At 38.5% G+C, this 106,020-nt stretch overlaps 3 protein-coding genes, 1 long non-coding RNA gene and 1 pseudogene across 5 annotated transcripts in view; 3 read left to right on the top strand and 2 right to left on the bottom strand.

Annotated features, from left to right (window-relative positions):
- The first annotated feature begins 8,375 nt into the window (after window positions 1-8,375).
- Window positions 8,376-8,924, top strand: LOC139950105 (lactadherin-like). Its single transcript, XM_071948733.1, has 2 exons — window positions 8,376-8,684; window positions 8,781-8,924. Exons 1-2 carry the CDS (start codon window positions 8,376-8,378, stop codon window positions 8,922-8,924), a joined length of 453 nt encoding a protein of 150 aa, XP_071804834.1.
- Window positions 8,925-10,956: 2,032 nt separating this feature from the next.
- Window positions 10,957-23,507, top strand: LOC139950170 (uncharacterized). 2 transcript variants are annotated; one of them, XR_011787621.1, is made up of 3 exons: window positions 10,957-11,091; window positions 12,357-12,462; window positions 23,292-23,507. It is a non-coding gene; the product is annotated as an uncharacterized lncRNA (long non-coding RNA). The 2 variants fall into 2 exon arrangements; XR_011787622.1 differs by lacking the exon at window positions 23,292-23,507 and adding an exon at window positions 21,706-21,908.
- Window positions 23,508-38,272: 14,765 nt separating this feature from the next.
- Window positions 38,273-54,949, bottom strand: LOC139950104 (glutamyl-tRNA(Gln) amidotransferase subunit A, mitochondrial-like; annotated as a pseudogene).
- A 223-nt stretch (window positions 54,950-55,172) lies between these two features.
- Window positions 55,173-63,126, bottom strand: LOC139950103 (uncharacterized). Its single transcript, XM_071948732.1, has 4 exons — window positions 62,945-63,126; window positions 59,167-59,251; window positions 57,794-57,894; window positions 55,173-55,405 (listed from the first exon to the last, which is right to left on the bottom strand). The coding sequence occupies exons 1-4, from the start codon at window positions 63,042-63,044 to the stop codon at window positions 55,173-55,175; spliced, it is 519 nt and encodes a 172-aa protein (XP_071804833.1). The 5' UTR covers window positions 63,045-63,126.
- A 35,871-nt stretch (window positions 63,127-98,997) lies between these two features.
- Window positions 98,998-106,020, top strand: part of LOC139950101 (gamma-aminobutyric acid type B receptor subunit 1-like) — a 30,666-nt gene continuing 23,643 nt past the window's right edge. The window contains exon 1 of the mRNA XM_071948729.1: window positions 98,998-99,234. Coding sequence (XP_071804830.1) covers window positions 98,998-99,234 — 237 coding nt within the window. The remainder of the gene's footprint in view (window positions 99,235-106,020) is intronic.

Here is a 106,020-nt window from a genome sequence, read left to right as displayed (position 1 = left end):
AAAAAAGGAACAAGTTTTAAGTTTCCCCACGTGCTTTTTAATTCGTGTTTTGTTTATGATTGTTGAGAAAATATAATTAGCTGTTGCAAACCATTTTCAACAACCAAAAGGACCGAGGTTATCAATGCTAACAAAATAGTTCGACCCTAGGAGAGTCTTTCTCGAAGACTGTTGTCGATTGTTGTTACACCCTGTATACACGAATTCTACTAAATAGCTAACGGCATCACCAGTTGGGCCCAATTTCATAGAGCTGCTTAAGCACAAAATTTTGCTCAAGCAAAAAATTCATTGCTTAGTAAAATCAGATTACCGGCCAAGACTTCACTCAATTGTAATGCTAAGTAAACAACAGCTAAATACTAGTCATAAGCAATGTATATGGCATGAAATTTGGGCCAGTAACATGTGTAAAATAAGCGAGCTATTTTTGTGCTTAAGCAATTTTTTTTTTGCTTAAGCAGCTCTATGAAATTGGGCCCAGATGTAGAAGGCATTACTAATGTAAGAGATATGACGATGGGCTTATCAATCTTATGTGGATCACTTGTATTAATGCCTGATTAATAAGGTCTTCAACGGAGAGTTATTAATTTATGTACTACCTCTGGTCATGACAATTGCATGCGTATAAACTTACACGGAGCACAATCATGTTGTAAGTATCACAAACCAGGGGCCAATTTCATAGGGCTGCGTAAGCAGAAAAATTGCTTAAAGCCATTGGACCCTTTCGGTACAGAAAAAAAAAGGTCACAGATTTACAAATAACTTACAGGGTTTACAGAAGGCAGTGGTGAAACACTTCTCTTGAAATATTATTCCATGAAATGCTTTACTTTTTCAGAAAACAGTAAAACAATATCAATTCTCGATAACGAGAATTACGGATTTATTTTAAGCATTATGTCATGACACGGCGAAACACGCGAATACAAGGGTGGGTTTTCCCGTTATTTTCTCCCCACTCCGATGACCGATTGAGCCTTAATTTTCACAGGTTTGTTATTTTATATATAAGTTGTGATACTCGAAGTGTGGGCCTTGGACAATACTGTTTACCGAAAGGGTCCAAAGGCTTTAAGCACGAAAATAGCACACTTATTTCAAACATGTTACTGGCCAAAATTGCATGCCATACACATTGCTTGTGACTGGTAGAATAACAATTGAGTGGAGTCTTGGCCGGTAATCTGATTTTACTTAGCAAAAATCTTTTCGCTTAAGCAAAATTTTGTGCTTAAGCAGCTCTATGAAATTGGGCCCAGTGTCTAACTTCATACAGATGCTTAATTAAGCAGAAACAAAACAATCAAGCACAAAATATTATGCTTTTCAAATAAAAAATACAAAAACAGCCAAACTATCTTGTTACGTGTGAAATTTGTGACTTGTATTCTGCTCACTTCTGCTAAGCAGAAATGTTTAAAGCAATACAGAACACTTGTGCTCAGCAAGAATAGGTTACCAGCAAAGGTACTGTACGTTTTCCATTGCTGTTATTAATAGCCATCTACCTTCTTTCTTAGCTAAGGAATTAAATTTGCAAAGCAGCATTTTCAGCTAAAAGGCTTTATGAAATTGGACCCAGTGTCCACATCCAGATACGACCCTACATGAAGTAACACACCTGTGAAAATCTATTTTTAATCTGTTTTCAAGAGAAAAGTAAAAACCACCACCAGTTTAAAGCAAAATCGAACCATTGTACAGATGTTTCTACAGCAATTCAGGCAAAACAAGTTTTTAACAAAGATTGTCCACTAGGACTTCCTTGTACCGTGAGTTTATGTGCAATTCTGCGATAGTTTTTTTTTTTTTTTTTTTTTTTTGTATGCAAGTCTCCCAAAACAAAGCTAAAAGCCACTCTAGGTTAAGAGCTATAAGGAAGAAAACATAGACATGCAGAAACTCAATGGAGCTGAAGGTAGGAATTGACATTGTGCTCAATATGGTCCTTTACATATTCCGTCCTAAGTCTGTCAGTCTACTTATAATGATGACTTTTAAAAAGCATTTGTATACTGCACTCTTCAGAGGCTGCACTAGTCTTCAAATATTCTTATGTATATTGCATTGATCTACTGTGGTGTATGATGTGTGCACTTTAAAATTACTGTTTTATAACTTAAGGAAGATTAGGTACAATTAACACTTCAACATAAGGGTACCATGTATTTTAGTTAACCATTGTAAATACTATAAAGATGTACATATAAGTATATTAATTATAATGCATTTCACATTATAACGGTAAATTTACAAGTAATATAGCACCCTACATTTTGAAACTTGTATCAAATTATCAATAATTTGCACTAACAACATAGAAAGCCAAACTGTTTATCGCACACTGTTTTGAGAGGGTCCCGCGCAGGTGGAAGGATTGACCAATTTCTAGGTGGGGGCCTAATTTCAATATTGCTTAACAAGTTTGTGCTACACTAATATTTGCAGCATACTAGTCAACGGTTGTATTACATGCTGAATACTTTTTGGGCTGTTAACCATGTCCTGTAAGCATAATATTTATCGTGCTTAGCTAATTTAATTAAAGCCATTGGACCCTTTCGGTACAGAAAAAAAAAAGTTCACAGATTTACAAATAACTTACAGGGTTTACAGATGGTAGTGGTGAAATACTTCTCTTGAAATATTATTCCATGAAATGCTTTACTTTTTGAGAAAACAGTAAAACAATATCAGTTCGCGTTAACGAGAATTACGGATTTATTTTAAACACATGTCATGACACGGCGAAACTCGCGGATACAAGGGTGGGTTTTCCCGTTATTTTCTCCCGACTCCGATAACCGATTGAGCCTACATTTTTACAGGTTTGTGATTTTATATGTGATACACGAAGTGGATGGGCCTCGGACAATACTGTTTACCGAAAGGGTCCAATGGCTTTAAAATATAGTGCCTAGTGTGGTTTGTGTACGAGCTTGCTGCCAATCTTATTGGACATTTGTTTTTACATCACAAAGTTGAGGTTTGCTATTGTTGACGTGCCACTGTACTGGTTCAACATTTGTATTATTGTCACACATTTCAAAATATTGTATTTATGAAGTTCGAAATGTTTAAACACTGAAAAGATACAAATATTATGAGATGATGGAATACTAATTCTCAGAAGACAAACAAAAGTCAAACTATCCACAATAGCGTTTATTCAAGAAAAGGAAAAAAGAAAGAAAGAAAAAAAAAAAAACATGCATTAAGTTATGCTCAATTCATACTGGAGATTTCTCGACTGCAAAATTTCCCACAAAGTACTCTCTCAGTGCTCTTGCAAAGAGCCATCTGGCACACAACTCTTTTAAGAATGAAATACGGGTACATTCAACTCGATTTAAGGTGAAATTCTTTCCACTCGGATTGACTTTTACTCCCAAAAGAGCGAAACTGATACCACTCGGATAAGAGTGTAAAATGCTTATTCTTCAATATTACAGAGAGTACGAAGAAGATTCGAGTTTGCTCACCGCATTTCATATTAATGTGTCCGTTGGTTATGTACTGCAAATTTGAAACATACATTAAATCAAATTAACCATGGCTTGACACACTCCTACATGATGCATGTCTGTGACATGGTCTTCAGGATTTACATGACTATTGAGCTGTTAAATTGTCCAACTATGAGGTTGGGTTTTGCCTATGTGCCTTTTGGGCTATCCCCAGGGGGTGATAGCTGAGGCCGTCCACATCCATCTATACAAAATGAGTCATGTATGTGCAATGTATACACTCCTGTTAATGGTGAAGTACATCATCGGTTAACCTTTGCACAAGAGGGCGGAGTTAAAAGAACAAAAAGAAAGCAGGACCCAAAACAAAGATTTTTGTAATAATGTATTTTGTCACAAGAGTGCAGTCCAACCGTTGTAACATTTTTCATATTATTCATTCACAAGTTAATAAAAAGATGTATTGTTATTGAATTACATTTAGACATATGAATATTTTGAAGCCGTTTATATCACCGTGATATAGTATTGTTTGTGCGTTGGCTGACGAACAAACGGGTATCTATTCTTAAAGGCAGTGGACACTATTGGTTACTCAAAATAGTTGTCAGCATAAAGCCACAATTGGTAACGAGTAATGAGGAGAGGTTGATAGTATAAGACATTGTAGTGACGTAGTTTTCGAGAAAGAAGTAATTTTCCACGAATTTGATTTCGAGACTTCAAGAACTTGAGGTCTCGAAAGCAATCATCTAAAAGCACACAACTTCGTGTGACAAGGGTGTTTTTTTTATTTCATTCATATCTCGCAACTTCGACGCCCAAATGTTATTTTATGCATATGTTTGGATACACCAGGTGAGAAGTCTGGTCTTTAACAATTACCAATAGCGTCTACTGTCTTTAAAAAGTTGTTCTTATTATTTAATTAATAATATTTTGAACACATTATTATGGGTTCAAATGTGGGTGTTTGTTAGTTGATTGATTGTTGTATACTACTTTCAAACAAATCTTTTCTGGCAATTACATATCAGTCATCATTATTGTGCAAATGTACGTAGTTTCTGTTTCATGTCAAAACAAATATTTCATATAAACTATTGCTTTTAGTGTCTAATTGTTTATGTAAATATACTGAAACGGCAACACTATTTTCCCTATTAACCCTGAAAAGAAAAAAACAATTGTCTTGCAAGTCTATTACCGTTTTTTTTTTTTTTCGTTTTTTTTCTAGGTCTGTCCTTGTGCTCAACAAAATGTATCTGCTTATTCACCTTTTATAAAAAAATAATATATATACATTTAAATAACCACTTTTATGGTCCAGTAACCCATCCTTTCATACTAAACATCCTTTGTCCTCGCCACTTTACTTCTATTGGTTCCTGGCCACCAATTGTATCTGAAATAGAAACTTTGATTGGCTGTTATTTTCCCGCTTCTTTCTGGATCCTTCCCGTAAAGCCATTATACACTTTCGGTACAGAAAAAAAAAACACAGATTAACAAATAATTTACAGGGTTTACAGAAGGTAATGGTGAACGACTTCTCTTGAAATATTATTCCATGAAATGCTTTACTTTTTGAGAAAACATTCTCGATAGCGAGAATTACGGATTTATTTTAAACACATGTCAAGACACGGCGAAACGTGCGGAAACAAGAGTGGGTTTTCCCGTTATTTTCTTCCGACCCCGATGACCGATTGAGCAAAAATGTTCACAGGTTTGTTATTTTATATATAAGTTGTGATACACGAAGTGTGGGACTTGGACAATACTGCTTACCGGAAGTGTATAATGGCTATAATCCCTTTCCCCCTGTCTTTTTTCTTTAAATGGATATGTATTTGTTTCTACTTGATTTATGCTCTTGAAGAAGGACCGGTATGGATCGAAAGAAGGCCATCTACCCTATTCATTATGTATATAAATAAAACAAATACTGCCCACTTGTCTTTAATCTAGCGTATTTCCAAAAAATGTTCCACTAGTGGTGTGACCTAGTTAGCATAGTGTTTATAAAGAAGTAACTTGTAGACTTGTAAAATTGTAAATTGTAAATTGTAGACTTATGGATACAACCAAGTGTAAAAACTCATTTGGAGTGTGTTTGCTCTTGCAAAGTCATTCCATAGACCTACTTAAAAAAAAATTGTTTTAGTAGAATTGTTTGCGTCGGGGAATCATCTTTTATTTTCCTGAATAGCCCAAGGAAACATTTCAAATATTAATCTATTGGGTAACAATTTTTATTCCACAAATAAGCTCATACCTGCAGCGGATTACAGGTCCACGGAGGCCTGACCCATTTCGTGGTCAGATCGACCCACAAAAATGAGGAGAAAAAAGGTTTCTGCTTATAGATTGTATGCACAATTGACCAAATTCTGGATCATGATGACACACATTACGGGTCAAACTGACACAAAAAAGGGTCAGACCCAGTGACCAAGAACCAGGTCAATACTGACCTGGGTCCGTTGTTATAAAGCTGTTTAGTAGAAAATGCTTCTTACAGATTTCTTTGCTGAACCCCCCAAAATGTCGGGCACAATTGCAAAAATGTAAACTTGTAAGAAATGTTGGTTGGCAACTTTTTTTCTTTTTTTTTGCAAGCAACTTTTATAACTGCTAAAAATGGGCCCTGTTGATAACGGTAACCTTATATGAACGGCACAAAACAATGATGTTGAATTGTGTGCAAAGCTCTATCAATGACAAAGATTCATTTAGCTAAGATCACCTTCTGGATTAGGTCATGCACATTGGGCGATCTGTCAATCCCCACCTCAGACTCATCCGATTAGTAAATACGCCAAAGTATAACTACCCTTTAAAGGGTCTGCGTACTTTTTGTAGGACACAAAGAACAATGTCCACGGATATAAATTAAACTTGCTCGGTGTGAACATACTGATGGTAGAAAGCTTCCCTTAAAATATTACTTACTGACAGAGGTTTTTCAGTAATGAGTAAAACAAGTCGCGAAAATTATTTTAGCATAACTATGTTATTCTAATGTAAATCTGTGGACATTGTATTTTGTGTTACAAAAGGTACCCATACCCTTTAACTACAACCTGAACCTGACACAATATCAACAAGCCCTCACACTACGAATGGGCAGCATGCAACGATCCTTTTGTAACTGAATTTGTTGTGGTTGTTAACAAAAACCCATTTGGTTCTTGGAAACTGTTATCGTACATCCCAAAGAGCATTTAGAGTACGGTAAGCGGCAATTTAGCTCCACATTTATATCCGATGAAGATGTCTGAGCCGATTCTCATATAGGCTATAAACTTTATGTTATGGCCTTTATGGCATTGACAGTTTGCAGCCGCGATGCAAGTGAAACTCCTAATTAGAAAACAAGTAGGTTGTAGTTTCTTTTGTTTAACTAATTGTTCTATAATTTGTAGCACCAATCTGTCGTTTGTGTCGATGATTATTGTTGCAATGATGATTAGGGTAATTTGGAGATGTAGATGCGATCTTGTTTTTAATGAAGACAAAACGTACACCAAAGCTAACATTGTTCAAAGTTTTAAACAAGCGCTGAAAAACTTCTTGGTAATGGAAAGTGACCGACTAAAAACATCTAGTTTTAGTCAACTTTACAAATTTCTGTGTTTTTTTCAAGATGACAGACTTATCTTTAAGTTTTAATTTTCGATTTACCTAATGGCTATCATTGTGGGGATTTCCTTTTGAGATTGTTTTTTTTTTTTTTTTTTTTTAATTTAACTTAATTAAGTCCCTTTTTTCCTTATTTCGTGAAAATGTCACGCTAAAGTGTTTTTTATATATTTGTTTCGGTGTATATACTAGAATATTTATTTAATGTTCGTTTTTGCTATGTAATAGCAGTATTTAGTATGCTTAATTATTAATGTGGATTAAGTGATGTATATTGTCGTTTGTAGAATAAACGGAGTAGAATAACTCCAATCGAAAGAAAAAAAAGTTCACTAAAAAGCATTAGCAGAATAAAATTATAATACTAACAAAAACGAGAAGAATGGTTAAGCTTAAAGGCACGGGACACATTTGACTTTTTGAAAGCTCTGCCACTAGAGGGCAGCATACCTACCAGGCAAGAATGCACAACTCTTATAGCAAACAATGGTAAATGCCAAACATTCAAAAATACTCAAAAAATATTTAGAAGTCTCTCAGCCACTTGAAAATTAAATCAGATACATTTTCATACAACTAAACTTCAGATTTCTTCTCATTTTTTGGTAGGTGAGCATTTTGGAATTTTTGCTAATTACCCTAGAAGAAACACTCCCAAAAACCTCATGCACACCGCTTCTTATCATAGGGGAACTCGTGTCCAGTACGTCGTGTTCCAGAACAGTTTGGTTTATGCTGGCATTGTGTTATGAGAAACAAAATACAGTTTGGCTAAATCTATTCCTAAGTTATTGACATTACCTGGTGGAGAGCGCCCTCTCTTGGTGATTGGCAGATAGTCTAAAGTTTCCCATTGTCACAGCCCATTGTTCTCACATGGTGTTTCCTTATACATGCATAGCATACAAAATACACATAGGTAATGCTTAAAGGTAGTGTATACTTTTGTTCTAACACCCTTGTTGCATATATGTAATGTGCTTTCAGATGATTACGAAGGCTTCATGACCTAAAACCTCTCTCATTTTCCCAGGTTCAAATGTGTGTTGACAAAATCACCTCTTTCTCTAAAACAGCACTATTTATACTTCATAATATGGTCATAATATTATCAACAGCTCCCCGGTGCTCTATGCCAAGTAGGTTTGTATAGCAATAACTTTGCGGAGTAATTATACTAGTAAAAAAAACACACTATCATTATCCTTAAAGGTGGCTGCAGTGTTTTTTAATTTTATTTAAACGATTAATCCGATGATCCCCGATGAGAGCCTCTCCGCATCAAGTAACTACAAAGGACGTCGAAAGTCAACACCGGCTGGTGGCCGTCTCAACAAGCTACCGCCTGATGATAATACCATAGGAGCACGGCAGCAACCCAGAGTTTTTAATACCAACCAGTGGATACAGGTGGATTTAGGCAACCCGACCTACGTCACTTGGGTACTCACACAGGAGCGTACTGGTGGAAACGCCCAGTGGGTGACAAAGTACAAAGTGCAGTTCGAACCACACTCACCGGCATGTCTTTTTGACGTGAAAGACCAACTTGGCCAAACTCAGGTATGCTGATATAGCTTCTCTTGGTTTAACATTTTTTGAAATATAAAAATCTCCCATTACGAAAATAACAATTTACGTTATTTATCCACTTTTTAGATATTCAATGGCAACACCGATAGAAACAACATTGTGGAGAGGCACTTCTTCACGCCCGTCTTGGCGGTCAAGATTCGCATCGTGCCCGTTGAGTGGAATGATGTCATCGCACTGCGTTTTGAGCTGCTTACATGTGGCTGTTAATAAAGTTGTTTCGATTACATGCAGTAAAAGCCCAACGTTACCTTTGTAAAGCGAAATAATATAAAACAAATCTTACAATACAATAATTACCATTTTTGTGATCTTGTGACGTCACCGTCTTTGCTTAGCAATTTAAATATCACCTTTTGTTACCCACTTTCGCAAAGTTACCTCGGCTATAATTTTATTAAAAAGAAAATTTATGTGGCTTTAATGACAGATTGATTTTATGTACGATAAGATAAGAATGATATCAATTGTTTTTTTTAACTGAGGACTATACCTAAGTTATAGTCCTAAGTCAGGAATATCTCTGTGAAATCGACCACTTGTCTTTTCCATACGACACACAATAGTATGATCCTTTGCATACCTTGCCCATGTGGGATGGCCCACCCTTCTTTCCAACATAAAATGATACATCGTTGATTAATATTAATGTATTTTCCTAAAAACTGGGCAGCTAAAGTCTATGTAGGTTGGCTCATTTTACACCCCTAAGTTTAAAGACAGTGTACACTATTGGTAATTGTCAAGGTTAGTCTTAAAATAAAAACCTGTAAAAATTTGAGCTCGATCGGTCGTCGGAGTTGCGCGATTACTCTAAAAGAAAAGAAAAACACCCTTGTCACACTAAATTGTGTGCTTTCAGATGCTTGATTTCGAGACCTCAAGTTCTAAACTTGAGTTCTCGAAATCAAATTCGTGGAAAATTACTTCTTTCTTCAAAACTACGTCATTTCAGAGGAGGCCGATTCTCACAATGTTTTGTATTATCAACCTCTCCCCATTACTTGTTACCAAGTAAGGTTTTATGACAATAATTATTTTGAGTAATTACCAATAGTGTCCACTGCCTTTAAAAACATAAGTTGCTGACGATTCAACATGGCAGGTCTGAAGAAAATATTCAACACAGAAACGTAGGAACTTAGTGTTATCATTATTAATATTACTGACTTTTTGTAAACATCGTAAACTAATAAAGTGACTTCTTTTCTGATTGGTCAAAATAAATTTGAGAATAAGAATAACTCAATACTGGTCTAGCTACGGCCTACGCAGCCTGGCTGATCAACTGCCTTCAAGTCTCCAGCCTTTACTTCGTAGAGCCTGCACTGACCAGAAGTCACGGCGTAGTCGAGAGACAAGCAGCTTTTATCCCTCTTCCACCTCTTAAAGCATTGCATGATTGACTTTACTTCGGCCAACAGAGGGCGTGAATCGTCGACACATTCAACTTGGCCGTTGGAACATCATTGTGGACATCGGGGCTTGGAGAACGATGGGTCTTCTACGACCGTAGCAGTTGTAGGCTCAGTAATGGCTGTCAGCAAGAAAATTTATACATAATCACTGGCTGGCACAGTTTTGTTTTGAAGGTTTAAAAGTCTCAAGATTGGGGTTTTTGTTTTGTGTTTGCTGGTCTTTTAAAACAAATCCAGAGCAATAGTTTACTGATTTTGTTTTACTTGCAAGAAATTTAAACTCAGTATATGCATATTGTTTGTTTAAAATTCATTTTTTTTTAATCCTGTTGCGCTTGGTATTTTCATAGAGTGGTATTTTTAACCAAAATTATTCAAAATCATCCAGCAAGTGCATCAATTAACCACCTAATGCAGGCTCATTAATTCGCTCGGCCCCAGCGGCCAGTCAATCCAGGACCGCTGGGATGGGCTAATCGCTTGCACAGATTCTTGTTCAGGAAGTACGTCATGCGTACAGTGCATAGAAATATGGTGCAGTGTGAGTGTGATGCATGATGGGACTGCGCATTATTGCACCAATGACAGTGCATGATACCTTTGCCCATCCCAGCGCCTTTGGTTAAAGCAAGGCGCTGGGGACGAGCGAAGCTCATTAACTTTACGCGGGAGACGCTACAATCTGCCGACAGAGGGCGCGATTCCTACTTAAATACTTAGTCAGATACCCTAAACCAAATTCAAGGCTGAACGTATAGATGGAGTCGAGCTTGATAAATCACGTGTGTCCCATTCAGAAACGCATGCGGTATCAGAATTTCTCAAAAACATGGACGGAGAGGAGTGACTTGCTTCTTCGAGAGAATTTTGCCCGAAATTTGGCTCCATTTTACCGTTTCTTGAAAAAGAAACGGTAGTTATGAAGTGCAAGACATGTGCTTACGAAGTAAATGCAAAAAGTAAGTTTGGAATAAATATATTTATTGTGGAAACCGGAGCTTGTAAAGTTGTGTGTGATAAAACTGATAGCCCCCTTGACTTGTGCGTTATTTGTAAAGGGGGTAGGCGGAGTCGGGACGTGGCCAAGGAGGCGGTGGGGGAGGAGGCTGATGCATGATCGCATACTCTATGATCGCAACAACACCCAGACTTTGAACATTAAACACATTAATGCAAACTCAGCTCAATGACTTTGACTCTGATGATGTAAATGACCTGTGACTGATAATTTGTAGTTGACAACAAATATTGATTTTTATTTTTTATTTTTTTAGGATATAAAAATTACATTCCTTTCACAGATTTTCAACAAAATGTCACAATTGTGTAAAGTTGTTTTTATTAATATTATCAGTGTTTTTTTTTCTTTGTATCACTCAGCGATGACCGCATATTTTACATCACTACCAATAATTAATAGCACAGACAGCATTTTTTGAATTAATGAAAACAGACCTACCAAGTCTCACGCATTAGGCGTGAGACTCACGCATTTGGGCTCTGTCTCGCGCTCACACGCATAGCAACCATTTTATCACGCATTTGGGCCAGATCGGGAAAAAAATAAAAATTAACAACAATGCATTGCCAAATCGCGCTCGTGTGTACAAAAACGCAATCTACAATGTTTGCACAATCTTCAAACTGCATGCAGTTCTTTAGAATCATCAACTCTGAGCTGCCGTACAAATTTGCAGATTGCACACGCTTTTGCTCTTCCAGCAGGTTCAGCTAAGATTCGGCAGAGCGCAAAACGCTTTGGCGCAGAGGTTTTTCCCCGATTCATTTAGCAAATTCGTTAAATGCGCTCCATCCACTAGCGAAGACACAACAGGCTGAAGAAGCGAGCAAGGGATTTTGGACATCAATTTTAGTCAATTTTATTTTTTTATTTTTCGGGGGAAATAATCTGACACAATCATATCTCCACATTAGCCATCAACATCTATTGTGTACCTCATGTGACTTTTAATTATTCTGAAGAGGTTTTTGATGCATTTTGGAACACTTTTTGTGCACAATTAAATTTCGGAATTTTGTTTTAGTTCATTAAAAAAAGAAAGTTGGGCCGCGGTTATACGAAAGGCCTTCTAAAACTGGCAATTCTTTTCGGGGGGGGGGGGGGGGGGGGTTGGTGGTGAGCTTTGAAAATTCTCAGGCATAGCTGGCCTCTGGACTTGGCATTTCTGTGAAAAGTCACTTATTGTCTTCATTCTCATTACAGCTGCATTACATGGTGTGGTCTATCATTCATACCTGCGTCTCAACTTTCACAAGAATGTTGAAGGTTGTCAGGAGGTCGTCGTTGCCAGAAAGACCTAGGACCACTGGTGAGTGAAACACTGGAGTTTTATCTAAAATTTCTTAGGAATTGTCCAAATTGTTTAGGTTTATATCTTGATGTTTACATACAGAAATGTTTGTACATTATTGTTGTTTAGTTGCCCCTGCTAGATCCATCAAAACACTCTTTTTCTGTTCTTTCAGAGGTTTCAACATTTATATTACTCTGAATTTTTAAAATTGGCTTATGAAAAAAAAAGATGCACAATAGATGAAACTCATTAGGTGATTTGTTGCATAATGGTTTCTTTTGAAGAATATAACGCCCAAAATTTTGTTTTTCTTCAAGGAAGACACAAAAACGAATCAGTGTAAAGGGTTTGCCACCTGTAGGGGGACCTCTGGTCAATTATGAAATGGTTTGAAAGAAAAAGGCACAATTTCGTTTTGAATAAAAAGTGGTTTATCATTCTGTAAATTTTGAAGAAAAAAACAACCCCAAAGTTCTTTGTTGGTACTTTTTAATTTTGTTTCAGAGGTTTTATATACCTTTGAAAACGGCAAAATTCAGTGATAAAGGTTCTATGCCAAATGTAGGGAAACCTCTGGCCATTGTTTTAACAGTGTTTAGTTGAAAAATGTATCACTTCATTTTAAAAGGCGATTTTTTTTAAAATTTGGTAGTTTTTGAAAATGACCCTCCCCCCCCCCCCCTCCCCCAAATATTTGGATAGAAATAGTTTTGTTTTATTTCAGAGGTTATATATTAAACTCTTAAGAAGAGCAACATTCAGTGATAAATATGGGTTCGCCACCCGTGGGGAAACTTCTGGCCTATTTTTTAACTGTGTTTTAGTACTACTTCATTTTTAAAGGCAATTTCTTTTATAATTTGGTAATTTTTGAAAATTACCCTCTCCCCTCCCCAAATATTTGGTTAGAAATAGTTTTGTTTTATTTTGGAGGTTTTATATTAAACTCTTAAAAAGAGCAACATTCAGTGATAAATATGGGTTCGCCACCCATAGGGAAACCTCTGGCCAATTTTTAAACTGTTTTAGTACTACATTTTTAGAGGCAATTTTTTTTATAATTTGGTAATTTTTGAAAATAACCCTCTCCCCTCCCCAAATATTTGGTTAGAATTATTTGTCTTATTTCAGAGGGTTTATATTTAACTCTTGAGAAGAGCAAAATTCATTGATATGGGTTCGCCACCCGTAGGGAAACTTCTGGCCAATATTTTAACTGTGTTTAGAACCACTTCATTTCTGAAAGGCGATTTTTAAATAATTTATTTTTAAAAATAACCCTCTCCCCTCCCAAAATATTTGGTTAGAAATATTTGTTTTATTTCAGAGGTTCTATATTTAACTCTTAAGAAGAGCAACATTCAGTGATACGGGTTCGCCACCCGTAGGGAAACCGCTGGCCATTTTTTTTAACTGTTTAATTGAAAAATGTACCACTTCATTTTAAACGGGTCATTTATTTTATAATATGGTAATTTTGGAAAATTACCCCCCCCCCCCTCAAATATTTGGTTAGAAGAACAATCTTCAGTGATGTGGGTTCGCAGCCCATCGGGAAACCTCTGGCCAATTTTTTAACTGCTGTTTATTAATTGAAAAATTTGCCACTTCATATTAAATATTATAGTTCATGAAAAAAAGCCCCCAAACATTTGGTTCTACATTTTAACTCTAAAAACAGAAGAGCAAAAATTCAGTGACAAAGGGTTCGCCACCCGTAAGGAAACCCCTGGCCGATTTTTTTAAACTATGTTTGATTGAAAATTGAGCCACTTCAAACTGAAAGTTGACATTTAAATTTTGAAAAATGAAGTAAACTCCTCTAAATATTTTGATATACAAATAGGTTCGTTTTATTTCAGAGGTTTTATATTTTACCTGTGAAAACAGAGGAGCAAAAATCAGTGACAAAGGAATTGTGTCCGTATGGAAACCCTTGGCCAATATTTTTTTAAATGTTTGGGGATAAAAAACCACCATCATTTGTTGATGTGTCAAAATCTTTACCTCGGCTGAATTCATCGCTACTGTGACAGGGTTTGCTTCTTTCTGTTTTCTCAGCAAGTAGAACCAATTAACCCACTTTGCTGAAACTTTCTCTGTTTTATTTCATCTTTCTAACCATTTGTGAAATAGACCCCAAGATGGTTAGGGTCAAAGGTTCATTTTTTATGTAAAAGTAATTTTTAGCTGTTCCGACCGTCCGTCGGAACAGGTATTGTTTTCGTCTAGATTTTTATTGTTTTTATTATTAGCTGTTCCGACCGTCCGTCGGAACAGGTATTGTTTTCGTCTAGATTTTTATTGTTTTTATTATTATTCTTTGTTTCTCCCCTAAATCCCATAGAGTTTGTACACGTTTTTGTGGCAGCCTAATCTCCTAAACCATAATACGAAAGAGTGAGTTTATTATACCAAATTGAAGCTTAGAACATAAGCTTAATTCTTATCGTAAAAAAATATTAATTTTTTTAATTAATAAGCCGTAATTAAGCTTATGAATATTTAATTAGCAAACCTAGTTAACACCATATCTCAAAAAGTAGACCGCCAATCCTGAAACTTTTTTCAGCTATACACTAGTCAGGTCCTGTTAATGTGATTTCCGACATAAAATTCTGGACGACGTCACCATGACGTCATGTATTGCACGTTTTGTGTCTGTGTACAAACACAATGGCTCTTGAAGTGTAAACAAACCCAGCTTTCCGAAACATAATTTATTCGATTAAAATTAAATTACATGTGTACACTTCCCAAAACTGCTCTAGATTAAGATATATTTTATTGATGATCATTTTAAAAGCATCAGAACTTATAGAAACAGTGTAATTATTTTTAAAAACCTGTATTTCCGGGGAAGTTTTTTCAAAGATCATGGGTACGGCGTAAAACTTGATTTGAATAGTCAAAATTGTAAATTGTTAACTTGACCAAGTCCTTATCCCATTTTCGACCGGTGTTATTGCGTTTTTTTGTTCAATATACAAAGATTTCTTATGGTTACCGACTAGCACAAGTCTAAACTTGTTCCCAAAATTTGACAAGCCTGAGCATGGTGCGTCGTGGACCGGGTTCATTTCAGGCGACGAGCATGGACGACGAAAATAGACCGCCCGGGATTTGGAGTTATTTACGGGTAAAGTCACCTTGTTCAAGCCGGGGACCATTTGCCTAAACTAATTCTAGTATTTCGCGTTACGTTCGGAAATTAGACCGTGACAAACAAAAATTCATCGACAGGAATACAAAAGCAGAGATTTTATTATGGTGCCGTTTCTCTGGTGGTTGAGTGGCTCAGTTTTATAGAGCTGCTTATAATAAACAGGGAAAACATTTTGCTTTACAAAAAGTGCAGAAATTGAGCAGAACCTGGATTCACAACTTGAACATGAGGCATGGTTAAGCTGCTTTTGTGTTTAAAAAGCTATTATGTAGTTTGGTCCTGGGCCAATGGCTTTTAAAGGAAAGAATCGCAGCGCTTACGTAATCAGGTAACTGTGCTTACGCTAAGCGTATTTTACAGCTTAGCTGGGAATGAGTTCTTCACGTCACAATTCGCATCAAAAAATTTGCTACAGTTGACTAATTGTGCTCAACTCCTGCGAAACTTTCACTGCGAAAACAGTGACTTAAAAATTTGATTTGCATTCGCAGGAAAAACCGTGGTTTACTTTAGACAAAAGTAGGCAGGGGCGACTAGTGTGCTTGGTGTTAAAGTCGCGACTACAAATTATTATTTGAGTCGCGACTACTGTTTTTCTCTACTCCCGTTATAATTGTGTCCACACATCGACTACAAAATTTGTCCCGACTACCTGTTTGGTGAACCAGTTGTGTTGCTTAAATTAATATTGCCCTTGCGGCATAGCTGCACAAATCTTGAGAATCCATACTGTATCCCGACAAGTGTCATAGTTAGGTTTGAAGTGCGGCTAGTCGAGTAGTAAATTTCACTAGTCACACCTATTCACAACATAATTAAAAATTTGTCCCGACGACCTGTTTGGTGAACCTGTTGTGTTGCTTACTACTATTCGCAACATAATTTACATCGCCCTTGCAGCATAGCGGCACAAATCTTGAGAATCCGTACTTAATCACGACAAGTGTCAGAGTTAGGTTTGAAGTGCGACTAGTCGAGTAGTAAATTTCACTAGACACACCCATTCGCAACATAATTAATATTGCCCTCGCGATACAAATCTTGAGAAACCGTATTTTATCTCGACAAGTGTCGTAGTCAGGTTTGAGGTGCGACTAGTCGAGTAGTAAAATTCACTAGTCACACCCATTCGCAACATAATTAATATTGCCCTCGCGGCACATAGCGGCACAAATCTTGAGAATCTGTGTTTATCTCGACAAGTGTCGTAGTTAGGTTTGAGGTGCGACTAGTCGAGTCATGATGCGAACTTGCTTAATGAAAAAGATTCAGTGCTCTGCAGAAGAATTGAATTTTGCGCTTACGTCAAGCGAAATAGACTGCTTATAGCAGGGATTTCTTTTGTTTGTGTGCTTTCCAAGCCTGCATATTTCACAGCTTAGCAGGGATATTTTTGTTTGTGCGCGGGGAAGCTTTGCATATGTAATCTTTGCTTTGAACTAATTGCACAGATATTTCAGCGCCTGAACAGTAAGCGAAGAATGGTGGTTGTATAAAAATGGGCAGAGTTTGGTTGAAGCAGACAGAGCCATAAAACTGGGTCGTGTTCTATTGGGGAAATTGTAGCTTGACATTTTATGACAGTTTTGGGCTTTGTGACGTACACATACAAATACAGAGTCAGATACAGACATTACCGTGCACAAATTGTGCAATTGAAACGTCTCATAAGAGCGCCCCCTATCAGCAGGAGTAGGAAAATAAAGGAGTATCCTACAAATTAATTATGTGTTTTTAAACACGTAAAATAATATCAAATGGAAGCTTTAGGATGTTTAGCTTAATTCCTATCATAAAACATATTAAAATTCTTTATTAATTAACCACCAGTGACCCTCATTTGCATATTAATTAGGAAATCTTTGCAGCATCATATCTCAAGAACTTTTGGCTGACATTTCAACTGTTTATTTTTAAAGACTGCGTGGGGGGTTGGAGATAATTTGAAAAAACTGTGACCTCAAGTTGACCTCTACTTCCGCGTCAACCGGAAGTGTCACCATATCTCAAGAACTATACAGCAGATTTTCAAAATATTTTCAGTTATAAACTCCTTAGGCATAAAATATTAACTTTAAAAAACCGTGACCTCAAGTTGACCCCTACTTCCAGGTCAACTGGAAGTGGGACCATATCTCAAGAACTATACAACAGATTATCAATTTTTGTTCAGTTATAGACTCCTTGGGCATTCACGATTAGTTTTAAACAACTTTGACCCCTTGTTGACCTTTACTTCCGGGTCAACCGGAAGTGAGCCCATATCTAAAAAAGTAAAAAGCTAATGTTCAAACTTCAGTTATAGACTCTAAGGCAATAGATATTAGCTTTGGAAAACTGTGACCCCAAGTTGACCTCTACTTCTGGGTCAACCGGAATTGGGACTATATATCAAAATCTACACAACCGATTTTATAGTCTCCTTGGCATTGCAGATTAATCTTTGGTAACTGTGGGCCCATGTTGAGCTTTACTTACGTGTCAACCGGGAAGTAAGACTTTATAACAAGAGCTACACAACTTTTTTGAAACCTTTTTTCAGTTATATATTCCTTGGGCAATGAAGCACATAATCCAAGCAAAACAACACGGAACAGCTTTGTGTTTGTTCACAAACACTTAATGTCTAGTTATTCTTTGTTTCTCCCCTAAATCCCATAGCGTTTGTACACGTTTTTGTGGCAGCCTAATCTCCTAAACCATAATACGAAAGAGTGAGTTTATTATACCAAATTGAAGCTTAGAACATAAGCTTAATTCTTATCAGAAAGAAATATTAATTGTTTTAATTAATAAGCCGTAATTAAGCTTATGAGTATTTAATTAGCAAACCTAGTTAACACCATATCTCCAAAAGTATACCGCCGATCCTTAAATTTTTTTCAGCTATACACTAGTCAGGTCCTGTTAATGTGATTTCCGACATAAAATTCTGGACGACGTCACCATGACGTCATGTATTGCACGTTTTGTGTCTGTGCACAAACACAATGGCTCTTGAAGTGTAAACAAACCCAGCTTTCGGAAACATAGTTTATTCGATTAAAATTAAATTACATGTTGTACACTTCCCAAAACTGCTTTAGATTAAGATATATTTTATTGATGGTCATTTTAAAAGCATCAGAACTTATAGAAACAGTGTAACTATTTTTAAAAACCTGTTTTTCCGGGGAAGTTATTCAAAGATCATGGGTATGGCGTAAAACTTGATTTGAATAGTCAAAATTGTAAATTGTTGACCTGACCAAGTCCTTATTCTATTTTCGACCGGTGTTATTGCGTTTTTTTTGTTCAATATACAAAGATTTCTTATGGTCACCGACTAGCACAAGTCTAAACTTGTTCCCAAAATTTGACAAGCCTGAGCATGGTGCGTCGTGGACCGGGTTCATTTCAGGCGACGAGCATGGACGACGAAAATAGACCGCCCGGGATTTGGAGTTATTTACGGGTAAAGTCACCTTGTTCAAGCCGGGGACCATTTGCCTAAACTAATTCTAGTATTTCGCGTTACGTTCGGAAATTAGACCGTGACAAACAAAAACTCTTTGACAGGAATACAAAAGCAAAGGTTTGTTATGCTGCCGTTTCTCTGGTGGTTGAGTGGCTCAGTTTTATAGAGCTGCTTATAATAAACAGGGAAAACATTTTGCTTTACAAAAAGTGCAGAAATTGAGCAGAACATCTGGATTCACAACTTGAACATGAGGCATGGTTAAGCTGCTTTTGTGTTTAAAAAGCTATTATGTAGTTTGGTCCTGGGCCAATGGCTTTTAAAGGAAAGAATCGCAGCGCTTACAAAATCAGGGAACTGTGCTTACGCTAAGCGTATTTTACAGCTTAGCAGGGAATGAGTTCTTCACGTCACAATTCGCATCAACAAATTTGCTACAGTTGACTAATTGTGCTCAACTCCTGCGAAACTTTCACTGCGAAAACAGTGACTTAAAAATTTGATTTGCATTCGCAGGAAAAACCGTGCTTTACTTTAGACAAAAGTAGGCAGGGGTCGCTAGTGTGCTTGGTGTTAAAGTCGCGACTACAAATTATTATTTGAGTCGCGACTACTGTTTTTCTCTACTCCCGTTATAATCGTGTGCACACATCGATTACAAAATTTGTCCCGACTACCTGTTTGGTGAACCAGTTGTGTTGCTTAAATTAATATTGCCCTTGCGGCATAGCTGCACAAATCTTGAGAATCCGTACTTTATCTCGACAAGTGTCATAGTTAGGTTTGAAGTGCGGCTAGTCGAGTATTAAATTTCACTAGTCACACCCATTCACAACATAATTAAAAATTTGTCTCGACTACCTGTTTGGTGAACCAGTTGTGTTGCTTACTACTATTCGCAACATAATTTATATCGCCCTTGCGGCATAGTGGCACAAATCTTGAGAATCCGTACTTAATCACGACAAGTGTCGTAGTTAGGTTTGAAGTGCGACTAGTCGAGTTCACTAGTCACACCCATTCGCAACATAATTAATATTGCCCTCGCGGCACATAGCGGTACAAATCTTGAGAATCCGTATTTTATCTCGACAAGTGTCGTAGTCAGATTTTAGGTGCGACTAGTCGAGTAGTATAATTCACTAGTCACACCCATTCACAACATAATTAATATTGCCTTTGCGGCACATAGCGGCACAAATCTTGAGAATCTGTATTTTATCTCGGCAAGTGTCGTAGTTAGGTTTGAGGTGCGACTAGTCGAGTCATGATGCGAACTTGCTTAATGAAAAATATTCAGTGCTCTGCAGAAGAATTGAATTTTGCACTTACGTCAAGCGAAATAGACTGCTTATAGCAGGGATTTCTTTTGTTTGTGTGCTTTCCAAGCTTGCATATTTCACAGCTTAGCAGGGATATTTTTGCTTGTGCGCGGGGAAGCTTTTCATATGTAATCTTTGCTTTGAACTAATTGCACAGATATTTCAGCGCCTGAACAGTAAGCGAAGAATGATGGTTGTATAATAAATGGGCAGAGTTTGGTTGAAGCAGACAGAGCCATAAAACTGGGCCGTGCTATAGGGGAAATTGTAGCTTGACATTTTATGACAGTTTTGGGCTTTGCGACGTACACATACAAATGCAGAGTCAGATACAGACATTACCGTGCACAAATCGTGCAATTAAAACGTCTCATAAGAGCGCCCCCTATCGGCAGGAGTAGGAAAATAAAGGAATCTCCTACAAATGAATTATGTGTTTTTAAACACGTAAAATAATATCAAATAGAAGCTTTAGGATGTTTAGCTTAATTCCTATCATAAAACATATTAAAATTCTTTATTAATTAACCACCAGTGACCCTCATTTGCATATTAATTAGGAAATCTTTGCAGCATCATATCTCAAGAACTTCACGGCCGACATTTCAACTGTTTGTTCTGAAAGACTGCTTGGGGGTTGGAGATTAATTTGAAAAAACTGTGACCTCAAGTTGACAGTAGATTTTCAAAATATTTTCAGTTATAAACTCCTTAGGCATAAATTATTAACTTTTACAAACCGTGACCTCAAGTTGACCCCTACTTCCAGGTCAACCGGAAGTGGGACCATATCTCAAGAACTATACAACAGATTATCAATTTTTGTTCAGTTATAGACTCCTTGGGCATTCATGATAAGTTTGAAACAACTTTGACCCCCATGTTGACCTTTACTTCCGGGTCAACTGGAAGTGAGCCCATATCTAAAAAAGTAAAAAGCTAATGTTCAAACTTCAGTTATAGACTCTAAGGCAATAGATATTAGCTTTGGAAAACTGTGACCCCAAGTTGACCTCTACTTCTGGGTCAACCGGAAGTGGGACTATATATCAAGATCTACACAACCGATTTTATAGTCTCCTTGGCATTGCAGATTAATCTTTGGTAGCTGTGGGCCCATGTTGACCTTTACTTACGTGTCAACCGGGAAGTAAGACTTTATAACAAGAGCTACACAACTTTTTTGAAACCTTTTTCAGTGATATATTTCTTGGGCAATGAAGCACATAATCCAAGCAAAACAACACGGAACAGCTTCGTGTTTGTTAACAAACACTTAATGTCTAGTTTTATTTACTTTTTTATATTTACAGGCATCAAGAGATTGAGTACTCCTGACGAGAATCAACATCTTCGGATCAGTCTACACTTATAGACCTCAAGACAAGAGCTCACTGGAACAAGGACATGAAATCACCACCGGCGACGACGACAACGATGACGACCTGATGCCACAGAGATGTCTTACTGATGAGGCAGATTTTTTGACTGGTTTATTCATTGAAAAATGCGCCACTTCATACAAGGTGATTTATAAGTTTTGAAAAACAAGCCCCCAACTATTTGGTTTTATATTTTATCTCTGAAAACAGAAGAGCACAAAATTCAGTGACAAAGGGTTCGCCACCCGTAAGGAAACCCCTGGCCGATTTTTTACTTGTGTTTGATTGAAAATTGTGCCACTTCAAATTGAAAATTGACATTTAAACTTTGAAGCCAAATATTTTGATGTACAAATAGCTTTTGTTTTAGAGGTTTTATATTTTACCTGGAAAAACAGAGGAGCAAAAATCAGTGACAAAGGGTTCGTGTCCGTATGGAAACCCTTGGCCAGTACTTTTTTAAATGTTTGGGGAAAAAAGCAAACTTTATTTGTTGATGTATCGAAATCTTTACCTCGGCTACTGTGACAAGATTTGCTTCTTTCTGTTTTTTCAGCAAGTAGAACCAGTTAACCTATTTTGCTGAAATTTTCACTGTTTTTTTTTTCATCTTTCTAACCATGTGTGAAATCGACCCCACTCCCCCAGGATGGTTAGGGTCAAAGGTTAATTTTTTATGTTAAATTAATGTTTATATATATTTTTATATATTTACAGGCATCAAGAGATTGAGAACTCCTGAAGAGAATCAACATCTTCGGATCGGTCTCAATTAGAGATCTGAAGACAAGAGCTCACTGGAACAAGGAGATGAATTCACAACCGGCGCAGTGCAATGACAACGATGAGGACCTGATGACACAGATGTCTTACTGATGAGGAGGCCGATTTTTTGACTGTGTTTATTCATTGAAAAATGCGCCACTTCATATAAGGTGATTTATAAGTTTTGAAAAACAAGCCCCCAACTATTTTGTTTTTTATTTAAACTCTGAAACAGAAGAGCAAAAATTCAGTGACAAAGGGTTCGCCACCCGTAAGGAAACCCCTGGCCGATTTTTTACTTGTGTTTGATTAAAAATTGTGCAACTTCAAATTGAAAGTTGACATTAAAACTTTGAAAAATAACGTAAATCCTGCCTAATATTTTGATATACAAAAAGGTTCCTTTTGTTTTAGAGGTTTTATATTTTACCTGTAAAAACACAGGAGCAAAAATCAGTGACAATGGGTTCGTGTCCGTATGGAAACCCTTGGCCAAAATTTTTTTAATAAATGTTTGGGAAAAAAAGCAAACATAACTTTTTGATGTATTCAAATCTTTACCTCAGCTACTGTGACAGGGTTTGCTTCTTTTTGTTTTCTCAGCAAGTACAACCAATTAACCTATTTTGCTGAAACTTTCACTGTTTTTTCATCTTTCTAACCATTTGTGAAATCAACCCCAGGATGGTTAGGGTCAAAGGTTCATTTTTTATGTAAAAGTAACCTTTTTAAATATTTTTTTATATTTACAGGCATCAAGAGATTGAGTACTCCTGAAGAGAATCAACATCTTCGGATCTCTCTCAATTAGAGATCTCAAGACAAGAGCTCTCTGGAACAAGGAGATGAATTCACCACCAGCGACGGCGACGTCGACAACGATGATGACCTGATGACACAGATATGTCTTACTGATGAGGAGGCCGATTGTTTGACTGTGTATGTCCATTGAAAAAAGCGCCACTTCATATAAGGTGATTTATTAGTTTTGAAAAACAAGCCCCCAACTATTTGGTTTTCTATTTAAACTTTGAAAACAGGAGAGCAAAAAATCAGTGACAAAGGGTTCGCCACCCGTAAGGAAACCCCTGGCCGATTTTTTACTTGTGTTTGATTAGAAATTGTGCCACTTCAAATTGAAAATTGACATAAAAACTTTGAAAAATAACGTAAACCCCGCCAATATTTTGATATACAAATAGGTTCCTTTTGTTTTAGAGGTTTTATATTTTACCTGTGAAAGCAGGAACAATAATCAGTGACAAAGGGTTCGTGTCCGTATGGAAACCCTTGGCCAATACTTTTTTTAATGTTTGGGAAAAAAAGCAAACATAATTTGTTGATGTATAAAAATCTTTACCTCGGCTGGATTCATCGCTACGGTGACAGGGTTTGCTTCTTTCTGTTTTCTCAGCAAGTAGAACCAATTAACCTATTTTGCTGAAACTTTCACTGTTTTTTCATCTTTCTAACCATTGGCGAAACAGACCCCAAGATGGTTAGGGTCAAAGGTTAATTTTTTATGTTAAATTAATGTTTATATATATTTTTTCATATTTACAGGCATCAAGAGATTGAGTACTCCTGAAGAGAATCAACATCTTCGGATCTCTCTCAATTAGAGATCTCAAGACAAGAACTCACTGGAACAAGGAGATGAATTCACAACCGGCGCAGCGCAATGACAACGATGATGACCTGATGACACAGATGTCTTACTGATGAGAAGGCCGATTTTTTGACTGTTTATTCATTGAAAAATGCGCCACTTCATTTAAGGTGATTTATAAGTTTTGAAAAACAAGCCCCCAACTATTTGGTTTTATATTTAAACTCTGATAACAAAAGAGCAAAAATTCAGTGACAAAGGGTTCGTGTCCGTATGGAAACCCTTGGCCAGTACTTTTTTAAATGTTTGGGGAAAAAAGCAAACTTTATTTGTTGATGTATCAAAATCTTTACCTCGGCTACTGTGACAGGGTTTGCTTCATTCTGTTTTCTCAGCAAGTAGAACCAGTTAACCTATTTTGCTGAAATTTTCACTGTTTTTTTTTTCATCTTTCTAACCATGTGTGAAATCGACCCCACTCCCCCAGGATGGTTAGGGTCAAAGGTTCATTTTTTATGTTAAATTAATGTTTATATATATTTTTATATATTTACAGGCATCAAGAGATTGAGAACTCCTGAAGAGAATCAACATCTTCGGATCGGTCTCAATTAGAGATCTCAAGACAAGAGCTCACTGGAACAAGGAGATGAATTCACAACCGGCGCAGTGCAATGACAACGATGAGGACCTGATGACACAGATGTCTTACTGATGAGGAGGCCGATTTTTTGACTGATTATTCATTGAAAAATGCGCCACTTCATATAAGGTGATTTATAAGTTTTGAAAAACAAGCCCCCAACTATTTGGTTTTTTATTTAAACTCTGAAACAGAAGAGCAAAAATTCAGTGACAAAGGGTTCGCCACCCGTAAGGAAACCCCTGGCCGATTTTTTACTTGTGTTTGATTGAAAATTGTGCAACTTCAAATTGAAAATTGACATTTAAACTTCGAAAAATGACGTAAACCCCGCCAAATATTTTGCTATACAAATAGGTTCCTTTTGTTTTAGAGGTTTTTATACTTTACCTGTGAAAAAACAGGAGCAAAAAACAGTGACAAAGGGTTTGTGTCCGTATGGAAACCCTTGGCCAACACTTTTTTAAATGTTTGGGAAAAAAAGCAAACATAATTTGTTGATGTATCGAAATCTTCACCTAGGCTACTTTGACAGGGTTTGCTTCTTTCTGTTTTCTCAGCAAGTAGAATCAATTAACCTATTTTGCTGAAACTTTCACTGTTTTTTCATCTTTCTAACCATTGGCGAAATCGACCCCAGGATGGTTAAGGTTAAAGGTTTATTTTTAATGTAAAAGTAATTTTTGATTTTTTTTTTGCTTTTTCTGATTTACAGGCATCAAGAGATTGAGTACTCCTGAAGAGAATCAACATCTTCGGTTCGGTCTACACTGAGAGGAACTCAAGGCAAGAGCTCACTGGAACAAGGAGATGAAATCACCACCGACCACGACGACAACGACGACCACCTGATGCCAGAGAGATGTCTTACTGATGAGGAGGCCGAGCATCCATCCCAGTATGGGTACTTAAATAAAATAAGGATCCTTTATCACTGACAGTGCCATCAAGATTGTCTCAAGAAACAAAATGAGGCTTGACAACAAAATTAAGTCTGGTTCCTTTTTTTTAAACTTTGAGCATTTCGAGCGGGTTCTGATTGGTACACAGGAACCAGACAAAATGGCCGAACTGTGGTAAAGGTGTTTTTAAACTGTCAGTGTTGCTTACATTAGTTTGCGATAACTCGTGCTTTATAGCTTGTTTTGAAAAAAGTAGTATCTGAAATTGAATTGTTAACCGTCGTGAATTGTTGATATTGATCGATCCTCCCCTAACCCCTGGGGTGGGTTAATCGATTGAAAGAACGGTGCATGACTTTCATCCCTTTCTGCAAGGGGTTGTGTCACAGCAAACTTAGTAAAGTTTTAGTTAAGTGGCTTACTGTTGTACCACTACCATCACACATGACTTTCATTCCTTTCTGCTAGGGATTGGGTCACAGCAAACTTAGTAATGTTTTACATTAGTGACTTACTGTTGCACCACTACCATCACACATGACTTTCATACCTTTCTGCTAGGGATTGGGTCACATTAAACTTAGTAAAGTTTTAGTTTAGTGGATTACTGTTGTACCACTACCATCACACATGACTTTCATCTCTTTCTGCTAGGGATTGGGTCACAGCAAACTAAATGTTGAGGTTCATATGTTCATACATGACCTTTGAAGGGAATGACTGGTACTTTCCACCTGCCCTGTTACCTCTGACCCCCTTCGTCTGTGGGGTAAGGTTACTGTCAATTTTTGCGGATGTATGTCAGAAATGGCCATTTTACCTCTGCCCCCCTTTCCACCTGGGGTATTGGTTGCAATAACACAGTGATAAATCTTGAATCCTGTGTTGTGAATTGTTTCTATAGACTAACGGGCCTGTATGCTTTTTTTTTGAAAAGGCAAGGGCACCAGAGCATTTTCTCCTTGGTTAAACGCACCCTATGAGGAAATTGTATATCTGTACTGGATCATTTCAAGGGCACCTAGGCAATGACCAGGGGCATCGAGGGTATCGCCTTTGTTGCCCCCGTGAAGTATCGGGTCTGGATTTGTTCATTATCGTGCATTTGACTGCATCTGTGATCCAACTTCACAAATAGAAGACAAATCATTACATGAAACATTTCGCTTATCATTCTTTTTGTTGGCCACACACACAAATTAAATTACTGTCAAAGCTATTCTTAATTTTTGCTTTAAACTTTATTTTGGGACAAGAAATACGACAGCGCGAAAAGATTTGTCCTTTTTGGTAATTTGGGTCACAAGTGCAAAATATTTGTGTATTTTACATAAATTATCTTTATTGAGACATTCCCACGAAATGAGTTCATACAAAATGCGTACAGTTTTCATATAGAACGCTCGACTTTACTTCCCAAAATACAAAATTCTAAATTCTTATTTTTTGTTTTACTCTCTTTGCAATTTTTTTTCCCGCTACTACTTTTGAAACTTTGCTCACTTTAAAAACTCTTCTTTTCTAGATTTTTCCCAGAGTTGGAATATCCTAGCAAATTTTACAGAAATTTTTGTTTACAAAACTTTCTGTAAAATTTGCTTGTGACTCAAATTGTGGGAGTGTCTCTGGTTCTATTTTGATACTTTGATGATTGTGAAGCCAAGTACAATTTGCACTCAATACAATTAATGCAAGCGGAACACATCCTAAAGTTGTATTCTTGGGACCAATCTTCATGACATACAAGTACATCATCATTTTAACTAAATTTATTCCTTTTTGGCACGACATGTTTGGATAAGTGTGATGCACACCTGTCCAAACTCAAAATGAAATCTGAGTACAGCATCAATTTAACCAAATTTATTCATTTTAGTCATGACATGTTTGGATGAGTGTGATGCACACCTGTCCAAATTCAAAATTAAAAAGTTCAATATTTTTTACGAAACAATCACAAACTTCTTTTGAAAATGTTTTTTTTTTCTTCTTTGCATTGCTGCGACAGTAATAGTTAACAGTTCTAAATTTTATTTAGTTTTTTTTTGCATCAGCTGATACAAAAAAAATTATAATTTCAGAGATAACTTTATTTCAACTCAAGGATTGTAAGTGTTGTACTTGGCTGTTTTTATAACTTGAAAAATTATGTAGTAAATTAATTGGTTACCATTCATTAAATGCTGTAGAAAGCACCACTGAACTGTAGAAGCAGCAGAGTTGTGCAAACGTGTGTGCTGGTCGGTGTGGCTAACTACTATCTGGAAAGTGTGACGACCTAATGATCCAAGAGTTAATGGTTGGGTAAGCATTTTATTAAGTGAAATCTTGTTAATGTGGCGCTGGTAGTCTGTCTTACCTGTGTCCTACCTTACATGATTGACAAACTATTTCAACTTTCTCGATCTCCGACAAAAAACAAAACCTAAGAAAGAAAGGATTTGGTTGCCTGTTGAAGTCTTTGGGGGCCTTTATCAAAAGTGTCAAGGACTGAGGACCATTGCACTTTTTTGCACATTTTTTACCTGATCATTTTGTTATCCTAAGTTGGTACCCGTCTCTCTATACTGTTCCTGTGTAAACGGGTCTACTTTTTGAGCAACTTCTCTACACTGGACATCCTCCTCTGATCTGAGGGAGCCTCTGAACTTGACGGATGAGGGAGACTTCTACCCAGATGTTGGTGCGAGGGTCGGAGAAACGAGATTCTGAACATGGCTATTCACATTTCAATCAGGTACTCAGGCTTTTACATTGGTTTCACTTGTGTTAAGAAGTTTTGACTATCAAAAGGAGATATCAAAGATGACATTTGGATTGTGTAGGAAGTTAACAGGGTCCTTTATAGAAGAAACATCATTGCTTAGATAGATGCGGTTAATTGTGACTGGTTCAATTCTCTGCCACAGTAGGTTGTATATGTACACTCCTTCGTCAGTTAGAATAGTGTTTAGATTTTAGATTTAGTTAAAACCCCGCTTGAACTGGTTGACAACATTCAGTCTATGGGTATGTTCAGACAGCGTACTAACTTAGACCCGAACCGGTCTAACTTTTACGAGCAGCGGGGGGTGGTCGTAAAAATAAAAACCCATTGCGTTCAGACAGCACAGAGTTAAACCCGATCCGGTTTATCTTCGGTTTTAAGAGGTCAAAGTAGACGCGACCCCGTTGCTCTACATCCGGTTTTATTCATCAGATTCACGCACCGAGTATGCCGAGATACTGAGTGCCCCATGCCCTGGATGATCAGACAGGGCATAATTATTGGATACAAATGGCTCACTCGAACGCGGTAACAGTTTTACCGTTGGGAGGATATGGGCACTTAAAACAAACATGAACACGACTCGAAATTATTTTTTTAAACAAACAAAATATTGATACAAACCGCCGAGAAAACTCACCAAAATATTGTCCATATCCATGAAACAGAACACGTTTCATTTTTGTGTTTTGTTTTATACCACCGTTTCCGATTTAAAAAATACTTTTAGTTTGTACTTCAATCGATTGGAAGTTGCGGTCTCTCAAAAGCTGGTGCCGCGATTTTTATTCCGATTCGTTCATAAACACAACTACACACGTGCAAGTTACGTAAATACATGTACTTTGCAGTATTTTCCCAACTTCCCAACAACGTGGTGATATTGCTGGCGTAGGGAATTTCCCCTACACACAGCCTCGCGCCCACTGCAGTTCATTCTCCTAGATTGAAAGTACAGCACGCTAGTAATGGTGACGGCAATAGAAAGGCATATCCACGGGATCGGTGATGGATAACTATGGGATATCAGAGATTGATCACTATGGGATGGCAGCGCTGTACACATGTGAGAAGCATTACAAAATATGCTTCTTCGCTGCGCTCGTAGTATGCGCATGAAAAACAGTTTCAATTTATTGTAGGACACTCAACAAAAAAAGCTTGGAAAATATAATTTTGTTTCAGAATTTAATGAATCATGGGCGTGGGCCTGTGTTAAACTGCATACACCGATCGAGAGGGTTTCGCCAACTCGGTAAGCGGCAAGAAATTAATATAAATACTCGGTGCTTTTCAGCATCAGAGGCAACAGAAACCGTATACAAGCACTCCGGGTCCCGGGCGTGTGCATTGAACCACACAATGGGTCGTCCGTTGTGAGTTAAAACCGGATGTCATTCTGTCCACACGCAGTGTTAAAAGATAAACCCGAACCGGTTTAGACTTAGACCGCCTCGCTGGACGGTTTAAGTTTTGGGGTTTAAACCCGATCCGGTCTAACTTTATTTGCGTTCACACGCACAAAAGTTGAACCCGAACCGGTCTAAGTGGACTTAGACCAACTTTAGCACGGCGTGTGAACGACCTCTATGACGTTAACTATTGGTCTATTTCAGTGACCAATTAACTAGGTTGTTCATTGTAGGTTTTGAGTGGTCAGCTTTATGACAGATTCTACAGTAGGTATGTTAACGACAATCAGTTGAGGAAATGATTTACAAATGATGTTAACCAATAGACATTGCTTTTTCAACAAATACTGCCACTGTGGTGTGCATGATTTGTATACATTTTTCATAAACATAGTAATTTTGCTGCAGTAGGTGTTTTAAATCCTTCAGGGTATTAATTATTGATAATTGTGAACAGTTTTTACAACTGGTTAACCCTTTTCCAGCTGAACATGGTGACGACACTCAGGCGGTTTACAAACACTCACAAAATTTGTTCAGCCGCAATGTTTGAATCTTGTTTCTCTAGTTATTTAGGCTGTTAAAGTGACAAAGACACTTGGTCATTAAAATGTTGACAGGTTCTAAAAAGAGTTGGCAAGTTTAAGATATGTAACCTGTAGAGAACGTCTCAACATGTACAACAGCGTAGTGTACAATGGATCAAACTAGGTGCTTATTAGCAGATTAGCAGATTAGCAGTATTAGTGTAGACTTATTCAGTTAACCTCGGAACAAACATAGTAATTTGTCACATGGCTAGGTATTTATAGGAAGCATAAACACTAGTCCAGTATTAGTGTAGAATTATTTAACAAATAACTAAATTAGTTATTTCTCAATTTGCTTGTTAGATTGATTTTGTTATGAATATTATGCCAAAAAGACACAGCAGGAATAGGTTATCTAAATAAGCCATCACTTTGTTACTTTAGTCATGCACTGTTTGCAGAATCACAGGTGTCTTTCTACATGGAAAGTACACCAAGTTATCAGCGATCTTATCGTCACTGATAAAACTTTAATTTCCCGACATCGACGTCACACTCATTTTTATGCAAAAACATTGTAGTGTATAATTGTTACAAAATCATTAGTACGCAGTGGTTGGTTTGCAGATTTACATGAAGTTAAGCAGTAGGAGTAGTTGTTGATCCTAGATGTTCAATACTTTATTGGGACTTCATCAGCAATTTGTAGTTCCATAGGATTTGAAACTTTGTTGTACTTAGTATCTTATCGTCACTGAAAAAAAACCTTAATTTTCCGACATCGACGTCGGACTCATTTTTATGCAAAAACATTGTAGTTTATGATTAGTACTAAATCATTAGTATGCAGTGGTTGGTTTGCAGATTTACATAAAGTTTATTAGTTGGAGTAGTTGTTGATCCTAGATGTTCAATACTTTATTGGGACCTCATCAGCAATTTGTAGTTCCGTAGGATTTGAAACTTTGTTGTACTTAGGATCTTATCGTCACTGATAAATCCTCAATTTGTTTAGGTTATTTTTTTATGTAGAGTTTTTTTTTCTTAGTCTAGTTATCCTCCATAAACCCAATGTCATCTACAATATCTCCTGTAACGATACTCTGCAATGAAGATGCAAATCTGATGTTTGTGTATAACCTAATTTTTGACTTTGAAATTTGACTTCATTTGAACGTGTAATCACACACACTGTTAAAATGTTGCGATGTTTTAACAAATCCAAAACAAATTTTAGAACGTCTAATGCAAGTGAAACCAATACATTCCTGAGTATGCTGTTCTGTTTTTTTTTGTGCTTTAAGTTCAGCCGCCATGTTGGAATCTTGTTTCTCTGATCAGCGCATCATCATCCGGGTTGAAGTCTTCGTTATTCTGATGGTACAGGACTCAATCGGTGACGGAGTGGAAGCGTCCTTTTACACTTTAACCAAAATTCAAACTTGAAACTTTACTCCAAGAACTTAGCGACGTGTTTGCCCGAACAGGGGGAGACGTCCGATGGTACACTTGATACAGATTCATCAAACATTTTAACGGGCAACAGAATCCTTTCCGACTTTTGTTTTGGACTTTGAAAAAAAAATCTTAAGTTTGTTTTGGGCTTCGGACTTTTAAAAAACAATCTTTTTAGTTTGTCAATCATGTAAGGCAGGACATTGGTAAAACAGACTATCAATGAAACATTAACTTGATTTAACTTAATAAAATGCTTTCCTTCCATTGATACTTAGATCATTTAGTCGCTTCACTTTCTAGATAGTAGTTGGCCACACCGACTGGCACACACGTTTGCGCAACTCTGCTGCTTCTACAGTTCAGTGGTGCTTAAAAAAAATCAAAAAAATCCTTAAAAAACGCCTTTTTTATATAGACTAAGTCAGCCAAAAAAATTTCTCGTGCCGTTGTACGGTTCGAAATTAACTCCGTAAAAAGTTTGGCCCTACCCCCCCTATTATTAAAATATTGATCAACCAAGTGCACCCCCTATAGGGGTGCAGAAGAGACTGTATCCCAAAGCAATGTACACCAACAATATAATCAACTAGAAATTTGCACATGACTCTTATACAAGGCGTCAAATTCAAATTACAATTAGATTATATAGCTAGGTACATCAAAATGGAATACAGCCCCTTATTAAAGGTATCGTCTTATAGCTTGTTGTGACTTTATATAACAATAAAATGGAGTCCCATTGTGGACTTAGTCATTTTTTGACCAAAAAACTAGCCATTGTTTGTACTTAGTAATTTTTTGAGCAGAAACTCATAGTTTGTACTTAGTCTTTTTTTGGACTTAGTCATTTTTTGACAAAAACACTTGGTAATTATTGACTTTCTGGGTTCTATTGTGGACTTAGTCATTTTTTCGACCAAAAAACTAGCCATTGTTTGTACTTAGTAATTTTTTGAGCAGAAACTCATAGTCAATGTTTGTACTTAGTCTTTTTTTGGACTTAGTCATTTTTTGACAAAAACACTTGGTAATTATTGACTTGCGGTGTTCTATTGTGGACTTAGTCATTTTTTCGACCAAAAACTAGCCTTTTTTTGGACTTAGTCATTTTTTGACAAAAACACTCAAAAACTTTCCAAGATTGATATTATAAAGTCACAGAACAAGCTATAAGATGCGGCCTTTACAGAAGATACAACATTGGTAGTTACGCTAAATAGCAATATTGTGAATTGAATTGAATGTTTATTGCGGGAATTTATGCATTACCTTCAATTTTGGTAAGCATGCAAGTAAACATTCATCTAAATGTCCACTTGATGTAAAAACTGTATTGAGTTAAACAATAAATAAAGAAATGTGTTATGAAAACGCTGCAAGTTTGAGATAACGTTTTTTGTGTCAAAATTTGTGCACTCTATATGCAGTATATGAATACCAATGTTGTACCTTCTTTATAAGTAAGAAATGCAACCTGTAAACCATAAAGGAGTCAAATTTAATTAGATTTGTTTGAAAAAAACAAAAAACGCTTTGATTCTGTAAATATTCTGAGTTCTTGTAAGATGAAGAAAAAGCACAAAATTTGTTTTGGCAAGTTTGCAAAACACAAATAGTTAATTTATGAGACTAGTTTTTTTGTTAGTCATGTGGACTCCTTTTGGATAAAACAGGTTACATTTCTTCCTTGGTTGATCATTTATATTTCTTAGCTATGGTTGTTATTTGCCAGCTGATATTTCTTCGCGAATATTTTGGGGGTTTAAGTTCAATTTTGAAACTATACACATTTTCAATACTTTTTAATTAACACAAGTATGAATTGAAAGCTGTATTTGATTTTACAAATACAATTTTTGAATTGTGGCACTTGACAAGTGCATTAAAAAAAAAACACATTTTGAAATAATTTCAATGAAGTTTTCAAAAAGTAATTGTACATCAACTGGCATATTTCCAACCATCAATTTAAGCAACTATCAAAATGAATAGTAAGGAAGCAATAGGAGTGCCAAAGCACCCACAAAAACAAAATTTGTTTTAATTGAAACATTAAGGAAACATAACATACAGTATATAGTCATAATCAAGTTCTTGAGGTTGGGGTGGGTGGGGGTAATGTCTAACAGTATGGATGCACTAAGTGAGTGTTATTGTTTTCTTTCTCTGGAAGACATTTAAAGTTTGTTCAAATAAATTTGTTCAAATTCAAATAAACAATCTAGTCTGGTTTGCTTATTATTTTCTGATGATTCCTAATATTTTGACAACTTGTAACTTTGATGCCTTCTTGGTGTTGATGAACTAATTAAAAATAAATTTTAGAAAATAATTAAGGTTGGGATACTTTTGGTAATTATCAAACAACAGTCTCCTCACTTGGTGTGCCTTAATAAATGCATAAATAACAAACCAATGGAAGGTTTGGCTCAAATGGTCATTAAAGTTTAAAACAAATTATGAAAGAAAACCCCATATTCCGTTTATGAAATTGTGTGCTTTCAGATGCTTGAGAAAGGCTTCATGCCTGAAGCCTTTCTGAGAGTAAATGTTTTGGGGTGAATTTTTTTTAACACTTTTCCAAAACATTTTTGTAACATCAACATGACCAGTGCTCTAACGTTTTCATGGTAATTAATTTTGGGAGTAACTACCAAGTATCAGATAAACTATACTGCTATTTAATAGGATGCATTATTATAAAGCTAATTTTTTTTTCTCAAAAATCCTTGGGGGCCGACCGTAATTAAAGTTTTTTAGTAGAAATTTAACTGATTCTTCGGCGGCCCCACAAAAAAAGAAGTCATAAATAATGTGGGTCTTAAGAGAAAAAATGAGAGAAATTTTGGCAAATTTATTGGTATAAATTATTCTGGCCCTACAGCTAGTAATAGAATATGATTTACAGATTGCCTCACAGAATGGTTGAGGCTGTGTACCTCAGTGACTGCTGTTGTGGCTGGAAAGACTGCTAAGATGCAGGGAGAGGCAGCATACACTTGATGAAAGGGAAACATCAGATTCCACGACCTCTGAAAAAGAACAAAATTATATTTTGAGTATATTAGTGTTCATACAAATGAGGGGATATAAGAAGTATAAGGCATTGGGAAAATTACTTCAGGGGCCTTTAAATTGTTCGGGGGCCTTTAAATTTTCTCCACATATAAACTGCTCACAAAAAGTAAGGAAACTTTTTTCAATCCAGTATATTTGTTATTATTTAATACTCTCTTTGTATATGGTATATATCAATGCAAAGCTGAACTGTTCCTCTTTAAAATGATACCACATTTGCAATGATTACATGTTGCTGGACTTGTCTACATGAATTACAATGAGGCAAAGTCACAAATCAAATGTGCCAAAATTAAAAATTACCGTTGTCTCTGTGAATGGTCAATAGGTAGTGCTCATTAATCAAACCGATCAAGCTTTTCAGAACCATTACACAGTGATTTTTACCAGTGAGCTCATCGGACACAATTTACCCTCATCTCATGGAAAAACACCTTGTTTGATGGGTATTTGCAAGAAGATATTCTACAGCCGGATGCAGTCCCATACTTGCAGACTTTGGACCAAACCCCATCTTTCAAGATGACAACGCTCGCCCCCCTCGAGCCCGACTGGTGACTGACTACCTGAAAAATGTTGAGATGCACCGGATGGATTGGCCCGCTAACAGTCCAGACCTGGATCCCATGGAACATCTGTGGGACCAGCTTGTTCTTGCTGTCCGCGCCAGAACCACCAACATATCAACTGTGGCTGACCAAACCAGGGTCCTTAATGAAGAATGGAACGCCAATTCCTCGTCATCAGCGCATCACAAGACTTGTGTGCAGCATGAGAAGAAGGTGCCAAGCTGTCATCAACGCCTTCTGATCATCCACTCGTTACTGAACTTTTTGTATCAATAAAGTGTATTAAGATCAGTAACTTGTCTTGCTCTATACCAAATTTATTGTCTCAATCAAGTGGATTAAGATCAGTAAGTTGTCTTGCTTGTTTGAATTACAGCGTCAACTCATACAGTAACACAAAAATATTGCAATATTTGGCACATTTGATTTGTGACTCTGTCTCATTCTCATTAACGTGGTCAAGTCCAGCAACATGTAATCATTGCAATTGTGGTATCATTTTAAAGAGGAAGAGTTCAGCTTTGCAATGATACATACCATATACAAAAAGAGTATTAAATAATAACAAATATACCGGATTGAAATAAGTTTCCTTACTTTTTGTGAGCAGTTTACATGACATGTACATAGCCCAGGTTGGACTCCCCTGATGCAGGCAACGCAACGAAGTCCAGGGTATAAAGGTCCCGTACCATTGCAAAAATATTAAACCTAACTCAGGAAGCTGAACTTTTACTAATGATGTTCCTTGTAGTCGGAACTCCAAGACAGCATTATTTAAAATTGTTGAATTTTCTCATTTAGTGTAAATATTTTTGGGTCACACTATCAATTTGGTACATGACGATCACATCGCCAGTGCAGGACTCCGACATATTTTCAGAAATTTTTTCATCCATGAATATTCCTCTTTTGCATCAACATATCAATCACTTACCTGATTTAGAAGATTCTATGAAAATCCGTGCAGTTATCATGTGAAAGTTGTTGAATTTTGATGTCGGTTTGCGATGTAAAATGTTGCAGAAAATCTGCTTTCACCACACACCATGCCCGCGCTCAGAAAAGAAAATGGCCGCGGGGGAGCAAAGGGTAGTCTGGTCTCCTGACCAAAGATTCCTATACGTCTCTTGTCGATAGAGCCTAGTCGAAGATTTTTGGGTCTTGGGACCAGACTAAGTAAAGGGGTGCACAAACCTCATTCACAGGGGTGATCGATCGGCATCCTTTTATTGGCCGAAATTTGAAAGAATCATAGGGGGTGAGGCCAGCACTTTTCTCAACTTTTGCCTATTTTGGGGGGTAGGCTTTTCTGCAGACTTTTTTATTGAACAGATGCCAAGAATAACAATATTTGAAGCAATAACTAGGAAGTTGTGATTTTTTTATTTTTACTTAAAAGTTGGGGCAAAACTTAAAAAAACTATAAAGGGTAAGGTCCAGCATTTTTATCAAGTATAGCCTTATGATTTTTTTTTTCAGAAGCGAAAAATTCATAAAGCTACTATAGCCTTGTGTTTTTTTTTCGAGCGCAAACTTCACAAGGCAAATGATTTTTTAAGAGCAAACAGTTTACAAGGCTATAGCCTTGTGTTTTTTTTAAGAGCGCAAAGTTCACAAGGCCTTATGATTTTTTTCGAGTGCAAAGTTCACAAGGCCTTGTGATTTTTTTAGAGTGCAAAGTTCACAAGGCCTTATGATTTTTTAAGAGCGAAAAGTTTACAAGGCTATATATACCCTTGTGATTTTTTTCGAGCGCAAAGTTCACAAGGCCTTATGATTTTTTAAGAGCGTAAAGTTCACAAGGCCTTATGATTTTTTAAGAACAAAAAGTTTACAAGGCTACAGCCTTGTGATTTTTTTCGAGCGCAAAGTGTAAAAGGCCTTATGATTTTTTAAGAGCGAAAAGTTTACAAGGCTATAGCCTTGTGGTTTTTTTCGAGTGCAAAGTTCATAAGGCCTTATGATTTTTTAAGAGAAACAAGTTTACAAGGCTGAAGCCTTGTGATTTTTTTCGAGTGCAAAGTTCACAAGGCCTTATGATTTTTTAAGAGCGAAAAGTTTACAAGGCTATATATAGCCTTGTGATTTTTTTCGAGCGCAAAGTTCACAAGGCCTTATGATTTTTTAAGAGCGTAAAGTTAACAAGGCCTTATGATTTTTTAAGAGCAAAAAGTTTACAAGGCTATATATAGCCTTATGATTTTTTTCGAGCGCAAAGTTCACAAGGCAAATGATTTTTTAAGAGAAACAAGTTTACAAGGCCTTGTGATTTTTTTCGAGCGCAAAGTTTAAAAGGCCTTATGATTTTTTAAGAGCGAAAAGTTTACAAGGCTATTGCCTTGTGGTTTTTTGAGCGCAAAGTTCACAAGGCAAATGATTTTTTAAGGACAGTTACTTGAAATTAATTACAACACACTTGATGAAAAAGTTTGCCTTGTGATTTTTTTCGAGCGCAAAGTTCACAAGGCCTTATGATTTTTTTCGAGCGCAAAGTTCACAAGGCCTTATGATTTTTACAGAGCTAATAGTTTACAAGGCCTTATGATTTTTTTTCAAGCGCAAAGTTCACAAGGCTTTATATTATAGCCTTGTGATTTTTTTTCGAGCAAAAAGTATAGCCCTGTGAACTTTTCGCTCGGAAAAGTTTAGGCCATGTGAACTTTTTATCCTAAAGGAATGGTACATGTGCATCATTAGCGTCGAGTAGACTGTATCCATTCTAGTGTCATATTTTGGACAAACAAAGCATGACAACCTCAAACTTTTGTAGTTTTTAAAATATTTTATTTGCCAAATGCCATTTTTTATAATGGAACAAAAAAGTTATAATAACAAATTAAATCCAATTAAACCATCTTATAGGGTGGGTTCGTTTAGCTTCTCTGGGTCGACCCGGTCTGCCCCGGTACATTCGAATAGCTTTGACGGGGCTCACCCGAGTGAGCACTGAGGGGTAGACCCAGGGAAGTTAAACCTATTAACCTATTGAGCTCGGTTGACCTGGGTCATCTGTCCATTGATCTCAGTGACCTCTGAAGCTCCTGCCACGGAAATGACACCTGTTGTTCCAACCACTTAGAGACTGTCAACAGCTGTTTCTCCTTGAACCCTTGGCCAATCAGCTGCAGTCCTATGGGCATGCTCTGTGGTGACAAGAAGGCGGGGACTGATATCGCTGGAATGCCTGCAAAAGGAATAATTTTGATTAAAAGTTTATCTTGTTTTGCTATCGCTTAAAGGCAGTGGACACTATTGGTAATTACTCAAAATAATTATCAGCATAAAACCTCACATGGTAACAAGTAATAGGGAGAGGTTGACAATATGAAACATTGTGAGAACCGGCTCCCTCTGAAGTGACGTAGTTTTCGAGACAGAAGTAATTTTCCAAGAATTTTATTTTGAGACCTCCAGTTTAGGATTTGAGGACTTGAAATCAAGCATCTTGAACACAACTTCGTGTGACAAGGGTGTTTTTTATTCTATTAATATCTTGCAACTTCGACCACCAACTGCGCTCCAATTTCACAGGTTTGTTATTTTATGCATATGTTTAGATACACCAAGTGAGAAGACTAGTCTTTGACAATTACCAATAGTGTCCACTGCCTTTAAAGGCACTGGACACTATCAGTAATTACTCAAAATAATTGTTAGCATAAAGACCTACTTGGTAGCGAGTAACGGAGAGCTGCAACTTATATAAAACATTGTGAGAAACAGGTCCCTCTGATGTGACGTAGTTTTCGAGTAATTTTCCACTATTTTCCACAAATTTTTACATCGCAAACACGCACAGATGATTCGCATCAGTTGACTCCTGCGAAAGACTCCATGTGAAAACAGCCTTGTGGCATCAAAATTTGTATCGCATTCCCAGGAAGTATGAACTGTGCTTAAAGAGGACTCACCTGCTAAATTGGCCGACATGAACATTACGTCTTCTACTTCCTGTTGCTGCCGATTGTCCCGGGCTACAAAGTCTTTATACGTTCTAGCATCGCTGACTGAGGAAGGTGTTAGTAAGACGTCTACTCCACTACGAAACACCCTCTGGAAATCATTCGAAATCAGACTTCAGACGAAGGAAGTACTTCTCATAATTGCTGTCCAGACAGAATAATAATAATATTAATATTTATAATAACACAAACTTAAGGCAGTGGACACTATTGGTAATTGTCAAAGAATAGCCTTCACAGTTGGTGTATCTCAACATATGCATAAAATAACAAACCTGTGAAAATTTGATCTCAATCGGTCATCGAACTTGTGAGATAATAATGAAAGACAAAAACACCCTTGTTACACAAAGTTGTGTGTGTTTAGATGGTTGATTTCGAGACTTCAAGTTCTAAACTTGAGGTCTCGAAATCAAATTCATGGAAAATTACTTCTTTCTCAAAAACTATAGCACTTCAGAGGACGCTGTTTCTCACAGTGTTTTAAACCATCAACCTCTCCCCATTGCTCGTAATCAAGAAAGGTTTTACGATAATAATTATTTTTAGTAATTACCAATAGTGTCCACTGCATTTAAAAAGCACACTTTCTAATAACCAATTACTCAAGCGCAACCGAAAAAATAATACAAATGCTCTTGGAAAATAACACTAATACAGGAATGCACAAATTATATTTAATAATAAGCCACAAAGGAAATTGATTGGGTAAACATTAAATAATTTTTGGTTGAACAAAGGCAAAGTATTGACCACCTTGTGAATTCAAATTTTTTACTCCACAAATTGGCTGACTGTATTAGTTCGTAAAAAAACAAGAAAAAAAAACCAACATTTTCTATTTGTGCGGTATATTATAACACTTTTCTAACCATATGCATTTTATAACAAACAGTTCCAAACGCTTTTTACCGACCAACTCAACCGAACCAAGGCAACGTGTCCTTTTAAATTTGATCATTGTAGAATGATTTTAAGTCGCATCCCCTGAAGGTGATCCCCTAGCTGCCACCTCCCAGGTTGTATGGTAATTTGGGTGTGACCCCTCTATCCCTGGCTACATGGCAGTTAACGGTTGTATGGCTTCTGACTGGCACCCCCGAACAAAGATATTGACAAAATAGGGACAACGCCAATATAGTGCTAGATAGCTCAGTTGGTAGAGCACCGGCACGTTAATCCGGAGGTCGTTTGTTCGAATCCCACTCTAGTTAATTCTTTGTTCAACCCCAAAAATCATTTTAGAATTTCAATAAAATGTTCTCACTCTTTAAGCAGGAAGTAGTTCTCGGCGAGAATCCGTCCTCTGACGACATCATTGAAACCTTGGTGTCTAGTCGCTGCATACAGTGATTCAGTTGAATCACTATGATCATGTCTATGACCTACGGGGACAATATAAAGGGAAGGTACATTTGTAGATGTTTATAGGGTCTAATAATAACAATAATAATGAACGGCACTTATACAGCCCTTCACACAACAGTTCCGAAGCGCTTTACAAAAATTAATGAGTAAACAGGTAAGTTTTCAGCAGATGTTTGAAAATGTTCTCGTTCGGAGCAGTTCTGATGTTTTGCGGTAAGTTGTTCCTTGAGGGTGAAGAATATGCAAACGAGCGGTGGCCATAAGACTTTGTCATGTTTGTGTGAGTGATGTATGGGACTAGTTGAGAGGTAGAGCTGGAGCGGAGGGTACGATGAGGCACATATGGATAAAGGAGATCTTAAAGATAGTGAGGTGCGGATTGGTGGAGAGATTTGTATGTCAGCAGGAGAAGTTTGAATTCTAAGCGTTTGGAGACGGTATACCAATGAAGTGAGCGAAGTACTGGGGTGATATGTTGTCGAGGTGATTAGAGGCATTGCATGGTTAGGTATCAATATATATCTGGTTTGCAGTAACATCTGTGTGTATCTACTTGCCAGGTACAGTTTGTTCTTAGAGAACTCGTCACGCGTACACCATCCCGGCATTACATCACACCAATACTCAGTTCACTTCACTGGTTACCAGTCAGCAAACGAATCCAATTCAAGCTTCTCCTTATAACATACAAGTGCATATAGAGTGTCGCGGCCGAGTGGTTAAGAGCATCGAATTCAAGTTCTGGTGCTAATTCACCGGAGTGTGGGTTCGAATCCCGGTCGTGACACTTGTGTCCTTGAGCAAGATACTTTACTATAATTGCTTCTCTTCACCCAGGGGTATAAATGGGTACCTGCGAGGGTAGACGTTGATATTGTGAATGAAAAGCTTTCGGAGCGCCACGGCAGCTCGGGGCTGTATACTCCCTAAATGGGAGCTGAGAAAGATTAAAGGGATGTTTTTTGGCCCAATGACCAGGGTCTAATGTAAAGCGCAATGATACGGTTTATTGTGAAATGCACTATATAAGAACTTGTTATTATTATTATTATTATTATTATTGCATCAATGGATCTTCACCTGAGTATCTTCAAGAACTCATTCACTCTCACAAACCATCTCGAGCTCTTCGATCTGCCTCTTCATCCCAACTTCAAACACCAGTCACACGTACAAAGACATACGGTCATCGCTCTTTCGCTTACTCGTCACCTGTACTTTGGAACTCTCTGCCAAACCACATAAAAACTGCCCAAACTGCTAATCAATTCAAATCACTGCTCAAAACCTAGTTATTCAATTAGTTCTCTGTTGTTTTCTGCCGCTTTCTGTGTATATATGCTTATCTTTAATTATGTTAATTTGTAATATTGTTGTTGTTTTTTCTTGTAAACATGGTAAAGCGCTTCGAGGTTTTTTGTGTGAAGCGCTATATAAAAACTGTGTATTATTATTATTATTATTTCTTTATTCAACGACCACGGAGTAGATTGTTTGGGTGTTCGGGAGACTTTTCAGTTCTGAAAAGACGATTCCTGCTCATTAACTATTACCTGGGTGGATGGTATAGACAACTGGCAGGACTACAATTTTAGCTTACAGGATCGTACAACTGCACTACCGTGGAGTCAGTTCTTGAATTTCGACTAGCTTGCTGTAGTCATCGTCAGGAGACCAGAGATGTGTGGAAACAACTCCCGACACTAATTGGCAAGAAAACCTTGCTTAGCTAGAAGTACAGCAGCTTTTGACCGTATAAAGCATGATGTGAATCAATTCACCTTGAACAAACCCCAGACAGTTACGCTTTTCTTATTGGTGGAGAACACGCCATGGTCATGTGGGGGTGTTTAAACGAGTGTTATAACGAGTCAAATCATAAGATCGGCGACAAGAACTGAAAAATTACAAAAAAGGTTCAATAGATTTTCAAACATGTTTGCGCTTAAAAAAAAAAGTGTATATGAATGGGAATAAAAGAGTGGTGACTTAGCCTGGAAAGTTCATTTAAAACCTTGCGGGGCCCAACTTCATGGCTCTGCTTACCAAATTTGGCACATTCACCAATCTCCACTGACCTGCAAACACCAAATTTCTGTGCTAGTTGTGAAAGCGTAGAATGCCTAGTAACCAGGAAAAACGCAAGCGCACAAGCCAAAATTCCCCGCTAACCTGTGAGATACGCACGCCATACCACAGAAGTCCCTTGCTTCCGCAAGAGCCGATTTTGTGCTTATGGTAAGCAGAGCCATGAAATTGGGCCCAGCCGTCGATTTCACAAAACTCTTTCTAACTTAAGACTAATCTTAGGACTTAGGACGAGTCCCAACCCTGCACTGTAGCATGCGGACCGTAAGAATAATCCTAAGTTATGAGTTACTATTCCTAACTCAAGATAAGACGAGTCCCAACTCTTTGTGAAATCGACGGCAGGTCCTTTATCTTTATCGCACCACCATGATCCTGCCAGTTTCAAACGTTCAAGACCTCGAACCACTCTTGTATTCCTTAATTAAAACTTAACAAAGGTTTACTCACCATACTCAATTCCATCATATCTGGCCATGTTGGATGCCACTTCGACAGGACCCATCACTAAATAGCAAGCTGTTGAATACTGAACATTAGGCACAGAGACTTCAGACACCTTCACTCCAGCCTTCTCAAATAGATCCACATCCCTGGACCAAGCTTGGAGAACGCAGTCATCAAGACCGGGGAAATGAAACTCCTGGAAAAAATAATAATGACAATAATAGCAGTAAAGCCAGAGTAGATGTCAAATTTGCATCAGGGATAACATAAATTATCACACAAGCTCGAGTGGAATACAGAAACATACAGTGCTTTTGCGTCCCATATCCAACGAGGCCGCAGGCTTCATTGGTGATGGGGCAAAGACGGAGTATTCAAATGGTGCGTTCGTTACACTTCCCTGGGTCTAGCCCACGATGCTCACTCGGGTGGGCCCCTGACAAGAGCTAAACAAACAATCACACTCGCCCTCTCATGGTGACGGCTTGCACCTCAGGTCACCCCCAAGTGACCCACTTCACAAGCAGGGCACTGGGGGCTGACCCGGGTGAGCCCCGTCAAAGCTATGCGAACGTACCGAGCAGACCGAGGTCGACTCAGGGAAGCTAAACGAACGCACCCAAAGAGTACATGTGTGCAAACCCAAGTTTTAGAGTACATGTATGCAAAATGTCAGCCTCTCAAAACACATGACCCAACTTTTAATCCTCTTATGTAATCAATGTTTAAACAGCCAATAAAGGATGATCTCAAATATACAGATACTACAGTTTTCTAACAGCTGTAGTCCATCCAGGAAACATAACAAATATAACGAGTCTCTTCCCTCACGTTAACCATGGTAAAAATGGGTTTTTCTCCAGAACGCTACAAAATTTCTGAAAGTGGGGTCAAACAAGCCCGCGCGACAAAGGAATCGCGACATTAGTGGCGGCTATTTTGTGTGGAAATGCCAAAGCTCGAGGGTCATTATAATTGATAAGCCGTTTTTGACTCTCAGCTGAAAAAGCCGCGTGGCCTGGTGCATTTTTGACTCCAAGTTATTTATTATTAAATGCAAATTTTGAGAGTAAAATGGTTATTTACCGGTATTTGCGAACGGAACATAATGCCCTAAAGAATTTCTGGGGGGGGGGGTACTTACCACTGCAGACCCAAATAAAGCAAAGCATTTACACATAACAAAGACACAGAATAACCACCTACTGGCCCTGCCTACTGATGAATTATTCATGAGGTCAGCAAACTATTACTAAGCTCACAGCTGCTGAGGAGGGAAATACTATATACACATGTCTCCATGAGGTTAAATTCTGACAATGTCTATTTGGCCATAAAAAGGTAATAGTTACAAATGTAACATATTGAGACCATCCTTTATTGGCTCTTTAATTTGCACCAGGGATAAAAAATACCAATGTTTGCTCTAGCTGCCTCTAGCTACTGGGCAATCTCGGTGGTCTAGTTAGTAAGACACTGCTCTAGGATTGCAAAGAATGTGGGTTTGAATCCCACCTGAGTAATAATGCCTGTGTGGGTTTTTCACAGACTTGGGCAAGTACTGTGTGCTAAAACACATCAGTGTATATGAGTACAAATCAAAATTCATAAATACATCAGATAGTTCCTATTCCTATTGGTGGAGAGTGCGTCACGTGGGTGTGTATAAACCTTTGTTTGTGATCAGTAAAGAGTGTTGAAACATGGGCGTGACACTCGAGCTTGCACCTATGCTAATAAGACAGTTTCTTTATTCCTATCGGTGGAGAGCATTGGCCGAGACAGTTGTGCCACATCACGTGATACGCGCTACGCGCACAGCATTCCCTTATGAGGAGTTGTTTACCCGAGGGCCTTACCATTTCAACGCTGGAAGGGTGTTGTGTTGAAAGAAATCATTAAACAATTCAAATTTTTGCATTTCTTTTACTTTTTGACCAAAAAGTTTTGATGTTTTTTGACAATTGTATATGAATGGGAATCAATGTGTGGTGAAGTGGTTTTCAACACGCGGTTTAAACCTGCCGGCCTGGTTCTTGATAATTTACCTCGACTTTGCCTCAGTAAAATTATCAAGAACCAGGCCTCCTTGGGTTTAAACCACTAGTTGAAAACCTCTTCACCAATTGAATACTAACCCTCTTGCTAAGAATTTGTTAAATAGAGAGACAGCTCAGTTGGTGAACACAGTTTTCTAGGGCTGAAAGATTTCTCAAAAAATTAAATTTCTTCATCAAGTTCAAACGGCTCAAATGTGTCGGTGACTGTTGTCGAGTCTAGGGGATCATGGCAAGCAATAGCACCTGTTCAAACAGATTTTAAAACAATTGAGTTGAATGATCATCATTTTCCATTAAAGGTGGGGTCATGTTTTTGTCATGGTTATTATAAAGAAAGACACATTGTGATTTGTGTTACAAAAATTACTCAACTCCTTAAATGGTAAAAGTACAAAAATATGTATTTCTTCATGTGATTGATTCCATACCTAATACTGTAGCCACATCATCAACAGACTTGGCGAATATTCCAGGTACATGTACGTCCAGGGAATTGACTAGAGAGATGACTAGGCCATGCCTCGAGCAGAGTCCATACGTAGGTTTAAAACCAACGACTCCACTGTACGATGCTGGGTGGCAGACTGATCCCCCCCGTATCAGAACCAAGAGCTCTGTGTGAAAGGAAAGAGAAAGTTTTTATGATTTTGGAAAAGCTTTTTCTGCTTCCATCAGTCAAGGATTAGTAGAAAAATAGATGCCTTTTAGGAGCAAAAACTGTTAGAGGAGAGAAGGCTTTGTAATCATAATTAGTATAAAAATCACTATGGCAATACTGACAACCATAGAGTTATATATAAGAACTAGAGGGCGCACTGGCCTATATACGCGCAGGCAAGAACCTCACGTTCTAAATCTGAGGTCTCAAAATCAAATTCGTGGAAAATTACTTCTTTCTCAAAAACTATGGCTCTTCAGAGGGAGTCGTTTCTCACAATGATTTATACCATCAACCGCTCCCTATTACTCGTCACCAAAAAAGGTTTTATGCCAATTATTATTTTGAGTAATTGCCAATAGTGTCCACTGCCTTTAAAGCCATTGGACCCTTTTGGTAAACAGTATTGCCCAAGGCCAACACTCCGTGTATCACAACTTCTATATCAAATAACAAACCCTGTGACAATTTAGGCTCAATCGGTCATCGAAATCTGGAGAAAATAACGGGAAAACCCACCCTCATATCAGCGCGTTTTCCCCATGCCATGAAAAATGTTTAAAAATAAATCCGTTGTTCTCGTTATCGAGAATAGATATTGTTTTACTGGAATAATATTTCAAGAGAAGTCTTTCACCACTACCTTCTGTAAACCCTGGAAGATATTTGAACATCTGTGAACTTTAATTTTTTTATCTGTACCGAAAGGGTCCAATGGCTTTAAACTACTGCCTCATCCAGGAGTGAGTCCTAAAAATATAAATGAGAGAGGGAGTGCATGCAGTGAGTACACAGGTGTGAGTGGAGTCAGAGAAACCACCTGGTGTTGCGTAACAAAAGGAAGGCAGCAGGGCCACCTGGGGCATTTAAAGGCAGTGAACACTATTGATAATTACTCAAAAAAATTATTAGCATAAAACCTCACTTGGTAAAGAGAAATGGGTAAAGGTTGATAGTATAAACCATTTTGAGAAACGGCTCCCATTGAAGTAACGTAGTTTTGAGAATTTGAGGTTTTGAAATCAAACATCTGAAAGCACACAACTTATGCGACAAAGGCGTTTTTTCTTTCATTCTTATCTGGCAACTTCGACCACCTGTTGAGCTCAAATTTTCACAGGTTTGTTGTTTTATGCATATGTTGAGATACACCAAGTGAGAAGACTGGTCAATAACAATTACCAACAGTGTCCAGTGTCTTTAAATTAAATAAAGAAAAAATACTGTCTGGTCTACTACATCAGACACCTTACCATCAAACTTGAGGTTCTGGTAGTGAAGAGGACCAGGACCTCGGCTCCTCATCTCCTCCTCAGCCTCCCATTTCTTTTTCATCATCTCCCGATGCATGTCACTAGAGAAAAGATCTGGCAGTGACTCTTGCTTCATAGATTTCTCTTTGTCATCCTTCTCTCTACGATATGCAAAACAAAAACAGGTATTAAAGTGAAGCTTATTATCTCATCCCCATCCGCCACCTGAGGGCAGTATTCTTCCCATCATGGCTGATTTAACAGTCTCCTCTTTCTCAATCTTTTAAGGCCACATGCCAACAGAAATTATTATCACTAGAGAGAAAATCTGGAGGTGATTCTTGCTTCATAGCTTTATATTTGCCTTACTTCTCCCTAAGTTATGCAAACATAAAAACAGGTCAAGTTAAAGGCAGTGGACACTATTGGTAGTTACTCAAAATCATTATTGGCAAAAAACCTTACTTGGTGACGAGTAATGGGGAGAGGTTGATATGGTATAAAACATTGTGAGAAACAGCTCCCTCTGAAGTGCCATAGTTTTAGAGAAAGACGTAATTTTCCACGAATTTGATTTCGAGACCTCAGATTAGAATTTGAGGTCTCGAAATCAACCATCTTAACGCACACAACTTTGTGTGTAAACATGGTAAAGGGTGTTTTTTTCTTTCATTATTATCTCGCAAGTTCGATGACCGATTGAGCTCAAATTTTCACAGGTTTGTTATTTTATGCATATGTTGAGAAACACCAACTGTGAATGTGAAGGCTAGTCTTTGACAATTACCAATAGTGTCCACTGCCTTTAAAGGGTGGTGTGAGTGTTGATGATGACTAGAGCATGCTAGATGAATTATTGAGCCCAGGATAACTCATCCCACTGCAGTGCAATCCACAAGAAGATTGAGACAAAGAACTCATCTCCAAGATTGATACAAAGACAGATGCCTTCTCTGTGAGACCAAGAACAAAACCTAACCTCCAAGATCGAAACCAAGGTCAAGATCTTCCCTCTTCTTCTTCTCGTGTCCATGCTACTCAAATGCTATCCCTCCAGTAGTTGGCACACTAAAGGGCAGTGTCGGTGGCCTCAGCCAGGGGCCAATTTCATAGAGCTGCTTAGGCAAAAGATTTGCTTAAAGCCATTATATGTACACTTTCGGTAAACAGTATTGCCCAAGGCCAACACTCCGTGTATCACAACTTCTATATCAAATAACAAACCCTGTGACAATTTAGGCTCAATCAGTCATCGAAATCTGGAGAAAATAATGGGAAAACCCACCCTCATATCCGCGCGTTTTCCCCATGACATGACATATGTTTAAAAATAAATCTGTTATTCTCTTTATCAAGAATTGATATTGTTTTACTGTTTTCTCAAGTCAAAAAGTAAAGCATTTCATGGAATAATATTTCAAGAGAAGTCTTTCACCACTACCTTCTGTAAACCCTGGAAGTGATTTGAAAATCTGTGAACTTTTATTTTGTTTTCTGTACCGAAAGGGTCCAATGGCTTTAACATGTTTAAGCACGAAAATAGCTCGCTTATTTTACACATGTTACTAGGCAAAATGTCATACCGTATGCATTGCTTGTGACTGGTATTTAGCTGTTGTTTACTTAGCATAACAATTGAGTGGAGTATTGGCCGGTAATCTGATTTTTTTAAGCAGTGATTGTTTTGCTTAAGCAAAATATTGTGCTTTAGCAGCTCTATGAAATTGGCCCCTGGTCATCAGTAGTAGTTGCTGATGGCAGTAGGGGGCAGGAAAGGAGATGATCCATGGTCTGCCGCTCCCCGCATTTACAGGTGTCGGAACCTGCATCGTAACCCAACTTCACCAAGTTCGCTTTGCACCTTCCGACTCTTGTGCGCAACCGGTTAAGAGTCTTCCTTCTGACATCAAGACTTCGAGACCAGGTCAAAGAGACTTCCCCTCCAAGATCGAGACAAAAAAACAAGACCTTCCCTCCTAGCTTGAGATCAAGACCAAGACCTCCCCACTGAGACCAAGTAAAAGAACTTGTGAAAGCATCCTTTGTTCATCCATCATTGTTTGGTTTGGTCGTGTTTCTGCAGTGATCTTCGAAAGCTGAATTCTGTTGTACGATCAGCAGAGAGGATTATCGGTGCTAGCCTGCCATCACTGGAATCCATATTATGACAGGATGTGGAAACGCACTAGGTCTATAATGCAGGACGAATTTCACCCAGCAGCTGATTATTTCCAATTCCTCCCTTCTAACCGTCGTCTTAAGCATTTTAAAGGTAGTAAGCGGTTCACAGATAGTTTTTCTCATGCTTTTCACGCTTTTAATGTTAACTAGTTTGTATGCTGCTTTTTTATAGCCTATATATTTGTATATATTTATATTTTTGTATTATATTCTTAATGTTTTAAAATGTTATTTTGTGATTGTTTAATCTAAAGAGTTTGATGTTCACTACAATTTCCAATGTTTTTTTTTGTTTTTTTTTACTTTTTAACATTGGCTAAATAAATGATTCTAATTCTAATTCTAATTCAAGTTGGAGACCAAGAGACCTCCCTCCTAAAATTTAAACCAAGACCATCTCTTTGAAACCAAGATCGACACCTTCCCTCCAAGACTGAGACAAGACCTTACCTCCTAGATTGCGACCAAGACCAAGACCTTGAGGCCAAGCGAAGAACTCGTTTTCAAGTTCGAGACCAAGGTAGAGACCTCCCTCATAAAATCTAAACCAAGCCCATGTCTCTAAAACCAAGAATGAGACCTTCCCTCCAGGACTGAGACAAGACCAAAACCTAACCTCCATGATCGAAACAAAGGTCAAGATCTTCCCTCTGAGATCAAGACCAAGACCTCGAGACCAAGTCAAGACTTCCCCTTCAAGATAGAGACAAAGAACAAGACCTTCCCTTGTAGACCTCCCTCCTAACATTTAAACCAAGACCATCTCTTTAAAACCGAGACCTTCCCTCCAAGACTGAGACAAGACTCAGACCTTCCCTCCAAGACTGAGACAATACCTTCCCTCCAAGACTGAGACAAGACCTTCCCTCCAAGACTGAGACAAGACCTTACCTCCTAGATTGAGACCAAGACCTCCTCTGTGAGACCAAGACAAAGACTGCCCTCCAGAACCGAGACCCTGACCTCAATGTCTGACCTCAAGACCCAGACCTTCCCTCCAAGACTGAGACAAGACCTTACCTCCTAGATTGAGACCAAGACCTCCTCTGTAAGACCAAGACGAAGACTGCCCTCCAGAACCAAGACCCTGACCTCAATGTCTGACCCCAAGACCCAGACCTTCCCTCCGAGACTGAGACAAGACCTTACCTCCTAGATTGAGACCAAGACCAAAACCTCCTCTGTGAGGCCAAGACGAAGACTGCCCTCCAGAACCGAGACCCTGACTTCAATGTCTGACCCCGAGACTCAGGCCATGAGCTTGGATAAATCTGAACTGTACACATAAACTGTTGGGGTTTTCCTCCAACAGCTAAAGCAACTTAGGGAACCAATGTGTGGTGAAGAGGTTTTCAACTAACGGTTTAATCCATATGAGGCCTGGTTCTTGATAATTTTACAGAGATAAAGTCGAGGTAAATTATAAAACCACGTGACGCACTCTCCACCAATAGGAATAGCGAAACTGTATTTAGGTATTTATGAATGAGGGTTCTTCATCATCTACTCTCCACAGGTGTCTTCAGGTTTTAAGGGTCACTTTTTTAGCAACATGAGGATGGATTTGTGCGCTTTTTAAGTTTTTTGTTATTTATATTGATATCCGAAACAAAAAGTCGCATCCCCTCAAAGAGATCCCCTGGCTGCCCAGGTTGTATCGTAATTTGGGTGCGATCCCTGGCTACACGGCAGTTTACGGTTGATGGTTCTGACTGGCACCCCCGAACAAAGATATTGACAAAATAGTGACACGCTAATATAGGGCTAGATAGCTCAGTTGGTAGAGCGCCGACACGTTAATCCGGAGGTCGTTGGTTCAAATCCCACTTTAGTCAATTCTTTGTTCAACCCCAAAAATCGTTTTTATTATTATTATTTTATTATTATTATTATTATTACTTATTTCATTACCAGAATATAAAATAGTTGACCCAGTTCAATGAGGACATTCTGTGGAGTTATATTTTTTTCGACCTTCTAAACCAAAAAGTTGCACAAATTTTGTGCTTTCACAAAATTGTTAGCTGAACTATGAATCAAATACCAAGCGCGGAGACACATCATTTACAATCGATGTTAATATGGACTTACTTGAACGCCTGAGGATTAAGACGTTTATCCATGTTGATGAGCTCAGGAAAATCTTTCTTCATATAGCGTCTTGAGCATCCTAAGGTGTTCACATAGTCCACCCTGAGGAGAAGAAAAGACAAGGAAAGTTCAGACTCAAAATAATTGCTAGATAAAAACTTAACAAGCAATGTGAGGCACTTGTGGCTGGCCCAAGGTCCACTGACGTCACCTCGAGAAGGGTGAGTGATAGTTTGATGACATGTAGCTCATGGAAGGGGCTCACCCAGATGCGCACAATTTTTTTCCGGAAAGTATGTGGGTAATTATCTGCCAACGTTCGTCCTGGGAAAAAAAAATCCACCACTCGGATGAGCAGACCAGAAGACGAGAAAACAAGGAAAGTATGATTTTAAGATGCACTGAACACTATTGGTAATTACTCAAAGCAATTGTTAGCATAAAAACATACTTAATAACAAGCAATGGAGATCTGTTGATAGTATACAAATATTGAGTGGCTCAGAGTGGATATTGAGGAATATAATCGCAAGGTAAAATTTGAACTGTTCCATTTCAGGAGGCAAAGCTGAGTAAAACGGAACAGTCCAAATTTTACCAAACGATAATATTCCTTCCATTCCACGAATTAAAGCCACTCAATATTTGTTTTATATAACTGACATATAGATCTTTGTCATTTGATGTGTTTTAAAAGTACAACATTATGAAAAATCACACAAATAACTGACAACCAAAAATCGTATAGCGCCACCTAGCGGCAACAATGCACAAATCGGATCACAACCTTTTGCACAGGTGCTCCTTTGTTTTAGCAGCGGCGCGGCGGCGCTGTACTGCTCAAAAACATTGAGAACAAGGATGATCCTAACTGTTGAATGGGAAATTCTATTCCCCATGGGAGAATAGGTTGATTGCTTGTGCTGATGGGAGTTATAGTGAATCATGTGAGTTAAGTTCCACCAATCAAATGACAAGGATCTGTATGTCAGTTATGTAGTATAAAACATTGCGAGAAACAGCTCCCTTTGAAGTAACATAGTTTTTGAGAAAGGGGCAACTTTTCACCCAAGTAATTAAAGGCATTCAGGCCTGAAGTTTGGGCAACAAGGGTGTTTTTTCTTTAAAGACACTTGACACTATTGGTAATTGTCAAAGACAAGTCTTCTCACTTGGTGTATCTCAACATATGCATAAAATAACAAACCTGTGAAAATTTGAGCTCAATCGGTTGCCGAAGTTGCGAAATAGTAATGAAAGAGAAAACATTTTGTCGCATAAGTTGTGTGCTTTCAGATGCTTGCTTTCGAGACCTCAAATTCTAAATCTGAGGTCTCGAAATCAAATTTGCGGAAAATTACTTCTTTCGGGAAAACTACTTCACTTCAGAGGGAGTTGTATTTCACAATGTTTTATACTATCAACCTCTCCTCATTACTCGTAATCAAAAAAGGTTTTACGATAATAATTATTTTGAGTAATTACCAATAGGATTACTGCTTTTAATGGGAGACTTTTGGGACACTTGGTGGCAGCAGACTTACCCATTGTTCTCGGCAAAATGCGCACGCTCAGAACTATGTAAACAATGGAAATTAACCAGGTAAGTCTGCTGCCACCTAACGTCCCAAAAGTCTCTCATTACTCTCTGGCTACTTCGATTGTTTTAAAAGTTTCCACAGATTTGTGTTTGATTCATATATTGGGATACACCAAGTGAGAATACTTGTCTTTGACAATTTAATTACCCTATGTAGACAAATGTGCTGTCACCATCCACACTAAACACTAAATGTGGATGGATTTGACATTGGTCTAAAAAACATGGTCATAAATACTTATAAATGTAGAGATACACCAAGTGAGGATTGCCAAAGTACTAATACTGCTTTTAAAGGCAGTGGACACTATTGGCAATTGTCAAAGACTAGCCTACACTCACAGTTGGTGTCTCTCAACATATGGATTTAAAATAACAAACCTGTGAAAACTTGAGCTCAATCGGTCATTGAACTTGCGAGATAATAATGAAGGCAAAAACAAAACAAAGTTGTGTGGTTTTAGATATGGTTGATTTTGAGACCTCAAGTTCTAAATCTGAGGTCTCAAAATCAAATTCTTGGAAAATTACTTCTTTCTCAAAATTTACGCCACTTCAGAGGGAGCGGTTTCGCACAATGTTTTATACCATCAACCGTTCCCCATTACTCATCACCTAGAAAGGTTTTATGCTAATAATTATTTTGAGTAATAACCAATTAGTGTCCACTGCCTTTAACTGGCCAAAAGCCCCTAAACAATTTCTACAAAGCAAAAATAAGCAGCAAATGAGATGGTATTTTAAGCTCACAGCCTTTCCTGAAAATACAATTTTCCACTCGAATGGTTTGCTCACCATTGGTCTAGAGGGCTGACAGGGCCAGGTACATCCGAGGCCCCTATCTCATACTCCAGCCCCGCCCTTGCTGCCTCCTGTTTGCCCCCTCCCCCTCCCTGGATGACTTCCTTACCATTGGTCTAGAGGGTTGACAGGGCCAGGTACATCCGAGGCCCCCGCCTCATACTCCAGCCCCGCCCTTGCTGCCTCCTGTTTTCCCCCTCCCCCTCCCTGGATGACTTCCTTACCATTGTCTAGAGAGCTGACAGGGCCAGGTACATCCATGGCCCCCATCTCATACTCCAGCCCCGCCCTTGCTGCCTCCTGTTTTCCCCGTCCCCCTGCTTGGATGACTTCCTTACCATTGGTCTCGAGGGTTGACAGGGCCAGGTACATCCATGGCCCCCATCTCATACTCCAGCCCCGCCCTTGCTGCCTCCTGTTTTCCCCCTCCCCTCCCTGGATGACTTCCTTACCATTGGTCTAGAGGGTTGACAGGGCAAGGTACGTCCATGGCCCCCATCTCATACTCTGGCCCCGCCCTTGCTGCCTCCTGTTTTCCCCCTCCCCCTCCCCCTCCCTGGATGACTTCCTTACCATTGGTCTAGAGGGTCGACAGGGCAAGGTACATCCATGGCCCCCATCTCATACTCCAGCCCCGCCCTTGCTGCCTCCTGTTTTCCCCCTCCCCCTCCCTGGATGACTTCCTTACCGTCATGACCGTTGGTCTAGAGGGTTGACAGGGCCAGGTACATCCGTGGCCCCCATCTCATACTCCAGCCCCGCCCTTGCTGCCTCCTGTTTTCCCCCTTCCCCTCCCTGGATGACTTCCTTACCATTGGTCTCGAGGGTTGACAGGGCCAGGTACATCCGAGGCCCCCATCTCATACTCCAGCCCCGCCCTTGCTGCCTCCTGTTTTCCCCCTCCCCCTCCCTGGATGACTTCCTTACCATTGGTCTAGAGGGTTGACAGGGCCAGGTACATCCGTGGCCCCCATCTCATACTCCAGCCCCGCCCTTGCTGCCTCCTGTTTTCCCCCTCCCCCTCCCTGGATGACTTCTTTACCATTTGTCTAGAGGGTTGACAGGGCCAGGTACATCCGTGGCCCCTATCTCATACTCCAGCCCCGCCCTTGCTGCCTCCTGTTTTCCCCCTCCCCCTCCCTAGATGATTTCCTTACCATTGGTCTAGAGGGTTGACAGGGCCAGGTACATCCGTGGCCCCTATCTCATACTCCAGCCCCGCCCTTGCTGCCTCCTGTTTGCCCCCTCCCCCTCCCTGGATGACTTCCTTACCATTGGTCTCGAGGGTTGACAGGGCCAGGTACATCCGAGGCCCCCATCTCATACTCCAGCCCCGCCCTTGCTGCCTCCTGTTCCCCCTCCCCCTCCCCCTCCCTGGATGACTTCCTTACCATTGGTAAAAAATTTGATTCCCATAAATGGCCAATCGTGTTTGTCTACTTTTAAAATATCTTTCTAATCATATGCATTTCATAACAAACGGTTTCAAACGCTTTTCAAAGACAAACTCGCCCGATCCAAGGTTTCGTGTTCCTTTAAAGATGGGCTGCTCATACATGTGTAGGTCTGCTTGGAATCAGTAGAGAAAGGTGATGGTTAAAAAAAACAGTCACAGAGGTTCTGTTTAAAGGCAGTGGACACTATTGGTAATTACTCAAAGCAATTATTAGCATAAAAGGAGGGGGGAGGGGGAAAACAGGAGGCAGCAAGGGCGGGGCTAGAGTATGAGATGGGGGCCTCGGATGTACCTGGCCCTGTCAACCCTCTAGACCATTGCTAGAGCAGACACATGTATAACTTGGGAAAGTACAGAGTATACAGTGCTTTCATACACATGGGTGTAAAGGTAAACAAATTATATTATTTATCTCTGATGCAAACTAACACCTGGAATATATTATAGTTAAAACAAACTTTTCTTAAAGTCACCTGGAAGTGGTATTTTTTTAAAATAAAGCTTTTGTCAACAATATATGTGTTTTGATGAGTAGAATATGAATAAATAGTTAACTAAGGTTCCCAAAAAATTGTTTTCTTTTTATTTACAAATTTAAGAGTTAGGCCCGACCCGAAAGGGCGCTGTCCATGACATCAATCGTGGCGCGATAGTTGAAGAGAAAATGTGTAGTCTGGCCCGAACACTATGTACCTGATCAGTATGATGCATGTGCAGAACTATGGTCACAAACCATGTCTGCACGCACTATGGCTGCTGTGCAGACGGCCCACTCGGATTACCCTGCACGGTGAATGGCATGCAGTGCCAACACAAGATCGCTTGGCGCTTGACGATTGGTGTAAGCTGAAAACATGCCCTCAAAGTTGAAACATTACCCGAATTGTTTTCTCGTCAGGCAAATGCTCCTTTAAGTTCATCACGTCTTTCAGGTACCTTCTTCGACGTCCCACTAGCTAGAAAAATTGTTGGGATGGTGTCATGTTTTAGAATACCTTTTCCCTTCATGTCAAATGTGTGGTGTATTGTATCCCGGATTCGAAGCACGATAGTTCGAAGTGTTCGCTGCACAGCGCTGAAAAAAGACAATTGACCGACCACTTTGCAAACTGACCCAATCTATAGTTGTTTTACTGCATCTAGCGGCAATACACCTGGTCGGCATTGCCGGAAAAATGCAAAAAAAAACTTTTTTTTTAAATGTACAAACTCACGACTAGGACTTGTATGTACAATGTATGTTCAATCGAGGCAAAGTCTGCCTCGATTGACGTCACAAAAGGGGTAGGCGGAGTAGAATGCACTACCTTCCTAACAAATATAGAACAGGTAAATTGATTTTCAATGCTTGATTCTCAGCCCATAAAGATGTAGGTACGGATATCATCCACTAGGAGCATGGCTGGTGGAGCAACTTTCTCACATGTATGTAACTGTAAATAACACAAGGCTATGGACAGCCACTTTAATGATTGGGCTACACTCAACTGATTTGGGCTATGGACCAAATCAACTGTCACCAGGGGCACACTGCCACCTACTCCTGGGGCTGAAACAGGGCTACCCACCTCACTGTCCAGAAGGATGTAGGCATGGGTATCATCCACTAGGAGCCACCTACTCCTAGGGCTGAAACAGGGTTACCCCCTTCACAGTCAGCAAGGATGTAGGCATGGGTATCATCCACTAGGAGCCACCTACTCCTAGGGCTGAAACAGGGCTACCCACTTCACTGTCCAGAAGGATGTAGGCATGGGTATCATCCACTAGAAGCCACCTACTCCTAGGGCTGAAACAGGGTTACCCCCTTCACAGTCCAAGGATGTAGGCATCATCCACTAGGAACCACCTACTCCTGGGGCTGAAACAGGGCTACCCACTTCACAGTCCCTAAGGATGTAAGCATGGGTATCATCCACTAGGAACCACTTACTCCTAGGGCTGAAACAGGGTTACCCCCTTCACAGTCCCTAAGGATGTAGGCATGGGTATCATCCACTAGGAGCCACCTACTCCTAGGGCTGAAACAGGGTTACCCCCTTCACAGTCCCTAAGGATGTAAGCATGGGTATCATCCACTAGGAACCACCTACTCCTAGGGCTGAAACAGGGTTACCCCCTTCACAGTCCCAAAGGATGTAGGCATGGGTATCATCCACTAGGAGCCACCTACTCCTAGGGCTGAAACAGGGTTACCCCCTTCTCAGTCCGTAAAGATGTAGGTATGGATATCATCCACTAGGAGAGTGGATGGCGGAGCAAAATGCACTACCTTCAAAACTTTTTAGGGAATGAACAATGCATCTTATATTATTTACCTTGATTTATCCAATGCATTTTCTTCTTCTGCTGTAAGAACTTTAACCTTCTCAGCTCGGGACTGAACTCCGGCATTCTTCTTGGTCCAGAAACTTGCTTTCTGTAAAAAAATAAAAAGGAAAAAAGACCAATAACCACAAGAGTCTGATGGCTTAAAGGGTCTGGGTACTTTTTTGTAACACAAAACACAAAGTCCACAGATTTAGATTAAACTTACAATTTTACATATACCGTTTGACTTTGAAGGTATTGATAGTGCTAAAGATTTCCTTAAAATAATGATTTGCTGAGGTTCTGCAGTTTTAGAGAAATGAGTAAAACAAAGCCACAAAAATATAATTTTTGTCTCAGTTTTTGCCATAAAAAGTATTTTAATATTTTAATACTCTTTACAGCAAAATTGCATTTTTGTCATAACTGGTTAAAGGCAGTACACTATTGGTAATTACCAATAGTGTCCACTGCTTTTAATACGTTCTTACATGCTAAAATAATGTTCGTCTCACTGAGACGAAAATTATTTTTGTGACTCAGGTTTTACTCATATTATTTGCGATAAAAAAGTGTGATAAGTGCAATTGGTTCTTTTACATGCGTTACACAACACATGGGACCAACGGCTTTACGTCCCATCCGAAGGACGAAGCAATGGTGAAGTGTCTTGTTTAAGGACACAAGTGTCACGGCTGGGGATTCGAACCCACACTCTGCTGATCAGAAACAACAAAGTCTGAATTCGGTGCTCTTTACCGCTTGGCCACGACACTTCCATGGGGGTGTCAAACATAGGTGAACATGGTGATTAAAGGCAGTGGACACTATTGGTACTTACTCAAAATAATTATTAGCATAAAACCTCACTTGGTAAAGAGTAATGGGGAGAGGTTGGCAGTATAAAACATTGTGAGAAACGGCTCCCACTGAAGTGGAGTAGTTTTCGAGATAGAAGTAATTTCCAGGAATTTGATTTCGAGACCTCAAGTTTAGAACTTGAGAGTGTCGAAATCAACCATCTAAATGCATACAACTTCGTGTGACAAGGGTGTTGTCTTCTTTTATCTCACAACTTTGATGACCGATTGAGCTCAAATTTTCACAGGTTAGTTATTTTATGCATTATGTTGAGATACACCAACTGTGAAGGCTAGTCTTTGACAATTACCAATAGTGTCCACGGCCTTTTAAGGACACAAGTGCCACGGCTAGGGATTCGAACCCACACCCTGCTGATCAGAAAAAACAAAGTTTGAATTTGGTGCTCTTTACCGCTTGGCCACAACACTTCCATGGGGGTGTCAACCATAGGTGAACCAGGTGAATAACCACCTTTTCAGACAGAGTCTCATTTCAGTTCATCCCAGGTCCAGCCTACCTTAGGAACAGGTTTAGCCTTGACTGTAGTAGAGTTCCTGAGTGCCTCTTGTTTCCAGGAATTACTCCGCCTTCAAACCCACAAGCTGCAAAAGAAGAAAGTGATCACATTGATTAAAGGAAAACGTTGCCTTGGATCGGTCGCGTTGGTCTTTGAAAAGCGTTTGCAACCGTTTGTTATGAAATGCAAACCGGATGGAAAGATGTTGTAAAAGTAGAATACAATGATCCACACAACCATGCCTTGAAATTGCGCGGCTTTCCTTTTACATCGTCGACTAACACGGTCGGCCATTTTTGGGAGTCAAATTTTTGACTCCCATTACATGTTAATGGCCGACCGTGTTTATTCGCAAAGTAAAAGGAAAACCACGCAATTTCGAGGCAATGTTGTGTGGATCATTGTGTTCTACTTTTGAAACATCTTTCTAACCATATATATATGCATTTTATAACAAACGGATTTTGGAGACCAACTCGCCCGATCCAAGGCAACATGTTCCTTTTATGTCAAATTATTAACTCCAGTCTCCTGAGGATGACTAGAGCAAGGTAGTCGAAATAATGAGACCAATTTAGAAACTCACTCCGCGGTAGCACAGTTAATAATGTTCCCGTAAGCTAAAGTAGTAGTCCCTGCCAATTTCCTATCTTCCGCCGGGGTATAGTTAAAAAGCAGAGGACAGAGAAACAAGAAGTCTCCTGAACAATCCAGTTTGGATAGACAGGCCTTCGGGTCACAGTGTTTTGGTACACTTTTGTCTATGCTGGCCGGTTCAAGTTTGTTAAAATGTTGTTTATTGGTTCCTTTTTTGTCTGATCATGTTGTTTTGTCATATTTGTTGCTTTTTAATAATATGTCTGGAGATGTTCTTTGTTTTTTGTGCTGTTGTGTTGTTCTTCTTTGTTTTTGTGTGTGTTGTGATCTGTTGTTGTTTCTTTAGGTTGTTGTTGTTTGGTTTGTTTTTGTTTTGTTGTTTCTTGGATTGTTGTTATTGTTGTTGTTGTTGTCCCTGTTGCTGTTGTTGTCCCTCTTGTTGTTGTTGCCCCTATTGTTGTTGTCTTTGTTTTGTTTTTTCTCCCCATTGTCTTTCTTGGTTGCCCAACCACCCCTCTCTTCCCCACTCTTTTCTTCCAACTGCGATTTGTATATAATAATTTCTTGTCAATACTATTTATTTTATTTTAAAAATTTTGATCTATTCATTATTGTATTTGCTAGTTTTCCTGATTCTGTTTACTTGTTTTGTAGTACTATACTGTCCTTTTGTGAAAGTTATGTCTTGTATATTGGTTGAATAAATACTAAATAATGATTTAATAATAATTCTACTTCGCGGTAGTAGTATGTATACAGAAAGACAGTTCTCTAAGAACAAACTCTACCTGGCAGGCAAGTAGATACACAAACATGGTGTTACAGCAAACCAAATATAAATTGATACCTCCTCGGCTTACCATGCAGTACCTAGAATGTTCATTTCTGTTTTAGTGTAAACTTTTTGGGGGGGTGTTTCAAAATAACTGGGGCAGCATCTCAGCATAAAAAGTTTGTTTTCCATTCAAAAATTATTTCACCTGAAACTGAAAAGCTGAAGGTTCTTACTTTTGGGCATATCCATGTCTACATATTTACCGTTACACAAAATGTTGAGCGATTGAGTCAGTCTATCGTATTGGTAACTGTTTCAATGTTCCTTTTTTTTATATTCTTTATTAAAAGCCAGAATAAACTTAAAAGGGTTTTTGTATCAATTTGATCAGTGAAAAACTTCATGATGGGCCGTGTTCTGAGTCTGTGTTCAGTAGAAAGGGTAGAAGAGTTGACTTGTAGGCCTAGATGATTGTTTTGGGAAAAGTTTATATCACCACCACTTTTTGCTTTTCATTCAATATGAAATCATCAAGTCTAATTACCTCAATCAATGAGATATCCCTTTTTGTAAAAATGAGTGAAAAGTGGCGGAAGGGATACGGAAAGTTTACTCCTACCTACCTACATACATGAAGAACTATTTCGGTTTCGTCCGGCTATCGACGGGAGACGATAGCCAGACGAAACCGAAATAGTTCTAGTAATTAGTAGGGCCTATGGTCCTGGAGTACGGAAAGTTATCCTTGTTAAGTTGTTGTAGTTGTATTGATTGATGACTTTAGTTTAGAAGAGAAATTAATTTAATTAGATCTGGTGGATGGAACTTGGAAAAAATAAAGTAAACTCCTCCATTCATACAAATTTCATTCATTAAAATTTAAGGACAATCGATCGTGACAACATGGCAATGGCCAAGTCCTCTTAAAGGAACACATTGCCTTGGATCGGTCGAGTTGGTTTTTGAAAAGCGTTTGTAACCGTTTTTTATAAAATGCATATGGGTAGAAAGATGTTGTAAAAGTAGAATACAATGATCCACACAAACATGCCTCAAAATTGCGTGGTTTTCCTCTTACCTCGTCGACTAACACGTCGGCCATTTATGGGGGTCAAAATTTTGACTCCCGGGTCATTCCGTGTCAAATCAACCAATTTTCAGAAAAGTTCCCAGGTGACCCCCTCAGATTTTGATGAAACTTTAAAAAATTAAAGGAGATACTCTTAAATCGAGTGCAGATTCATGAAATTTGGCTAGAAGTAAGATGAAATACCAAATTTGAGCTCTCAACCTGGTACAATAACTAAATTATGAGCTTTCAAAGTCGGAAATTATCACAAAAATCACTTTTCGCGTCTCGCGCGAGTACAAAATGGCCGCCTTGACCAAATTTCAATGGGTCATATTTCGAAAACGACATGGAGTATGACTTAGCTTTTTTGTATGTGTTCATTTGAGCCACATCCAATCATTCTGATTTTTTCTGTATGATATTACATTAAAATGTGCCAAAAACATATAATATTCAAATTGCCACCACACCATGAAGGAGTTGAGTGCCAAAGCTGAAAATTGGTGTATAAGTAGATATAATATATATCTACAACTGGTATCAATTTCAAAAAACGTTTCAATTGATCGCGGGGTCAACCAGGGTCAAGACGGGCGGGGTCTTTTTGACCTTTTTCTGGCTGGAACCAACTTTGGGTCCATGCTATTTCTGAATGAATGCATTTGTGAGCTTATAATTGCTTATGGGTAAAGAAATGCACCCATAGATAATAACTAGGGAATATAGGTTTCATTTGACCCCTCATGTGGGTACAGGGTGACCCCAATTATCACAAAAAACACTTTTGGCTGATTAAAGTGCCTACTTTAGGTGACCATAACTACCTGGTACAATAACTAAATTATGAGTTTTCAAAGTCGGCAATTATCACAAAAACCACATTTTGCGTCTCGCGCGCGCACAAAATGGCCGCCTTGACCAAATTTCAATGGATCATATCTCGAAAACGACATGGAGTATGACTTAGCTTTTTTGCATGTGTTCGTTTGAGCCACATCCAGTCATTCTGATGAAGTTTCAGCAAAATCTGAGGGGGTCACCTGGGGACCACTGGTTGATTTGACACGGAATGACCCTCCCATAAATGGCCGACCGTGTTAGTTCGCACAGTAGAAGGAAAACCACGCAATTTCGAGGCAAACTTGTGTGGATCATTGTATTCTACTTTTAAAACATCTTTCCAACCATATGCATTATATAAAAAACGGTTACAAACGCTTTTGTTTTAACCAACTCGTCCGATCCAAGGCAACGTGTTCCTTTAACTTAGTCTTACTTAGCCTAGTGACAATCAATCAATTCAACTTATCAAACCGAAACAAAAGAGTTCTTACCGAGGAAGCATTCACTTCTATTTTCTTGCCTGAATTCGTGTTTTCCACTGAGGTGTGATCTAGACAGGGGGCCATATCTGCAGATAAACCACAATTTCATATAGTGTGGCTATTGCTGTAGTCAAAGTTGTTGTTCAGACTTCATTCAGGGCAGTCAAATTAGGTTTAAGGGCGCCGCCATCTTTAAACCACTGTACATCTGTTACCGACAATAGAGGGCGCTATACTCCAAGAGCCGTCACGACGCGTCTTGTAAAATTATTAATTAAAAATAAAACTAGCGGGATGCCGCGCGTTCCTCCACATTAACCATCAACATATTCTGTGTACCTGATGTTAGTTTAAATTATTATGAACAGATTTTGATGCATTTTTGAACACTCTTTTGTCCATAATTAAATTTCTGATTTTTTTTTATAAAAAAAAAGAAAAGTTGGGCGGCGATTTCGAAAACTGGAATAAAAAATCGGGGGGGGGGGGGGGGTGGGGGTTGAGCTTTGAAAAATCTCACGCATAATTGTGTATGGCTGTGTATATTCCCATTGACTTGTGTATGGTTGTGTAGTTTCCCACTGACTTGTGTATGGTTGTATAGTTTCCCATTAACTGGTGCATGGTTGTGTCAATTCCCATTGACTTGTGTATGGTTGTGTAGTTTCCCATTGACGTGTGTATGGTTGTTTAGTTTCCCATTGACTTGTGTATGGTTGTGTAGTTTCCCATTGACTTGTGTATGGTTGTGTAGTTTCCCATTGACTTGTGTATGGTTGTGTAATTTCCCATTGACTTGTGTATGGTTGTGTAGTTTCCCATTGACTTGTGTATGGTTTTGTAATTTCCCATTGACTTGTGTATGGTTGTGTAGTTTCCTAATGACTTGTGTATGGTTGTGTAGTTTCCAATTGACTTGTGTATGGTTGTGTAGTTTCCAATTGACTTATTTAGTTTAGAAGGAAATAATCTGACACAATCGTACCTTAACATTAACCATTAACATATTTTGTGTACCCCATGTTAGTTTTAATTATTATGAAGAGGTTTTTAAAGCATTTTGGAACCCTCTTTTGTCCATAATTAAATTTCTGATTTTTGTTTATAAAATAAAGAAAAGTTTGGCGGCGATTTCGAAAGGCCTTCTAAAACTGGGGAAAAAATTTCGGGGGGGGGGGTTGAGCTTTGAAAAAATACTACGCATAATTGTGTATGGCTGTGTATATTCCCATTGATTTGTGTATGGTTGTTTAGCTTCCTATTGCCTTGTGTATGGTTGTGTAGTTTCCCATTGGCTTGTGTATGGTTGTGTAGTTTCCCATTGACTTGTGTATGGTTGTGTAGTTTCCCATTAACTTGTGTATGGTTGTGTAGTTTCCCATTGGCTTGTGTATGGTTGTGTAGTTTCCCATTGACATGTGTATGGTTGTGTAGTTTCCCATTGGCTTGTGTATGGTTGTGTAGTTTCCCATTGACTTGTGTATGGTTGTGTAGTTTCCCATTGACATTGACTAGTGTATGATTGTGTAAGTTCCCATTGACATGTGTATGGTTGTATTAAGTGTCCTATGGACTTGTGTACGGTTGTGTAGTTTCCTATTGACTTGTGTATGGTTGTGTAGTTTCCCATTGACTTGTGTATGGTTGTGTAGTTTCCCATTGACTTGTGTATGGTTGTGTCAATTCCCATTGAGTTGTGTATGGTTGTGAAGTGCCCATTGACTTGTGTATGGTTGTGTAGTTTCGCATTGACTTGTGTATGGTTGCATAAAGTGTCCTATTGACTTGTGTATGGTTGTGTAGTTTCCCATTGACTTGTGTATGGTTGTGTAGTTTTCCATTGGCTTGCGTATGGCTGTTTAGTTTCCCATTGACTTGTGTATGGTTGTGTAGTTTCCCATTGACTTGTGTATGGTTGTGTAGTTTCCCATTGACATTGACTTGTGTATGGTTGTGTAAGTTCCCCTTGACTTGTGTGTGGTTGTATTAAGTGTCCTAGTGATTTGTGTATGGTTATGTAGTTTCCCATTGACTTGTGTATGGTTGTGTAGTTTCCCATTGACGTGTGTATGGTTGTGTAGTTTCCCATTGACTTGTGTATTGTTGTGTAGTTTCCATTGACTTGTGTATGGTTGTGTAGTTTCCCATTGACTTGTGTATGGTTGTGTTTAGTGTCCTATTGACTTGTGTGTGGTTGTGTAGTTTCTCGTTGACTTGTGTATGGTTGTGTAGTTTCCCATTGGCTTGTGTATGGTTGTTTAGTTTCCCATTGACTTGTGTATGGTTGTGTAGTTTCCCATTGACTTGTGTATGGTTGTGTATTTCCCAATGACTTGTGTATGGTGGTGTAGTTTCCAATTGACTTGTGTATGGTTGTGTAGTTTCCAATTGACTTTTTTAGTTTGGAAGGAAATAATCTGACACAATCGTACCTTCACACTAACCATCAACATATTCTGTGTACCTCATGTTAGTTTTAATTATTATGAAGAGGTTTTTAAAGCATTTTGGAACCCTCTTTTGTCCATAATTAAAATTCTGATTTTTGTTTATAAAATAAAGAAAAGTTGGGCGGCGATTTCGAAAAGCCTTCTAAAACTGGGGAATAAAATTTCGGGGGGGGGGGGGTGAGCTTTGAAAAATCTTACGCATACTTGTGTTTGGCTGTGTAAATTCCCATTGACTTGTGTACGGTTGTTTAGTTTCCCATTGACTTGTGTTTGGTTGTGTAGTTTTCCATTGGCTTGTGTATGGTTGTGTAGTTTCCCATTGACGTGTGTATGGTTGTGTAGTTTCCCATTGACATTGACTTGTGTATGGTTGTGTAAGTTCCCCTTGACTTGTGTGTGGTTGTATTAAGTGTCCTAGTGACTTGTGTATGGTTGTGTAGTTTCCCATTGACTTGTGTATGGTTGTGCAGTTTCCCATTGACGTGTGTATGGTTGTGTAGTTTCCCATTGACTTGTGTATGGTTGTGTCAATTCTCATTGAGTTGTGTGTGGTTGTGAAGTGCCCATTGACTTGTGTATGGTTGTGTAGTTTCCCATTGACTTGTGCATGGTTGTGTTAAGTGTCCTATTGACTTGTGTGTGGTTGTGTAGTTTCTCATTGACTTGTGTATGGTTGTGTAGTTTCCCATTGGCTTGTGTATGGTTGTTTAGTTTCCCATTGACTTGTGTATGGTTGTGTAGTTTCCCATTAGATTGTGTATGGTTGTGTAGTTTCCCAATGACTTGTGTATGGTGGTGTAGTTTCCAATGAGTTGTGTATGGTTGTGTAGTTTCCAATTGACTTTTTTAATTTGGAAGGAAATAATCTGACACAATCGTACCTTCACACTAACCATCAACATATTCTGTGTACCTCATGTTAGTTTTAATTATTATGAATAGGTTTTTAAAGCATTTTGGAACCCTCTTTTGTCCATAATTAAAATTCTGATTTTTATTTATAAAATAATGAAAAGTTGGGCGGCGATTTCGAAAAGCCTTCTAAAACTGGGGAATAAAATTTCGGGGGGGGGGTGAGCTTTGAAAAATCTTACGCATACTTGTGTTTGGCTGTGTAAATTCCCATTGACTTGTGTACGGTTGTTTAGTTTCCCATTGACTTGTGTTTGGTTGTGTAGTTTTCCATTGGCTTGTGTATGGTTGTGTAGTTTCCCATTGACGTGTGTATGGTTGTGTAGTTTCCCATTGACATTGACTTGTGTATGGTTGTGTAAGTTCCCCTTGACTTGTGTGTGGTTGTATAAAGTGTCCTAGTGACTTGTGTATGGTTGTGTAGTTTCCCATTGACTTGTGTATGGTTGTGTAGTTTCCCATTGACGTGTGTATGGTTGTGTAGTTTCCCATTGACTTGTGTATGGTTGTGTCAATTCTCATTGAGTTGTGTATGGTTGTGAAGTGCCCATTGACTTGTGTATGGTTGTGTAGTTTCCCATTGACTTGTGCATGGTTGTGTTAAGTGTCCTATTGACTTGTGTGTGGTTGTGTAGTTTCTCATTGACTTGTGTATGGTTGTGTAGTTTCCCATTGGCTTGTGTATGGTTGTTTAGTTTCCCATTGACTTGTGTATGGTTGTGTAGTTTCCCATTAGATTGTGTATGGTTGTGTAGTTTCCCAATGACTTGTGTATGGTGGTGTAGTTTCCAATGAGTTGTGTATGGTTGTGTAGTTTCCAATTGACTTTTTTAGTTTGGAAGGAAATAATCTGACACAATCGTACCTTCACACTAACCATCAACATATTCTGTGTACCTCATGTTAGTTTTAATTATTATGAAGAGGTTTTTAAAGCATTTTGGAACCCTCTTTTGTCCATAATTAAAATTCTGATTTTTGTTTATAAAATAAAGAAAAGTTGGGCGGTGATTTCGAAAAGCCTTCTAAAACTGGGGAATAAAATTTCGGGGGGGGGGGGGGTGAGTTTTAAAAATCTTACGCATACTTGTGTTTGGCTGTGTAAATTCCCATTGACTTGTGTACGGTTGTTTAGTTTCCCATTGACTTGTGTTTGGTTGTGTAGTTTTCCATTGGCTTGTGTATGGTTGTGTAGTTTCCCATTGACGTGTGTATGGTTGTGTAGTTTCCCATTGACATTGACTTGTGTATGGTTGTGTAAGTTCCCCTTGACTTGTGTGTGGTTGTATTAAGTGTCCTAGTGACTTGTGTATGGTTGTGTAGTTTCCCATTGACTTGTGTATGGTTGTGCAGTTTCCCATTGACGTGTGTATGGTTGTGTAGTTTCCCATTGACTTGTGTATGGTTGTGTCAATTCTCATTGAGTTGTGTGTGGTTGTGAAGTGCCCATTGACTTGTGTATGGTTGTGTAGTTTCCCATTGACTTGTGCATGGTTGTGTTAAGTGTCCTATTGACTTGTGTGTGGTTGTGTAGTTTCTCATTGACTTGTGTATGGTTGTGTAGTTTCCCATATTGGCTTGTGTATGGTTGTTTAGTTTCCCATTGACTTGTGTATGGTTGTGTAGTTTCCCATTAGATTGTGTATGGTTGTGTAGTTTCCCAATGACTTGTGTATGGTGGTGTAGTTTCCAATGAGTTGTGTATGGTTGTGTAGTTTCCAATTGACTTTTTAATTTGGAAGGAAATAATCTGACACAATCGTACCTTCACACTAACCATCAACATATTCTGTGTACCTCATGTTAGTTTTAATTATTATGAAGAGGTTTTTAAAGCATTTTGGAACCCTCTTTTGTCCATAATTAAAATTCTGATTTTTATTTATAAAATAATGAAAAGTTGGGCGGCGATTTCGAAAAGCCTTCTAAAACTGGGGAATAAAATTTCGGGGGGGGTGAGCTTTGAAAAATCTTACGCATACTTGTGTTTGGCTGTGTAAATTCCCATTGACTTGTGTACGGTTGTTTAGTTTCCCATTGACTTGTGTTTGGTTGTGTAGTTTTCCATTGGCTTGTGTATGGTTGTGTAGTTTCCCATTGACGTGTGTATGGTTGTGTAGTTTCCCATTGACATTGACTTGTGTATGGTTGTGTAAGTTCCCCTTGACTTGTGTGTGGTTGTATAAAGTGTCCTAGTGACTTGTGTATGGTTGTGTAGTTTCCCATTGACTTGTGTATGGTTGTGTAGTTTCCCATTGACGTGTGTATGGTTGTGTAGTTTCCCATTGACTTGTGTATGGTTGTGTCAATTCTCATTGAGTTGTGTATGGTTGTGAAGTGCCCATTGACTTGTGTATGGTTGTGTAGTTTCCCATTGACTTGTGCATGGTTGTGTTAAGTGTCCTATTGACTTGTGTGTGGTTGTGTAGTTTCTCATTGACTTGTGTATGGTTGTGTAGTTTCCCATTGGCTTGTGTATGGTTGTTTAGTTTCCCATTGACTTGTGTATGGTTGTGTAGTTTCCCATTAGATTGTGTATGGTTGTGTAGTTTCCCAATGACTTGTGTATGGTGGTGTAGTTTCCAATGAGTTGTGTATGGTTGTGTAGTTTCCAATTGACTTTTTTAGTTTGGAAGGAAATAATCTGACACAATCGTACCTTCACACTAACCATCAACATATTCTGTGTACCTCATGTTAGTTTTAATTATTATGAAGAGGTTTTTAAAGCATTTTGGAACCCTCTTTTGTCCATAATTAAAATTCTGATTTTTGTTTATAAAATAAAGAAAAGTTGGGCGGTGATTTCGAAAAGCCTTCTAAAACTGGGGAATAAAATTTTGGGGAGGGGGTGAGCTTTGAAAAATCTTACGCATACTTGTGTTTGGCTGTGTAAATTCCCATTGACTTGTGTACGGTTGTTTAGTTTCCCATTGACTTGTGTTTGGTTGTGTAGTTTTCCATTGGCTTGTGTATGGTTGTGTAGTTTCCCATTGACGTGTGTATGGTTGTGTAGTTTCCCATTGACATTGACTTGTGTATGGTTGTGTAAGTTCCCCTTGACTTGTGTGTGGTTGTATTAAGTGTCCTAGTGACTTGTGTATGGTTGTGTAGTTTCCCATTGACTTGTGTATGGTTGTGTAGTTTCCCATTGACGTGTGTATGGTTGTGTAGTTTCCCATTGACTTGTGTATGGTTGTGTCAATTCTCATTGAGTTGTGTATGGTTGTGAAGTGCCCATTGACTTGTGTATGGTTGTGTAGTTTCCCATTGACTTGTGCATGGTTGTGTTAAGTGTCCTATTGACTTGTGTGTGGTTGTGTAGTTTCTCATTGACTTGTGTATGGTTGTGTAGTTTCCCATTGGCTTGTGTATGGTTGTTTAGTTTCCCATTGACTTGTGTATGGTTGTGTAGTTTCCCATTAGATTGTGTATGGTTGTGTAGTTTCCCAATGACTTGTGTATGGTGGTGTAGTTTCCAATGAGTTGTGTATGGTTGTGTAGTTTCCAATTGACTTTTTTAATTTGGAAGGAAATAATCTGACACAATCGTACCTTCACACTAACCATCAACATATTCTGTGTACCTCATGTTAGTTTTAATTATTATGAAGAGGTTTTTAAAGCATTTTGGAACCCTCTTTTGTCCATAATTAAAATTCTGATTTTTATTTATAAAATAATGAAAAGTTGGGCGGCGATTTCGAAAAGCCTTCTAAAACTGGGGAATAAAATTTCGGGGGGGGGGGGGTGAGCTTTGAAAAATCTTACGCATACTTGTGTTTGGCTGTGTAAATTCCCATCGACTTGTGTACGGTTGTTTAGTTTCCCATTGACTTGTGTTTGGTTGTGTAGTTTTCCATTGGCTTGTGTATGGTTGTGTAGTTTCCCATTGACGTGTGTATGGTTGTGTAGTTTCCCATTGACATTGACTTGTGTATGGTTGTGTAAGTTCCCCTTGACTTGTGTGTGGTTGCATTAAGTGTCTTAGTGACTTGTGTATAGTTGTGTAGTTTCCCATTGACTTGTGTATGGTTGTGTAGTTTCCCATAGACGTGTGTATGGTTGTGTAGTTTCCCATTGACTTGTGTATGGTTGTGTCAATTCTCATTGAGTTGTTTATGGTTGTAAAGTGCCCATTGACTTGTGTATGGTTGTGTAGTTTCCCATTGACTTGTGTATGGTTGTGTTAAGTGTCCTATTGACTTGTGTGTGGTTGTGTAGTTTCTCATTGACTTGTGTATGGTTGTGTAGTTTCCCATTGGCTTGTGTATGGTTGTTTAGTTTCCCATTGACTTGTGTATGTTTGTGTAGTTTCCCATTTACGTGTGTATGGTTGTGTAAGTTTCCCTTGACTTGTGTATGGTTGTATTAAGTGTCCTATTGACTTGAGTATGGTTGTGTAGTTTCCCATTGACTTGTGTATGGTTGTGTAGTTTCCCATTGACGTGTGTATGGTTGTGTAGTTTCCCATTGACTTGTGTATGGTTGTGTCAAATCCCATTGAGTTGTGTATGGTCGTGAAGTGCCCATTGACTTGTGTATGGTTGTGTAGTTTCCCATTGACTTGTGTATGGTTGTGTTAAGTGTCCTATTGACTTGTGTATGGTTGTGTAGTTTCCCATTGACTTGTGTATGGTTGTGTAGTTTCCCATTGGCTTGTGTATGGTTGTTTAGTTTCCCATTGACTTGTGTATGGTTGTGTAGTTTCCCATTGACGTGTGTATGGTTGTGTAGTTTCCCATTGACATTGACTTGTGTATGGTTGTGTAAGTTCCCATTGACATGTGTATGGTTGTATTAAGTGTCCCATTGACTTGTGTATGGTTGTGTAGTTTCCCATTGACGTGTGTATGGTTGTGTAGTTTCCCCTTGACTTGTGTATGGTTGTGTCAACTCCCATTGAGTTGTGTATGGTTGTGAAGTGCCCATTGACTTGTGTATGGTTGTGTAGTTTCCCATTGACGTGTGTATGGTTGTATTAAGTGTCCTATTGACTTGTGTATGGTTGTGTAGTTTCCTATTGACTGTTTTAGTTTGGAAGGAAATAATCTGACACAATCGTACCTTCACATTAACCATCAACATATTATGTGTAACCATGTTAGTTTTAATTATTATGAAGAGGTTTTTGATGCATTTTGGAACACTTTTTTGTCCATAGTTAAATTTCAGATTTTGTTTGTAAAAAAAAAAAAAGTTGGGCGGCGATTTCGAAAGGCCTTCTAAAACTCGAAAAAAAATTCGGGGGGGGGGGGGGTTGAGCTTTGAAAAATCTTACGCATAGTTGTGTATGGCTGTGTAGTTTCCCATTGACTTGTGTATGGTTGTGTAGTTTCCCAATGACTTGTGTATGGTTGTATAGTTTCTCAATGACTGGTGTATGGTTGTGTCAATTCCCATTGACTTGTGTATGGTTGTGAAGTGTCCCATTGACATGTGCATGGATGTTTAGTTTCCCATTGACTTGTGTTTGGTTGTGTAGTTTCCCAATGACTGGTGTATGGTTGTGTAGTTTCCCATTGACTTGTGTATGGTTGTGTAGTTTCCCATTGACTTGTATATGGTTGTGTAGTTTCCCATTAACTGGTGCATTGTTGTGTCAATTCCCATTGACTTGTGTATGGTTGTGTAGTTTCCGATTGACTTTTTTTAGTTTGGAAGGAATAATCTGACACAATCGTACCTTCACATTAACCATCAACATATTCTGTGTACCTCATGTTAGTTTTAATTATTATGCAGAGGTTTTTGATGAATTTTTGAACACTTTTTTGTCCACTATTAAATTTCTGATTTTTTTTTATAACAAAATAAAATAAAATAAAAATTAAGTTGGGTGGCGATTTCGGAAGGCCTTCTAAAACTGGCATTTTTTTTTTCGGGGTGGGGGGTGGTGGGGGGAGGGTTGAGCTTTGAAAAATCTTACGCATAATTGTGTATGGCTGTGTATATTCCCATTGACTTGTGTATGGTTGTGTAGTTATTCATTGTCTTGTGTTTGGTTGTATAGTTTCCCATTAACTGTGCATGGTTGTGTCAATTCCCATTTACTTGTGTATGGTTGTGTCAATTCCCATTGACTTGTGTATGGTTGTGTAGTTTCCCATTGACTTGTGTATGGTTGTGTCAATTCCCATTGACATGTGTTTGGTTGTTTAGTTTCCCAGTGACTTGTGTATGGTTGTGTAATTTCCCATTGACTTGTGTATGGTTGTGTAATTTCCCATTGACTTGTGTATGGTTGTGTAGTTTCCCATTGACTTGTGTATGGTTGTGTAATTTCCCATTGACTTGTGTATGGTTGTGTAGTTTCCTAATGACTTGTGTATGGTTGTGTAGTTTCCAATTAACTTGTGTATGGTTGTGTAGTTTCCAATTGACTTATTTAGTTGGGAAGGAAATAATCTGACACAATCGTACCTTAACATTAACCATTAACATATTATGTGTACCTCATGTTAGTTTTAATTATTATGAAGAGGTTTTTAAAGCATTTTGGAACCCTCTTTTGTCCATAATTAAATTTCTGATTTTTGTTTATAAAATATAGAAAAGTTTGGCGGCGATTTCGAAAGGCCTTCTAAAACTGGGAAAAAAATTTCGGGGGGGGGGTTGAGCTTTGAAAAATATTACGCATAATTGTGTATGGCTGTGTATATTCCCATTGACTTGTGTATGGTTGTTTAGCTTCCTATTGACTTGTGTATGGTTGTGTAGTTTCCCATTGACTTGTGTATGGTTGTGTAGTTTCCCATTGACTTGTGTATGGTTGTGTAGTTTCCCATTGACATTGACTAGTGTATGATTGTGTAAGTTCCCATTGACATGTGTATGGTTGTATTAAGTGTCCTATGGACTTGTGTACGGTTGTGTAGTTTCCTGTTGACTTGTGTATGGTTGTGTAGTTTCCCATTGACATGTGTATGGTTGTGTAGTTTCCCATTGACTTGTGTATGGTTGTGTCAATTCCCATTGAGTTGTGTATGGTTGTGAAGTGCCCATTGACTTGTGTATGGTTGTGTAGTTTCGCATTGACTTGTGTATGGTTGCATAAAGTGTCCTATTGACTTGTGTATGGTTGTGTAGTTTCCCATTGACTTGTGTATGGTTGTGTAGTTTCCCATTGGCTTGCGTATGGCTGTTTAGTTTCCCATTGACTTGTGTATGGCTGTGTAGTTTCCCATTGACTTGTGTATGGTTGTGTAGTTTCCATTGACTTTTGTAGGGTTGTGTAGTTCCCCATTGACTTGTGTATGGTTGTGTAGTTCCTATTGACTTGTGTATGGTTGTGTAGTTTCCATTGACTTGTGTATGGTTGTGTAGTTTCCCATTAACTTGTGTATGGTTGTTTAGTTTCCCATTGACTTGTGTACGGTTGTGTAGTTTCCCATTGACTTGTGTATGGTTGTGTAGTTTCCCAATGACTTGTGTATGGTTGTGTAGTTTCCAATTGACTTGTGTATGGTTGTGTAGTTTCCAATTGACTTTTTTAGTTTGGAAGGAAATAATCTGACACAATCGTACCTTCACACTAACCATCAACATATTCTGAGTACCTCATCTTAGTTTTAATTATTATGAAGAGGTTTTTAAAGCATTTTGGAACCCTCTTTTGTCCATAATTAAAATTCTGATTTTTGTTTATAAAATAACGAAAAGTTGGGCGGCGATTTCGAAAAGCCTTCTAAAACTGGGGAATAAAATTTCGGGGGGGGGGTGAGCTTTTAAAAATCTAAACCCATACTTGTGTTTGGCTGTGTAAATTCCCATTGACTTGTGTACGGTTGTTTAGTTTCCCATTGACTTGTGTTTGGTTGTGTAGTTTTCCATTGGCTTGTGTATGGTTGTGTAGTTTCCCATTGACGTGTGTATGGTTGTGTAGTTTCCCATTGACATTGACTTGTGTATGGTTGTGTAAGTTCCCCTTGACTTGTGTGTGGTTGTATTAAGTGTCCTAGTGACTTGTGTATGGTTGTGTAGTTTCCCATTGACTTGTGTATGGTTGTGTAGTTTCCCATTGACGTGTGTATGGTTGTGTAGTTTCCCATTGACTTGTGTATGGTTGTGTAGTTTCCATTGACTTTTGTACGGTTGTGTAGTTCCCCATTGACTTGTGTATGGTTGTGTCAATTCCCATTGAGTTGTGTATGGTTGTGAAGTGCCCATTGACTTGTGTATGGTTGTGTAGTTTCCAATTGACTTTTTTAGTTTGGAAGGAAATAATCTGACACAATCGTACCTTCACACTAACCATCAACATATTCTGTGTACCTCATGTTAGTTTTAATTATTATGAAGAGGTTTTTAAAGCATTTTGGAACCCTCTTTTGTCCATAATTAAAATTCTGATTTTTGTTTATAAAATAAAGAAAAGTTGGGCGGCGATTTCGAAAAGCCTTCTAAAACTGGGGAATAAAATTTCGGGAGGGGGGGTGAGCTTTTAAAAATCTTACGCATACTTGTGTTTGGCTGTGTAAATTCCCATTGACTTGTGTACGGTTGTTTAGTTTCCCATTGACTTGTGTTTGGTTGTGTAGTTTTCCATTGGCTTGTGTATGGTTGTGTAGTTTCCCATTGACGTGTGTATGGTTGTGTAGTTTCCCATTGACTTGTGTATGGTTGTGTAGTTTCCCATTGACATGTGTATGGTTGTGTAGTTTCCCATTGACTTGTGTATGGTTGTGTCAATTCCCATTGAGTTGTGTATGGTTGTGAAGTGCCCATTGACTTGTGTATGGTTGTGTAGTTTCGCATTGACTTGTGTATGGTTGCATAAAGTGTCCTATTGACTTGTGTATGGTTGTGTAGTTTCCCATTGACTTGTGTATGGTTGTGTAGTTTCCCATTAGATTGTGTATGGTTGTGTAGTTTCCCAATGACTTGTGTATGGTGGTGTAGTTTCCAATGAGTTGTGTATGGTTGTGTAGTTTCCAATTGACTTTTTTAATTTGGAAGGAAATAATCTGACACAATCGTACCTTCACACTAACCATCAACATATTCTGTGTACCTCATGTTAGTTTTAATTATTATGAAGAGGTTTTTAAAGCATTTTGGAACCCTCTTTTGTCCATAATTAAAATTCTGATTTTTATTTATAAAATAATGAAAAGTTGGGCGGCGATTTCGAAAAGCCTTCTAAAACTGGGGAATAAAATTTCGGGGGGGGGGTGAGCTTTGAAAAATCTTACGCATACTTGTGTTTGGCTGTGTAAATTCCCATCGACTTGTGTACGGTTGTTTAGTTTCCCATTGACTTGTGTTTGGTTGTGTAGTTTTCCATTGGCTTGTGTATGGTTGTGTAGTTTCCCATTGACGTGTGTATGGTTGTGTAGTTTCCCATTGACATTGACTTGTGTATGGTTGTGTAAGTTCCCCTTGACTTGTGTGTGGTTGCATTAAGTGTCTTAGTGACTTGTGTATAGTTGTGTAGTTTCCCATTGACTTGTGTATGGTTGTGTAGTTTCCCATAGACGTGTGTATGGTTGTGTAGTTTCCCATTGACTTGTGTATGGTTGTGTCAATTCTCATTGAGTTGTTTATGGTTGTAAAGTGCCCATTGACTTGTGTATGGTTGTGTAGTTTCCCATTGACTTGTGTATGGTTGTGTTAAGTGTCCTATTGACTTGTGTGTGGTTGTGTAGTTTCTCATTGACTTGTGTATGGTTGTGTAGTTTCCCATTGGCTTGTGTATGGTTGTTTAGTTTCCCATTGACTTGTGTATGTTTGTGTAGTTTCCCATTTACGTGTGTATGGTTGTGTAAGTTTCCCTTGACTTGTGTATGGTTGTATTAAGTGTCCTATTGACTTGAGTATGGTTGTGTAGTTTCCCATTGACTTGTGTATGGTTGTGTAGTTTCCCATTGACGTGTGTATGGTTGTGTAGTTTCCCATTGACTTGTGTATGGTTGTGTCAAATCCCATTGAGTTGTGTATGGTCGTGAAGTGCCCATTGACTTGTGTATGGTTGTGTAGTTTCCCATTGACTTGTGTATGGTTGTGTTAAGTGTCCTATTGACTTGTGTATGGTTGTGTAGTTTCCCATTGACTTGTGTATGGTTGTGTAGTTTCCCATTGGCTTGTGTATGGTTGTTTAGTTTCCCATTGACTTGTGTATGGTTGTGTAGTTTCCCATTGACGTGTGTATGGTTGTGTAGTTTCCCATTGACATTGACTTGTGTATGGTTGTGTAAGTTCCCATTGACATGTGTATGGTTGTATTAAGTGTCCCATTGACTTGTGTATGGTTGTGTAGTTTCCCATTGACGTGTGTATGGTTGTGTAGTTTCCCCTTGACTTGTGTATGGTTGTGTCAACTCCCATTGAGTTGTGTATGGTTGTGAAGTGCCCATTGACTTGTGTATGGTTGTGTAGTTTCCCATTGACGTGTGTATGGTTGTATTAAGTGTCCTATTGACTTGTGTATGGTTGTGTAGTTTCCTATTGACTGTTTTAGTTTGGAAGGAAATAATCTGACACAATCGTACCTTCACATTAACCATCAACATATTATGTGTAACCATGTTAGTTTTAATTATTATGAAGAGGTTTTTGATGCATTTTGGAACACTTTTTTGTCCATAGTTAAATTTCAGATTTTGTTTGTAAAAAAAAAAAAAGTTGGGCGGCGATTTCGAAAGGCCTTCTAAAACTCGAAAAAAAATTCGGGGGGGGGGTTGAGCTTTGAAAAATCTTACGCATAGTTGTGTATGGCTGTGTAGTTTCCCAATGACTTGTGTATGGTTGTATAGTTTCTCAATGACTGGTGTATGGTTGTGTCAATTCCCATTGACTTGTGTATGGTTGTGAAGTGTCCCATTGACATGTGCATGGATGTTTAGTTTCCCATTGACTTGTGTTTGGTTGTGTAGTTTCCCAATGACTGGTGTATGGTTGTGTAGTTTCCCATTGACTTGTGTATGGTTGTGTAGTTTCCCATTGACTTGTATATGGTTGTGTAGTTTCCCATTAACTGGTGCATTGTTGTGTCAATTCCCATTGACTTGTGTATGGTTGTGTAGTTTCCGATTGACTTTTTTTAGTTTGGAAGGAATAATCTGACACAATCGTACCTTCACATTAACCATCAACATATTCTGTGTACCTCATGTTAGTTTTAATTATTATGCAGAGGTTTTTGATGAATTTTTGAACACTTTTTTGTCCACTATTAAATTTCTGATTTTTTTTTATAACAAAATAAAATAAAATAAAAATTAAGTTGGGTGGCGATTTCGGAAGGCCTTCTAAAACTGGCATTTTTTTTTTTCGGGGTGGGGGGTGGTGGGGGGAGGGTTGAGCTTTGAAAAATCTTACGCATAATTGTGTATGGCTGTGTATATTCCCATTGACTTGTGTATGGTTGTGTAGTTATTCATTGTCTTGTGTTTGGTTGTATAGTTTCCCATTAACTGTGCATGGTTGTGTCAATTCCCATTTACTTGTGTATGGTTGTGTCAATTCCCATTGACTTGTGTATGGTTGTGTAGTTTCCCATTGACTTGTGTATGGTTGTGTCAATTCCCATTGACATGTGTTTGGTTGTTTAGTTTCCCAGTGACTTGTGTATGGTTGTGTAATTTCCCATTGACTTGTGTATGGTTGTGTAATTTCCCATTGACTTGTGTATGGTTGTGTAGTTTCCCATTGACTTGTGTATGGTTGTGTAATTTCCCATTGACTTGTGTATGGTTGTGTAGTTTCCTAATGACTTGTGTATGGTTGTGTAGTTTCCAATTAACTTGTGTATGGTTGTGTAGTTTCCAATTGACTTATTTAGTTGGGAAGGAAATAATCTGACACAATCGTACCTTAACATTAACCATTAACATATTATGTGTACCTCATGTTAGTTTTAATTATTATGAAGAGGTTTTTAAAGCATTTTGGAACCCTCTTTTGTCCATAATTAAATTTCTGATTTTTGTTTATAAAATATAGAAAAGTTTGGCGGCGATTTCGAAAGGCCTTCTAAAACTGGGAAAAAAATTTCGGGGGGGGGGTTGAGCTTTGAAAAATATTACGCATAATTGTGTATGGCTGTGTATATTCCCATTGACTTGTGTATGGTTGTTTAGCTTCCTATTGACTTGTGTATGGTTGTGTAGTTTCCCATTGGCTTGTGTATGGTTGTGTAGTTTCCCATTGACTTGTGTATGGTTGTGTAGTTTCCCATTGACATTGACTAGTGTATGATTGTGTAAGTTCCCATTGACATGTGTATGGTTGTATTAAGTGTCCTATGGACTTGTGTACGGTTGTGTAGTTTCCTGTTGACTTGTGTATGGTTGTGTAGTTTCCCATTGACATGTGTATGGTTGTGTAGTTTCCCATTGACTTGTGTATGGTTGTGTCAATTCCCATTGAGTTGTGTATGGTTGTGAAGTGCCCATTGACTTGTGTATGGTTGTGTAGTTTCGCATTGACTTGTGTATGGTTGCATAAAGTGTCCTATTGACTTGTGTATGGTTGTGTAGTTTCCCATTGACTTGTGTATGGTTGTGTAGTTTCCCATTGGCTTGCGTATGGCTGTTTAGTTTCCCATTGACTTGTGTATGGCTGTGTAGTTTCCCATTGACTTGTGTATGGTTGTGTAGTTTCCATTGACTTTTGTAGGGTTGTGTAGTTCCCCATTGACTTGTGTATGGTTGTGTAGTTCCTATTGACTTGTGTATGGTTGTGTAGTTTCCATTGACTTGTGTATGGTTGTGTAGTTTCCCATTAACTTGTGTATGGTTGTTTAGTTTCCCATTGACTTGTGTACGGTTGTGTAGTTTCCCATTGACTTGTGTATGGTTGTGTAGTTTCCCAATGACTTGTGTATGGTTGTGTAGTTTCCAATTGACTTGTGTATGGTTGTGTAGTTTCCAATTGACTTTTTTAGTTTGGAAGGAAATAATCTGACACAATCGTACCTTCACACTAACCATCAACATATTCTGAGTACCTCATCTTAGTTTTAATTATTATGAAGAGGTTTTTAAAGCATTTTGGAACCCTCTTTTGTCCATAATTAAAATTCTGATTTTTGTTTATAAAATAACGAAAAGTTGGGCGGCGATTTCGAAAAGCCTTCTAAAACTGGGGAATAAAATTTCGGGGGGGGGGTGAGCTTTTAAAAATCTAAACCCATACTTGTGTTTGGCTGTGTAAATTCCCATTGACTTGTGTACGGTTGTTTAGTTTCCCATTGACTTGTGTTTGGTTGTGTAGTTTTCCATTGGCTTGTGTATGGTTGTGTAGTTTCCCATTGACGTGTGTATGGTTGTGTAGTTTCCCATTGACATTGACTTGTGTATGGTTGTGTAAGTTCCCCTTGACTTGTGTGTGGTTGTATTAAGTGTCCTAGTGACTTGTGTATGGTTGTGTAGTTTCCCATTGACTTGTGTATGGTTGTGTAGTTTCCCATTGACGTGTGTATGGTTGTGTAGTTTCCCATTGACTTGTGTATGGTTGTGTAGTTTCCATTGACTTTTGTACGGTTGTGTAGTTCCCCATTGACTTGTGTATGGTTGTGTCAATTCCCATTGAGTTGTGTATGGTTGTGAAGTGCCCATTGACTTGTGTATGGTTGTGTAGTTTCCAATTGACTTTTTTAGTTTGGAAGGAAATAATCTGACACAATCGTACCTTCACACTAACCATCAACATATTCTGTGTACCTCATGTTAGTTTTAATTATTATGAAGAGGTTTTTAAAGCATTTTGGAACCCTCTTTTGTCCATAATTAAAATTCTGATTTTTGTTTATAAAATAAAGAAAAGTTGGGCGGCGATTTCGAAAAGCCTTCTAAAACTGGGGAATAAAATTTCGGGAGGGGGGGTGAGCTTTTAAAAATCTTACGCATACTTGTGTTTGGCTGTGTAAATTCCCATTGACTTGTGTACGGTTGTTTAGTTTCCCATTGACTTGTGTTTGGTTGTGTAGTTTTCCATTGGCTTGTGTATGGTTGTGTAGTTTCCCATTGACGTGTGTATGGTTGTGTAGTTTCCCATTGACTTGTGTATGGTTGTGTAGTTTCCCATTGACATGTGTATGGTTGTGTAGTTTCCCATTTACTTGTGTATGGTTGTGTCAATTCCCATTGAGTTGTGTATGGTTGTGAAGTGCCCATTGACTTGTGTATGGTTGTGTAGTTTCGCATTGACTTGTGTATGGTTGCATAAAGTGTCCTATTGACTTGTGTATGGTTGTGTAGTTTCCCATTGACTTGTGTATGGTTGTGTAGTTTCCCATTGGCTTGCGTATGGCTGTTTAGTTTCCCATTGACTTGTGTATGGCTGTGTAGTTTCCCATTGACTTGTGTATGGTTGTGTAGTTTCCATTGACTTTTGTAGGGTTGTGTAGTTCCCCATTGACTTGTGTATGGTTGTGTAGTTCCTATTGACTTGTGTATGGTTGTGTAGTTTCCATTGACTTGTGTATGGTTGTGTAGTTTCCCATTAACTTGTGTATGGTTGTTTAGTTTCCCATTGACTTGTGTACGGTTGTGTAGTTTCCCATTGACTTGTGTATGGTTGTGTAGTTTCCCAATGACTTGTGTATGGTTGTGTAGTTTCCAATTGACTTGTGTATGGTTGTGTAGTTTCCAATTGACTTTTTTAGTTTGGAAGGAAATAATCTGACACAATCGTACCTTCACACTAACCATCAACATATTCTGTGTACCTCATGTTAGTTTTAATTATTATGAAGAGGTTTTTAAAGCATTTTGGAACCCTCTTTTGTCCATAATTAAAATTCTGATTTTTGTTTATAAAATAACGAAAAGTTGGGCGGCGATTTCGAAAAGCCTTCTAAAACTGGGGAATAAAATTTCGGAGGGGGGTGAGCTTTTAAAAATCTTACGCATACTTGTGTTTGGCTGTGTAAATTCCCATTGACTTGTGTACGGTTGTTTAGTTTCCCATTGACTTGTGTTTGGTTGTGTAGTTTTCCATTGGCTTGTGTATGGTTGTGTAGTTTCCCATTGACGTGTGTATGGTTGTGTAGTTTCCCATTGACATTGACTTGTGTATGGTTGTGTAAGTTCCCCTTGACTTGTTTGTGGTTGTATTAAGTGTCCTAGTGACTTGTGTATGGTTGTGTAGTTTCCCATTGACTTGTGTATGGTTGTGTAGTTTCCCATTGACGTGTGTATGGTTGTGTAGTTTCCCATTGACTTGTGTATGGTTGTGTAGTTTCCATTGACTTTTGTACGGTTGTGTAGTTCCCCATTGACTTGTGTATGGTTGTGTCAATTCCCATTGAGTTGTGTATGGTTGTGAAGTGCCCATTGACTTGTGTATGGTTGTGTAGTTTCCAATTGACTTTTTTAGTTTGGAAGGAAATAATCTGACACAATCGTACCTTCACACTAACCATCAACATATTCTGTGTACCTCATGTTAGTTTTAATTATTATGAAGAGGTTTTTAAAGCATTTTGGAACCCTCTTTTGTCCATAATTAAAATTCTGATTTTTGTTTATAAAATAAAGAAAAGTTGGGCGGCGATTTCGAAAAGCCTTCTAAAACTGGGGAATAAAATTTCGGGAGGGGGGGTGAGCTTTTAAAAATCTTACGCATACTTGTGTTTGGCTGTGTAAATTCCCATTGACTTGTGTACGGTTGTTTAGTTTCCCATTGACTTGTGTTTGGTTGTGTAGTTTTCCATTGGCTTGTGTATGGTTGTGTAGTTTCCCATTGACGTGTGTATGGTTGTGTAGTTTCCCATTGACATTGATTGTGTATGGTTGTGTAAGTTCCACTTGACTTGTGTGTGGTTGTATTAAGTGTCCTAGTGACTTGTGTATGGTTGTGTAGTTCCTATTGACTTGTGTATGGTTGTGTAGTTTCCATTGACTTGTGTATGGTTGTGTAGTTTCCCATTAACTTGTGTATGGTTGTTTAGTTTCCCATTGACTTGTGTATGGTTGTGTAGTTTCCCATTGACTTGTGTATGGTTGTGTAGTTTCCCAATGACTTGTGTATGGTGGTGTAGTTTCCAATTGACTTGTGTATGGTTGTGTAGTTTCCAATTGACTTTTTTAGTTTGGAAGGAAATAATCTGACACAATCGTACCTTCACACTAACCATCAACATATTCTGTGTACCTCATGTTAGTTTTAATTATTATGAAGAGGTTTTTAAAGCATTTTGGAACCCTCTTTTGTCCATAATTAAAATTCTGATTTTTGTTTATAAAATAAAGAAAAGTTGGGCGGCGATTTCGAAAAGCCTTCTAAAACTGGGGAATAAAAATTCGGAGGGGGGGGCTTTGAAAAATCTTACGCATACTTGTGTTTGGCTGTGTAAATTCCCATTGACTTGTGTACGGTTGTTTAGTTTCCCATTGACTTGTGTTTGGTTGTGTAGTTTTCCATTGGCTTGTGTATGGTTGTGTAGTTTCCCATTGACGTGTGTATGGTTGTGTAGTTTCCAATTGACATTGACTTGTGTATGGTTGTGTAAGTTCCCCTTGACTTGTGTGTGGTTTTATTAAGTGTCCTAGTGACTTGTGTATGGTTGTGTAGTTTCCCATTGACTTGTGTATGGTTGTGTAGTTTCCCATTGACGTGTGTATGGTTGTGTACTTTCCCATTGACTTGTGTATGGTTGTGTCAACTCTCATTGAGTTGTGTATGGTTGTGAAGTGCCCGTTGACTTGTGTATGGTTGTGTAGTTTCCCATTGACTTGTGTATGGTTGTGTAGTTTCCCATTGACATTGATTGTGTATGGTTGTGTAAGTTCCACTTGACTTGTGTGTGGTTGTATTAAGTGTCCTAGTGACTTGTGTATGGTTGTGTAGTTCCTATTGACTTGTGTATGGTTGTGTAGTTTCCATTGACTTGTGTATGGTTGTGTAGTTTCCCATTAACTTGTGTATGGTTGTTTAGTTTCCCATTGACTTGTGTATGGTTGTGTAGTTTCCCATTGACTTGTGTATGGTTGTGTAGTTTCCCAATGACTTGTGTATGGTGGTGTAGTTTCCAATTGACTTGTGTATGGTTGTGTAGTTTCCAATTGACTTTTTTAGTTTGGAAGGAAATAATCTGACACAATCGTACCTTCACACTAACCATCAACATATTCTGTGTACCTCATGTTAGTTTTAATTATTATGAAGAGGTTTTTAAAGCATTTTGGAACCCTCTTTTGTCCATAATTAAAATTCTGATTTTTGTTTATAAAATAAAGAAAAGTTGGGCGGCGATTTCGAAAAGCCTTCTAAAACTGGGGAATAAAAATTCGGAGGGGGGGGCTTTGAAAAATCTTACGCATACTTGTGTTTGGCTGTGTAAATTCCCATTGACTTGTGTACGGTTGTTTAGTTTCCCATTGACTTGTGTTTGGTTGTGTAGTTTTCCATTGGCTTGTGTATGGTTGTGTAGTTTCCCATTGACGTGTGTATGGTTGTGTAGTTTCCAATTGACATTGACTTGTGTATGGTTGTGTAAGTTCCCCTTGACTTGTGTGTGGTTGTATTAAGTGTCCTAGTGACTTGTGTATGGTTGTGTTGTTTCCCATTGACTTGTGTATGGTTGTGTAGTTTCCCATTGACGTGTGTATGGTTGTGTAGTTTCCCATTGACTTGTGTATGGTTGTGTCAACTCTCATTGAGTTGTGTATGGTTGTGAAGTGCCCGTTGACTTGTGTATGGTTGTGTAGTTTCCCATTGACTTGTGTATGGTTGTGTAGTTTCCCATTGACTTGTGTATGGTTGTGTTAAGTGTCCTATTGACTTGTGTGTGGTTGTGTAGTTTCTCATTGACTTGTGTATGGTTGTGTAGTTTCCCATTGGCTTGTGTATGGTTGTTTAGTTTCCCATTGACTTGTGTATGGTTGTGTAGTTTCCCATTGACATTGACTTGTGTATGGTTGTGTAAGTTTCCCTTGACTTGTGTATGGTTGTATTAAGTGTCCTATTGACTTGAGTATGGTTGTGTAGTTTCCCATTGACTTGTGTATGGTTGTGTAGTTTCCCATTGACGTGTGTATGGTTGTGTAGTTTCCCATTGACTTGTGTATGGTTGTGTAGTTTCCCTTTGACGTGTGTATGGTTGTGTAGTTTCCCATTGACTTGTGTATGGTTGTGTAGTTTCCATTGACTTTTGTAGGGTTGTGTAGTTCCCCATTGACTTGTGTATGGTTGTGTAGTTCCTATTGACTTGTGTATGGTTGTGTAGTTTCCATTGACTTGTGTATGGTTGTGTAGTTTCCCATTAACTTGTGTATGGTTGTTTAGTTTCCCATTGACTTGTGTATGGTTGTGTAGTTTCCCATTGACTTGTGTATGGTTGTGTAGTTTCCCAATGACTTGTGTATAGTGGTGTAGTTTCCAATTGACTTGTGTATGGTTGTGTAGTTTCCAATTGACTTTTTTAGTTTGGAAGGAAATAATCTGACACAATCGTACCTTCACACTAACCATCAACATATTCTGTGTACCTCATGTTAGTTTTAATTATTATGAAGAGGTTTTTAAAGCATTTTGGAACCCTCTTTTGTCCATAATTAAAATTCTGTTTTTTGTTTATAAAATAAAGAAAAGTTGGGCGGCGATTTCGAAAAGCCTTCTAAAACTGGGGAATAAAAATTCGGGGTGGGGCTTTGAAAAATCTTACGCATACTTGTGTTTGGCTGTGTAAATTCCCATTGACTTGTGTACGGTTGTTTAGTTTCCCATTGACTTGTGTTTGGTTGTGTAGTTTTCCATTGGCTTGTGTATGGTTGTGTTGTTTCCCATTGACGTGTGTATGGTTGTGTAGTTTCCAATTGACATTGACTTGTGTATGGTTGTGTAAGTTCCCCTTGACTTGTGTGTGGTTGTATTAAGTGTCCTAGTGACTTGTGTATGGTTGTGTAGTTTCCCATTGACTTGTGTATGGTTGTGTAGTTTCCCATTGACGTGTGTATGGTTGTGTAGTTTCCCATTGACTTGTGTATGGTTGTGTCAACTCTCATTGAGTTGTGTATGGTTGTGAAGTGGCCGTTGACTTGTGTATGTTTGTGTAGTTTCCCATTGACTTGTGTATGGTTGTGTTAAGTGTCCTATTGACTTGTGTGTGGTTGTGTAGTTTCTCATTGACTTGTGTATGGTTGTGTAGTTTCCCATTGGCTTGTGTATGGTTGTTTAGTTTCCCATTGACTTGTGTATGGTTGTGTAGTTTCCCATTTACGTGTGTATGGTTGTGTAGTTTCCCATTGACATTGACTTGTGTATGGTTGTGTAAGTTTCCCTTGACTTGTGTATGGTTGTATTAAGTATCCTATTGACTTGAGTATGGTTGTGTAGTTTCCCATTGACTTGTGTATGGTTGTGTAGTTTCCCATTGACGTGTGTATGGTTGTGTAGTTTCCCATTGACTTGTGTATGGTTGTGTCAATTCCCATTGAGTTGTGTATGGTCGTGAAGTGCCCATTGACTTGTGTATGGTTGTGTAGTTTCCCATTGACTTGTGTATGGTTGTGTTAAGTGTCCTATTGACTTGTGTATGGTTGTGTAGTTTCCCATTGACTTGTGTATGGTTGTGTAGTTTCCCATTGGCTTGTGTATGGTTGTTTAGTTTCCCATTGACTTGTGTATGGTTGTGTAGTTTCCCATTGACGTGTGTATGGTTGTGTAGTTTCCCATTGACATTGACTTGTGTATGGTTGTGTAAGTTCCCATTGACATGTGTATGGTTGTATTAAGTGTCCCATTGACTTGTGTATGGTTTTGTAGTTTCCCATTGACGTGTGTATGGTTGTGTAGTTTCCCATTGACGTGTGTATGGTTGTGTAGTTTTCCATTGACATTGACTTGTGTATGGTTGTGTAAGTTCCCATTGACATGTGTATGGTTGTACTAAGTGTCCCATTGACTTGTGTATGGTTGTGTAGTTTCCCATTGACGTGTGTATGGTTGTGTAGTTTCCCCTTGACTTGTGTATGGTTGTGTCAACTCCCATTGAGTTGTGTATGGTTGTGAAGTGCCTATTGACTTGTGTATGGTTGTGTAGTTTCCCATTGACGTGTGTATGGTTGTATTAAGTGTCCTATTGACTTGTGTATGGTTGTGTAGTTTCCTATTGACTTTTTTAGTTTGAAGGAAATAATCTGACACAATCGTACCTTCACATTAACCATCAACATATTCTGTGTAACCCATGTTAGTTTTAATTATTATGAAGAGGTTTTTGATGCATTTTGGAACACTTTTTTGTCCATAGTTAAATTTCAGATTTTCTTTGTAAAAAAAAAAAAAAAGTTGGGCGGCGATTTGGAAAGGCCTTCTAAAACTCGAAAAAAATTCGGGGGGGGGGTGAGCTTTGAAAAATCTTACGCATAGTTGTGTATGGCTGTGTAGTTTCCCATTGACTTGTGTATGGTTGTGTAGTTTCCCAATGACTCGTGTATGGTTGTATAGTTTCTCAATGACTGGTGTATGGTTGTGTCAATTCCCATTGACTTGTGTATGGTTGTGAAGTGTCCCATTGACTTGTGTATGGTTGTGTAGTTTCCAATTGACTTGTGTATGGTTGTGTAGTTTCCCATTGACATGTGCATGGTTGTTTAGTTTTCCATTGACTTGTGTTTGGTTGTGTAGTTTCCCATTGACTGGTGTATGGTTGTGTAGTTTCCCATTGACTTGTGTATGGTTGTGTAGTTTCCCATTGACTTGTATATGGTTGTGTAGTTTCCCATTAACTGGTGCATTGTTGTGTCAATTCCCATTGACTTGTGTATGGTTGTGTAGTTTCCGATTGACTTTTTTAGTTTGGAAGGAAATAATCTGACACAATCGTACCTTCACATTAACCATCAACATATTCTGTGTACCTCATGTTAGTTTTAATTATTATGCAGAGGTTTTTGATGAATTTTGGAACACTTTTTTGTCCACAATTAAATTTCTGATTTTTTTTTTAGAACAAAATAAAATAAAATAAAAATTAAGTTGTGTGGCGATTTCGGAAGGCCTTCTAAAACTGGCATTTTTTTTTCGGGGTGGGGTTGGTGGGGGGAGGGTTGAGCTTTGAAAAATCTTACGCATAATTGTGTATGGCTGTGTATATTCCCATTGACTTGTGTATGGTTGTGTAGTTTCTCATTGTCTTGTGTTTGGTTGTATAGTTTCCCATTAACTGTGCATGGTTGTGTCAATTCCCATTTACTTGTGTATGGTTGTGTCAATTCCCATTGACTTGTGTATGGTTGTGTAGTTTCCCATTGACTTGTGCATGGTTGTGTAAATTCCCATTGACATGTGTTTGGTTGTTTAGTTTTCCATTGACTTGTGTATGGTTGTGTAGTTTCCCATTGACTTGTGTATGGTTGTGTAGTTTCCCATTGACTTGTGTATGGTTGTGTAGTTTCCAATTGACTTGTGTATGGTTGTGTAGTTTCCCATTAACTTGTGTATGGTTGTTTAGTTTCCCGTTGACTTGTGTATGGTTGTGTAGTTTCCCATTGACTTGTGTATGGTTGTGTAATTTCCCATTGACTTGTGTATGGTTGTGTAGTTTCCCAATGACTTGTGTATGGTTGTGTAGTTTCCAATTGACTTGTGTATGGTTGTGTAGTTTTCAATTGACTTTTTTAGTTTGGAAGGAAATAATCTGACACAATCGTACCTTCACATTAACCATCAACATATTCTGTGTACCTCATGTTAGTTTTAATTATTATGAAGAGGTTTTTAAAGCATTCTGGAACCCTCTTTTGTCCATAATTAAATTCTGAATTTTGTTTACAAAATAAAGAAAAGTTGGGCAGCGATTTCGAAAGGCCTTCTAAAACTGGGGAAACAATTTCGGGGGGGGGTTGAGCTTTGAAAAATCTTACGCATAATTGTGTATGGCTGTGTATTTTCCCATTGACTTGTGTATGGTTGTGTAGTTTCCCATTGACTTGTGTATGGTTGTTTAGTTTCCCATTGACTTGTGTTTGGTTGTGTAGTTTTCCATTGGCTTGTGTATGGCTGTGTAGTTTCCCATTGACGGTGTATGGTTGGGTAGTTTCCCAATGACATTGACTTGTGTATGGTTGTGTAAGTTCCCCTTGACTTGTGTATGGTTGTATTAAGTGTCCTATTGACTTGTGTATGGTTGTGTAGTTTCCCATTGACTTGTGTATGGTTGTGTAGTTTCCCATTGACGTGTGTATGGTTGTGTAGTTTCCCATTGACTTGTGTATGGTTGTGTATAATCCAATTGAGTTGTGTATGGTTGTGAAGTGCCCATTGACTTGTGTATGGTTGTGTAGTTTCCCATTGACTTGTGTATGGTTGTGTAGTTTCCCATTGGCTTGTGTATGGTTGTTTAGTTTCCCATTGACTTGTGTATGGTTGTGTTGTTTCCCATTGATTTGTGTAAGGTTGTGTAGTTTTCCATTGACTTGTGTATGGTTGTGTAGTTTCTTATTGACGTGTGTATGGTTGTGTAGTTTCCCTTTGACTTGTGTATGGTTGTGTCAATTTCCATTGAGTTGTGTATGGTTGTGAAGTGCCAATTGACTTGTGTATGGTTGTGTAGTTTCCCATTGACTTGTGTATGGTTGTATTAAGTGTCCTCTTGACTTGTGTATGGTTGTGTAGTTTCCCATTGACTTGTGTATGGTTGTGTAGTTTCCCATTGACGTGTGTATGGTTGGGTAGTTTCCCAATGACATTGACTTGTGTATGGTTGTGTAAGTTCCCCTTGACTTGTGTATGGTTGTATTAAGTGTCCTATTGACTTGTGTATGGTTGTGTAGTTTCCCATTGACTTGTGTATGGTTGTGTAGTTTCCCATTGACGTGTGTATGGTTGTGTAGTTTCCCTTTGACTTGTGTATGGTTGTGTATATTCCAATTGAGTTGTGTATGGTTGTGAAGTGCCCATTGACTTGTGTATGGTTGTGTAGTTTCCCGTTGACTTGTGTATGGTTGTGTAGTTTCCCATTGACGTGTGTATGGTTGGGTAGTTTCCCAATGACATTGACTTGTGTATGGTTGTGTAAGTTCCCCTTGACTTGTGCATATTTGTATTAAGTGTCCTATTGACTTGTGTATGGTTGTGTAGTTTCCCATTGACTTGTGTATGGTTGTGTAGTTTCCCATTGACGTGTGTATGGTTGTGTAGTTTCCCATTGACTTGTGTATGGTTGTGTCAATTCCAATTGAGTTGTGTTTAGTTGTGTAGTGCCCATTGACTTGTGTATGGTTGTGTAGTTTCCCCATGACTTGTGTATGGTTGTGTAGTTTCCCATTAACTTGTGTATGGTTGTTTAGTTTCCCGTTGTCTTGTGTATGGTTGTGTAGTTTCCCATTGACTTGTGTATGGTTGTGTAATTTCCCATTGACTTGTGTATGGTTGTGTAGTTTCCCAATGACTTGTGTATGGTTGTGTAGTTTCCAATTGACTTGTGTATGGTTGTGTAGTTTCCAATTGACTTTTTTAGTTTGGAAGGAAATAATCTGACACAATCGTACCTTCACATTAACCATCAACATATTCTGTGTACCTCATGTTAGTTTTAATTATTATGAAGAGGTTTTTAAAGCATTTTGGAACCCTCTTTTGTCCATAATTAAATTTCTGATTTTTGTTTATAAAATAAAGAAAAGTTGGGCGGCGATTTCGAAAGGCCTTCTAAAACTGGGGAAAAAATTTCGGGGGGGGGGGTTGAGCTTTGAAAAATCTTACGCATAATTGTGTATGGCTGTGTATATTCCCATTGACTTGTGTATGGTTGTGTAGTTTCCCATTGACTTGTGTATGGTTGTTTAGTTTCCCATTGACTTGTGTTTGGTTGTGTAGTTTTCCATTGGCTTGTGTATGGTTGTGTAGTTTCCCATTGACGTGTGTATGGTTGGGTAGTTTCCCAATGACATTGACTTGTGTATGGTTGTGTAAGTTCCCCTTGACTTGTGCATGGTTGTATTAAGTGTCCTATTGACTTGTGTATGGTTGTGTAGTTTCCCATTGACTTGTGTATGGTTGTGTAGTTTCCCATTGACGTGTGTATGGTTGTGTAGTTTCCCATTGACTTGTGTATGGTTGTGTCAATTCCAATTGAGTTGTGTTTAATTGTGAAGTGCCCATTGACTTGTGTATGGTTGTGTAGTTTCCCATTGACTTGTGTATGGTTGTGTAGTTTCCCATTGGCTTGTGTATGGTTGTTTAGTTTTCCATTGACTTGTGTATGGTTGTGTAGTTTCCCATTGACGTGTTTATGGTTGTGTAGTTTCCCATTGACATTGACTTGTGTATGGTTGTGTAAGTTCCCATTGACATGTGTATGGTTGTATTAAGTGTCCTATTGACTTGTGTATGGTTGTGTAGTTGCCCATTGACTTGTGTATGGTTGTGTAGTTTCCCATTGACGTGTGTATGGTTGTGTAGTTTCCCACTGACTTGTGTATGGTTGTGTCAATTCCCATTGACTTGTGTATGGTTGTGAAGTGCCCATTGACTTGTGTATGGATGTGTAGTTTCCCGTTGACTTGTGTATGGTTGTATTAAGTGTCCTATTGACTTGTGTATGGTTGTGTAGTTTCCCATTGACTTGTGTATGGCTGTGTAGTTTCCCATAGACTTGTGTGTGGTTGTATAGTTTCCCTTTGACTGGTGTATGGTTGTGTCGTTTCCAATGGACTTGTGTATGGTTGTGTAGTTTCCCATTGACTTGTGTACGGTTGTGTAGTTTCCCTCTAACTGGTGCATGGTTGTGTCAATTCCCATTGACTTGTGTATGGTTGTGTAGTTTTCAATTGACTTTTTTAGCTTGGAAGGAAATAATCTGACACAATCGTACCTTCACATTAACCATCAACATATTCTGTGTACCTCATGTTAGTTTTAATTATTATGAAGAGGTTTTTGATGCATTTTGGAACACTTTTTTGTCCACAATTAAATTTCTGGACTTGGCATCTCTGAGAAGATATAAGGCCCCCCCCCCCTGAGCCCTTATAGGGGTCTAATATTTTTTGCCTCGTTAACGCTACACGTTTTTCAAATCAGCGTTGATAGGTGAAACTGACCGTTAGCCAGCCATAACTAAACTTTCTTTTGTACTACACTACCAAAACTTTCCCCACACACTCAATATACATTCATAATGCTTGCATTTCCTTTCTAATAAACATCGTCAAAAAATTACATTTTCACGTCCCACGATACATAGCGTTGCTACAGCACTATAGTATAAGTAAAGCGAGTTTTCGGAACATGATCTGTGCCACAAATCTAATTTATCTACTGTTTTAGGGTTTGTTTCGGGGGGGGGGCGGTAAGAGCGTAGGCCTCTTTTTAGTTTATTCTTTTTAGTTTATTAAGTTATAAAGCTTCCGTTTGATCCCATCCTTGTCCATCATGATAATTCTCATGCCGTTTGGAAGTGAATGTTTTTTTAAAATAAATATTCTCCATTTAATCTTTTCAACAAATGAGTCACCTGTCAGAAGGATTTCTGGTAAGTCTGATAACAACAACGACCACTGGTTGACACATGGTCGCCTGCGAAACATCAATCTGTGAGTTACTTCAATCATTCAATGCAAATTCGTGAGATTTGTTTCGGTTTTGTCCTGGCACCCAGCCTCTTCGACCCTTTCGACCCTGCGCAGCAATGAATGAACCAATCCGGAAAACCATGCTTAGTACAACATGAAAGTAACCCGACCAAAAAGGCGGATCGAATGGGGGGTGGGCAGGCAAGGGGCAATGAGTGAACCAATTCGGAGAACTATCTGCGAAACACTGTCCAATGAGTCGCCTGTCAGAAAGATTTCTAGGAAGTCTGGTAAAACATCGACCAGTGGTTGACACACGGTCGCTGCCCAAACTTTCTCCAATCAGATGACTTGTAAGTGGGAATTGGGTCAGGGTTTTGTAGACTTGCAACCCGACGTCTGAAACCACACAAACGTATTGAATTCCACACACTTAACCGTGTTGATTTCCACAAGGATGCCATGCCACTGGACCTTCTAACTTAAATCCAACATGGCGAGGGTTACGCTTTTAATAGTATAGATAATAAAATTTTAAACAATCCTCAAAATGAGAATGGTCTCTCATGCATGCAGGATGGCCAACATATCCTTTATAACTTGGAGGATCTTCAAACATTTTTGGTGTATTAGTCAACAACAAAGAACAAACTGGAAAGTAGAAGAATCCCATGATTTTATTTCTATAAGTTTTGCAAGAACAAGTTTTTTTCTTCAAAATAGTGGCCAATAAGTCTGACCAATAAGTCTGTTAAAAACCACCTCTGCTATTTAAAAATGTCCCAATTCTATGTTCTGGAATTTATACATGGCAACGCACTCAAAAATTGTCCTGTGTCACAATTGACCTGGGCCCAATTTCATAGAGCTGCTTAAGCACAAAATTTTGCTTAAGGGCAAAAAAATCCTTGCTTAGTAAAATCAGATTACCGGCCAAGACTCCACTCTATTGTTATGCTAAGTAAACGACAGCCAATCACCAGTCACAAGCAATGTAACTCATGGCCCAGCTAGCCTGAGCCGAATCTAAAGCCAAAGCCGTGGTTGTTGAAAGGGTCATAGACTACCTGAATATCAGATCTTGGTAGCTGGATGGTGAGGTTTCTTTATGGCCAGTAGAAGCAGCTTGCCCGTGTAGTTGGGTTTCCATTTCCTCATACGCGTTTGCATCTTCATCTGGAGCTGTTTGAACTACACGGGTTGAATTAGGATTGGCTTTGGATCTTCTTTTGGTCACGATATTATACAGGAGTGACGCGATGAAGAGCAATATGGCGACAGCAGCTAGAAACCATCCTACTATTAAGGTGACTGTAGAGTCCGTAGATCCTGAAGAAAGGTTGCTACATGTACTTTCAGGATCAGGATCTTGCTTCTTGGTCGGTTGAGCGGATGGGGTCTGGGGTGCAGATGGGGTAGACTGTGGGTCTGGTCGATCTCTCGGTACGGGTTCAGTGCTGCTGATGGCGGGGTATCTGGTAGGTGGATGGGAAGTGGTCACTGCCATTTGAGATGTCGACACCTCGCCTGTGGTCACTTCATTCTGATGAACAAGTAACAAGCCTTTATAAGTCTCACCAGTAAATGACATGGCTCCTCTGAACACCATACAAATCACCTCAGTGCCGTTTTCTCTCATTGTCAACCTCTGCATTGTCATTGTTTTACTGTAATCACGAAAAACAATAAGATGATCTCCTGCCATTAATTCTCGCCAAGATCCATCGTGATTATTGTACGTTGATTTAATATACCAATTGTATGTTAGTCCGGAGTCAATGATTGGTCGTGTTTGGCAACGAAATTTGGCATTTTGATCCACACTTCCCTCAATCTGAGACGGTGTGACAGTTGTGCTGATTGGACCAACTACCAGTATAGAGCAAGACAACTTACTGATCTTAATACACTTTAATATTACAAAAAAATTCAGTAACAAGTGGATGATCCGAAAGCGTTGATGACAGCCTGGCACCTTCTTCTCATGCTGCACACAAGACTTGTGATGCGCTGATGATGAGGGATGGCGTTCCATTCTTCATTAAAGAACCTGGTTAGGTCAGCCACAGTTGATATGTTGGTGGTTCTGGCGCAAACAGCGAGGCCAAGCTGGTCCAACAGATGTTCCATGGGATCCAGGTCTGGACTGTTATCGGGCCAATCCATCCGGTGCAACCCAACATTTTTCAGGTAGTCAGTCACCAGTCGGGCTCGAGGGGGGCGAGCGTTGTCATCTTGAAAGATGGAGTTTGGTCCAAAGTCTGTAAGTATGGGATTGCATCCGGCTGTAGAATATCTTCTTGCAAATACCCATCAAACAAGGTGTTTTTCATGAGATGAGGGTAAATTGTGTCCGATGAGCTCACTGGTGAAAATCACTGTGTAATGGTTCTGAAAAGCTTGATCGGTGTGATTAATGAGCATTACCTATTGACCATTCACAGACAACGGTAATTTTGGCACATTTGATTTGTGACTTTGCCTCATTGTTATTCATGTAGACAAATCCAGCAACATGTAATCATTGCAAATGTGGTATCATTTTAAAGAGGAACAGTTCAGCTTTGCATTGATATATACCATATACAAAGAGAGTATTAAATAATAACAAATATACTGGATTGAAAAAAGTTTCCTTACTTTTTGTGAGCAGTTTACATTAGAATCTTCATTTTTAATTTCAGGTAGTACTTGGTTGACAAGACAGCTATAATATCCCTCGTCAATCGTTTGTAAATTGCGAATGTGAAAGGTCCCTGTACAGTCATTTAACGTGATCATATACCTCTCTCTACCAATGGTATTGGGGTTCACCATAGTCCAATGAGATATTGCAATGGATTATTCTGTCGTTCCACGTTTCCAATACATATAATAGGTGTCCTTTCTACGACACCATACATTCTGGAGAGTGCAGCTTAATGTCACATCACTTCCTTTCAAGCCGAATGTGTAAACTGGGTGAGTCTGGAAAAGTGAGGCCTCACCCAACCCCAAGATTGAAGTCATAAGAAGAATAAACAGAAACATTGTGGCTGTTGATACGTGTAGAATGAGCGATGAAATAACAGCAAACTGCTGTCTTCACATTGATACGACAAACCAGAGATCTTTACGACTCACTCGTCAACTTTAAACTGAACTTGCAAATGACAAGCAGCTTTATATAACCTCAACATGCAAATGAAAAGTACAGCTTTGGTAAAGAAAGTTTTTTCCCAACATACTTTTCTGTGTTTCCCCCTTTTATTTTATTCCACTTCCTTCCTTGTATTATTTTGAGTGCATTTAATTTTATACTAATAAAACCCTAATTAAGGTACTGATTTATCTAAAATGTAGAGGACATGTCAAGGAAGTGATAAGAATTTTTGGCAACCTCAATGGTATGTGGATTGTTTTTTGTTTTTCTTGGAGCTCCAAAATAAGCTCTGCAGTAGATAAACCACACAACACTCTATTTTTTTGAAATAAGGAGAGACAAAATAAAAGTATTAATAATGTTTCATATGGCACTTTATTATCCACCAAAATTTCACTTGAACGATCTTTTGTATTTTTTAGATGCGAAGTACAAAATGTTTCAACTAAAATGAAGTGGGGGTCATTTAGAATAAATGTTTTCATATGATTATGTACAGAGTAATAAAAATTAAAGAATTAACAATTCAAGGCACAGTGTTTACGAGGGATGGCAATTGGCACCCTTAACTCCTATGTACAAAGAGTAAAATGAATACAAAAAGGAATACCATAAAGTCAGTTTGGCTATGAGGGGTGCCAATTGGCACCCTTAAGAGGGGACCAATCGGCACCCTTCATGAAGAGTCTATACTACTATGTACAAAGAGTAAAATGAATACAAAAAGGCAAACCATAAAGTTGCTTTGGCTATGAGGGGTGCCAATCGGCACCCTTCGTGAAGAGTCTATACTCCTATGTACAGATAGTAAAATTAATACAAAAAGGAATACTATAAAGTCAGTGTGACTATGAGGGGTGCCAATTGGCACCCATGAGAGGGGTACCAATCGGCACCCTTCATGAAGAGTCTATACTCCTATGTACAGAGAGTAAAATGAATACAAAAGGCATACCATAAAGTCAGTTTGACTATGAGGAGTGCCAGTTGGCACCCTTCATGAAGAGTCTATACTCCTATGTACAAAGAGTAAAATGAATACAAAAAGGCAAACCATAAAGTCAGTTTGGCTATGAGGGGTGCCAACTGGCACCCTTCATGAAGAGTCTATACTCCTATGTACAAAGAGTAAAATGAATACAAAAAGGCAAACCATAAAGTCAGTTTGGCTATGAGGGGTGCCAACTGGCACCCTTCATGAAGAGTCTATACTCGTACGTAAGGAGAGTAAAATGAATACAAAAAGGCATACCATAAAGTCACTTTGGCTATAAGGGGTGCCAATTGGCACCCTTCATTAAAAGTCTATACTCCTATGTACAGATAGTAAAATGAATACAAAAAGGCAAACCATAAAGTCAGTTTGGCTATGAGGGGTGCCAATGAAGAGTCTATACTCGTACGTAAGGAGAGTAAAATGAATACAAAAAGGCATACCATAAAGTCACTTTGGCTATAAGGGGTGCCACCCCTCTTCTTTTAAGAGGGAAGAGTGGGGGAGGTTATGGAAAATCCACAATAATGTTCGTTCGGGCTTACTGACTAAGTGAAAAATGTACCCCGTCCCAACTAGGCAAACCTTTTTCAACTTTGCCCCAACAGGGGAATAGGGAATAGATCATTCAGTAACATTTATTTCAATGCTGCAAGTTCATTACAAAAAAGCACAATAAGTTGAAATTACCCAAGTAACTCAGTAACATGAGATAATAAATTTATGTGGTGCACAGTGAATCAATAACACTCGGCAGAATGGCAACATTTAGGAGTGAGGTGAAGCAGGAACCAATACATGAATAACAAAGGACTTAGCTACTGCTGTCTGATTGAAGGGTTTGGTTACTGTCTGATTCGTAATCATACACATCTGTAGGCCCAGGTGCAGGACTGCTCCCATCGTATTTCCTCCCAACAGCAGATGGCACAAGCTGGTTAAATCTTGCAGGCAAGTGAAACAGTTTTGCAAAGTCCTCTTCCACTGCTACACAGTCCCGCGCCTCCTTCAAGGCTGCTATCAGTCCTGTACCTGTGGTTCATTTAAAATCAATAAAAAGGAGGATTACAATGAGGAGAACTAAGAAACCAGCTCCGATAGCTCCTCCTACTAAGATGACTGTAGAGTCCGTAGATCCTGAAGAAGGGTTGTTACTGTCAGGATCGGGATCTTGCTTCTTGGTCGGTGGAGGGGATGGGGTCTGGGGTGCAGATGGGGTAGACTGTGGGTCTGGTCGATCTGTTGGTACGGGTTCAGTGCTGCTGATTGCAGGGTATCTGGTAGGTGGATGGGATGTGTGCAATGTCATTTGAGATTTCCACACCTCAAACGTGGTTACTTCGGCATGGTGAACAAGTAACAAGGTACTAGTAGTATTTCTAGTAAATGACATGGCTCCTCCGAACACTATACATTTCACTTCAGTGGCGTTGTCCCTCATTGTTATCACAAGCAATCAACTCATGTTCCGTTAATTGTTGCCACGGGCCATCTTGATTATTGCAGCTGGTTTGATATACCCAATGTATTTCAGTTCGTACTCAATGATTGGTTGCGCTTGGCAACGAAATCTCGCACTCTGGCTCACGTTTATCTCAATCTGAGACGGTGTGACAGTAGTGTCTGTTAGATCAACTGCAGTCAGTCTAGCTGTATCAGAGAGCTCAAAATCCCTGCTATAATTAATGTTGATTATAGCAATAACAAATTCTTCTATCTATCAGGTTCACGTCTTGTATGTACAAAGTCCACTTACAGCCTTGTCGTAAACTGTGTAACTCTTACTGTCATAACCCTTCTTAGTGCCGATGGTCAAGTACAAGGTCCTGGTAATGTCCGGTGCTCTCCTCGTTTAAAGGAACACGTTGCCTTGGATCGGACGAGTTGGTCAAAACAAAAGCGTTTGTAACCGTTTTTTATAAAATGCATATGGTTGGAAAGATGTTTTAAAAGTAGAATACAATGATCCACACAAGTTTGCCGCGAAATTGCGTGGTTTTCCTTCTACTGTGCGAACTAACATGGTCGGCCATTTATGGGAGTCAAAATTTTGACCCCCATAAATGGCCGACGTGTTAGTCGACAAGGTAAATGGAAAACCACGCAATTTCGAGGCATGTTTGTGTGGATCATTGTATTCTACTTTTACAACATCTTTCTACCCATATGCATTTTATAAAAAACGGTTACAAACGCTTTTCAAAAACCAACTCGACCGATCCAAGGCAACGTGTTCCTTTAAAGGAACACGTTGATTTAAATTTGGTTAAGTAAGTTACTTTTAGACGGCTGAAAGTAAAACTAGCCCGGAAGGTCACGTGATTGTTTGTACCACTTTTTGGTAAGAACAATCACGCGACCTGCGTTTGTGTCTTAAAATGCTCAAAAACGGCTAAATTTGATGATTTTTTTTAAGGACTGTTCTTCTTCATTCCTGGAAGACCGTTGAAGTCATATCTCAGTCTATTTTGTAGCCCAAATAGCCCAATTCGGCCGGTATGTCCCTTTAATGCTGGAGAGGAATCTACAGAAGTATTGCTGTAAAAAGTGGGGATGTGCGATCGTTTGAATCACTATTACTACATGTTACAAAGAGCAGGTTGCATTGCGTATCATTTTTTTGGAATGCACGTTGAGTTCATAAGACACAATTACTCAAATAGATCCACCCAGATGAAATCGTGTCCCTTGAGCCATTAGATGCACGTGAGGAGACTACATCGGTAACGCTGTATAAAGTGGTATGCGCGATCGTTTTGATCACTGTTACTGCAATATATAAAGAGCGGACTGCGTTGCGCACGGACATCATTTTTCGAAAGGCCTCAGGGCCGATGTACGTTTTGGCGATGAAAATGTTTCCTCGGATGGCAGACTACCGTTACATCGTGGCTCCGACGTCATGGCTCTGACCATTGATTGAGCTGTTATTCGCTTGAGACGAGACTAAATCAGTCACATAGTAAAGTGGGATGTGTATAGTATCTGACGCTGCATCGATGCTCTGTGCGAGATCGTTTTGATCACTGCTACCGGACGTTTTAAGAAGCGATTTCGCGTGTGGAGATCATTGTCGTTAATATTTGACGTGGCCGCTGAATATGTTGCCTCAGATATCAGAGTATCGTTACCTCATCCTGGCTCTATCAGTTTTCCGACTTGGATCTGCCGTCCCGAACTCAACCAAGATCTACCTGCTTGGGCTTTTCCCTATGAGTGGTTCATGGCCAGGAGGCCAGGCTGTAAGACCCGCTGCCGAGATGGCCATTCAGGATATCAACGATAATCCAGAGATACTACCGGGTTATGAGCTGGTCCTCACATCGAAGGATACTCGGGTAAGTGCAGGGCTTACTGTGTTACTCGACAAGGCTTTGCGAAATAGTTACCCAGGTAGAAGAACTTAAAGACACTTGACACTATTGGTAACTGCAAAGTACATTCTTCTCACTTGGTGTATCTCAACATATGCATAAAATAGCAAACCTGTGAAAATTTGAGCTCAATCGGTCAAACATTTTAGTGGAAAACTTGTTTCTCGAAAGCTACGTTTCTTCAGAGGGAGCTGTTTCTCAAAATGTGTTTTTTTTTTTTTTCTTTCGATTGGAGTTATTCTACTCCGTTTATTCTACAAACGACAACATACATCACTCAATCCACATTAATAAACATTAATAAAGAAGCATACTAAATACTGCTATTACATAGCAAAAACGAACATTAAATAAATATTCAAGTATATACAGGTATATTAAAAAAAAAAAAAAAAAAACTTTAGCGTGACATTTTCACGAAATAAGGAAAACAAGGAACTTAATTAATTTAAAATAAAGCAAAACAAAACAAAACAATCTCAAAAGGAAATCCCCACAATGATAGCCATTAGGTAAAGCGAAAATTAAAACATAAAGATAAGTCTGTCATCTTGAAAAAAACACAGAAATTTGTAAAGTTGATTAAAACTAGATGTTTTTAGTCGGTCACTTTCCATTACCAAGAAGTTTTTCAGCGCTTGTTTAAAACTTTGAACAATGTTAGCTTTGGTGTACGTTTTGTCTTCATTAAAAACAAGATCGCATCTACATCTCCAAATTACCCTAATCATCATTGCAACAATAATCATCGACACAAACGACAGATTGGTGCTACAAATTATAGAACAATCAGTTAAACAAAAGAAACTACAACCAACTTGTTTTCTAATTAAATGTTCAACGTATAACCAGGGTTCAATCGCTGTTTTGCAGTATAAAAACAAGTGCTCAATAGTTTCAGTAGCAGAATTACAGAGAGGACACTCAACCTTATCAGTTATTCCCATATGAACAAGTTTGTCCCGGTTTGGAAGTATCGTGTGACAAAGTCTAAAAATCATATCTTTATCTTTAACATCCAAAAAATTGTTTTGGTGAATTTTTCCCCACACACCAGTCCAGTTAAAATCGTCCGAGAGGTTTAAAATCTGAGCCCACTTTTCTTGGGCCTTTGGCCGGACAAATTCTCTTGCCTTGAGAGCTATGTACAAAATTTTGTTGGAAAGTTTAGAAAATGACCCACAGTCCTCTTCTCCTTGATCTAATTTTATATTCAGCCATCTACTAGGATGATTACTTGGCCCACACCTTGTTTCTTTGAACAAACCTGGATTGATATTCCGTTTAAGGCGCTTAACTATACGACCAGCACTTATGGGATTAATTTTACATTTCCTGGCCAACTCTTTAAATGTAATCAATCTATTGTTTCTAACAACATGGTGAAATTTACTCATACCATTTGCCAAAAGGACATGACTTCAAAGATCTTTGTCTGGATCACCAGTGATAACAGTATTGTAAAAAAAGCGGTATATTCATAACCTCCAACTTAGATGAGAACTCTGGTCTAATAGTGGCTTCAGCTTTTCTATAGGATATGAAGAGGTCCTCATAAAACGGGGTGGTCTTTAAAGATTTCGTTTTGGTTTTCTCAAACACATACCACCCCAAATTTTGTAGCTCGCCTGTTTTTTCGATCCAGTAATTGAAAAATTGTTTCCATTTGCCATCACTTTGAATATAATTTCCCAACCACATCTGTTTCAGACAGCGTAACCGGACTCTAACATCTATAAGGCCAGTTCCACCCATATTGCGGGGCCCAGTGATAGTGAGGCGCTTGATTTTGTCGGGTTTGTCAGACCATTAAAAACTAAATATTGCCTGCTCGATTTTCTTGACCATCTCTTCGGGGCAAGAGATAACGCTACCAAGGTAGTTAAGGTTTTATAATGTTTTATACCATCAACAGCTCTCCTTTGCTTGTTACCGAGTAAGTGTTAATGCTAACAATTATTTTGAGTAATTACCAATAGTGTCCAGTGCCTTTAATCAATTGTCTTTGTGCTGAAACCAAAGAAAAATCTTTACAATTAAATTTGAAACAATCAAACTCACCAATTAATAGTCATCAGATTCTCTTTCATCAGGCACTTGCTATTGTTATTGTCAGGAAGTTTCGTTAAAAAATCGTTGAAGTTTTTCACTTGGTATCCCCATGTGAGCCGGAATAGTGAAGATCAGTTTTTTTTGCTCTGAAAAAAAAAGGTTTGCCAGTAAGTTTACTTCGGAATGCATACAAATCAATCGAAACTAAGGTGGAAATAACTAAAGTTTATATGCAGATTATCTTCGTGCGCAAAGGACATAAATGCACAATTTGTAATTTTCTACTTTAGGCAAACTTAAAAACTCACTGATTACACTAGCCCATAGGTCAGATCAGTAGATTCCGCATTATTTCTGTTAGCATATTTCTATTGTTGTCTAATGTTTTACTGTTTAAAGACTTCATCGATTTTTAATACAAGCCAGGGGATGTTGGAATTGAAGGCCTTCGGGCTACAGTTTTTTTGTAAACTTTTTTAATTGCAGGCATATTTTGTTCGACATAATATGTGCAGCATCACACAAACACATCTAATGCAAATAAACTGCGCCAATAAAGTATCTAAACACTTACAAATGGTCAGATTTATCGGAACCTGAAATAGTATACAAACAAATAATTATTCATTTCTATTCACCGTTAACTTCTGCACATTTTGACACATCTTGTGTTGCGCTACGATGTTGTTGGGTGGATTTATGGGCACTTGAGTGGCTTAAGGTCGAATTTCAAAAGTTGCAAAAGCCCCTATTCACCCCAATTCCAGAAGGGAACTCGCACAAGCACCACACACAGACAAAATCAAAAGACACAAACTCGTTTCGTTTACTTGACCATGAAATTTATTGCCGTATCTTTAACTTTAAAACTGCTGATATCCTGTCCTCAGTTCTTAGTGTGTCCTCCATCACTGTCCTGTACGCCAAGGAGTCGTCTTCTCATACTCCCAATGAGACCTCTGATCTGTACCAGGTCAATCCCCTGCCATTTCCTGATCGGGATGCGTCGCAATCCCTCGAGAGTGGTGTCAGGCTTTATGGACTTGTTCACTTTCTTCTGCTGCAGAAGTCACCCTCGGACGGCCACTTCTTGACAGGTTGTCCCCATTTCCCTGAGCTTGGTACACTGTAGCCATTTCATCATTTACTGACCGTCGCTGGTGACGTTGTAACCATGAGCTGCAGCTCGCATCGACGTACCGGCTTCTATCAAACCAACGATCCGTCCTCTTTCCTGTTTGGTCATTTGAGCCATCTTTCCTGTTATCTTGAACCACCTTTCCCCATCTCATCATAATCAGGGATTCTGGCTCTTAACCCATATTGTTGTATGCCTCCCATCTTTGACCCCTTTGCTTGGTTACTGACAATTATTGCTGATGTTCATCACAACCGAATTATCAAACAAGCGACCAAAAAAATCGTTTATAAAAGGTGGGCAAAAGAAACGCTGATCTTACTCGTCACAATACAACGATTTAGCTTGAATAGGGGCTTTTACAACTTTTGAAATTCGACCTTAAGCCACTCAAGTGTCCATAAATCCACTAAACAACATCGTAGCGCAACACAAGATGTGTCAAAATGTGCAGAAATTAACGGTGACTCGAAATGAATAATTATTTTTTGGCATACTATTTCAGGTTCCGATATATTTGACAATTTGCAAGTGTTTAGATACTTTATTGGCGCAGTTTATATGATGCACTGAACCCTTATACCTACATCACACTTACAATTATCATTCTTCTTTTTATTGACATAAATCAACAGATCGTTGACAATCTATGAAATTGCAATTAGATGATTTATGAGCCAATCGCGTATTATTTTCAAGGGTCCCTTAACAAAATCGGTTTATAATTAAGCAAAGTACATTAACGATAATTACAATTGTTATAGCTGTCTTTATCCATAATTGCCTCTCTTGCTAATCTAAACAAGCGATGTCCTTCTCAGGATACCGTATATTGTGTTGGGGGGTGGGGGCTCGACACAAAAACCCTCAATACAAATAAAACATGTACCAGTTTACAATTTATTTAAATTAAGTTTGTTGAACCGACAAGAGGAGCACTTTTTTTATCTTTTTCACATCGATGTAACTATGTCTTTATTAGTTTGGGCTACAATAATGTTTGGAAAAACATTTATAGAACATTTATAGTTTTTTTTTTTCAAATATGTTCCAAAAGCATACCATACAGTCTGTTCTCCCATCGCATGTGGAATTAAGGTGATTGTAACAAGGCCAAGAAGGAAATTCGTGGACAGAACATATAGTTATGTCAGATTTGAGACGAAATCAAATTTTGATAAAGTTAAGTTGTGGATGATTGAGTATGAAAACATATACTGTTGGTGACGTGAACTATTTCTGAATATTTATCTGTTTTAGCATTCCCTTCGCCACAACCATGACCTGTTAGACACATCATGAGCAACTATTTGTTTATTGATGTTTACATCTTTCTCTATTTTTGTAGGGCTATAAATGTGCACAGTCTGGTTTTTGTTTATACCCCAGGCTGAATCATTATCCAAAATAGTTATATTTCCATGCAAGCTGTTGCACTGTGTGACAGGGTGTGACTACAGTAGGTTGACCAGACGATTGTGTTGTCATGGCACATGTCAGTTACTGTGTATTTAATTTTTTCTTGATTTTAACTGTTTCATGCGTATGATATAATGTGATTGATGGAAAAAATAGTAATAATATTACTAAAATGGTAACTGCAGGGTAAACTGTACAAACAAAACGCCCGGGCAGCCAAACATTTAAGGTGGTGCTAAATTTGCACATTATGAGTATACATTCTGACACTACTTTGGTACTTCCATTGTCTTATCAACATCATCACACTGGCCAGCTCCTAAGCTGTTCATTACCACACAGATGCATTTCCCGGTGTAAATGTTTACAGTTGATTTATTAGCAGTCAAAGGTGCGATACAAGAAATAACACATCGAAGTGTTTTGTAATAAAGGCATAAAGTTACAGAAACAAAGCAACCGATAACCTGAAGGATTATTTCCATACAGAATAGGTACACGTTTAGATAATCAGCGATCTTAAAATTAATGGTAATACAAACATTTGGTTATAACTCTAGAGAGCTTCAAATTGTAAAAAGCATTTTAAGAAAAATTTCACTTCGAAGTAGTGTGGTTACGTAAAAAGATACCAGTCTGCATGCCCGAAAAAAGTGTTAAAGGAACACGTTGACTTGGATCGGACGAGTTGGTCTTTAAAAAGCGTTTACAACCGTTTGTTATAAAATGCATACGGTTTTCCTCTTACTTTGCAAGCTAACACGGTCGGCCATTAATGGGAGTCAAATTGTTGACTCCCATAAATGGCCGACCGTGTTAGTCGACGAGGTTAAAGGAAAACCGCTCGATTACGAGACGTGTTTGTGTGGATCATTGTATTATACTATTACAACAACTTTCTACCCATATGTATTTCATTAAAAACGGTTACAAACGCTTTTCAAATACTAACTCGACTGTCAAGGCAACGTGTTCCTTCAACATTAACCCCAATGGTTGTGGAAACAACACGCATTTCTGTCAAAAAATTGTAAGTGTCATTATCACACAAACAAAGTATGCAACTGCATGTAATGGCAAAACGGGCGTTTTTTTAATTTTGTTTTTAAGAAAATACAAAAATCTTTAGGAGTTTTGAGACCCATACAAACTGCTCAAACAACCTTAAAGTCCATTGCTAACGACCTGTACTCTATTGCTATACCCAGAAACATGATCTCTTTAATCTGAACTTCGAGATTATAATTGCCATGATCTTTTGACACATTTTCACAGCGAACCCATTCCGATAATTGCACTCAGCACTGTACCATACAACAAGAGACACATTATAAAAAAGAAGAACAAAAAATACCATGAACACAAGGTGCCATGGGATTTTTGTTTTTTTAATCTTCATTGGAGACAATTATGAAATATCATTAAAGGGACATTACAGAATTGGTAAGAAAAAAAAACTCGTCTACGATCAAAAAATGTATATCAAACTTACACGGCCGCTATGCAATACTGTCTGCTCCGGACAGTTTTGCATATGCAATCGTGTCCGGGGCTATGCAAAAACCGTCCAGTGGACATGTACATAAGACTGTACATGTACATGTATGTTCGCGCGTAAGCGAGCGTGCATGCACTGAGAACCTACGTATGCAGCATGAATATTCACGTATTTTATGATTGCAGCGAATCTGCCGAACATTTCCCATGTCATTCATGACATGCACTTAGCTTGTAAACAAATGGCGAATGTGTCGACCAAGGGCGTTTAATTTACTGCAAGGACGGTTTTGCACGGGGGCGGACACAACTGCATATGCAAATGTGTCCGGACGGACACAATTGCATTATGCAGCAGCGTCCGGGCGGACATGATTGCATATGCAAAACCGTCCAGCGAACATTATTGCATATGCAATAATGTCCTCCGGATAGTATTGCATAGAGGCAGAATTGCATGCGACACCGGTCTAATGATGGTAGTAGAAAACATCCCTTGAAATATTTGTCAGAAATGTTATACTTGATTAGAAAATAAATGCAACTAATTTCCCGTTTGGAGTTGATCGCCCATATATATAGTGAGCGTTTTATTGTGATTTTGTTATACTATTTTCTCGTGACCCAGATGACGATCACTTTCA

This window comes from Asterias amurensis, chromosome 17 (genome assembly GCF_032118995.1).
Source record: "Asterias amurensis chromosome 17, ASM3211899v1".
NCBI lineage: Eukaryota > Metazoa > Echinodermata > Asteroidea > Forcipulatida > Asteriidae > Asterias > Asterias amurensis.
Note: the sequence above shows the minus strand (reverse complement) of the source record. Positions and strands in the feature narration are given on the sequence as shown.

Excerpts from the sequence above, each read along its gene's own strand:
- LOC139950103 (XM_071948732.1), bottom strand. The coding sequence starts at position 63,044 with ATGAAATTGTGGTTTATCTGCAGATATGGCCCCCTGTCTAGATCACAC. Across the intron at positions 59,252-62,944 it reads TAGAAGTGAATGCTTCCTCG|CTTGTGGGTTTGAAGGCGGA; the intron begins GTAAGAACTCTT and ends CTTCTTTTGCAG. Across the intron at positions 55,406-57,793 it reads AATGCATTGGATAAATCAAG|GAAGTCATCCAGGGAGGGGG; the intron begins GTAAATAATATA and ends ACCAATGGTAAG.
- LOC139950105 (XM_071948733.1), top strand. The coding sequence starts at position 8,376 with ATGATCCCCGATGAGAGCCTCTCCGCATCAAGTAACTACAAAGGACGT. Across the intron at positions 8,685-8,780 it reads ACCAACTTGGCCAAACTCAG|ATATTCAATGGCAACACCGA; the intron begins GTATGCTGATAT and ends TCCACTTTTTAG.